The sequence below is a fragment of the Dysidea avara genome, chromosome 7 (genome assembly GCF_963678975.1).
Source record: "Dysidea avara chromosome 7, odDysAvar1.4, whole genome shotgun sequence".
Lineage (NCBI taxonomy): Eukaryota > Metazoa > Porifera > Demospongiae > Dictyoceratida > Dysideidae > Dysidea > Dysidea avara.
Window position 1 is genome coordinate 33,990,063 of NC_089278.1, and position 127,071 is coordinate 34,117,133.

The 127,071-nt window shown below is 36.7% G+C and overlaps 7 protein-coding genes and 1 long non-coding RNA gene across 13 annotated transcripts in view; 4 read left to right on the plus strand and 4 right to left on the minus strand.

Moving 5' to 3' along the window:
• Positions 1-9,295: 9,295 nt before the first annotated feature.
• On the plus strand, positions 9,296-11,435 carry LOC136260790 (uncharacterized). Its single transcript, XM_066054655.1, has 2 exons — positions 9,296-10,659; positions 11,126-11,435. The coding sequence occupies exons 1-2, from the start codon at positions 9,557-9,559 to the stop codon at positions 11,199-11,201; spliced, it is 1,179 nt and encodes a 392-aa protein (XP_065910727.1). The 5' UTR covers positions 9,296-9,556; the 3' UTR covers positions 11,202-11,435.
• Positions 11,436-17,757: 6,322 nt separating this feature from the next.
• LOC136261669 (uncharacterized) lies at positions 17,758-21,801 on the plus strand. The gene is made up of 3 exons (XR_010703975.1): positions 17,758-17,891; positions 21,473-21,571; positions 21,623-21,801. It is a non-coding gene; the product is annotated as an uncharacterized lncRNA (long non-coding RNA).
• Positions 21,802-26,487: 4,686 nt separating this feature from the next.
• On the plus strand, positions 26,488-35,188 carry LOC136260642 (uncharacterized). 2 transcript variants are annotated; one of them, XM_066054461.1, is made up of 3 exons: positions 26,488-26,695; positions 30,064-34,036; positions 34,822-35,188. In XM_066054461.1, the coding sequence occupies exons 2-3, from the start codon at positions 30,864-30,866 to the stop codon at positions 34,895-34,897; spliced, it is 3,249 nt and encodes a 1,082-aa protein (XP_065910533.1). In that variant the 5' UTR covers positions 26,488-26,695; positions 30,064-30,863; the 3' UTR covers positions 34,898-35,188. The 2 variants fall into 2 exon arrangements, with proteins under 2 accessions (XP_065910533.1, XP_065910534.1); XM_066054462.1 differs by lacking the exon at positions 26,488-26,695 and having other exon boundaries at positions 31,442-31,563; positions 31,640-34,036.
• A 5,105-nt stretch (positions 35,189-40,293) lies between these two features.
• Positions 40,294-50,207, plus strand: LOC136262078 (uncharacterized). 2 transcript variants are annotated; one of them, XM_066056220.1, is made up of 3 exons: positions 40,294-40,441; positions 45,327-49,285; positions 49,863-50,207. In XM_066056220.1, the coding sequence occupies exons 2-3, from the start codon at positions 45,336-45,338 to the stop codon at positions 49,957-49,959; spliced, it is 4,047 nt and encodes a 1,348-aa protein (XP_065912292.1). In that variant the 5' UTR covers positions 40,294-40,441; positions 45,327-45,335; the 3' UTR covers positions 49,960-50,207. The 2 variants fall into 2 exon arrangements, with proteins under 2 accessions (XP_065912292.1, XP_065912294.1); XM_066056222.1 differs by having other exon boundaries at positions 40,294-40,437.
• A 579-nt stretch (positions 50,208-50,786) lies between these two features.
• LOC136260814 (uncharacterized) lies at positions 50,787-64,309 on the minus strand. 2 transcript variants are annotated; one of them, XM_066054686.1, is made up of 5 exons: positions 64,147-64,309; positions 58,849-58,915; positions 58,689-58,792; positions 54,830-58,629; positions 50,787-51,018 (listed from the first exon to the last, which is right to left on the minus strand). In XM_066054686.1, exons 3-5 carry the CDS (start codon positions 58,704-58,706, stop codon positions 50,940-50,942), a joined length of 3,897 nt encoding a protein of 1,298 aa, XP_065910758.1. In that variant the 5' UTR covers positions 58,707-58,792; positions 58,849-58,915; positions 64,147-64,309; the 3' UTR covers positions 50,787-50,939. The 2 variants fall into 2 exon arrangements, with proteins under 2 accessions (XP_065910758.1, XP_065910756.1); XM_066054684.1 differs by having other exon boundaries at positions 54,830-58,792.
• A 12,379-nt stretch (positions 64,310-76,688) lies between these two features.
• LOC136261452 (uncharacterized) lies at positions 76,689-91,115 on the minus strand. The gene is made up of 3 exons (XM_066055460.1): positions 90,981-91,115; positions 78,481-82,445; positions 76,689-76,940 (listed from the first exon to the last, which is right to left on the minus strand). Exons 1-3 carry the CDS (start codon positions 91,005-91,007, stop codon positions 76,829-76,831), a joined length of 4,104 nt encoding a protein of 1,367 aa, XP_065911532.1. The 5' UTR covers positions 91,008-91,115; the 3' UTR covers positions 76,689-76,828.
• Positions 91,116-93,941: 2,826 nt separating this feature from the next.
• Positions 93,942-106,885, minus strand: LOC136261672 (uncharacterized). The gene is made up of 3 exons (XM_066055711.1): positions 106,720-106,885; positions 94,711-98,691; positions 93,942-94,250 (listed from the first exon to the last, which is right to left on the minus strand). The coding sequence occupies exons 2-3, from the start codon at positions 98,685-98,687 to the stop codon at positions 94,148-94,150; spliced, it is 4,080 nt and encodes a 1,359-aa protein (XP_065911783.1). The 5' UTR covers positions 98,688-98,691; positions 106,720-106,885; the 3' UTR covers positions 93,942-94,147.
• A 10,384-nt stretch (positions 106,886-117,269) lies between these two features.
• The window catches only part of LOC136261732 (uncharacterized), a 12,897-nt gene continuing 3,095 nt past the window's right edge, over positions 117,270-127,071 (minus strand). For 2 of the 3 annotated variants that reach the window (XM_066055778.1, XM_066055777.1), the window contains 2 exons: positions 118,756-122,726; positions 117,272-117,538 (listed from right to left, as the gene is read on the minus strand). In XM_066055778.1, coding sequence (XP_065911850.1) covers positions 117,433-117,538; positions 118,756-122,723 — 4,074 coding nt within the window. In that variant the 5' untranslated portion in view covers positions 122,724-122,726 and the 3' untranslated portion in view covers positions 117,272-117,432. Of the gene's footprint in view, positions 117,539-118,755; positions 122,727-127,071 lie in introns of all 3 variants that reach the window. The other variant, XM_066055779.1, reaches the window with a different exon arrangement.

Sequence of the window (127,071 nt, forward strand, 5' to 3'; positions counted from 1 at the left end):
ACATGCAGCTATGAGGACACTGGTATTTAAAATTAGTCCCATTGACGGATCTCACCAACATATGCTTGTAACTGCCCATCTAAATATTCCCCTAGAAGTACTGGTCTACTGGTCTACCTCTTTTCTTGTATGGGAGCTTCTTTACAACCGTTTCTCTTCCCTCTTCCTTCCTTATTTGTAGGTCTTGCTGATACTTATCCCTATGTGTACGCACACTGCTATCTTTAACCTTTCGTCTTGGAAACAATCTTTGGTAGTGACTTACTGCAGCAGCTACTCCATGATCAGCAGGGTATCAGCCGATTTGTGCCCTCTTAACATCATCAAAGTATTCGTATGGGCCCCTCTTAAGCTGTGTCCCATCATTAATGGAGTCCATCATGCACTGAACTTCCTTGTTAGCAGTAACTATTCCATCTGTAGATATAGCCTTAGATAAACTACTGGAGTCTTGACCTCTCACTTAAAGTATTTCCAAAGAGCCATTTTACCACGTGTACAACAAAAATCCTTAGTTTCTGCGAAATGGGGTATACAGAAAATTACAAGGATATTTATTTTCGAAGTTTAATAATTGTCCGCGAAATCCTCAAAATTTTTTATCCTTGAAAATAAGTAGCCCTACGGTATAAATCCAATAACATTTTATTTTTATGGGCTTCACATAATGCAGTGGTGCCAAGAGGTAAAAATAGCTAGTATAAATAGCCAATTCATATTGTGTATACCACTAGAATGGCACTACACAAATTCAATTTAAAATCTTGGCTGTTGCTGAAGAAAAGTGGGTTTCTGTGGAAGCCTTGAAATCCCTCTAAATCTGCCACTGCACTGGATAGCGATTCTTCATATCTGTGCACCTGTGAACAGTATATATACGTTCCATCATATAGACTGTTATATTCTTTGGTTCTATTATATAGATGCAGCAAAATACAGTACAGCTAGATGCTTTTGGTTGGTTCCAAGGTGCTTGGTAACTTAGTATCGATGAACCTTGCGGTGGACTGATCTAGACTTGCTTAGCCAAACTGCTATCTTGTCTTCCTCTTTTTCTTTGTGATGTTGCTGACCAATGACTCCACAAAAAAGAAGAGGCAGCGAGATACCGTATAACCTAAATATTTCAAGGGACAATATTTTCAAGGTTAAGCAATGTACATAGCAATAAATTTTCACGAATTCGCAAACAATGTATACAGAGGTCTAAATATTTCAAGGGAATAAAAGTTTTGTTTTAACCCTAAAAGTTTCTCCCTCAAAATATTTAGGCTACACAATAGCAGTCTGGCCACGCAAGACTAAGACCAACCTTCGCTAGTCTGTGATATCATTGGCCAAGTAATAATGCTAATGTGTTTCCTTTAATTTCAATACCTTTGCTCGTTGAGGTCATCACGGAGTGGTAGCTACAGTGTTACTTACTGACAATTAGTTGCAACCCCTGGTAGCAACCTCAGTTGTAATTAAACAAGATAGTTACCTGAGACTGCATCTCTGGCTGCTGTCCATTCATGTCAAGTGAGTACCCATGTTAGCCATATACAATGTATAGGCAGCTATGCATTGACTGTAGACTAGTCTAACAAATTGTAAATACTCTATTTTGGGTTTATGGTAAAAACATCAAAAGTCTGTTGGTTACAGCCATAACATACAGCTATTTAATTACATACATTATAATTGTTTCAAGTTTGAGACGGGTGATTTAGTTTGGTGACATCTGACATCTTGAGTTATCTATAAAATTAATATTACATATGTACTTCAGAGGAGATGTGGGTAGCACTAATTTTGGTTATTGCACTCTTCCTTACACTATTGTAGAGCATATTCATGAAGAAATTATAATAAACGGAGAGCTTAATATACATGTGGTAAAAGCCCCAATGCCATATTAGAAAGATATGATACTTTCTTATCTTTCCACCAGACCTGGTACAGGAGAAATAATTTATGGCTATGTGGTAATCACCTATGGATGGTGGTAACATACTATAAGCAGCCACACATGTTCATCCACACATTTTACAATAGATCATATGCATTGCTGTGAAATTAATATTCAAATAACATGTAAGACCTCATGATGGTGATCGAATGAATACAATGTGGTGGTATACATAGAAGATATAGATCACAGTGACTCTCAGGAAATAGACCAGTTATGAGTGCTTCATTCAGTGCAGTAGATTCCTCTACCTGTATAACGCAGAGTAGCTGGAAAAAGGAGCTCTGTCCATAGTACTAGTGGTGAGTTATAGCTCAAGCTGTATTTGCTACCTGTATTTTTGTATGGGATATTCATTCACCATTGAGCATGCCACTAATCAATGCAAATTGATCGTTTTTCATTCAATAAAATAATAGAGCATGCATGTGGTCTATATGGCAGGTACTGTGGTGATTGGCACTAAATATTTCAGGAAGTAGAATATGCTCTTGTGCTTCAAGTATATCATTATCCATTAATAGACATCTACCATACTGTAATAAATTGGTGTTTTCTTTGCTTCTCGTGTCAGCAAACCACGTGACAAATTGAAACAAGTTTTGCACACATCTTGTGACCACCGCAGATATATCCCAGTTATCATTTACCACATGAATAAGCAAATTAGCCATTCTGCTTTGTTTTATACCTGTTACACTGCATTACAGGCAAGGAACAGTGTGAGAAATGCTTTTCCAGTTATTGTAATATGGAAATTACTGGTGATAACCAACACCGAAGCCACGATGCATTACTAGGAATCAACACTTATGCAGGAGATAGGAGGACACAAAGGAAACAAAGATGCATGCATTGTATAGCTGGCAAAAGGGAAAAGGTCAAGCCGAAGCAACATTGAATAGTATCAAGCCCAAGCTTTAATCATATATAGTTTGTTCACGTTGAGCTGAATCCTCAAAAACGTTTAATAACTCATGGATGCAAATACACACGATCTTGAAATTTGGCTCATTTGTAATACTGCTTGACCCGCTAAAAATATTTCAAAATCTTTTTGTCCAAATGTTTGACATAATATTTATGGCCAATCAAAATATTCACAATACATTTCCTATGTGGAAGCCATATAAGTACAGTGTCCATTACAGCCCTTTCCCAAACTTGCAATGGAGCCAAACTGTACGTGTCTGTTGTTGACACCTTTGCTGTTACCAATAATCATCTGGTTGGCTGAAATGTTAACTCTGTTGAGAAATAATCCACTTTTAATTTTTAGCTGTTTTTCAGGATTCAGCTCAACGTGAACATACTATAGTCGTTGGTTGATGATATCAGTAAGTTGGTCAAGCAGGCTGTCAGTTAGTAGAAAATTCAGTTAAATGATATAGAGTTGCTATAAAGGAATTTTATTGTGTTTGACAAATAATCACAAGCTGTTGTAACGAAATGGTTTTTAGGTGATATTTTTGGACAGGAAAACCATGATTGATTTATACTGTATATGGACTCCTGTACATTCCCTTACTATAGCTACTGTAGAGACTTTTTGCTTTTAGCTATTATAATAATAGCATCTTGTTGTTTTAATGTAGTGAAAATCACATTGGAAGAGATCTGAACTCAAGTTCATAGTATATCTGCTGTGGGATGTTGTATACATATACATAGGATGTAGCAGTATTTATACTGTGTGTGCTACAGTGCAGAAGAATAATTTATCTGCAAACTTATAGTCAATCTGCAGTCATGAACTTTGTAATTACAGTTTATTGTAGCAACACAGTCACTGTGAGCTACAGTATGTACCGTGAATGCTGGTTGTTTTCAATTTGTCCTGATGAATTTCCATCCACTAACTGCATGTTAGTGTGGTCAGTTGTATGCTAACTTGTATTTTAAAAATTGTTAATTTAAAAAATGAAGTAGGGATCTATGCAATTAAAAGTAGTGAAACAAGAGATGAATGATGGTGTTACAGCATAGCTCAGTGGGATGTCCCTACTTACGCATTGAACAAAATAATAATAACTAATGTGCCAAAGTAAAGATTTTTCCACTGAGCTATGCTTTACCACCATCATTCATCTCTTGTTTCACTACTTTTTATTGCATAGATCCCTACTTCACTTTTAAATAAACAATTTTAAAAATACTTTTTTGTTGTGGCACAGCTAGCCAGTGGAGTAACTAAACCCCGGGCCTACCCGGGCCGAGGTCCGGGTGTCAGCAATCAAGTCACACCCACGGAATTAGCAATAGAGTAGTAGAAAAAGACTATTTCACCGAATAATCGATTAAGACCTTGACAAAAGCACACATTTTTGGCTGCAAAATGGCTATATTACCTTTCTTTATAGTAAAATCACTTCAGATTAACAGATTGTTGGTATAAGCGGCTCTAGAAATAATTATTGTTTCGATAATTCCACTACTGTAATAGCTTTACTTGTGAATATGACTTCAACTTATTGCACTGAGCCCTGGTGTCGGTACAAGTCTAGTTACGCTACTGCAGCTAGCTACAATGTAACTTGTATTAGTCCACTTGTATTTTCCGCATTTGTAGGTATGGAGAAGGCAGATACCATTACTTATAAACATCTTGCCCATTTGCTCAGTGAGAAGTGGAGTTCCCCATATTCTGGGGTTATGTGTAGGCTTCGCTGTAGTTTGGAGTTCTCCTTGCTGCACTCTTCAGTAATGTGTATCAGGGATCACGTTCTAGATCCAAGCATCCCTGTGTGCCTCAAGCCACCAACCTTGCTGTTGCTGAGGGTACCTGTCTCCTTTAGAACAATAATACTAATTTTATATAGTGCTTGCTTCTTTTTCTTATAAAATAACTATATGTCTATACCAGAATAATGTAACTTGTAACATGCATGACTGTTGTATTAGAGTGACTGTTGTATTAGACTCATTTAGAGTATATCTCGAGTCAACCAAAGGTGTGCAGCTAGCTAGACCTGAGGTTATCTTGTTTATTGTTAAGTAAATAGCTAGCTATGTAAATTGTTAAGAGGTCAGGTCTCAGTACTCTTCCCTATTAGTCCACCTAGATCTTTAATTGGTGGGCGTGGTCGCAAACCGGAGCCCAATCATGAAGTTGCAGATATCTAGCAAGTGTACCTCCTATAGTAGCAGTAGCGCTAGGACTGAAGCGCTTCTGAAATCCAGCTCTGAAATAATTCTGTGGCGTCTAAATATGCTGCTGAAAGAAAGCATTGATATGGAAAATATTAACACCTCGATATGGTTTCGTTGGGATAAAACAAAAGACAAGGTGCAGAGCCGGACCTACACTTGTCGGAACCCCAAAAGGCACATCCCACTGGTTAGTTTGTTATTGTGATCTAAAACGGTGACCATGCACTGCTTTGTTTGGCCTCTAGCCTTGCGACTATGGTCAGTGAGGCAGTGAAACTAAAATTTGAGCTTTGGCGATTTTTTAAAAATCCTATATCCGGCCACCTGTAAGTGTTTTGTTATATTTAATGCTGTAGTATGTATTATATGGACTAGTATATACTATTCCGTAAAGGTGATTTTCATCACGTAAAATGTCTCTAGATTTGAAGACAGGAAATTTTGGGCAATGCGCGAAAGTTTCACCGCATTCCCTACTTAAACGGTACTACCGTACTGTTTCAGTTGATACAGTACTCAAGACCCATTTCAGTTATAGTCAGGAGACACTAAGCCATGCACCTAAAAGTAACTTTTTGGCATACTGCAGTATAGACTAGGCCTGAGCCTATTATGCTTTTGAAATTGTCTATTATGCATTTGAAATTGCCTATTATGCTTTTGAGCATTGCTCCAAAATTCCCCTATTATGCTCCAATTATGCCCAGTTGTGTACCATTATGCTCCAAATATGCTCATATAAAATTGTGTCTTGACTGCTCTATTAGAGTACCTAATGCATCTGCGAACGTTCTATTAGGATATTTCATTATGTGATGATTGTTCTATTAGAGTATATCGATCTTCAACTAATCTTTTCTTCACAACGTAGCTGTAAATCTGATTTTTACGATGTTTCCACATTATCTCATTCTGCATCATGCAAAATAAGCAGAGTTTCAGCTTCTCACATAACCAATGCACAAAAATTTTGCCTAATATGCTGGCATTATGCTGATGCTTTTGGCTTCCTATTATACAGGCCTAGTATAGACAACGCATGCATCATGGACTTACCTTTTTGTCCATTTGTTTTTATTGACAGCCCAAGGTGTTGATTCGCAATAGTGCATGATGGATTCCCTACATTTGTAAATGGAAATCGTCCATGTTTTCCATGCATGGTGACTATAGATTGAATGCAGAGGCACTTCTTTTTCATTTGTAATCATGTGTAATGGGCTGAGCATAGCTGAAAAGCAAAGCGTAATGGCCATTTCACTTTCAAATCAGTAGTTGATAGTTAGGGCATGCATTCAGATGAAATAATTAAATCTAGAATCATCCTTTTGTTTCTCTTGATGTGGTATGCTTGCCATAATTATCTTATGAAAAGTAAATAAATGCAAGTATATCTGCAGATGTAGGCAACCTCCTTCTTTTTTTCTGTGATCTCTAATCGAACTTATTTTTCCTTATACTTGTAAATAATTGTAGTTATTGCCAGTTGCAGCTGAGTTAGCACTTTTTAAACATGCATTTATATGTCCAGAAAATACCCTGCTACATAACATAGCTTCTCATGACCATTTTTTACTGTAATATTTTCCTGTTGCAGAAATGTCTGTTATTAGTTTTGCTAAATCAGTTTTACTGCTTGCTGTATTTCAACTGATCTGGGAAAGTCCTGTTTGTACTAGAGAGATCACTGTTAACAATGATGGAAATGGTATTCAAGATTGTTTGGAAGAAGATTATCCTTGTTCTTCACTTGGTTATGTACTAAACCATTTACAGAGTAATGATTGTGTCAACATAACATCCAACTCAGTCCCATTAACTACAATAGTAGAGTTACACAACCTTAATGCTATTACAATAAGAGGACAGGGTAACACCATTGTAATGTGTAACAATACTGGTGGAGTATCCTGTAATAACTGTAGTAATGTTGTTATTGAAGGGATCACATGGGATGGGTGTGGTGATCCTCAGAAACAAAATGCTACAACTCCAGACTCTACAGGAGGAATTAGTTTATATTTCATAGCCAATTTATCCATCTCTAATTGTACTCTGCAGAATTCTAAAGTACGTGCATTGTATTTACACAATGTAACTGGTGTCATAAATATTACTGGCACAAGGGTGATAAGTAATGCTAATAATGATACTGTACATTGCCTGTGCTATCCGCAAGTTGGATACATTCGTTGTCTTACAAGCAACCGTATTGCAACTGGTGGGTTCTTTATTGAAAATGCCCATGAAAGAGCTAGCTTGTACATTTCAAATTGTACATTTAAAGATAATGGTCATTTTGGGCAGGTTAACAGTTCGAATTCATTGTCATGTAAGTGGTGAAATAGCTGATGGTGCTGCTATAAAGATTTTTAATCCTCATATGATGGTACCACCTATAAACATAACTATTGAGGATACTACCTTTGTGTCTAATCATGGTCGTAGTGGTGGTGCTATTAATATTTACAGCTACAATTCCTTAAATATTCAATTGCACAACTTAACTTTTATAAACAATAGTGTGATACAATCTTACATCAATTCCTCTGCTATATTTTTACATTTAAATACACCATCTCCTACCAGCATGATGGCTATGTTAAACATGTAATTTTGTAATTTTACAAATAACAGAGGTGGAACAAATGTAATTGGACTTATCATAGCAGGACAACCTGTACGTTGGATAATTATTAAAAACTCCAGTTTTGTTGGAAATAAACTTTATGCGGTTGGACTTGTTGAAATCAGTGTGTGGTCTCAAAGTATTGTAGACCTTAAGTATTTAGATTTCCACAACAATAATGGAAGTGCTTTGCTTTACTCACGACTGCTTTCTGCAAACCTCAGCATTTCATTGCATAACATTAATGCTACAGGAAATAATGGAACAACTACTCTAAGTAGAGGTGGACTATTGGTATTTCAAGTGAGTGAAGATAATATTAATGTAAATATAACAAGTTTAACATATGAGAATAACCAGTTTGGTAGGAGAGGAGGTGGTATTTATATTATTGGAGCATTCCACAGAAATGTTACATTTCATCTGATGGACTCGAATTTTCAAAACAACACTGGTAAGGGTTCTGGTACAGTTATGTACAGTTCTTTAATATCTGCTCATACCTATTATATTTTAATTTGTAATAACAGCTTTACAAATAATGTTGGCGGTGAATGGATTGTCTACATCGCAAAACAATCACTGATGGAAAGTGCTTTAGATTCTCCCCAACTTGCAATACTTCTGTTGGGTCATTCAACACAATTTTCAAACAATACTGGTGGTGCCCTTAGTCTTTCAAATGTAATACTCATTGGTGTTGGTAACACAACTTTTGAACGTAACATAGCTCATGATGGTGCAGGTCTTCATTTAAGTGATTCCTTTATACTAACAGATCTGGATTTTCAGTTCCATTTCACTGACAATTATGCATTTGCTCATGGTGGAGCAATGTATATTGATTTATCAAATGTTGACAGTGGGTACAATTGGCTTTTAAGAAAGCAGGGCAGATGTTATCCACATTGTGATGTTTATAAATGCCAATTAGTAAAAGAATTGCAGTTAGTAAATGAATCATGCTTGTGTAAGTTTATGTTTCAACGCAATTATGCTTCAGCTGCAGGGAGTGACATATTTTATCAAGCTCCAGAGTGGTGTGTAGTAGAAAATACATCAGATCCAAATTCCACTTTGCACATACCATCTGAAATGTTTTGTTTTAATAATAACTCTATACACTCAATATCCACTCAACCATTTCAACTGAGACTCACAGAAGCACAGTGTAATGATATGAATTGCACAACTTCTATAATGCTTGGTAAAGAGTTAAATATATCAGTAGAGGTTGTGGGTTATAACAATAAATCTGCTGAACCAACAGTATTTTTTGTGGAGTGCATTGAAAACTGTACCACTAGTAATGGCAGTACAAACTATATGATAACTGGAAATAATATTCCTATTCTGGTAAGTGATAAGATTGAAGGCATAAAAATAACTGGTATACAAAATGGTCCACCATTGAAGTTGCAACTGATGAGTACTACAATAACATTGAATCTGGTAATAGAACTAATTCCTTGTCAATCAGGATACACTTATAACAAGGAAAAAATGCAGTGTAAATGTTATACCACTGATGGTATTGTTTCATGTAAACCTGAATTAACTATCAAGAGAGATTATTGGTTTGGTATGGTAGAAATACTACCACCGTATCACGATGTCCTTATACATATTGTAACTTTAGTCATGGGGAAGTTAGTCCAGGAAGTTTTGTGTTGCCATCAGTTCAGGATGACCAATGTGACTCACACAGAACAGGACCAGCTTGTAGTAATTGTGATGATGGCTATACTATACCTTTTGATTCTGATAAATGTATCAGTGTTGATGATTGTCATCCTGGGTATACAGTCTTGGTGATCATTGGTGTAATGGTGTACTGGGTAATAGTGATTGTAACTACTTTTGCTTTGATGTTATGGTTGCACCGCATAAAATGCACTGTAGGATATTTGTATGGGATAATCTACTATTACAGTGTGGTAGATATTTTGTTGGGGCAGGTTGTAAGTCGTTCTGACGAACTTAGTTCACTAGTCTCAATATTTGGTGGTACCATATTCAAACTATATCCAGGATTTCTCTTCAGAGTATGTTTTGTACAAGGATTTTCTGCAATAGATCAATATGTCATACATTATACACATCCAACATCAATTTTGGTGCTAGTTTGGTTGCTCAGTAAGTTGGCAAGACGTTCTATACACTTTACCATTTTAATAAGTAAAGCAGCCATTCCTACTATATGTCTTATTTTAATGCTAGCATATATATCTATAGCTGACACTTCATTACAATTACTTAAATATATGCAATTTACTGATGTGAATACAGTTTACAGTTGGCTTTCTCCATCAATGGGATATTTCAGTGGTCGTCATATAATTTACTTCATGATAGCTGTGTTGTATGAATTAGTAATAGGAATTGGCTTACCGCTACTGTTACTTCTGAAACCATTTGTAAATCATAAGATTAACTTTACAGGGATTAATTTATACTTCACTAAATTAAACTTGAAACCACTACTGGATCAGTTTCAAGGATGTTACAAGGACAAGTTTCGCTGGTTTGCTTCTGTCTATCTAATAGGTGGACAAATGATTCTCATCATTACAGTTATTGATTTTACTAATGCGTACATTAAACAATATTTGTTGATGATTGTCTGTGTAATTATTTCCTTATTACATTACACCCTTCGGCCATACAAGAGCAACACACTAAACAGATATGATGGAATAATTCTTCACTCATTGTTACTGATTGTGTCATTACATACAATTGCTCTTTGTAATGGACTTGCTACTGAAGCTATCACTGGAATAGCATATACAACGTATTTCTTTCCCATCTTGGTATCCTTAATATTTACAAGTTTGTACATATATGCTTCTGTGTGCATATCCAGCAGAGATATGGTATTTGAAGATAGACTACGTAGAGTGGATATTTCTGCTCCAACAAGTTTCAAGTATGTGTATGTATGTACATATCTGTATTTGATTTTATCATTAATGATGTGGTCATATTCATAATGGAGAACTCCCAATTTATTTAACCGTAAAGTTATAGACATACTTTATGTGGGCCTGAAATTATATGCATGTATATAACATTGTAAAGCTAATATCATAGCTAGGCTGTCATTGGAAGCAATATACAGATATACCTGGTCGTTTTGCATGCACAACAGTATGCGTAATGTTTGCTTCGTTTACTGAAATTTCACCATACCATAATTTGCTCATTGTTGTAAAATAATTTTTTTTTGCAAAAGATCAAGATACTCTTATAGAGCAGTCATTCACGTAAATCATACACCACTACACAATTTTTTTATCATGAAACTTTTGCATGAAATTAAACAAGTTATGGTAATTTTATACCAAATATAAACCATATACATGTACATTATTTGTGTAATCATCTGTGTATAGATTTTGGAGCTCAAGGAGGAGGAATCACCGTGGTTATGCTCATTATCAGGAATCTCTCCTTAATTACGTAGATTGAAGTGGACAAGCTGGATGACTTGTTGATTGTGGGATAGCCACATAGCTTGCATTATACTGTAGTACTTACTAATAATTATTTTGAGTGTTTTTTGGCTGACACCTTGTACAGGATTCACTTTTGTGTAAAGCCTTAATTTCATTGTGTAATAATATTAATATTTATCTGTGTATATAAATATTGTGTTTGTGTGTACATGTGCTTGACAGTATTAGTTCTGTGCAAAAGTATTGTTGTATACTACCAGTATACTGACATGGGACATTTGATCATGATGTATTACGATATGAGTGGATCATAGACATAATTATATGCATGTATTACAAATGTGATATTCAATGGTGGCATTAATCTCTCTTTAATACATTGGTGAGAGGCTATACAGACTGCTATATATAGCACTTACTTTGTGTGTGCAGTGTGTAATATATATACTAATTATATGTATGTGATAATAGTGTAATTTTATGGCTATAAGTGGGAATGACTTGTTCATTATTAGTACAAGAAAAATGAATTCTGTAGAGAGATCAGCTAGAAATAAGTTACCCTGTAGACAGTTCAGCTGGAAAAAAGTCACCCGTAGAGAGATCAGCTAAAAACAAACCACCTAGAGAGAATTCAGCTAGAAATAAGCAACCCTGTAGAGAGTTCAGCTATAAACAAACCCTTTCAGTAGAGAGATCAGCTAAAAGCAAGTTATTCTGCAAAGGATTCAACTACATTTGAAGTCACCCTGTAGAGGGAACAGCTATATAGTAACAAATATAGCCTTGTAAAGAGATAAGCAGCAGTGTAGATAAGTAACATTTCAAATCATCCTGTAGAGAGATCTGGAAGAAAAAAGTCACCCTGTAGAGAGTTCAGCCAGTAAGAAGTCACCCTGTAGAGAAATCAGCTAGAAAAAATCACCTGTAGAAAGATCAGCTAGAAACAAGCCACCCTGTAGCGAGATTAGCTACATTTCAATCACCCTGTAGAAAGATCAGTTTGAAATCACCCTATAAAAGGATCAGTTAGAAACAAGTCACCCTGTAGAGAGATCAGCTAGAAACAAATCACCCTGTAGAAAAATTAGTCAGAAACAAGTCATACTGTAGAGAGATCAGATAGAATGAAGTCCACACCATGATTTGCAGAGGATAGTACAGACTTCATTCTATCATGGCACTGTTCTCTGGTAGTGGTGTTTCACAGCTCTACCAGAGAACAGTGCCGTGAAACACCTATGGATTATCCATGAACAGTAAATTTGGTGCCGAATCCTAGTGAAACTTGGAGGAGGCAACATAAATTCACCTGAATTGTCGTTACTAAAAAATTTGCCACTGATTAACCTACCATCACAGCCATTTCTTGGCTGCCACCTTTGATTTCACATATTTTTAACCCTGGATTTTTTGGAGGCCACACCCTTTTTTTACAGCTTGGCTGTTTTTGATTAGATATCACTTCTTTTTGTAATTTCATACCTAAAGCCAGCCTATGGCCAGCATTAGGTATTTCTTTTAACTGGCCTTTTTCTTTTCCACAGATCTAGAGAGAAGATTATTATGAAGAAGATTTTAATGATTTGTTTAGCTTACAAAGTTGGCTGTAACTTTGCACTGTGTAAATATTTTTAAACACAATTTTCACTGATGAAAGACTGTTGATTGACCTTTCCAGTGATCCCTAAATTGTGGGATATCTACTTAATTATGGTTCAAAACTATTGTATTGAAAACTTTAATCCTTTATATTTCAAAAAATGCTGCTTGAAATTCTTCAAAATTTTTTGTAAATAATGATTGGATCATGGTCTATGTTTGATAAATTTTTTGTGGTGGGACCACAATGGGCTCAAGAGATATAATGAATTATGTTGTGGTATGCAGTGGAATTTGGTAGCCTATTATTGCTATATGGGATTGTACACCTCCAATAACCACTCGCAACAAGGCCATGCCAAGGTTGTCTTACAGAGTGAAGGTGTCTAGGTACAGTGCAACCTGTATTAGTGACCACCTGTATTGAAATACCACCTATGTGCTGCAGTTAACTTATGCTTCTCTAATTGGATATTAATGTATAGCACCAAATAAACACGTGAATGTTGTACCATATCAAGACACACGGTAGTGTATCGTGCGGCCCAAGAAGTCGGCGCGCCACACCGTGAGTATATTAACAGGAAGAAAGAAAACGCAATTTTCACACCTATGTAGCTCTGTGATCCCTTATCCGATTGGAATCAAATTTGCTGGAGACGTGCCGCCCAGTTAGGGGAGTCTACATACCAAATTTGAAGAAAATCGCTCCAGCCATTTCCGAGGTACGAGCGAACAAAATTTCGTTTTAATTTCTTCGTTTTTTTCTTCTTCATCTTCTTAATTTCGCACACTTCGCAAAATTCGCCATAAAACATGATGCGTGCTCGGATTGGGCTGAATTTTTTTTTTTTTTTTGGCCTTATTACAATTACAAACAACTATTACAACTACATAAACTACAGCTAGCTACAGGGGGAAAACTTAGGGGAAAAGGGGATTGTCATCATCATCCGAGCCCTAAAGGGCCCAGTACCTCAAGTACACTTAAAGGGCTCATTAAGGCGGATCTCCGTACCAACTTTGGTAGGAATCCGATGAACATTCACGGAGTTATGACCGATTATTTGCGTAAAATAAGGTCGAAGGTCTGTCACGCCTACAGGGTAAACTCCTCGGAGGAATCAGTTGAAAATTGATATGTAGATGGAGCAACCATCGTAGGAGTGCCTTTTTGTGGTTTGAAAGGAATCGGGATAAAGACCATGGAGATATGACACGAAACCCAACCTGTGTCAAAATTACGCGATCGATTTTTATGAATAAAAAACTATTAGTTTTCGTATCTACCAGGCAAACCGCTTAGAGCAACGAGCTGAAAATCAGCATGTAGCTGGAATAATCATCATAGAAAGTCCTTGCAGTAGTACAGAAGAATCGGATTACAAATCACTGAGTTATGATTCGAAAGGCAACTACGTGCAGCAAATGCGAGATCGAGTTACTCTAATAGAACAGTCACCCTAATAAAGCATTCAGCTGCATTTATAATTTACTCAGTTATGTTACATTGTAAGTTATTCTGTAGGGAATTTAGCTACAAAAAGTCACCCTGTAGTCAGATCAGCTAGAAGAAGGTACCTAATAGAGAGTTCAGCTACAAAGAAGCCATCATGTAGAGAGTTCAGCTCAAACCTTCAGTGCTGGTCACTGTAAAGCATTAATACAATACAATACAATACAATAAATAAATCACCCTGTAGAGAATTCAGCTACAAACAAATTGCCCTGTATAGAGATCAGCTAGAAGAAGTTACCTTGTAGAGAGTTCAGTTACAAAGAAACAATCATGCAAAGAGTTTAGCTGCAAACAAATCACCCAGTAAAAAGTTCCGCTATGAACAGATCACACTGTAGAGAGTTCAGTTAGAAACAAGTCATCCTGTAAAGAGATCAGCTAGAAGAAGTCACCCGGACACCTTGATAACCAGGCTATACTCCCAATCTAGTGGTGCACATACATTTGGACCAAGGTACGTACTGTACTTCTGTGCATTTGTAATATGAGCACTTTATTATAGTCCTAGGGATGGAGGGGTTTTACCATATACATGCATTACTTGCACCTCAATGTGTGGAATTAATTACTAAATTACTTTACATTTATGACCACTTTAAAGATCAAGTCATAAATTCATGCACATACTCACGCAAGAGGTAAACATGTTGGCCATGCTTTCACATGTATTTAACATTTGTCTGTACTGATCTTCAAAGTGTGAATGCAAAATGCTTTGAAAAGTCATTTAGTAATTACGGCACTATTATTCATTCACACAGTACTATAGATCACACATTGAGGTACAAGCAAGTGTTCGTAATATTAAAAAAACTTGTTATAAGTAATGCATCTATACCATAACTCCTCTATTCCCTGGACCATTGATAAAGTGAGAACCACAGACTTGTCTTGGGTCCAATGTACGTACAGTGGTAAAGTGAGATCATGAACATTTGGTTCCACTTGGGGTACTTAGAGATAATAAGTCACTCTCTAGGGTTCCTATGGATACAAATACATGAAAATAGAAAGAAGAAAATATCCTGACTGCCTGGCAGACTCCTGTAAGCGTTCGAGTGTTAATTGGATGGCTGCGGGTTCGAGGCTGCCCAGGTCCTGTCATGGATTTTTTCTTTTTTCTCCTACTTTTCAAACATACTTAGTGCAGTTAATATAAACATATTAGGCCTTTATAAGGCCTTCTGGTATACAGGCTCTGCCTTTACCAGGTACTTTAATCATAATCATAATGAACACATATCCTGACTATCAATGTGACCGGGTATCCTTTTTGAAGAGGTCTATATGCAGCCATGTACATACGTAAATCAAATAGTGTGGAGTGGGGCTATATGTAAGTACACTATGGCAAGATTTGACTTAATAAAGTATTTCTGAAGAGAGAGATATATATATATCTAATCCAAAACAGCCAAGCTGTAAAAAAAGAGTGCGGCCCTGAGAAAGGCTATGGTGAAAAAAGATGTGAAATTCAAGGTGGCGGCCAAGAAATGGCTGTGATGGTAGGTTAATTGTAAAAAATTTAATAACGACAATTCAGGTGAATTTTGTGCCAAGACCAAGCGGCACCAGATTCACTGAATTGTTGTTATTAAAATTTTTACCATTAACCTACCATCACAGCCATTTCTTGGCCGCCACCTTGGATTTCACATCTTTTTTCACCATAGCCTTTCTCAGGGCCGCACTCTTTTTTTACAGCTTGGCTGTTTTGGATTAGATTTCACTTCTTTTTGTATTTGTATACCCCAAAGCCGGCCTATGACCGGCTTTAGGGCTTTTTAACCTGTCATTTTTTTCTTTACTACAGGAAGAAGAAAAGATGAAGCAGGGTGATTTCTTTGTATAGCTGACCTCTCTGCAAGGTGATCCTTCTAGCTGATCTCTCTACTGGATGACTTGTTTGTAGCTGAACTTTCTACAGGGTGATTTGTTTGTAGCTGAACTCTCTACAAGGTAACTTTTTCTAGCTGATCTTTCTACAGGGTGATTTGTTTGTAGCTGAATTCTCTACAGGGCGATTTGTTTGCAGCTGAACGCTCTACATGGTAGTTTCTTTGTAGCTGAACTCTCTACAGTGTAACTTCTTCTAGCTGAACTCTCTACGGGTGGCTTGTTTCTAGCTGATCTTTCTACAGGGTGACTTGTTTGTAGCTCAACTCTCTACAGGGTGATTTGAACTCTCTACAAGGTAACTTCTTCTAGCTGATCTTTTTACAGGGTAATTTTTTTGTAGCTGAATTCTCTACAGGGCGATTTGTTTGCAGCTGAACTCTCTACATGGTAGTTTCTTTGTAGCTGAACTCTCTACAATGTAACTTCTTCTAGCTAAACTCTCTACAGGGTGACTTGTTTGTAGCTGAACTCTCTACAGGGTGATTTGTTTGTAGCTGAACTCTAACTTCTTCTAGCTGATCTTTCTACAGGGTAATTTGTTTGTAGCTGAATTCTCTACAGGGCGATTTATTTGCAGCTGAACTCTCTACATGGTAGTTTCTTTGTAGCTGAACTCTCTACAATGTAACTTCTTCTAGCTGAACTCTCTACAGGATGACTTGTTTCTAGCTGATCTCTCTACAGGGTGACTTGTTTGTAGCTGAACTCTCTACAGGGTGATTTGTTTGTAGCTGAACTCTCTACAAGGTAACTTCTTCTAGCTGATCTTTCTACAGGGTGATTTGTTTGTAGCTGAATTCTCTACAGGTGATTTGTTTGCAGCTGAACTCTTTTACATGGTGGTTTCTTTGTAGCTGAACTCTCTACAAGGTAACTTCTTCTAGCTGATCTCTCTGCAAGATGACTTTTTTCTAACTGAACTCTCTACAGTGTGATCTGTTCATAGCGGAACTTTCTACTGGGTGATTTGTTTGCAGCTAAACTCTTTGCGTGATTGTTTCTTTGTAATTGAACTCTCTACAAGGTGTCACTTTTGAGGAATTTAGTTGTGTGTGCCTATGCGGCCACATATGCAACTTAAATAGGGCTAAGTCAACTAGAGTGGGATTCAACTTAATAAAGAAGGTATTACTGAAGAGATGGTACAACATTCACATGAGGACACATGTCATGGTCATCTCTGTAATTTAAAGTCAACCTGTCTAATATGGCCATTTTTGGATTTGCTAGAAAGGGAGTTGATGCTTTGGTGCTATACATTAATATCCAAATATAGAAGGTCACTAATACAGGTTGCACTGTACCTAGACCAACGTTGAAACCGGGTCACTACTGCTGACCCGGATGACCCACTGACCCGGATTTGACCCGGATGTGACCCGGATTGACCCGGATTAATTAAAGCCGAGACGTGTTTCGGCTAGTCTCGAGCGAGCGAACGAGTCTACATTTTGAGCGTTCGATTTGTGTTGAGTAAATATTGCAACTTCAGCCTAGCTGTAGGTTGAAGACCAAAAAAAAAAAAAGGTCTTCACCTACTGACAATGAGCCTTATCCGCAATTACGTCACAACGCGAAAATAACGCAAAAATGGCGAAAAGTGTGGGGGTCAAGTGGGATACTTTGTATGGAAGGGATAACGTTTCGAGATGTTCCACGTGAAGAAAGCATGAGAAAACTCTGGTGAGGCTTATTAACTATCTTACTATGTAGGGGCACGCATTTTCGTACTTTTCGAGTAGTCCTACGGTCTGCTTTTGGTTTCTTCCCAATGGCTCTCTGTACAAAAGGCCCCCACACTTTTCGCCATTTTCGCGTTGTGACGTAATTGCGGATAAGGCTCATAGCTACCCCTCACCATAGATACCCTCAATTTCGTGCTACATACTGCACTTACTAACAAATGAGCGTGGCTGAGCGTATGTTGGTATTGCGATAAGTGGGCGTGGCTCACGAAAGAGCTACACGATAGCGTTAATAAGTTCCACGTCGTCAAACGAACAATTTCGTTTCTCACGTGATCCAATCCGGGTCAGACCCGGATAAATTGTAAACCGGGTCAGACCCGGATGACCCGGAGAAAATGTGACCCGGATGACCCGACCCAGTTTCAACGCTGACCTAGACACCTTCACTCTGTAAGACAAACTTGGCATGGCCTTGTTGCGAGTGGTTATTGGAGGTGTAGAGTAAAGTATCAATTATCGGACAATATGATGTTCGGACAGCTGCCACTCACTTCCTGGAAATCCTGCAGCTTAGGTTATTGTACCGAAAGGTAGGCTACAGTAAGCAATAATTATCCTCCAACAATCAGCTTTGTGTGATTAAAAGCTTAAGAGTTACAGCCAATAGTATGCTTAGTCCGATAAAATCTATGCTCGGATAAAACTATCAGTTGTCGGACTTTGATTTTCACTACCAGTACATAATGTCCAATTTATTTCAAATTTGTATGCAATATACCTGTACTCATTAGCTATTAATGGCCAAAAAGTGATTTCGCTATCTTTAGCATAGAGGGAGTACGAGCCTCCCAATTTTTAGCGGTATTGTCGGACGCCCTCCGCTTTAATTTAGCCATGCCCACCAACAGAGTTTGTATGCTTTTGCAACAAATGGACCAGTGCTAAACCACAGAAGAAGGTAAATAAATATCTCTTAAGAGTAGAGGTGTGCTTTAAAGTTGATATTCAGGATATTTCCACTGGAACGCAGTATTTTTAGCTCCTAAATGAAGGAGATGCGCGCAAGGTGGAAAAATGAAGTTATGCAAAACCACCTTCTGACCACCTACGTATGCTAGTCTTGGTGTCCTATCACAAATACTGTCACGGAAATTGAAAGGCTTTTCTTTCTCTACCTTATATGGGTGAAACAAAAAGGACGAAAATGTTGCTTTGTGCATCCATAGAAGGTAGAAAATGGAACATCTTTTCATTTCTAGGTGGTATTCGCGATTGAGGCACCAAGACTAACAAATGTGGTTGGTCAGAAAGTTGTGCCTCGTAATTTCATTTTTCCACCTAGCGTGCATCTCCTTCATTTAGGAGCCAAAAATACTGCGTTCCAATAGAAATATCCTGAATATCAACTTTAAAACACACCTCTACTCTTGAAAGATATTTATCTACCTTCTTCTGTGGTTTAGCACTGGTGCATTTGTTGCAAAAAGTATGAACTCTGTTGGTGGGCATGGCTAAATTAAAGCGGAGGGCGTCCGACAATACCGCTAAAAATTGGGAGGCTCGTACTCCCTCTATGCTAAAGATAGCGAAATCATTTTTTGGCCATTAATAGCTAATGAGTACAGGTATATTGCATACAAATTTGAAATAAATTGGACATTGTTTACTGGTAGTAAAAATCAAAGTCCGACAACTGATAGTTTTATCCGAGCATAGATTTTATCGGACTAAGCATACTATTGGCTGTAACTCTTAAGCTTTTAATCATGCAAAGCTGATTATTGGAGGATAATTATTGCTTGGTGTAGCCTACCTTTTGGTACAATAACCAAAGCTGCAGGATTCCCAGGAAGTGAATGGCAGCTGTCCGAACATCATATTGTCCGATAATTGATACTTTACTCTATACTCCCATATAGCAATAATAGGCTACCAAATTCCACTGCATAGCTACCACACCATAATTCATTATATCTCTTGAGCCCATTGTGGTTCCACCACAAAAATTTTATCAAACATAGACCATGATCCAATCATTATTTACGAAAACTTCGAAGAATTTCAAGCAGCACTTTTTGAAATATAAAGGATTAAATTTTCAATACCGTAGTTTTGAACCATAATTAAGTAGATATCCCATAGTTTAGGAATCACTGAAAAGGTCAATCAACAGTCTTTCATCAGTGAAAATTGCGTTTAAAAAGTATTTACACAGTGCGAAGTTACAGTTGATTTTGTAACTAGAGATGGACCAATTTCATGAAATATTCAAAATATTTGTGGTCCATAAATCAGAAACTATAAAATGTATGGAGCTAAAAATTTGCATGAGTGATAAGCACCACAGGTACTTCAAACACACCAAGTTTCGTCAAAATCTGAGAGGTGACCCTAAATTCCTTGTTGATTTGACATGGAATAATGATCCCTATAAAAATTCATGGACACTGCCTATGAAAATTTGACAATTCATGGCCACTGCAACCTTGAAATTTTCTTGTGCCATGAAATAATTTGTCAGTGCTATAAAATTAACACTAGCAATGAATCTCTTCAAGTAGCCACGGGGAGTAGCCATTGGTAGCTAAACTTGAGATGTGCATCAACACGAGTCCCATTCTCAATTTGTTATTAATGTGTGAAACATTCAGAAAATTCGTATATGTAAATGCCTTTCTGGCTGCTCAGGAAACACTGCAACACTTCAAATCTGACCTTCTAGAGGTTTGAATCTTAGTAAAATCTTTCAAATCACAACTAACCTTCAATCTAGTTCTCCTGAATCTGAGAGAAGAAAAAAAAGCAATTTAGCGTTAATGCATGGGCTCCCTTTATCCTTGATATTAAAATAATAGATTTTAACAATATAATAAATAATAGCTGACCGCCCACATGGTATTTTTTGTCTGACTAGGACAGGGAACAAGGAATTTGCAATTGTAGTGGCCTAGGCCTGAGTCAAATACGCTCAAAATTGTGTCCAAAATGCTTTCAGGAATTCCCAAATTTTTTACCTATTTATAATTATGCTCTTCAGTTGTTCCCATTATGCTTGCAAACTTAGCATTTTAAATGACCAATATGGTTGTTCTGAAGCTCAAGATCAGTTGCTGTGGCATCTGTTTTATCATTGCATGCAGTATATTTATTGTTGTTGTTTGAGAGAAATTCTACTTGTTATGTAGTTTATCTACATTTACGCAGGAGAATATTATTTTATGTATACACCAAATGTGACCGGATTTGCGAAAAGGTACCTTTTCCACACATTTGACATACCAGCAAACAAAATGATGTAACACTTGACTCGTCATACTGATTAACTTGCTCTTAGTATCACAATGTAGCCAGATACTGTAGCTACATTCATTGAAAATTTCAAGCAAATATTTGCCATGATTAAAAAGTTATGAAGCTTTAAAGTTCAAAAAATGGGTCAAATTTTGTGTGTGAAAAAGGTACCTTTTTGCAAATCCGGTCACAAATGTTGTTGTGTGCTGATAAATATCTATTATGCATATTTGATAACATAATTTTGTACTTAAATTTAGTTGCAATTGTACAATCCTTATACAGCGCAGATGATAATCTTAGCAGTCATGACTTCATTTGCTATCAAGAATCCTTTCTTAGTCCATCAATGGACAACATCTACATGTTAATGCAGTAAGCATGGTAAGTGATAATGCTACTATGTTGAGTTTATTTGATATAATATGCTTTCAGTTTCCTATACATCAAGAGGAAGTGTAAAAAAAATTTAAGTTTTTTACAATAATAATATTGTGTGTATATGTAGTTGCTTTGCGGACAACATGCACAGTACGATGTATTTGCATATGTGTGTATTGATCAGTGATATATTACCTAGTAATATATAAACCTTGAATTACCACCTCAATGTTTATCACCTAAATGATAAATACATACAAAGAACAACTATATTATTGCAAAATAGCTATAGACTGACCACATTAATTCTTACTATGTTTTGCTATGGTATGTGTTACAACTCTCACTCCTTATTGGTTTGTGTTAATGAATAGTGCAACAACCAGCAATTGTCTTGAAATTGCTGCAGGAATGGGTGGGAAGCACACAATACTATGCATGACATGTACATCTACGTACAATAATATAAAATTGAAGAAAATGTCTTTCTAGATCTGCTGCAGTCTTTTTTGTTATGTTGCTTACTCTGCAGCCAACCTACATATGTCACTTCACAAATGCAGAACTTTCAATTATGTGTGAAGTTCACACAATGGTGTACATAATTATACAGATTAGCCCTTCGTTTCCCACCAATAGTTTTTGCCATACATTTTTTGACTTCACGATAGTATTTATTTTTAGATGAACAGAAACAGCTTTAATAATAACATACATTTTTATTGGATCAGTAACCTCTAAGCAAACTTTAGAAATAAAAATTTCCTTATAAGGATCTAGTGCAACAAGGCATTGATATATATTCTTATATATTCCCGCATCTATGTCGCGACAGTATTTTCTTTGTAAAACCATCATATGCTAATCTTTTGCCCTGATTTTTTTTCTGCTTGTCCCTGAATGATGTAGCTACCCAGCAAACTTGTAAAAGTTGTAAATAAACAGAGTGAATCTATTGTCATAAATTCTTACACATTTATTTCCCATTTTTTGCAAATTTAATTACATCATATTTCTAATTAGAATATTCAATCACCATCCCATTTACACCACTAGTGCATAATGATTATTATGTAGAGAAGTGCTGCTAAAAATTTGGTGATGATACCTGCAACTATACAAGAGTTATAAGGTTATAAAGCAAGGAGTGTAATTGTTTGGTTAAAGGAATGTGGGAAACGAAGGGTTAGATTGGCTCAACTATTCTAGTTTTGTTTTTTTATTATTTTGCAATGAAAGCACTACTACAATTATCACTTTAACATCAGATTAATCTCAAGTGACTTAACCGTGCATGTCAATTTAGCACAATACATAATTCCCATCCACTTAGTAATTACTGAGTTAGTGGCCTTGTTGAAATCTTGGTGATAATAATTGACTCACTTTGCGAACTGCATCTCCTAAAGCAGCAAGTATGAAATTGTTGAAAACGCACAGGTGGATGCTAATCATAAGGAGCTCTGCCACATAGTTTCACTAGGGTCTTGATGATTCCAATGATAGAATCTCTCGGAATGAGTCTAAAGTGTTCCGCAAGCTTCTCAGTCAATATTTTGAAAGTACTATCCTTTAGGAGACATTAAGTTAGGTAAAAGTGAATGAGTTTTATCACACACAGGAATATGACCACTTTCTTCTCATCATCCATGACAGACAGTATTGGCTTGAAGAAATAGTTTCACTTGCTTTAAGTGAGTATATTGTTTTGCTGTCTGGATTGAAAAAGTTTCTAAGTGCTGGTTTACTGTCAACAATCCTGGTTGCCAGTTGTTGTGTCTTTGTTGAGATGCTGAGGGATAACATCTACGATGGTACAACCATACCAGACATAATCTTGTTAATCACATGACATCATTCAATTTAAACAAACATGAGGTTCTAACACTTCTTGCGCATCAAAAAATTGAAGTGGAAGTAATGTGTGGTTGTTATGTTGAAGTTCAAAAAGGGAATGATTTGATTGGTCAAAATCTTGTGTATGTGACTTCACTTGTCATGACAAGAACTATTAGAACTTCTATAAGTACAAACATGTATACATTATGTAACTCATGATATGCATTAAATAACTATGGTACTTATGTGCTACGGTCTATACTTATCAAACTGTTGATCTACACTTATCAAACTGTTTAACTATTACTGTTTTACGTGTTGCATACATATTGTGCATCAGTGGCGTAACCAGGAAATTTTTTTTTACCGAGGCATAGTTTATACATTGACCAAATTGAGAGGGTCTGCTTCTGACTCAACTGATACACAAATACTTTCAAGTATGAGTGGTACAGCATTTGCAGGTTGGCTATCTGGTTGGATGGAGGAAACTGTATGAGAAGACTAGTACTCTGAGCATGTCATAAGTAATGCTCCAGCATAGTTAATGCTACAGTATAGCTCCGTGCTTAATTGCATGCAACACAACTTACTCCAGAGATATTTTGAGCGGTTAGGCCATCCATGGACTGCAACGGAGGTCATAGTCATGTACACTACTTTTTATTGATGTGACATTTAAGTCAGAGATAATTGTCTCTTTCATGTGATATTTAACTGCATGTCAAGCTAGAGAGTCTGGGAGCATGCTATCTCAATAAAGGTTTGAAAATATATTCTTTGAAATGGTATGTGGAGGCTATTTTTTTTTGTAGTTGCTAAATGCATAATATGCATAATCAATTAGCTTAGTGTAATGCCATGCAGCTGACTAGCTTATTAAGAGAATTAGCTAACACAAATGTAAATGATCAAGCAGTGTAATGAGACCAATGGCTATAATCTGTATTGAATGCTCTATTAGAGTATATATTACGATGACTACTCTATTAGAGTATCTCGATCTTTTACAAATTCAAGTAGCTGAAAAATGGTCCAGCACCATGCAAGGCACTGTGTCACCATAGGCTCCAGCCCTGCTTAGTACTAGCCATAGATTCTATTTTGTGTGGTACAGTAATGCTGTCTAGTAACGTTTGAGTCTAGACCTTGGAGGCTTGAAAATCCAGGGGGCCAAAACTCGGGCCTGCTCTTGAGCATTATTACCGAGGCAGCTGCCTCAATGGTAGCTACGCCACTGTGCATTAAAGCTGTAACGACTATGTGGAGCTGTACATGTATAATAGTTTTTAGGCAAATAATTTTTTTAAGTAAGAAGATTAATATACTAATGCTGTTTTGTCTGTATTTTTTAATTTGTGGATGTTTTGTACTAGTTTTCTAGTTGTATGTTCTTGTACCTATTGTGTCTTTTTTCCTATGGAAGATCAGCTATGATGAACAGAGGAGTCTAATCAAAATCAGGGGAGGTAGGAGGCTTGTCCCAGCTCTTGCTCTTAGCAAGCTATATTATTATAGTCATGCTAAATTTGATTGCAATTTGAGCAGCTTTGCTCAAAATGGAGCTACAAGGTGCTGCAGCAAGACTTATTGGATGGGCTGGAGTGCCCTGGCAAAATCTATTTGCCATGAACAATCCAGATATGGGAACACTCAAAGGCCCACTGTCTTTGAGTGTTCCCATATCTGGATTTTTCATCTGACCACTGCATGCTGGATTGTGGTTTGAAAGGTCCTTATGGAGTGCACCATATAGCAGCAGGGCTGTCAAGTTGAGCAATCCAGAATGGTGAGATCCTTCCAAGCCATGACCATGATGGAGCCGCATCATGTAACCAACTATCAAAATTTATAACCAGCAGCCTAGGATTCCATGTCATTATATCAGCATGGTTTCCCTGTGCTGGTTATAGCAAAATTGTTAACCAATACATTTACACTGTACTGTGGCTAGCTATTCTATAACTAGCTACAGCTACGTGTGGGTATATCACAGAATAATATATCAGTTATGGGTGTGGTATCTGAACTAGTTAGATACATTGTACTTTCTGGCTGGTCTCATGTGCACTAGCATAATCCCATTCACTGAGAACTGTATACAATCTTTGTACAATTATATATCCAGACATCTCTGAACTTTTCAATGCAGATTAATTTCTGTCTGCAATCGTTTCACCATCCCATGCCGCCGGATCACGTGCAACTAATCTCGACTTCAGATAACTATCAGAAAACTGCTGGTATAAAATAATGACATTTTGAGGTCACCAAAACTATGAAGTCTCCTGTCTGAGAACTTTTGGCTCTGTTTCTGCTCATTATTTCGTGCTACATGGCGGTAACATCCACATTTGAATCAACTGATCACGTAACACCGGTATTTATTACTCTAAATAAAGCACACCTCGAAGGTTTCGTTGCTAGCACCAAGGAGCACCCACCGCTGAGGAAACTTTTGAATTGCGTGAAATTGATGACTGTGTGCGTGTGAGAAAAGGTTGAATGGGTGTGTCACACGCGCAATGCTTGTGACTTGACAGGCCCGTAGCAGGTCCACATTACAATACAAGGGGTAGTCACTTCAATACTGTCTGTTGAAAAATACTTACGACCAGGATCAAGATTCAATGAAGCGATCAAGAGGCTTTTGCACAGTGAATCAAGCGATCAAGACGTCCACAAAAGTGACGATCACGCACCTTCGAAAGCTAACCTTTAGCGACACAAGGATTTACTAGGCTTTTACGGTAGACGATCAAGGCTAATTTATAGGTGAAATCAAGCGATCAAGTCAAAATTTCGACTATCAAAATTCTTGATCCCTGTCGCAAGTGTATCAACTGGCGGTATGGAAGTGACTACCCCTTGCAATAGAATAACCATACTTCTTGGTTCATTTGTAGTGAGGCAGCGCCCGCCTCTTCGTTATCAGCGAAAATTTTACCCTTGAAATTTTGGGAGTGTTTGCAAATCCGCGAAAATTTTATTTGTAGCAGCATTGCTCAACCTCGAAAAATTTACCCCTCGAAATATGGGCTATACGGCAGTCTACTGGGGCGGGCGCTGCCAAACTACCGTTTGGTCGACTTCCGAGACTTAATTACGCTTTCTGTTCAAGCTCTGCATTCACTGATTTCACAGAACAACTTACAACAAATTATTCACGTGACTGCCGGAATCCTTCTCCGTAGTAAAATCCTCGGTAAAATCGACACCGTGATATATAGAGCCGGCGTACGTAGCTACAGTGATATTTCTAACCGCTTTACTTTTGACACGCTACAGGTTAGCCTGTCTATTACATATGTTAATATAATCTTTGCCGGTACTTGTATGGTGTAGCTTATGGTTTTGTCTATTCGTTACAATGTGTGTGGAACACGCGCAATACTCAGCTAGCTAGCTATAGTCTCAACCCTTTGGTCGCAACTCTAGTCTCAACCCTGGTTCCCATAGGCATAGGGCCGGGCCACATAGGCACGTTGTGTACAATATGGCCAACCAAAAATTAAAGTTTGTATGGTGGAGGTGGAAACCAGCATTCTTCCATAGTCACTTCAGTGGCAGATCTAGAAATTTGTAAAGGGAGTTTCAAGTGTAGCCATATTAAATGCATGCATAGGGATTTGATGGCCCCCCAGGAAAATTTTGTAGGTTGCCAAGCTAGCACTGGTTCACTCCTTCGGCACAAGTTCAGGACCTATCAATGTCATGCCCCACCCCCTCCCCCAGTTAGGGTCTGCGAATACAGGGGATCTGCAAGTCTAATGTCAAATTCCCCTCAACTGGGGCTAAGAAGTTTGTTGTGTCCCCACCTTGATAGAGAAGATATGATTTACCAAATTTTTGGTCAAGTACTGTAAACTGCCGCCGTCAAAAGCCCAAGGAGTGGGACAAGTGTAGATGTAAATCCCTAGTAGGTGTATGGGGACCCCCAGGGTGGGGCTTGACATTGATAGGTGCATAAGTAATCCACAAATACACAAGAGAATACAATAGGACAAAGCCGCTATAAAAAAAGAACATGATATGGCAGGGGGTCTGCAACTCTGAAAAATCCTGTACGAGATTTCAAATCTTTGCGATTTGGCAAGATTTCAGAGCATTTGAAATCTTAGATATCCGGAATAGTAGCATCACGTGATATGTAGTATATGGAAATACGCGGAATTCTTTCTCAAGTTCTCTGTAAACTTATAGGGATGCTGGATGTAGCATACGGAAGTATGCAGGAAATATACGGAACTTTACAGCAATTTTCAGATTTCGAAATCAGAGATTTCAATGAGGGCTGTATGAGATTTCAAGGGAGTTGCGGACCCCTCGGAATATGGTTACATAGCAATTAGCTTGAATACCTTTTACCCAAATGAAAAAGGTGAAGTACTAAAAATGGCTACATGATAAAAATATTTGCATGATGAGTAAACATGTTTGTGCAGCTACTGTACATAGTGGCCTCTGTGTGTGCTGCTACACCTTTTTAGGTCATGCTTGTGGTCTCATTATTACAGTTTGATTTCTCTCTCTAGACTGCAGTTTTAGTATACAATGTAATTGTATACACAGGTACCTGTACACATGTTGTTGAGTAGTAATTTGTTGTTATGACATCACGCATAGAATTGACATTTCTGCTATCAAATCTATTAACTTTTTATTTTTTATGGGGCTTCACATGTGACTTAGCTTTTGCAGTGGTGCCAAGAGGTAAAATAGCTAGTATAAATAGCCAGATTCATCATTCTAGAATGGTACCACACAAATTCAACTTAAAAATCGTTTCAAGTAAATGCTGCATTTGTGATGTCACATGAATATGCTTTAAGAGGATGCATGACTGGATGTTACTGGAGTCATTACAAATAACACATTAGGAGAGTCTATACAATATTTGACAACTGCATGCTGACAGCACTGTAAACTGTCCTGGAACCAATTAGCTATAGTGTAGTGGGTACAACATAGCTGTAACTGAAGTGGAATGACCACTTCTCATTTCAGCAATTGATAGTTGAGGCAAACATTATGTTGGAATTTTCATAGCAACTAGACTGATTGCAGAGACGCATCTTCATTTTTAATGTGTCTAGTGCCATTATATTTTCTTGAATACAGTACGTACGTAATGATTCACCACTGAATGAATTTATGCCCCAGCTATCATTTACCACATGAAAAAGCAAATTAGCCATTCTGCTTTGTTTTCTACCTGTTACACTGCATTACAGGCAAGGAGCAGTGTGAGAAATTCCTTTCCAGTTACTATAATATGAAAATTACAGATGATTCAGGAGATAGGAGGACACAAGGAAACAAAGATGCATGCATTGTATAGCTGGCAAAAAGGCACAGATCAGGCTGAAGCAACGTTGAATAGTAAATTATCAAGCCCAAAGCCTTAACCATAGTTGTTGGTTGATGATACGTATGTCAGTTAGTAGAAAATTCAGTTAAATGATATGGAGTTGCTATGAAGGCATTTTATTGTGTTTGACAAATAATCACAAGCTGTTGTAAAAGAAATGGTTTTTTGGTGATATTTTTTGGACAGGAAACCCCAAACCTTTATGATTGATTTCTACTATTCAGTACTGCTATACTGTATATGGACTCCTGTACATTTCCCTTACCATAGCTACTTTAGAGACCTTTTACTTTTAGCTATTATAATAGTAGCATCTTGTTTTTTTAATGTAGTGAAAATCAAGAGATCCGAACTCGAGTTACATAGTATATCTGCTGTGGGATGTTGTATACATATACATAGGATGTAGCAGTATTTATATTATGTATGCTGTAGTGCAGAAGAATAATTTATCTGAGAACTGCATAGAGCTGACTGTCAATCTACAGTCATGAACTTTGTAATTACAGTGTATAGCAGCTACACAGTCACTGTGAGCTACAGTATGTATTGTGAATGCTGGTTGTTTTCAATGTGTCCTGATGAATTCCATCCACTAACTGCATGTTAGTGTGCTCTGTTGTATGCTAATACAGTACTCAAGACCCATTTCAGCTATATAGTCAGGAGGCAGTAAGCCATGCACCGAAAAGTACCTTTTGGCATACTGCAGTATGGGCAATGCTTGCACCATGGACCTCTGTTGTGTCCCATTTGTTTTTACTGATAGCCCAAGGTGTTGATTTGCAATATAGCACATGATGGATTCCCTACAATTGTAAATGGAAATCATCCATATTTTCCATGCATGGTGACTATAGATCGAATGCTTCTTTTTCATTTTAATCCTGTGTAATGGGCTAAGCATAGCTGAAAAGCAAAGTGTAATGACCATTTCACTTTCAAATCAGTAGTTGATAGTTAGGGCATGCATTTAGATGAAAAGGTTAACTCTGGAATCATCCTTTAGTTTCTCTTGAAGTATGCATGCCGTAATTATGTTACAAAAAGGTAAACAAACACAAGTATATCTGCAGATGTAGGCGACCTTCCTTTTTTTCTATTATCCCTAATCAAACTTATTTTTCCTTACACTTGTAAATATAGTTCTTGCCAGTTCCAGCTGAGTTAGCACTCTTTTAACATGCATTTATTTGTCCAGAAAATACCCTGCTGCATAACATAGCTTCTCATGGCCAATTTTTATTGTAACCGTGTAATCAAAGTTTGTATTTTCCTGTTGCAGAAATGTCTGTTATTAGTTTTGCTAAATCAGTTTTACTGCATGTTGTATTTCAACTGATCTTTCGGGAAAATCCTGTGAGTGCTAGAGAGATCACTGTTAACACTGATGGAAATGATATTCAAGATTGTTTGGAAGGAGACTGTCCTTGTTCTTCACTTGGTTATGTACTAAACCATTTACAGAGTAATGATTGTGTCAACATAACATCCAACTCAGTCCCATTAACTACAATAGTAGAGTTACACAACCTTAATGCTATTACAATAAGAGGACAGGGTAACACCATTGTAATGTGTAACAATACTGGTGGAGTATCCTGTAATAACTGTAGTAATGTTGTTATTGAAGGGATCATATGGGATGGGTGTGGTGATCCTCAGAAACAAAATGCTACAACTCTAGACTCTACAGGAGGAATTAGTTTATATTTCATAGCCAATTTATCCATCTCTAATTGTATTCTGCAGAATTCTAAAGTACGTGCATTGTATTTACACAATGTAACTGGTGTCATAAATATTACTGGCACAAGGGTGATAAGTAATGCTAATAATGATACTGTACATTGCCTGTGCTATCCGCAAGTTGGATACATTCGTTGTCTTACAAGCAACCGTATTGCAACTGGTGGGTTCTTTATTGAAAAAACCCATGAAAGAGCTAGCTTGTACATTTCAAATTGTACATTTAAAGATAATGGTCATTTTGGGCAGGTTAACAGTTCGAATTCATTGTCATAGAACTTTAATATAAGTGGTGAAATAGCTGATGGTGCTGCTATAAAGATTTTTAATCCTCATATGATGGTACCACCTATAAACATAACTATTGAGGATACTACCTTTGTGTCTAATCGTGGTCGTAGTGGTGGTGCTATTAATATTTACAGCTACAATTCCTTAAATATTCAATTGCATAATTTGACTTTTCTAAACAATAGTGTGATACAATCTTACGTCAATTCCTCTGCTATATATGTACTTTTAAATACACCATCTCCTGCCAGTATGATGGCTATATTAAACATGTCATTTTGTAATTTTACAAATAACAGTGGTGGAAGAAATGTGATTGGACTTATCATAGCAGGACAACCTGTACGTTGGATAATTATTAAAAACTCCAGTTTTGTTGGAAATAAACTTTATGAGGTTGGACTTGTTGAAATCAGTGTATGGTCTCAAAGTATTGCAGACCTTGAGTATTTAGATTTCCACAACAACAATGGAAGTGCTTTGCTTTACTCGCGACTGCATTCTGCAAACTTCAGCATTTCATTGCATAACATTAATGCTACAGGAAATAATGGAACAACTACTCTAAGTAGAGGTGGACTATTGGTATTTCAAGTGCGTGAAAATAATATTGATATTAATATAACAAGTTTAACATATGAGAATAACCGGTTTGGTAGGAGAGGAGGTGGTATTTATATTATTGGAACATTCCGCAGAAATGTTACATTTAATCTGATGGACTCAAATTTTCAAAACAACACTGGTAAGGGTTCTGGTATAGTATTATACAGTTCTTTAATATCTGATCGTACCTATTATATTTTAATTTGTAATAACAGCTTTACAAATAATGTTGGCAGTGAATGGATTGTCTACATCGCAAAACAATCACTGATGGAAAGTGCTTTAGATTCTCCCCAACCTGCAATACTTCTGTTGGGTCATTCAACACAATTTTCAAACAATACTGGTGGAGCCCTTAGTCTTTCAAATGTAATACTCATTGGTGTTGGTAACACAACTTTTGAACATAACATGGCTCGTGATGGGGCAGGTCTTCATTTAAGTGATTCCTTTATACTTAGTCTAACAGATCTGGATTTTCAGTTCCATTTCACTGACAATTATGCATTTGCTCATGGTGGAGCAATGTATATTGATTTATCAAATGCTGATAGTGGGTACCATTGGCTTTTAAGAAAGGACAGATGTTATCCACATTGTGATGTTTATGAAAGCCAATTAGTGAATGAATTGCAATTAGTAAATGAATCAGGCTCATGTAAGTTTATATTTCAACATAATAATGCTTTAGCTGCAGGGAGTGACATATTTTATCAAGCTCCAGAGTGGTGTGTTGTAGAAAATACATCAGATCCAAATTCCACTTTGCACATACCATCTAAAATGTTTTGTTTTAATAACTCTATACACTCAATATCCACTCAGCCGTTTCAACTGAGACTCACAGAAGCACAGTGTAATGATATGAATTGCACAACTTCTATAATGCTTGGTAAAGAGTTAAATATATCAGCAGACGTTGTGGATTGTAACAATAAATCTGCTGAATCAACGGTATTCTTTGTGGAGTGCATTGAAAACTGTACCACTAGTAATGGCAGTACAAACTATATGATAACTGGAAATATTCCTATTCTGGTAAGTGATAAGATTGAAGGCATAAAAATAACTGGTATACAAAATGGTCCACCATTGAAGTTGCAACTGATGAGTACTACAATAACATTGAATCTGGTAATAGAACTAATTCCTTGTCAATCAGGATACACTTATAACAATGAAACAAAGCAGTGTAAATGTTATACCACTGATGGTATTGTTTCATGTAAACCTGAATTAACTATCAAGAGAGGTTACTGGTTTGGTATGGTGGACAATACTACCACCGTATCACGATGTCCTTATACATATTGTAACTTTAGTCATGGGGAAGTTAGTTCAGGAAGTTTTGTGTTGCCATCAGTTCAGGATGACCAATGTGACTCACACAGAACAGGACCAGCTTGTGGTAGTTGTGATGATGGCTATACTATACCTTTTGATTCTGATAAATGTATCAGTGTTGATGATTGTCATCCTGGGTATACAGTCTTGGTGATCATTGGTGTAATGGTGTACTGGGTAATAGTGATTGTAACTACTTTTGCTTTGATGTTATGGTTGCACCGCATAAAATGCACTGTAGGATATTTGTATGGGATAATCTACTATTACAGTGTGGTAGATATTTTGTTGGGGCAGGTTGTAAGTCGTTCTGACGAACTTAGTTCACTAGTCTCAATATTTGGTGGTACCATATTCAAACTATATCCAGGATTTCTCTTCAGAGTATGTTTTGTACAAGGATTTTCTGCAATAGATCAATATGTCATACATTATACACATCCAACATCAATTTTGGTGCTAGTTTGGTTGCTCAGTAAGTTGGCAAGACGTTCTGTACACTTTACCACTTTAATAAGTAAAGCAGCCATTCCTACCATATGTCTTATTTTAATGCTAGCATATATATCTATAGCTGACACTTCATTACAATTACTTAAATATATGCAATTTACTGATGTGAATACAGTTTACAGTTGGCTTTCTCCATCAATGGGATATTTCAGTGGTCGTCATATAATTTACTTCATGATAGCTGTGTTGTATGAATTAGTAATAGGAATTGGCTTACCGCTACTGTTACTTCTGGAACCATTTGTAAATCATAAGATTAACTTTACAGGGATTAATTTATACTTCACTAAATTAAACTTGAAACCACTACTGGATCAGTTTCAAGGATGTTACAAGGACAAGTTTCGCTGGTTTGCTTCTGTCTATCTAATAGGTGGACAAATGATTCTCATCATTACAGTTATTGATTTTACTAATGCGTACATTAAACAATATTTGTTGATGATTGTCTGTGTAATTATTTCCTTATTACATTACACCCTTCAACCATACAAGAGCAACACGCTAAACAGATATGATGGAATAATTCTTCACTCATTGTTACTGATTGTGTCATTACATACAATTGCTCTTTGTAATGGACTTGCTACTGAAGCTATCACTGGAATAGCATATACAATGTATTTCTTTCCCATCCTGGTGTCCTTAATATTTACAAGTTTGTACATATATGCTTCTGTGTGCATATCCAGCAGAGATATGGTATTTGAAGATAGACTATGTAGAGTGGATATTTCTGCTCCAACAAGTTTCAAGTATGTGTATGTATGTGCATATCTGTATTTGATTTCATCATAATGATGTGGTCACATTGATGGGGGTGGGGGGGGAGGAGGACCATGGCCCCCCACTTTTATGGGACACTGTTTGCAAGAAAAGATCAAGATACTCTAATAGAACAGTCAGGATCTCGCTACTCTAATAGAGCAGTCACAGTATTCAGAGAAGCAGTGTAGCAAGCTACGTAGCTACGTATGTGTAGTTAGATATAAATAAAGAGATATAATTGGTGGAGAGCAACTATTGTCAGCTGGCAGTGACCTTTTTTTTTGGTTTTCGCCTTACCGCTGGCTTGGCCCCCTTACTCTTTGGCCTGCTCCATTGCCCCTGTGTGGTCGTATTCATAATGGAGAACTCCCAATTTATGTGACCATAAAGTTATAGACATACTTTATGCAATTGTATGCATGTATAACATTCTAAAGTTAGTATCGTAGCTAGCCTGTCATTGGAAGCAATGTACAGATATACCTGGTCATTTTACATACAGAACAATATGTGTAATGTTTGTGAAATTTAACCTTACCATAATTTGCTTATTGTTGTAAAATAATTTTTGTATGCAAGAAATTATACTTACACGAAAACTTTTGCAAAAGATCAAGATACTCTTATAGAGCAGTCATTCACGTAAATCATACACCACTACACGAATTTTTTTATTGTGAAAATGTTGCATGAAAATAAGTAAATTATGGTAATTTTTTACCAAATGTAAACCATATACATGTACATTATTTGTGTAATCATCTGTGTATAGCTTTCGGAGCTCAAGGAGGAGGAATCACCGTGGTTATGCTCATTATCAGGAATCTCTCCTTAATTACGTAGATTAAAGTGGACAAGCTGGATGACTTGTTGATTGTGGGATAGCCACATAGCTTGCATTATACTGTAGTACTTACTAATAATTATTTTGAGTGTTTTTTGGCTGACACCTTGTACAGGATTCACTTTTGTGTAAAGCCTTAATTTCATTGTGTAATAATATTAATATTTATCTGTGTATATAAATATTGTGTTTGTGTGTACATGTGCTTGATAGTATTAGTGCTGTGCAAAAGTATTGTTGTATATACAATAGCATATTTACTACCAATTGCAATATACTGACATGGGACATTTGATCATGATGTATTACGATATGAGTGGATCATAGACATAATTATACGCATGTATTACAAATGTGATTTTCAATGGTGGCATTAATTATAATCTCTCCCTAATGCATTGGCGAGAGACTACAGACTGCTGTATATAGCACTTAGCTACTCTGTGTGCACAGTGTGTTGTATAATAATAATGTATGCGATAATAGTGTACTTTTATGGCTAAGTGGGTATGACTTGTTTATTATTAGCTATAATTTTAGAATATTTACGGTAGAGTCTCTTTTTAATGGATTTGAGACCAACTAAATTGATGAAATTTGTAGAGGATCCTTTTCAACAGTAAGGTTGTTGCAATGATAATGGTTTGTATAGGGACTTTAGAAACTGTCCTTTATAAAGTCCCAAAGACTTCCCTTCCACAGTAAACAGTCACTCTGGAAGAGTTGATGATGCAGGAACTCTTACCAACACTTTTATATTTAGTATTCGTTTACTTATTTTTGCTTCGTTTATTATAATAGGCTCTTTCTTCACAGGTTCTTCTACAGAAAGCTGTAACTCTTTGATGTGGTCACTTATACCCAGCTACTGCATGTTTAAAATTTTTCTGCTGATTGCCTGATGCAACTCTGTTCAATCTATAGCCATATATCATCTTGGGACAGTGTTTACACAAGCCAGAATATCCGAACAAAGTGATTTGTCTGCTTGGCTTTCATACACAATTGCACTTAAAAAGTGCTTATAAAGTCTTCACAAGAACTTTATCATAACTGAAGTGCTTAAGTACCTGCTCAAACACATAATTAATGCTTCAAAACAGCAAATGCTTACTTAAAAGCACTCTCAAGCACATGCACTATAAAAAAGTGCTTGCTACTATTACATTTTCTGTATTTTTTTTGTTGCAGTTTTGGTATAGCACATTCTTTCTAGTGTTTTGCATTTTGCGTGTACCGTAAACTCCTGTATAGAGTATTGGCTATACCAAATATTAATGAGTGTGTCCTGGAGATATTATATTTCTCTTGCTTGGGCTTAGCTATAGGATTAAGATGTTGTGATCAATCAAGTGAGTCTCATTGACAAGTTTGGATAAAGGTAAAACTACTTTATGATATAAAAGAAAAAAAAGAATGTACTACAGACATGTAGGATCGAATGCAAATTTAAGGCAATATAGGCAGCAAAAGACTGCTGTTAAATAAAAATCAAAAGTCAGCTATTGCAATATGATATAGCATCAGAAAACCAGGAAACTATTTGTGTTGTTATTTCCTAGTAATTTAATTATTGTACCCATTTCTGATACATTTTGTATACATAAATACCACACTGCACATATGTAGGCAAAGACCTACAAGCTTTGAGTACCCTCTAATCTATATATATTGCAGTCACCTAAACAGCAGAAAGTAATAGTGAATTCTTATCAACATAGGATGGCAAATTTAAATCATAATTTAATTTGAGGGAAATGTACAGATCTCACTTACTAAGTAAGCGAGTGTAATGTATATAAATTATAGTATAGCGGCACAATGCAAAAATTGTGCACTTATTCATCATAGCATGAAACTTTCCACATAAGTAGTGCTCCCCATGACATAATTTTTTTGATATAGTGCCATCGCAGATTTAACCTTTAGCGACTTTTATAGCCATTTTTTCCCAGAAATTTTATCATTTTTGTCTTTACAGTATCTCCCTGAGGCATTAATTAACTCGCTAAAACATGGTGCCAATATGAAAATATTTTTGCAAGCTTTTGTTTGAAGTTAATAGGTGATTTTATTCCAAAGTTATGATCATTTATATTACCCATGAATTTTGAGATAATTTACCTCCCAATGGGTAATTTACACCCCAAGGGCAGGTAAGCTCAGAGAATTTTGGAGATAATAAAAACAATCATTACTAAAAATGAAATTACCTAGTAACTTCAAATAAAAACCAAGTTGCATCATTCAACAAGACCTTTACTTTGGCACCATGTTTTAACATGCCAATTAATGTCTCAGGGAGAAAAAGAGACAAATTTCTTGATCAAAAAATGCCCATAAAGGTCACCAAAGGTCAAATCTGTGATGGCAGTATATAAAAAAAGACATGTCATGAGGAATAGTATTTAAGTGGAAAGTTTCATGCTTTTATGAAAATGTGCACGATTAAACTAATTTTGGGGGCTACGCCGCTATAGCTACTACTAATATTGTAGTTAAAGTCTGTTAAAGATTGTGAGTGTACAACATCAGAGGGTAGTAAATTCCATAGCCAGATGGTTGAGGGTATATAGATAGGAATGATGGTAGCTAAGCTTCAATTTTGGTGGGGATTTGCCTGTATCTTAACTTATGACCATGTGTACTGGATGTGTTTGGATATAGATAGCTCTGAAAGCCTAGACTAGTTAGCATCTTATGAAACATTATCATCTTATCAATATATACTTCTTTGTGGTCCACTTTAGCTTGTTTATCATACTCTAGTTACACTAGCATATCATGAAAAGTCATAAAAACAAAATAAGTTATGCTGTAACATTTCCAGTTTCTAAACGTCTCTCATTATGTGTGGTGGCCATACTATGGTTACATATTCAATTATCAGTCTGGCATACGCAACTGAAGTATGCTTGTGTTCTTAAGGCATTACAGCACTGTTCAAATTTCTCTGCAGGAATGCAAGCGTGGATTTAGCTTTATTGCAAATACATGTAAATATAGTCTGAGGTAACAATTAATGGAAATGCCAATGCCAGGAATTTAGCAGATGTTACTTTTTTAGGGTATTGTATGTCAAACGTTTGTTAGTAATTGTGATCCAATGTAAAGTGTTCATATTAAGAGATGTTCAGTAAACTCTGTTAGTATATCTAGATCACGTTGCAGTCTTATTGTGCCATTGCTACATTGGATTTGTTGGTAAATTATCAGACTGCAGTCTACATGCAGCCTAATTTTCAAATTATCTTGTTGGAGATATCATTGATAAATAGGAGAAAGGTCCAAGGGGGATGCCAGATAGATCAGAACTTTACAGGTAGTGCTCTTCTTGTTGTCTAAAAGTAGTGTTGTGTTCTGTCAGTAAAGAAGTCACCCAATTGAGAGAATTCAGTTTCATGAATTCCATAATGGCTCAGTGTTTGGAACAGGTGACTATGCAAAACTTTATCAAACACTTTTGTGAAATCCAGTAGCAGTTTGACTGCCTGTTATCAAAGTGGTTCATCAACTGCCTCAAGTGATTATGTTCACATCACTGAAACTGTGTTGTTTCTTGCATGACTAGGTAAACAATGTATTCAAACAGCTTACAATTATGAAAATAGTCGATATTCTTGCAAACATAAAAATGAATAACACACACACACACACACACACGCACACACACACACACACACGCACACGTACACACACACATACACACAGCATCGTACAGTGTAACAGCAAACTCAGCATCACTGATGAATGTTGCCCTTGCCATTACTACTGAAGACATGGAACAAGGCTGTAAAACAACAATTATAGTTATACAGGTGCTGCATGCAAAACTAGCAATGCATAAACTTAGTTACACAGGTGCTCACGATATTGTCAAGGCAAATTTTAATTTGTTACTTGAATCACTGCAGCATTCACAGGTAGCTATAGCTACATAAAGGAGCACTATAACATAATACATTAGTGATAGTGGTCTGTGGAGTTTTGTTATTTTTGAGGGGGGTAGCTACACATGGGTAATTAGAAACAATAGAAATGGAAACTGGAAATGGTAAAATCATTATATGTGTATCCTAGAGTAAACATCTCACTTAGTGATCACCTCTTAACCATTTACAAAGACCGCCCCTGTACAAAGACCATGTTGTAATTAGGTTCTAAAGATAGCTAAGACATTATTGATGATCTAATTGATTAGACCACTTCATGGTCGCCTTTATAAAAACCACCTCTTTACAATAATCATCCATATTAATTTTGATAAGCTTCAAATATGTGCTTATACAAAGGGGTCAATGTCACCTCCTATTTTTGGTCCACACTTCATTCAAGTCATCTAGCCAGCTGTACCATCATCGCTTAATTAGTTTGTACCAAATCAAATGTGTCATACATGCTAGTAATACATTTTCCCTACATCATAGTATATTAGAGCCTAGGCTCTCTATGACTACAACTAGGCTATATACAGATAGTTTAATATTATATGTACTTTTTATACCTGCTGTACTTAGCATATTGTATGTATTCTCTTTTAGGGTTCTGCATGCAATTATGCAATGTACTGAACTCAACAAGTGAGTGTAAATGTACATAAAAGGTGTAGTGTGTGTGCAAATATTAATTATTAACCATTAATTAGATATTGTTTTGTAATGTTGCACAATTAATTATAGTATCTTATAGTGTTTTTACCCCTAATGTTTACAGCAGCTGATCCAGGGTTTATCAAAGGGGGTGCACCAGTATATGGAGTAGGGATCTGTGCCCCCCAGAAGCTAAAGCTTTTTGCAGGACAAAATATCTTGAATGGTTTAGATCATTATCATACTGCTTTTTATCATGTGTGGACTACATTGATCAAGAGATGTATAGAGTGACAGTCATGGCAGCAGATATTATAGACCTAAAGAATGGCATACGCAAGATCGCATGCATTTCATTTGCAAGATATCCTTAACAGGCTAAATGTACCAATGCAGCTTGTTAGGTGACTGTTCTATTAGAGTATTGACTGACTGCTCTATTAGAGTATCTCGATCTTGTATAACACGTACACATACTAGTAATTATTATAAGCCCACATCGAAGGCCACAGTGGAACGGGAAGCTAGGTCGGCACAGTGGTGCACTTTGCACTTTGTACCTAGCCCTATACGCCTTCTCAAAGATCTATGATCGAGTCTATGATAAAGCCAGTGGGGGACCACTTATGGCAGAGGGGACCAACTGTGGCGGCATAAATTGTTCGGGGGGGGGGGGGGGGGGGGGACAAGTTACAGTGCTGCAAGTAGTCCGGGGGGACCAAGTATGGTTGCTGCAACTGGTCCGGGGGGACCGGTTGTCATAAACCGTTACGCCGTGATCGCGTTAGTATACGTACGTATACCCACATAACAGTACGCCGGGATTAATTCGAGCAATACTTTTTTGAGTCGGGAGGCAATAAACACCATCGATCGTCCTCAAGTTTGTAACTCGTGTATAGCTACCCGTCAAGGTTAACCACTAACTGCGCGGCGGATCAAGTTGTCAGAGCCGGTGGGTACGTGTAGCTATACGTATAGTTTAATTGCATGCATGTCCATTTCTATGTAGCTAGCCGCTCATATTGTCTTGTCTTGTCCTGTCATCTTTTTCTCACTGCGTGCATGCATGTAGGGTTGGCAATGAAATAATCGACCCCCTTTTAAATTGTGTGTAATTAAACACAAGGACTGGAACCTCGACTGGAACACTACTGGATCGGCCTTTGGTTTTACAATTCAGTGAGGTTGGTTTTATTGAGTCTTGTTAGCTCATGGCCATCAGAAAACTTGTAGCCTCCTAGCTGCTGCAATGTGAGGAATAGTCAGAGTAAACAAAGACTGATCAGCTTCTAGTGGTTAACCAACGATAAAGTTTTGGAGAGAGTGGCAAAGCTTGTACAACACTAATAAACTAATTTTGGATATACGTGTAGGCAAGCTAGCATAAGAACTATCATGATAGCAGTCATTGTGATAATATGATTATAGCTATGTAGCTACAATAGAGTGGATAGCTTACATGTATCTCAGATGGCCATCACTTTGTTTCGTTCAAAAATATCATGGTGGATAAGCATCACCATCACATTCCCTGCAGCACAGCAGTAAGAAGTGTACAAGTGACGTAAAGTATGATAAAAAGTAGTGAAATCCTTAGAAGACACAGTTTTTGCTTATGTCACTGCTCTATGTAGCAGGCTGTAGGTTCCCTAAAGACACAATTCAATAAAACCAACCAACCATATCATGTGTAAAAATCAAAAAAATATGTCAGTCCAGTGTTCCAGTCCAGTGATTAGTTACATCCCTTTAGATCAACTTGCAACTCAGGGGATGAAAATGGTCTAGTTTTAAATGGTGGGTTTGCAAATACCTTCCGTTTGGGATATAGCTAGCTACCCTTGTGATAACTTTTGACAAATTTTGGTCTCAAATCCATAAAAAATGGGAAGGAATGTCTAGAATGTTGTCCATTGCCTTTCAGGGATGATTGCATGGGTCAAAATACACTACTTACAAGGTAGTTTGTTTTACTTCATTCAGTTTTGATGCTTGACAGGACTGCAATAAAATACCAGCCCATTGAAACTCACTTAATGAAGTGCAATTGATTCACTAACTCTCAGACACCTTTACAGACCTTAAATATCTCATTAAGTGGCGCTTTATGTTGTTATTTGCTTTAGTTCCTTTGTCCATGCAAACTCACACTGTGATTATTAAACTCAGCTCATGCTGTGATTAATAAACATGCAGCATCCGTTAGCCTAAGAATACGCATCCATTTTCAAAAGCATAAAGACCATCATGTAATGTACCATTCATAGGAACATTACAGCATGTTAAACAGTATCACTGATGCTGTTGCCTTTTATTCAAAAACCTGAAAAATGGTGAAAATTGAAATGGAAGCTACAGAAACAGCTCACCATATTATTAGCCATATTATTAGCTAATAGTGTTGATATAGACTTAGGTAGGATTGATCACCCAGAGTTAGAGAAACCATGCAGAGAGGTAACCCTATAATGTATGAGCATCTTCAGGTATTAGTAGGCCATGCAGTGGTAGGAAATTGGCCTGGCAGAAATCCAGCTAGGCAGTTGAGAATTCAAGTCACTGCCCTCAGCTGTTCAGTAGGGGATTGTATATCTAGTTATGTATAATAGGCAGCATACACTGAAATGGAGCTAAAACTGAATTGAGCAAATGAAAAGTTATAACTATAAGGTATACCTAAACTGTGGACTACAAAATTTACGTCACAGTGTATCTCACAATGTAGCTAATTATTATGTGACCCAGTCTGGGAAAACTGGTCTTATTTCCCATGTCAGCAGATTTGATTTTTCACCCAGTACACAAAGCTACATGAATAAACTATCAAATTTCACAATCAAAATCAGCTAGACTTGAGTGATCTGATTTTGCTGGCTGCTTTTCCCAAGCCCATTGGCGATCCGTACGTGAGTGTGTGACATTATATTTGAGCAGTACTGTAGCTATGTGCTTAGTATGCAGAGATAACCTGTTTATTGTGTACTTTACCCAAGTGTGTGCTATGGTCAGTTTAGCCATAAAGAAATTCATCACTTAATTAAATTATAGCAATTTAAAGGTTTTTGCTAGAGAAACCATATTTGCCATACAAGTATTTTAGCCACAGTTTGCATACAAAATAGAAGAAATCATTTAAAATATTATAGACTATTTACATGTGCAATAAACATGCAAAGTTCATAACTTGTATTACCCATGCATGCACAAATGACCCTTGTCTTGAATTACATGGCTTGGGAATTTACTTCTTCAAGCAAAGTTTTATCCTGGCAACTATAGGAGAGCAGCATTTATATAATTATGAGAGCAGCAATGATATATTCCTTGAAATTAACTTATACCAAATCAGTTGAGAGAACAATATCTGGACTAGACTAATTATTTAACTTTACAATCCTCATCTAATCTTATATCTGTGCTCTGACCTGTACATGTATTCTCCTTGACCAGATAATGCTTGTGTTTTCACTTTTAATCTCCTTGAAGCATTCATTTGAGACCTGGTGCTTTTTCAGAGCCTGGTTATATATGTTGTGAGTCAAAACCTTGACAGCCAGATCCAGTGGTGACTTGTTTCCTAGTAACATGTGTGCAATCTAGGCATGCATGCTTGTCTTTGTAGCATATAGCTGGAGTATATATCTTGAAGGATTAAATATCATCATCTCTCTAAGTGCATCCAAGCTATTCATTGTGTGTAATATTATAGTAAGGCTTTTACATACTTCCTTGATCCATTCCGTATAAACAGGAAACAAGTGGAATTCACTTGTATGGTTGCATATACTGATATGATAGTATGTGTGTTGACAGAGTACTGATGTAGTGGATAACTTCTGTTATCTATTGGAGGTTGTTTAAAGGCTATTTATAACCTGCAGTATCAGCTGTTGGTTCAGCAGCTGCTAGCAATGGAATTATTGCTAACTACGTAATCTACATAATATTGCTAATGTCTTTATTGTTCGTAGTCTACGTGCTGGCTTTATATTATATCTATTTATGTGTTCTGAAGATGTTATATCATAGGGTTCTATGCAACTGTATGGTCTGACAAACACTCTCCATAATGCATGTGGGATGATACCGAGTACATCTTAACAAGTGTAAATTCCTGCATGTCACTAACAAAAAGAATCCTGCTATGTACACACTTCACACTATGCAATGAAAGACTTACAAATTAAGGGAACTATAGTATACTAAATTTTACTTCTGCATCACAGTATGATATCAGCAGGCTTTCATGGTAAGCCAATATGGTCACAGTGTTGTTATGCCTTTGTATATACTGAAACCTCCAATTGCTTTTAGCGCGTACTTACATTTTTTGGGATCCTCACACCTTATACAACATTGAAAGTAGAATCTATCCTAAAATTAGGTTAGGCAAAGCTGACTCCTAAATTCACATCACTTTCCATCCTGCCACTTCAAAATTCATTATTGCCATAATTAATCACTGGTGCAAGTGTTTCAATGTTGAGATAGACTAACCATCATTTAGAGCTAAGAAAATGTTTCTTCTTGCTCCACAAATGTGACTGGATCTGCAAAAACAGGACATAATTACATTTTTTTCAAATTCCTGTTTATTAAATAGTTATAATCTACTTAGCCAAGTGTACCCACTAGCAAAGTTACAGCTTTGTTTGCCAATAACTTCTGGAGTTACAGCCCTACAAAGTAGCAACAACAGAAAAATCGATTTGTACAGGCACTTACAAAAACCATTGTAACTTACCAACGGATTGAGGTTCAGAGCTAAAAGTTTTGCCATCGTATGTGCCATGAATAGGGGAATCATTTACTGGGTAAGTTTTTCCTTTACTCGCTCTTCTTCACTGCATACAAAGGCGAAATTCGTGAAGAAAATTTGATTGCTTACGATCGCTTCGACATGACATAAACAAATGCTCATAACTTATGTATCCTTGGGTCTACTGCAACAACACAAAGATTTTACAACTCCTTTTGAGCAGGTGAATAAGATGATATCCAGGTTTTTCTTGTTAGTCCTTTCCTTCACTAAGAAAGAGGGTTAAAAAATATACGGAATTTTTTCAATGATACGCAAGTATTTCACCCAATGTATTCAATGCTTTATACTGTAAATTTAGGCTTGTGGAATTATGTCCCTTTCTCACAGATCCGGTCACAAATGTAAGCATAATCTTTAGTAGGCCTCTCATAATTTTCTTATAGTGACAGAAAGAACCTGCTGTAACTGTGATTTTGTCACCTTAATTAAATGATGAATAATGAATATGGCCACCTGCCTGCTAGTCACTGATGAGGAACTGTACTTGACCTTATTGCAAGCTTTGTTTCAACAATAATATTATTATACTATGGGGTACCCCAGCATGTAGCTGGATATACCAACAATAATATTTAGCCTACAGTCAAAAAAGAAGTGTCTCTGGTTTTCTAACATGCAAGAGTTCATGCACACAAATCTTTGCTACTTGCAATGTCAGATACGTAGCCATACAAGTATATTTGAGGTGAAGAGGTATCAGTAATCAGATTGAAACAGTAGTAAGCAAAGTGGATTAAAGCATAATAGAACCAGTAGCTATGAGCAAACTCTATAGTTGCAATAAAATAGACACATTACAATGGCTTTATATAGTCACCACCTAGAAACAGGTAGTTTAGTAAAATACCTATTAACCCTCATGGCTTGTAAAAGTAAAGAAGGGTTTTTTGTTTATAGGTGTCACATGATACCTGATACCACATACATGCCATTAATGTTAACACAATAATACCCAGCACATAAGAATGACTGCAGTTATCCTTAAATAGACATCATGTCAATGGTTTCTATTGTTACAGGAAACTGTCATGGCTTTGCTATTGTTTCTTATGGTTGTTCCTCTGGTCTATGGAAGTACTAGAGAGATCATTGTCAACACAGATGGAAATGATACTGAAGATTGTTTGGAAGGAGATTATCCTTGTTCTTCACTTGGTTATGTACTAAACCATTTACAGAGTAATGATTGTGTCAACATAGCATCCAACTCAGTCCCATTAACTACAATAGTAGAGTTACACAACCTTAATGCTATTACAATAAGAGGACAAGGTAACACCGTTGTAATGTGTAACAATACTGGTGGAGTATCCTGTAATAACTGTAGTAATGTTGTTATTGAAGGGATCACATGGGATGGGTGTGGTGATCCCTTACAGCGTAGTCCAGCAGGTCTTACATTCACTAACATAACTATTTTATCCATTACTAACTGTATTCTGCAAAATTCTGAAGTTCATGCATTGTACTTACATATGGTTGCTGGGTTAATAAATATTACTGGTACACAAGTCATCAACAATGCTAACTATGATACTATTCATTGTGTCGGTGCACAGAGTGGACGATGTTGCATTAAAAATAATCACACAGAATTTGGTGGACTGTACATAGATGGAGCCCTTGAAGAAACTATGGTATCTATTTCTAATTGTAGGTTTGATGCCAATGGCTATTTTGGAGATATGGCAATTAATAATACCAGTCTAGAATGTGAAGAAGCAAAAGTAGCTGATGCCGCTGCTATGACAGTATTAAATTCCAATGCTTATGCAACCATGGACGTAATTATTAAAAATAGTGCATTTCTATCCAATCGTGGTTATCGTGGAGGTGCAATTTACATTAACAGCACAAATTTGGGTATTATATTTTACAATACAAGCTTTGTGAATAACAGTGTTACACAATCTGATTTCGGTTCCTCTGCATTAATGTTAGAGCTAAATCTACTATCAACTACAACCATGATGCACATGTCATTTTGTAGTTTTAGAAATAATAGTGATGGGCGAAATGTTATTGGCTTTACGATAGAAGGGCAGCCCATACACTTGGTTCTGACAAACTCTAACTTTGTTAGCAATAGAATGTACCAAATCAGCCTGATTGAAATGAATATACAGTCATCAAATATTGTGGATGTTATGCATTCAAACTTCTGTAACAACATGGGAGGTGCTTTGCTTTACATAGATTTGCTATCTACTAACCTTAATGTCTCCTTGTATGACATCCAGGCTGTAGACAATTATGGAACATCTCTTGCCAGAAGGAATGGCCTATTAATATTTCAAGTATTTGAAGAGGACTGCATTATAAATATCACAGAATTGAATTTTACAAACAATCATTATGAACGTAATGGAGGTGGTATTTTTATCAATGGCATAGTTCGTAAAAGCTTTAAATTTCATGTAAAAGATTCACATTTTCAAAACAACATTGGACACAGCTCAGGTACAGTTATGTATGCTGAACTAAGGACTGACATTGCTTTTCTGTTCTCTATTTACAACAGTAGCTTTGTTGGCAATTCAGGTGGAACCTCTATTGTTAGAATTGTAAATCGTTCAGACATGAATGTTTTCATTAGGAAACTTGCCATACTACTGTTGGGTCATTCAACAATCTTTGCTAATAATCATGGAGGAGCTCTTAGTATGGAAGACACTTTACTTGTTGGTGTGGGTAACACCACTTTTCATTCTAACACAGTCAATAATGGTGCTGGTCTGTTTTTGGGTGACTCCCATGTATTGCTAAACTTTTCCTATTTTAGATTTAATTTCCATCATAACTTTGCTTTTCGACGTGGTGGAGCAATCTACATTCAGTTCCCATCTAATTTAAATGCCACAAACTGTAATTGGTTATTGTATGAGAACAATAATGAGATTTGCAGTGGAGATGTTCAAAAAGCTGATGGTTGTCCAGTGATTGATGGTAAACTGTTATGTAGTGAGATAACCCCTCAAGCTGTTAATGACTCACTATGCTACTTTGATTTTGAAGAGAACAGGGCTATAGCAGCAGGTAATGCAATATATTATGATGTTCCAGAGTTACCTGCAATTGAAAACTCATCTAACCCAAACTCTGTGTTTTATATCCCACAAGACAACTTTTGCTTTGAAATTAGCGATTCTAAAGATTTATCTACCCAGCCCTTTTTTACAAGACTAAAAGAACCAGCAAAATGTATTGATACAGATTGTGTAACTTATTACATTACTGATATAATGCTTGGTGAAGAGATAGAAATACCAGCAGAGGTTGTGGGTTATAACAACAAGTCTGCTGAATCAGCAGTATTTTTTATAGCATGTGAAGAGAACTGTACCACCAGTAATGGCAGTACAAACTATATGATCACTGGAACTACTCCTATTCTGATAAGTGATAAGTTTGGAGGCATAAAAATAACTGGTATTCAAAATGGTCCTCCACTAAAGTTGCATTTATTTAGTGCTTCATTACACTTTGATCTTGTAGTAGAACTCATTCCTTGTCGATCAGGATACATGTATAACAAGGTAACAATGCAGTGTGAATGCTATACCACTGATGGTATTGTTTCATGTTCATCTGAACCAACTATCGAGAGAGATTACTGGTTTGGTATGGTGGACAATACTACCACTGTATCACGTTGTCCTTATACATATTGTAACTTTAGACGCAGGGAAATTAGTCCAGGAAGGTTTGTGTTACCATCAGTTCAGGATGACCAGTGTGACTCACACAGAACAGGACCAGCTTGTGGTAGTTGTGATGATGGCTATACTATACCTTTTGATTCTGTTAAATGTGTCAATGTTGATGATTGTCATCCTGGGTATACAGTCTTGGTGATCATTGGTGTAATGGTTTACTGGATAATAGTGATTGTGGTTGCTTTCTTTTCTGTGTTATACTTGTGCCACATAAAATGTAGTATAGGATACTTGTTTGGAATTATCTATTATTACAGCGTGGTGGATGTCTTGTTAGGGGAGGTTGTAAATTATTCTGATGGACTTAATTCACTAGTTCAAATATTTGGAGGCACCATATTCAAACTTTATCCTGGATTTCTGTACAAAGTATGCTTTATAGAAGGAATGGACACTATTGATCAATTAGGTGTTCATTATGTGCACCCAGTGGCAGTTTTGGTGTTGATATGGTTACTCAGTCAGTTCACGAGGTGTTCTACAAAGGCTTCTCATCTCATCAGTATTGTGACTACTCCAATGACAATTCTGACTTTAACATTAGCATACGTTTCCATCAGTGATACTTCTTTACGGCTCCTTCGGTACCTTCACTATGAGGATGTTGATAGAACTTATGTTTATTTATCTCCAACAACAGAATACTTTACTGGTCGTCACATTGCTTATTTCTTCATAGCTCTCTTCTCTGAACTGGTAGTAGGAATCGGTTTACCTCTTGTGTTGCTATTTCAACCATTTTTAAATCATAAAATTAATTTCACAAGATTTAAACCACTGTTTATCCAGTTTCAAAAATGTTACAAGGACAGATTTCACTGGCTTGCTTCTGCTTATCTTTTATTTAGACAAGCAATTCTTATTATAATATTCGTTCATTTTTCTGATGTATACATTGAACAGTATTTATTGATGATTGTTAGCGTCATTGTTGCTCTTTTGCATTACGTGTTCCAACCGTACAAGAGTAATGCACTGAACAAATTTGATGGAGTAATTCTTTACACATTACTATTGATAGTATCACTACGACTTATTGCATATTCCAATGGGTTTACTGCTGGAGCTACTGTTGGAATAACGTACGTGCTCTACTTTTTCCCCATAATCATTTCCTTGTTTTTTGTATGTCATTACATTATTGTCAAGAAATGCAGTGGTGAGTCGGACAATACCAGAGCTGAACCTGAAGCAAGTGTTCCTAAGAAATCACGCTCCATCATCTACAGTCAGTCCTCACAGACCACTTACATTGATACAAAGTAAGCCAATCATAATAATTGTAAAGACCACTTTTGAAGTAATACTATACTCTGTTGACTACATGTTACTTCACTTGTACAAAACAATGGGCAGGTCTACACTACTACGTTGTGTACAGTAATTACAATGAGTTATAGTTTTTCTGAGGTGTTGTATATGGTTATTATTTTATCAATATACGCAAGTCCAGGCTAAACAAGATAACTTATAGAGTTACAAACAATATATAATTTCAGTAGAACTTAAAATCTTACTTTTTGTAAGTGGGTATTGACAATTTCAGATTTTATAAAACATACTGTATGCTTGCATTGCTTTGCTTTATGTGGGTACAACTTCAACATCTTTATTCCATAATTGCAGTAAATATGATAGGGACAAGTTGCATACATAAAATTAAAAATGATGCTTCCTGTGTTGGAGTATCAGTTGTATAATGTGGCAATTGTTTCAATGTACATGTACTGTAAGTGATTGAGTGTTCTGGCATTTTAGCTAATAGTTCATTTTACTGTATATAGATTTGTATGAAACCATTATACTCCACATCGATCTATTTTTTTATTGTCAATGCAGACTAATGAAAGAAGATGATACTGATGCCCGTGCATACACTGATTATTCACTGTATAATGATTCAGTCTTTGAGAACAGGAATACACAGACTATGTGATTTCCACACATTTCAGTATGTAGTATTGTAAAGTGTGAGCATGTACATGTATTATTATATGACTATGAGTATTTCACAATTAGTTTTAGTATTGTAGTATGTATGTAGACTCTTATGCAGGCCAACATACAGACTGCTGTATATTAACCACATCATATTGTATCCTAATATCACAAGCTATTATATTATGTATGTATCTAATGGTAAATGTATTTGAATTTATGCAGCATATAGTATTAAGTTTTGATGTCAATGTACATGTGTATTTAGTAGTTGATATTATGTATATGCATGCTGGCTTCTGTATCTGACTACACCATGCATATGATTTTCACACTAACGTTGTCTTAAACTTATCACGTCTGCTTTCTAGAGATGGTATTTTGGTGGCATGTAAAAGTTCACACATATCTAGAGGTCTTGGGAACTTGATACACTGGAGTGACTTCATGATTGCTTTGCATGTGGCTGACAAAGTTATATTAAAGTGAAATGTGTGTGTGCTTTGCACCATCTACAACTCCCAGGAGTGTGTAATTGGTCTGGAATTTTTTGATCCCTAATTGTTGTCCTATACTCCACCACATCTCACTTTGTGAGGACTTGTGGTCTGGCAACACTTATGAAAAACCTACATATATAAAATGGCTGGGAATTGTAGTACTCTAGGTGCTCTGAAAAGCCATCAATATCTTCAGTTTCAGCAAAAATGTACTTATCAACATATAATACTGTGATGCATTGTGAGACTGGTATATGTGTATGTTCCGGTAGCGGTAAATTAATAATCAACCAATCTAAGCCCACCAAATCTCCCATCAGTACAATTATACTGCAGAGAACTATTCACTATTGTGCACTATATTACATGTCATACATACTACACATCAGATCAACTAGTAAAATTATAGTTTAAAGTCAGTGCAAACATGCATTCCTCTAAAATCAGCATGTGATGTAACATAATTATACGTAGCTGATTATAAATCATCCACAGGCATATAATTCAGAAGTGATTCTTGATAATCCTTCATACTCTGACTCATCTCATGGCTACAGCTGTACATGTGAAAATATAGTAGTAGTTAAGAAGTTTAGGTTGTTTATCCTTACAGCACAAAAGCTGTTTATTGTGAATTATATGTAACAGTGGTGACTATAAGGCCACTCCAAATAAATTCTCTATTTCCTGTCCTGGACTCAAGCATATTTGCATGCGGGCGATCCATTTCCATTATTTCATTATACGATTGGCAGCTTTTCAAGCCACTATTTGTCTTGCATAACCATAAAAATCTGTATAAAAGTATGTTCAAGCTTGTTCCTTCCTTTTTAAGTTGCAAAAATAACACAAACGTGAAGTTTGTGCCGACTTGATAGCACTGCTGACACATGGTTTCAAGTGAACCTGTCAGTATGCAACAATAACCGGAAAATAATGGAAGAATACGGAATAGTGGAATATTTAGAGCTGACAGTAACTAGATGCAGGCGGTGGACGGGAAACAGAGAATTTATTTGGAGTGGCCTAATGACACATCACACAAACTTCACACACACACACACACACACACACACACACACACACACACACACACACACACACACACACACACACACACACACCGCACACACCGCACACACCACACACACCACACCACACCGCACACACACATTATGCTGATGTATATCAGGGGTGTATCCAAAGAAGTTTCCAGATTTGGTAGTGAGTTATTAATGCAGGGTCTGGGGCACAACCCCCAGCCACTGACAGATATTGAACATCAAATGCTTCAAAATTTACTAGTTCATGGATATGCAGCTATCTTCAATGTATGCTTAATTATTTAGTCCTATCAATTATGGTTATAATATGGTTGGCCAAGAGTATTGTAGTGATCCAAATAGCTAGCTATATGCAAATTCACTGTTTTAATGCATTTACATTATTCTATACTTGCAATCCATTATGAATGTTCTATTAGAGTACTTTGACTGTTCTATATGAATACATCTGACTACTCTATTAGAGTATCTCCATCTTTACTAACATTTTCCTTGCATAGTTGAATTCATACTCATGTTCTCCCTAACATCCTTTTGAACAAGTTTCCTATTATTACATGCACTATAGCAGTAGCTATATTCCCATACTTCAGTGTATTTGTGCATTGATGGTTGGTGTTCTTGCTGCAAGCCCACAAGTTTACATTTAGAAGGGGGTTTCTGGAACCCCAGGAAACCCCCTAAATATGCTCCTGTATATACTATCCACACAAAAACAGCCAAGCTGTGAAAAAATGGTGCAGTCTTGAAAAGCCTTGGTGAAAAAAGTTGTGAAATCAAAGGTAGCGGCCAAGATATGGCTGCAATGATGTCAGTGCTAATAAATTTTAACAATACACACAGCCATTATTAAAATTTTTTAGCATTAACATCATTGCAGCCATTTCTTGGCCACCACCTTTGATTTCACAATTTTTTTCACCAAGGCTTTTCAAGACTGCACCATTTTTTCACAGCTTGGCTGTTTTTGTGTGGATTTCACTCCTTTTTGTACTTTATAAGGTCCCAAAACCAGCCTATGGCTGACTTTGAGGTTTGTTTTTACTCACATGTCTTCTTTTCTATGTAGATACAATGATGATTATTGAAGACAGACTTATAAATGTATTTCATTGCATGATATAATTCAATATTTGATAATATTATTGTAATACTCTAACAGAGTGCACATGTTTTGAGGACTTCTAACAGAACATTCATAGAATGTTCTAGAACAATCTAGTGCTTCTATTGGTAGATCTATGAAATTACAAACGTTTTATAAGTAGATTTCAACTAGAAATTTCATTTATAAAGCAGAAATTAAGCGAGGTGATTAGTCAAGGTAGCAGTGGTTCAGTGGTTAAGGATGCAGGTGTTAGGTATGAAGGTCCCTGGCTTAAACTCTGGTAAGGTTTTTTCAACATTTTCACACCTTTTTACCCTGTGGTGACTGCTCTATTAGAGTATCCCGATCCCGCGATATTACACTTGCTTAGTTTTTGCTTTATAACTTTGTTGCTGTAACTCTATTGCTATTCAAACTATCAAAATGCACTACTACAATGATCAGCCTATCTACACACCAATTTTCAAGTTATTTCTATACTTGGTTTACCCTGTAGCCGTGACAGAAGTTTGATCTATTTTATGTGAATAAATGCTCATACCTCCTTGAATATTACTCAGATTCACAACAAACATGGTACGTGAATGCACCGTTACACGCTCTTCATTTGTGCCAAAGATTGAAGCAATCGAGTTACACGTTTGTATTATATAGCAATTTTTGCAAAGTGTGTGAAAAGAAATCGAAGCCCCCGTACGGCATAAGAAAAAAACGAAGAAATTAAAACGAAATTTTGAGCACCCATATCTCACAAATAGCTGTTACGAATTTAATCAAATTTACTGTGTGGTGTACCCTACCTGGGGGACAGCTATAATACATAAATGGTGTGCTTTGGAGAAGGGGCCATGGAGTTATGCATGCATGAAAAAGCTGTTTTCTTTCTTCCTGTAAATAAACTCACAGTGTGGTCACCAGCTTTCTTGGCCGCACGACACACTACAGTGTGTCTTGATCTGAGTTTGACTGCTTTTATTAGGGTGACTCATCACTGCATAACTGTCTTATTAAAATTTCTTCCTGCTCCATTAGAGTATCTCAATCTTTTAACCAAAATGGGCACAGGATTAATTTTCTTGTCCTTAAAAGGTCATGATTGTTTCAAAATGCTAGCAATATTACCACACATACCTTTCATTCCTAAAATTTTGCTGCCGGTACAATAATAAACTCAAGCCTATGTAACTTTAGTCTGTTATTGTATCTCTAGCCTTCATATAATATATATTCTAAGGTTTAGAAATCCACATATTGCATATTTCACCAGTATCATTAAGTGGGAGGACATGTACGTAGCATTGTTATGTAATATGTACATTCCTTGTTTGTCTAAAGAGTAGAAGAAACTTACGGGGGCAAGCAACTATATCCTATGGCTTCTGCAAAGAAAATTATGTGTTTTATATGAAGCTGTAAAACCAACACAGATACTATCCTCCACCTGATGAATAAAACATGTTTTAGTTGAGACATTGAACTTCTGTTTAGTGCAAATCTGAGTGAAATCCTCTGCAGTATGTACAAATTATGGTGTGGTTACAAAACACTGTAATTTTAGTACTAAAGTTGATTCTCCTCCTACAGCTAATTGTGAACTCCCAAAGAATTCTTGCAGTGGTTTGTAATAGCATTATCTTTAAAAGTATGGAAACAGATTTTTAGGAACGACTACTATGGCTTCAAAGAGGAGATTACTGTTTTTCATAGAAAATTTAGTGAGTTCAATAGCTCATTTGATAAAGCACTTCAAAAAATTACTTCCATACTTTTGTTACAAACATACATGTACTTTAAGAAGCATAGAACTAAAACTGTGAGACTAGACCCAAAATTTGTAGAATTCTCATTCTTTAGGTCTAAAATACTAAACTGAGCCTTAAAGTCAGTACTTATGGTGATTTTTAGTTACCACAAACACATCTGATGCAAAATGGGATGGAAAACAAGCACAGATCATTGAAAACCAAGATTTTGCATGTGAAGCCATAAGAATTAGTAGCGTGCCTCCTTAACAGCAAGCTACAGTATAGTATAGAGAGTCTTGATGAATCAATGCAGGTTTGGTAAAACAAATCAAACAAATAGTTGTCACCCAGTTGTCCTGACTTAAAATTTTGACAACTGTCCATCTCAAAACTACTGATCATGATCTATATGCTGTATGCTATAATATGGTACTACAAATAATGTACTAACCGGTTTTGGGCTATGTTTTCAAAATTGTTTCCTTCTTGAGAAATCAAATTCAAATTTGACATTGAATTGCTTCTCTTACAAAGTTTAAAATGCCAAAATAAGAATAGAACTGGTATCATTAAAGGTAGCATGAACAATGCATATGCTGTTCCAGTGATGGTATTAGAGGTAAATCCATTTGAGAATGCAACCATTTGTAATGACAACACTAGGATCAATATGTGGAGAATTATGGCATCATACTTGTTGAGGAGGTCACTTTTGTATGGTTGCACAAAGTGATGTAACAGGGCAGCAATCACACTAATAGTCATCAACAAATACAGTTCAGTGTAATAGTCAGAGAAATTGATCACAACTATTACTAGTATAGCCTGTCGACTGATAAGGTAGACACCTGCAAACCAACGATACTTGTCCTTGTAGCATCCTTGAAACTGATCCAGAAGTGGTTTTAAGTTTAATTTTGTACAGCATAAGTTTATCCTTGTAAAGTTGATTTTATGATTTACAAATGGTTCTGAAAGTAGCAAAATAGGTAGCCCAACTACTATCGCTAACTCATACAACATGGCTATGATGAAATATAGTATGTGGCGATCAGTAAAATATTTCATTCCTGGAGAGTGATATGTAAATATTCCATCCACATCAGTGAATTGTATAGATCGCAGCAACTGTAAAGAAGCATCAGCTACCGACACATATGCTAAAGTTAGCATAAGACATATGGTAGGAATTGCTGCTTTGCTTATGAAATTTGTAAACCGTCTTGAGAACTTTTCACATCTACCAGAGCACTTTGCAAACCTACTGAGCAAATACAATAAAAGGATAACCACTGTTGGGTGAACATAATGGATGGCATATTGGTCAATTCCTCTCATTCCTTGTACAAAACATACTTTGTATAGAAATCCTGGATATAATTTGAAAATAGTTCCTGATATTGGAGCCAAATAACTAGCCTCTTTTGAGAGGCTTAGGACTTGCCCCAGCAAAATATCTGCTACACTATAAAAATATACGATCCCATACAAATATCCGATGTTGCATTTTAAACGGTACATAATTAGCATGAGCAGAAATGAAACAGAAATCACCAGCATCCAGTAGACAATTGTACTACCAATTATTAAGACCACAAATCCAGGACTACATTTATCAGTGCTGATACAGTCAACAGAATCAAGAGATAAAGTATATCCACTATGGCAGTTCCCACAAGCTGGTCCTGTTCTGTGAGGTCCACATTGATCATCTTGAACTGGAGAAAGTAGAAATTCACCTCGACTAACTTCCATACGGTTAAAATTACAATAGCCGCTGGGACAAACCGATACAGTAGTAGCATTACTTACTACACCAAACCAAAAATTTCTTTTGATTGTGGTGTGTCTAGGTGTACACGAGACAACGTCTTTTGCTGTATAGCATTCACAATGAGAATTAGCACTGTTATGTCTGTAACCAACACGACAGGGAACTAGCTCAATGTGTATGGTAGTATTTAAATCCAAACCTATTCCCAAAAGTTCTACTGACATTGTTGTTTTGTGAAACACTTCTCTACCAACTATGCTCATGCCAGAAAATCTATTTCTTAATGAAATGAGTGTATCACCTTCAATGCTGTAACCATTGCAGTTGCTTACACAGGAAATTATAAATTCTGCAATTTCAGCAGCTTCATTGTTGTAACCCAACAAGGATGCTGGGATGTCAATTGCTTCACCAAGCATGATATCAGGAATACTACAAACATACCACTCATCACATTTAGCTGGACTTCTTAACTGTACCCTTTGTGGTTGAGTAGCAACAACAGGTGAATGTTTGGTGTGAGAAGTTACAGTAAAGTTCTTTGGAAGATAGAACAATGACTTCATGTTGGTAGAGTTATTCAAGATGGATGAGTTGACATTGATAAATACTGTATTTCCAGTTATCAAAGCAGCATTATACACAAACTCAACATGATAAGTAGTAGAATTAAAATGACTCTTGTATTTATTTGACAAATAGTCAGTAACCAAGGTTGTTATGTGTTTGGTACACAAGCTGTGAATACCTAGTAACCAATGACACTGACTTGAGCCTAAATCAATACGAACAGCACCACCACGCTGGTAAGCAAGATTTCTTTGAAAAGAGAAGTAAAATGGAAAGAAGTTTAATAAAATGTATGAGTTATGTAATAGTAAACCTGCTCCATTGTTAGCCTGGTTGTTTTGAAACAATGAGTGTCCGTTTCCAAGCAATACAGCATTTGTAAGATGAATTACTGTGCCAATATTGTCAGAAAAATCAGATAAATCTACCAACAAAATTGCAGTACTATGTTCTTTATTTGCTATTTTTTCGATATGCACAATGCTTTCTCCACCTCTATTGCCTTTAAATGTGCAATGAGATATTGCAAAAAGATATGAATTATTACTTAAGGAATTGTAAATGGTTGTTCCAAGCCCTCTGCCAACATTGTACAAAAAGGAAGAACTGTTTACAAAGCATTTGAAATCTGCCTTCAATGATCCACTGATGTATAGCCCTCCTCCAACACTTGAATAATCATTTGAATGCAAATGTAACTTTGAAATGTGAACAGTACAATTACCTGTACTAATATCCACAACAAAAAAACCTCCTCGGCAATCTTTACACCTATCTGAAAAGCCAATATTGCCATGTGCTTGTATGTTTACCATTGATATTCTACTGCCATTGCCATTAAGTTTCAGGTATACTAAGGCATTTCCATTATTGCTGCTAAAGTTGGAATGAGCAATTTCAGCCATGCCACTATGGGACTCTGCATCTATTTGTAATTCAACAAGCCCAACACCATAGTCTTTATTATGTGTAAAAGTACTGTTTTCTATTTGTACCCTTGGAGATGCCTTGTACACAAAAAAGCTCACTACTGTTCGACCACTGTTGTTATCTTCAAACACACATGACGATACCGATATATGAACAGGCAATGTTACATTTTCTCCAGTTTTGAACCATACAAAGAGAGCTGACCCACTGATGTAGGATACAATCAAACTGTTGTTTTTAAATTCAATGCAGTTCAGATTAATAATTTGCAAGTTGTAAATGTTAACAGCTCCACCACCACGGCCACGATTAGACTGAAAGGTTGTGAACTCAACATTAACAGCCACCATTCTGGTTACATTGCTTACTAATACTTTCAAAGCAGCACCATTTGCTATTTCACTGTATTCTGGATCATTTGGTAATTCCATAAATTTCTCCATAACTATTTCTCCAAAATGTCCATTATTGTTAAATATGCTATTCGATATGTTTATGGATGTGTTATCAGCAGCCCCACCAATGTACAATCCACCCGTTGAAATGAAATCACGGGTGCTACAATGTATATATCCAGTTTGGGCGTATGCACAAATAATAGAATCGTAATTTGCATTGTGTAGAAATTTTACTCTGTCAATTTTGACAAAGCCTGATGTGTTTAATAGTGACATTGCACGAATCTTGGAGGACTGAAAAGTGCAATTGGTTACATACAGATTAGCCACACTACTAAACTGAATACCACCTGGAATATATGGAATACTGACATTATGTCTCTGAGGATCACCACATCCATCCCATGTGATCCCTTCAATAACAACATTACTACAGTTATTACAGGATACTCCACCAGTATTGTTACACATTACAATAGTGTTACCCTGTCCTCTTATTGTAATAGCATTAAGGTTGTGTAACTCTACTATTGTAGTCAGTGGGACTGAGTTGGATGTTATGTTGACACAATCATTACTCTGTAAATGGTTCAGTACATAACCAAGTGAAGAACAAGGATAATCTCCTTCCAAACAACCTTCGGTATCATTTCCATCAGTTTTAGTAGTGATCACTTTGGAGCAGGCTGTTTGACTAGTTGTCACTGATGTCAGTGTGGTAATGATAATGAAAATCTGCAAACTAGGTTCAAGAAAAATACCTAATTTAATTATAATACTTAAAAGTACATACTTAACCTCATATCCCTGTTTCTTATTGTGATTTGGTAAATGGACCTTTGCTGAACACTGTACCATATGATATCTGGAAGAACACAATTAATTATGTCAAATACATGTGTGTGTTTGTGCATGTGTGTGTTTGTGTGTGTGTAAACTGGGGAAGCAAATGCTCAACTGTCCATGTCTCATATAACAGTTGAAGGTCCAGGTGGGACCTTGGGTGCCCACACCTTCAACTGTGAGACATGGTACAGCCTCCTGCGGGTTACTAGTCCTGCCCCAGGAGGGCATGCCTGTGCTGACTCATAGCACCTGAGTAGCGCACAGGTGCCCCAGTGCTGGCCACTGGGCAACGTGACCGTGTAGCAGCAGCTGAAGGCTTTACTTTGTGTGTGTGTGTGTGTGTGTGTGTGTGTGTGTGTGTGTGTGTGTGTGTGTGTGTGTGTGTGTGTGAGTGAGTGAGTGATTGAGTGAGTGAATGAGGCAGCATTGCCAACTGGCTTAAGCATCAGCCTGGTAATTTAAAGGTTCCCATTTCGATACTCAGTTATGCCAATTGGTATTGTTGTCGTTTCCTTGAGCAAGGAACTTTACTCATATTGCTCCAGTCTACCCAGCTATAAATGGGGACCAGCTGGTGGTCTAGTATGTATCAACTGGGGAAGCAGCCCATCCAGCTGTTGCATCAATCGGTACCCGCTGGTATTGATTGGGGAAGCAAACGCCAACTATCTATGTCTCACACAGTGGGTGAAGGCTCAGGTGGGACTTTGGGCGCCCACACCTTCACACGTGGGACATGGTACAGCCTGCTGCGGGTTACTAGTCCTACCCCAGGAGGTTTGCCTGTACTGATTCCCAGCACCTGAGTAGTGCACAGGTGTCCCAGTGCTGGCTCACTGAGGATTTTCATAGCGCTAGCTATATAAAAACTGCAGGCAGTACACACATACACACAAAATCAAAAAAAGCAAAAGCACCAGTCACTACAGAAAATACAGACAATTCCTGTTATAAATGATAGTCAGCACATAGAGCTGTCAGCAAATAGAATTGGGGCAAAAGCACAAAGGTAATTACATCCATGATGCTAACATAATTTAAACCGGCCTTCCATCTGACAGTATATTTTTAAATATCTGAATACTCTTTAAGTCTTAAAATTGCACAAAACTTATGTAGATGTAAGGTGCATGATGATCAATGCATTGGACAAACCCTATTATGAAGTTTTATCTTTGTAGGAGCTTAGATGATGGAGTAATCACAAGGAAACTTGGTTGTTATTTTGTGCCAAGATTCCATTGGAAAATTTACAGAAAATGTTTTCTTTGTTGAAAGTTCTGGAAACTGGAATACATGCCAAAAGACATCTGTTGGGCTAAAGCAATATGTAAATTAAGCCCATAGTTCTATGCTTGTCTGAAGGAATCATGCAGTAAAAAAATTCCTCCAATTAAATAATAACATTATGATCGAGGTTAGGTGTTCTACTGCTTGCAAAAGGAAACCACAATCAGATTCATAATCACATATTATACCATTGATTTCATCATACAGTGAAACCTCTCTTATCCAGGCAGTCTGGTACATTCTACTGTCCATATCTCTGAAATGTCCGTAAGTAAGAAATTAAATACATGTCATGCGATGAAGTAACCGACTTAAATACAAGTAACATTGTTATTGGTATCAGTTTGTGCTATGCTGTTTAGTGGGCAAAACGGGGAAATCACAGAGCATTCATGGTCACTCCCCTGGGCTGTAAAAATGTATAATCACCTAACAGCAACATTTAGGCTCCCTCCTTGTATGCTTTCAAGTAAATATAAGGTAAGCATCTCTCACAACAGAAGTATTGACCAGAAATAGGCAATACAGTAGATCTCTTATCCGGACCTGCATATATTATCCATGGACCTCTATTATTCGGGAACCTCTGTTGTCTGGACAGCCCAAATTGATCTTGTGGTTGATAGTCTGTTGACAGTAATGAATTTTGAGTTAGATGAAAGTAAAGGAATAAGACTTATGTAGTATAGTGATGGTGCTGACCTCCAATAGTGGTGTAAATACAAGGGTGGTACTTCAAAGTGACCACTGGTGATCTTGAAAAAGTACAAATAATTTGCAAGAAATGTGATAAATTTCAACATTGGCCACTGAACCATGTTTGGTAGGTATTCATAGGTAGTACTTAATTTGTATGGCTTTAATAATCAACAGACTGATCACAATGTCAATTAATGATTATTAATCACATTCACACCTAAAATCCATTGTTTACTGTAGTGACTTATGCTAATGTTTGACTGAATATTTACGCAGGAATCATAAGTAGCTACTGTTTAAAGTACCACTGAGGTGGATCCATAAAGAGTGTAGATCATATCGCTTGTGCTAAAACAGCACGCCAAAGTCCACTCGATTCGAATGTCTAACTAGCTGGAGTAGACTAATAAGACTACATATAGCTATATATGCATGTGACTGTATTTGGAAAACTTATAAGGTTACATGTGAAACAACTAAATTTTACAGTTCACTGCGTAAAATTCACTGTTATCATTAAGGAAGTTATGCACCTGTTGAACATAAATCCAAGGTAGTTATACCAAGACTATAGCTAATGATTGAGAGTTTGAAGTAGCTAGCTAGTCAGTGGCTGGTACCCTCCAGCTGTCCAACACATGCCAGCCAGTGCTGGGGGTGGTAGGCAAGGGCAGTCCAGTCTAGCTACGTAGCTGCCTTTAGTATTTTCATCATATTAAACGTGACACAATGACACTATGATTGATACCATAATTGAAACAATCAGAGAAAATGTACATATATACAATAATAATAATGTGGGTGTGTTCTTGGTCACATGTGACCACAGAAAGGAGTTACAAAAACACCGGTGTGGGCATGGCAAGGAGTGAAATACAAATATAGCAATTAAAATTTATAGGGCTGATTTCAAAAATCCGGTCACATACAGTAGGCCAAGAGGGTCAGCAATGAAACAATCGACCTCTATGTTTCTCCTACAACTCTGGCTGATCAATCTTACCAAGAGTTCATAACATCCCTCCCTCTCTATATTATGAACTCTTGATCTTACTCAAGTCTACATTAAAACCATAGCCGGAGTAATAATACGGTAATTCCCCTCGCTGTTTCCGTAGCGTGCATTTTAATTTTCCGCAATTTTTATTGAATGGGCAGCAGCAGCACCAGCAATGCTGTTTAGTGCGCGTTTCCATGAATGGTACATTACATGGAGGTCATTATACTAGCGATTCCAGAATTCCATAAATTTTGCATAAAATTTTCTCCGTGAATCTTCCATTGGAGAGTTGGCACAATCAATTCGCTGCCATACAAGTGATTGATCACACAATTGGATCGTTTCTAGGGTTTCTGGGGACAAGGAATACGATGGTGCAGTTAGTTTTCTGCTACAAATATGGAGTTTTATGCCGACTATAAGATTATTTTGCAATACAGCCACCACAACGTTATGTTCTCTTTGCAAGAAACAACCCAGCACATGTTAGTTACACCAAGGTGAGCATGTAGTTTTCAATAGCACTATGCTAAAAGTCAGCAAATTTGTACCGCAAGTAGCTCATCTCTTGACTTTGATGCACCATTTTGGTAGCTGTCAAGGAGCTGTACGTTAATAAAAATAATAATCATATAAGCAGCTATATATCAACAGTACAACTCCTTGCTTTGCATGCACATTGTATTTTTGAGTGGAGGTGACTGGTACAGAGTGGTTGCACTTCACCATGTGTATGTTGTTTTGCCATCCACAAGATGCTAAATGCATGCAACTATTTAGTGGCTTTCTATGGAGGTGACCTTTATTCAGAGGGTCTTACAAGTAAGGTTACACTGTGGTTCATGTATTAAGGTATTTATAACAGAAAACAGAAGTTCAAAATGTTATTGTAAAGCTCATTTGTTCAGTTGTGCCATTTTGGGGACTTGTTTCAATGGAAAGATATGGAGAAAGTTTTACCTATTTTAAAGGACAAATGTGCTTATAACTCCACCATCCTATGACGGATTTTTTAAAACTAAGTATATACGATATCCTTAGGGAGTACTGCACAAGGCTATGCTAAATAAAAATTATTTCCATTAATTTTAAAATTCTTCCGGAATTGCTAATTATACTATTGAAATTAGATGTGTATTATTGGGAAAATGGATGCGCGAGTTTCTAAATCATATCTTGAGCCGCGCATCAGCTTGCATGCATTGGCATGTGAACATTATAAATCTCCACTTAATAAGGTCCAAAAAGGTGCCTGGGAAGTTTGTAAACCAATCTTGGACTTCATTACGTGAGTATTAGTGTTTTTTTTTAATTTTTTTATTTAGTAATATAAATAACTATATAAATAAATATTACAATTACAAACAACTATTACAATTACATAAACTACAGCTAGCTACAGGGGGAAAACTATTACTAGGGGAAAAGGGGATTGTCATCATCATCCGAGTGTTATGCACCTATCAATGTATTGCCCCACTACCCCCCCTCGGGCATATAGGGGATTTGACACAGCCGAATGTCAAATGCCCCATTATTAGTAGGAAAAACCTATCGTGTCAAATCCCCACCGTTGGCCCCAGTTGCAACGCGGGATTTGACATAGCGAAGGAGTTACAACAAAAAATAATTGGGTGCTTACTGAACGATTGTCAAATGCCCCATAATGGGGCAGCAGTTTCGTGTCAATTCCCCCTGTAAAGCCCCACTTACGCCCAAGGGGGGGGCAATACATTGATAGGTGTATTAGTGGGTCGGTATTATGATTATGATTACTGAAAACACAGTTACAAACTGATATGTTCAGGTAAGGAATTAGAAAAACATTACAAATCACATATAGATAAGAGTCAGTTATAATTTATCTAAAAATACTTGTAGAGATTGGGATTCTATTGTGTCAGTTGGTAAATTGTTCCAATCGTGGATAGATTTGGGGTAGTATTTTATTGCAGCGCCGTTTTATCGAAAATTGAAGTACAGTGAATCATCTTTTAAGCAAGTGTATTTTGTAGAGCGTCTCACCCAATAACCCCCAAAAAGCACTGGACAACATCCTAGATTTTCCTGCCTATTTTTAATATGAGCCAAAATCAGTCAAATTTTACGACACGACTAGCTGAGCTAAATCCCAAACGGAAGGCATTTGGTCTCTACCGAACCCCGGCCGGGAACCCACTGTTGGATAGGCTCCATCCCCCCTGAGTTACAAGCTAGCCTACGATATAGTCTAGTCGGTAAAGTTAATACAGTGAACGTACCGTTTCCATGATTAGCCGTGACTGAGTTATAGCAGTGTAGCCGCTTGTAACTATAGACCCGGCACTGCCTGTTTCTTGCGCTGTTCAGGGTATACTATCGGTTTGCTGATAACTATAGAGTCCGGCTAGAACCCGGTACCAATTTATACCATCGCACTGAGGTCGCAACGCTAGCTGGAAAAAAGCACCGAGAAACCAAAGAAATGCATTTCTTGGAAAAGTGTTTAATGTACTTAGATTAATTCACCCACGTACTTGTGGCTTTAGCTATCAACATGTCTAGTGATTAATACTGTAAGATTAGCTACATGGTAGCAATTAAAGTGCATGCATGTCATTGATTCCTTGGTCACAGGGCTTACCCTTGCTCTGCCTGTTCAGACACCCTGGCCCCATCTAATTTATCTACTTCTGCTAGTGGTGCCAGCCGGCAGGCAATCAGCTAAGTTCAGAAAGTATTCTTCTCTGACTCCATCATTTCACTTCTCCCCTGTATGTGTTGAGACCCTGGGTGCTTGGGGGTCATGTGCACGCTCATTAGTGAGGCGGATAGGTTCCCGGGTAATGGAACAGTCTGGTGATAATAGGGCCACCCAAGTTTTGATTCAGAAGGTTGCTATTGAAGTGCAACGTGGAAATGCTGCTTCTGTAATGGCAACAATTCCTTCATCAGAAGATTGGGCAGAGTTTGCCTCTCTGCCCACTGTTTGAGCATTTATTATTGATTTATGATATCTTTTTTATTTCCCATCAAAAAAACAACAACTCAAGTGCATGCAATTGCACCACAAGGCACAGTACTTGGACCCCTAACATTTCTAATACAGCAACTCACAACTCTGCCTATTCAAAGTGATTGTTAGCTTTATAGAATTATCAATAGTGTAGGAGACATTGACAGAAAGTAAACTGTCGGAAATGGGAAGATCCTTGGCAACTTAAGTTTAATGTACAATTTTATACATTGTACAAGATCCTTATCATCACTCACTCACAACTACATACTTCACAATCACATCCTGGATATATGTATCTGTGTCTAAATTCATAAACTCACTGTCCACTTGGTCACCTCACATGCTAAAATTAATGTTGTGCATGACTAAAGCAACTTGAGCATCGACTCAATTTCTTAAAACTCACAAGTTAAAGAATCAGCTTATTTACACAACAATGGTCAGACCACAATTAGAGTATGCATCTGCAGTCTGTCACGTTGGAGATATTTCATAATTGCAGAAAGTGCAATGAAGAGCAGCATGCTGGGTAGAATGACTATTGCAGATTCAGTTCAGTTTCCCTAATGCTATATAGTGCATTACATGTACAAATTCATCAGAAATTATCCAGGATACAAGTATTGCATAAGATACTTTACCACTCCAAATTCCTCCTTATTACATACCAAATTAAAGACAATACCATCAACTTCATTACATCTTACCTACCTCATCCATCACGGTATACTAAAATGGCTATTTCTCAAGTGTATATTCTTCTGTTTGTGAAGTTTTCACAGCAAAATTAAATAATAAAGAACAATACCTTTTACCAACTGATACAATCAAAATTGTAGATACCGATCTATTTATAACTAGACTCCAATTACTTGATACATAACGTTGTTCCTATGAATTTGTGTTTATATATGTGATTCCTGAACCCTGTATGGTTGACTGCTTAGTAAACAACAATGATAATAATAATAATAATGAATTCTTAACCTTAGCCAGTGGAAATTTATAACTCAAAGTGTCAAAATCTGAACATAACTAGTGAGTGATACAGCACATTTTAAGAAATAATGTTTTCTACTTTTAGGCTATTGTATCCAACTTTGACATACTGGACATGACCTAGTTGCTGATAAATAGAGAACCCAGTACCAATTTAGTTGTACGTATACTGGTGGTAGATATGCTCACAATGTTTTAACTAGGAAAAATGCAGGCTAACCACCGAGAAATCAAAGAAATGCATTTCTTGGGAAAAGTACTGTTTATAATGTACTTAGTTAGATTAATTCACCCACATACTTGTGGCTTTAGCTATATGATCAATATGTTTATACAACAAAGCTGTAACCATGACAATGCATGGTTGAGGTTCCTTGTAGAGCAGCTAGAGGGTATTATCTAGTGAGATAGACTATTACAACAGTTATATGTTGCACAAGATCCTTAACTGGCACCACTCATTCATGACTACATACTTTGCAATCACATTCTAGCTATATCTAATCAACACACGTACCCATTAACTACCATACTTGAGAGTACAATTGTGGTATACCCACTGAGTATAAATGATAAAGAATTCACTGAATATAGATTTATGTATAGTAGCAATATATTGCCACAATACATAAATCTATATTCAGTGAATTCTGCATACATACACTGCATACATGCAAGTATACTAACATGCAAGTATACTAACATGCAAGTATACTAACATGCAAGTATACTAACATGCAAGTATACTAACATGCAAGTATACTAACATGCAAGTATACTAACATGCAAGTATACTAACATGCAAGTATACTAACATGCAAGTATACTAACATGCAAGTATACTTCATGTATGCAGTGTATGTATGCACAATTATATCTTTCTATTGCAGGGTAAACCGGCTCAGTATAGCATGTCTCCTTTTGCCAGAATACAACTTGCTTGTTATTTCGGATTATAAGCATATCATTCCCAACCGCTTAGATTACACATTTTGCAACTGATCATGTTATGTTGTGTCATACTGTGCACACACAGTAATACAAAGAATAATATGTTCACATTAAAGATTTAATCCATGAGTATAATTACAAATGGGGTAATCAAATACACACAACAAAGATCACATGCTCCCTCTTCCTACAACAGCTTACTTGGGTGAAAGGTTCTACCCTCCTTTGGTGGTCCCCCTTTGTGTGGTCTGCACACGAAGAGCTTGCATAATTGGTGGAGTCAAACAATTACCAACACCAAATTCTTCCGTATACCCAATTATCTCAAATTAGCTAAAGCCCATTTTTCACATTGGCCTCAAATAGAGTTGGAGATTTACCCTGTACGCATACCAAACCACCCCCAAAATTATCGGCTTGTGGAAGAAGAAGATCTAGAGTACTCAGGGCAAAGGAGACCATGCAGTAATCAACCAGGCAGGAGAATAACTGTGACAAGTGAGTGCCAACATTAAATGAAGTTTAAATACTTTTATACATATAATGGTGGGAGCAAACACCACGTACACCTTTGCTACAGCTGCCAGAGCATTATCTAGAAAGAGAACATTACTTGGAGTGACAACGCATGTGCAGCAAGTAGCATGCAGGCATTCCATCACCTACCTGAGAGTGTTATCCATACCCCCTCCCACATCTTTACTATAGCCAGATAATATGGCTGTAGAGGTGTAGGCACATAGCCGCAAGCACACAATTTGTTTCAGCAGTCTATTGGTTACCTCAGATAGACAAGTTTGTTTCCACGCTTGTATAAATTCACCCAGCAGATTACCTCACCTGACAAACATTCAATCACATAGTTAAAGATACATTAGATCACATACCCTTGTACATGACTACATGTGTATGTGTATGTGGGAATGTTTGATGATCAGACAATTTCTGGTCAATATGTATTAGTGTCCAGCTGGAGAGCAGCCTTACAAAGCAGTAATATATACCAAGCAGTTTGTGGCCACAAGCTTTTACCTCAAGCCAATGTTGAGGTTTGGTCACCAGCCTATTAGCAGCCACAAGCTTTCTGCCAACTTTATGGTTCCTACTCATACTTGGTGGCTATGGAAGTGTAAAACTACTATACATTGTCCAGTGTCAATTACCTACAACTTGCAGAATGCATGAAACTTCATGTTGATGGCTTGCAGCATCATTTCACTACTGTATGACCAGAAACAGTATGTATATTGTGTTTTAACAAGTTTATTATTGTTACTGGTGTAGAACTAACAAAAAGAGTATAAACACACTACAGATAATCATACATAAAATCAGTCTGTTGGGAAGAGGTATTAGGATAAATCATGATTTAATTATCATTTTGAGCACTGAAAACTAGCAAACTATAGTTAGTTGTTATCAGTACATTTTCAGGACTAATAATTATTTGTATTGTACGATCAGTCTGACAGTACATAAAAAACATTATCAGGACCCCTGATATGCGCCAATACTGTACATACATGGAAATACGTATGCTAAACGTATAACATATAACATATACATGTGCATGCATAGGTTTACAAGTATGATGTTGTATAGGATAAGTATAGATGTAAGTTAGCACTGATTTATTTTGTATATATCTGTATGTGGGCATGCATGACCTGTATGTAATGTACATAACTACTGCATCACACACTCAAGTCACATAGCTCATTACATTAGCTACTGTTATGCTGTATGTGTTTTCCCTACTGTGAGTCTAGTCATAAATAGATCAGTACTGATATATCAACGATTTTGATTTTATCAGTGGGTAAAAAAATGTTCCATTCATTTATTGTTCTTGAAAAATAGCTGTTTTGGTATGCCATGATAGGTAAGGAAGTTGATTGTGTTATCTTGCTAGTCGTGCAACCCCCTTAAAGGGATATGAATGCTACCAGAATTAAAGTCAGCACACTGCAAATCCAGCAAATGCTATCCCTCCTACACTGGGTATAACTTGTTTTGAACATTATTGTTGGTCATTCTCTTGCTATTCTCCCACCTAGTTGGTTGAGTATCAGTCTCCGTTTCCCTGAGTACTCTTCTTCTCCTACAAGTTGATGATTGTGGGGTGGTTTGGTATGTGTACAGGGTCTCGACTGCCTTTTGGGATAAATCTCCAACTATATTTAGCCCATGTGAAAAATGGGCTTTAATTTGCAACAACAGATAGCTACTTAAGTATAAGGAAGAATTTGGTGTCAGGAATTTTTCCATCCCACCAAGTTCTTGGATTCATATTCAAGCATGACCATGGGTACAACTTATATCTACCTGATATGCAGCAGCCATCCTAGGTGAGACCTCATGCATACTATCACATTCCCTCTATCAGGAGCGTAGCAGCCAGAGCTAGTATCATACGTGAGCCTGCAATGACAACATGCAGTGTGCCAGAATGCAGGTACACCTCCTTGGCCTTGTTGTAGCCAATAAACATGTTATCTAAGACCACAATTGGAGTATGCATCTGTTGGAAATATTTCAGAAAAGGAGAAAGTGCAATGAAGAGTAGCATGCTGGGTGTTGAATGACTATGGCAGATTCAGTTCTGTTTCCCTAATGCTAGTACATTACATGTACAAATTCATCGGAAATTATCATGTGATTAACATTCAACAGGGCTGACTGCTCAGTAAACAACAATGATAATAATAATAATAATAAATTCAGATCCTTAGCCAGTGGAAATTTATTTACAACTATACAAAGTCAAAAAAACTAAGCATATTTTAAGAAATACTTTCTACTTTTACACTAGTAGTTGTACTCCTCTTTGGACATTGTCAAATGTAGAAGTTCAGTAAATGCTTGTAACATGTGTACTGGACACTATTAAGCATACAAACAAATAAGGAAATTTAGTAAAAGCTTGTAACATGAGCATGCACAACAGTATGAACAAATAAATAAGTTTTTGGGGCCTGTTCAAGCTTACCCCGATGAGAATCAGTGCCTTAAGTGTGACCCAAAATGTTTCCAATAAATTGCAATAAAATGTATCTAAGTCAAAACAGCCAAGCTGTAAAAAAAGAGTGCGGCCCCCAAAAAGGCCAGGGTGAAAAAAGATGTGAAATCCAAGGTGGCAGCCAAGAAATGGCTGTGATGGTAGGTTAAGGGTAAAAATTTTAATTACGACAATTCAGGTGAATTGTGTTGCCTCCTCCACTAGGATTTGGCACCAAATTCACCTGAATTGTCATAATTAAAATTTTCACCATTAACCTACCATCACAGCCATTTCTTGGCTGCCACCTTGGATTTCACATCTTTTTTCACCCTGGCCTTTTTGGGGGCCGCACTCTTTTTTTTACAGCTTGGCTGTTTTGGCTTAGATATCACTTCTTTTTTTATTGCAAGCCACAAAGCCGGCCATAAACTGGCTTTGGTGCTTCATTTTAACTTGGTTTTTTTCTTTTCTGCAGGAATTGTGGAACAAAGGAAGAAATTTTGTGTACAGCTTTTTGTCTGATTAAAAATATTTGATGAATGATAATCACATATTGTAGGTAATAAGGTGACTTCTTGTACATAACTGAACTGTAGCTGAAACTCTCATTGTTTGTAGCTGAACTCTTTTTAGAGTGACTTGTTTCTAGCTGAACTCTCTACATGGTGATTTGTTGCCAACACATATTTCTACAGGGTGATTTGTTTGTAGCTGGTCTATACAGGGTAACTTGTATCTAGCTGATATCTCTACAGGGTGACTTGTTGTAGCTGATCTCTATACAGGGTGATTTGGTTGTAGCTGAACTATCTACATGGTGGTTTCTTTGTAGCTGAACTCTCTACAAGGTGACTTCTTCTAGTTGAACTCTCTACAGGGTGATTTGTTTACAGCTGAACTCTCTACCTGATGGTTTCTTTGTAGCTGAACTTTCTACAAGGTAACTCCTCTAGCTGATTTCTCTACAGGGCGACTTGTTTGTAGCTGAACTATCTGCAGGGTGACTTATAATGTTCTGAATCTCTACAGCGACATATTTGTAGCTGAAATCTCTACAAGGTGACTTGCTTGTAGCTCAATTGTCTATCAGATTAACTGTTTGTAGCTGAACTCCCCACAGAATAACTTGCAATGAAATATAATGGAGTAAGTTATAAACGTAGCTGAATGCTCTATTAGGGTGACTGTTCTATTAGAGTATCTCGATCTCGCATTTGCTACACGTAGTTGGCTTTCGAATCATAACTCAGTGGTTTGTAATCCGATTCTTCTGTACTACTGCAACGACTTTCTATGATGATTATTCCAGCTACACACCGATTTTCAGTTCATTACTCTAAGCGGTTTGCCTGGTAGCTAGGCGTGAAAACTAAAGGTTTAGATATTTATTCATAAAAATCGATCGCGTAATTGTGACACAAGTTGGGTTTTGTGTCATATCGCAATGGCCTTTACCTCGATTCTTTTCAAACCACGAAAAGGCACTCCTACGATGACTACTCCATCTACATAGCAATTTTCAGCTCATTCCTTCAAGGGGTTTACCCTGTAGGCGTGACAGACCTTCGACCTTTTTTTTACGCGAATAATTGGTTATAACTCCACGAATGTTCATTGGATTCCTACCAAAGTTGGTACTGAGATCCGCCTTAATGAGCCCTTTATGTGTGCCAGATTGGAGCACGCATTCGTGTTTTATGGCGGATTTTGCAAAGTGTGCGAAAAGAAGAATAAGAAGTAGAAGAAAATAAACCCAAACTTTGGCCGCTCGTATCTCGGAAATGGCTAGAGCGATTTTCTTCAAATTTGGAATGCCGACTCCCTTACCGCGCGGGAACTTGTGCAGCAATTTGGTTTCAATCGGATAAGGGATCACAGAGCTACAAAGGTGTGAAAATCACGTTTACTTTCTTCCTGTTATTAGTGTTAATATACTCACGGTGTGGCGCGCTGGCTTCTTGGGATGCACGACACACTACCGTGTGTCTTGATTTATAATCAGTGAAATATTCGACTGATGAAAAAGACAACGTCGAAAGTAATATGGTGAATGGGTACTGAGGCTTGTTCCAATTATGCTGGCATAATTTTGAGCATAATTGCCCGTATAATTTTATGGTAAGATTCCCATATGATTTTATGGTACTGGTATTTGCAGTGAGGACACTGATTTTCCTTTCCCCAAATCCCTGTTGTAAGTGAAGGAGTTAGTGGGAAAAGGGGACATGTGCTGTTTTAGATTTTCTATTTTTCAAAATTAGAATGGCTTGTTTTACCCATATAATGTTGTCACTAAGTAAACAACAGGATTTAAAAGTTCATGGCAGTCTCAAATTTATTTTTAGCAAATATTATAATAATTCAATTATGTCCCAAAATTCTGTGTAATGCCCATTATGTGGTCACCTCAATTTTCAAATGGCATGCACTTGTCCCCTTTTGCCGCTGACCCCTACAATTGTGCTTGTAGTTTAGTTGTAGAGTAGTTTGCATTGTGGTTGTAGTTAATTCTGTGTTTTTTTTTCCGTTGCAAAATAAAATTAAATTAAAAAAGAATATGTCAAAACACGAACACACTGCATCTTAATGCTGCATTTCATATCAAGAAATTGTGCAGTGCTCCCATTTTTATTATTAGCTGATTATTCACACTTCATGGAATAAGATCAATATACTCTAATAGAGCAGTCACTTATATACTGTAATAATTCAGCCAACACTAGAGCATGATCTTGATTTTGAAAGCGTAATTTTGAGCATTATAGGCTGGATTATTAGCACTGCTTAAAAGCATAATAGGAAATTTTTAAAGCATAAGTGGCTCAAGCCTAGTAGTCAGCAGAGCTGTTCTTCCCTACTGGAGCACACATAAATACAACAGAGTACAAAAACAAAAATGTGTGCAGCCATACAAATACACAAACAATACAAGCACAAGAAACCAATTACAATCACTTTAAAAATTAATTACTTTGAAACAGAGACAATACAAAGGAATTATAATTACAATCATTTGGAATAGATTTCATGTGTGAATTCCACCAGGTTGTAGCAGAGGAACGGAAATATTTTTGGTGGTTGATAAATGGTAACTAAGTGGGTTTGCAAAACAGTCTTTAAATTACACCGTGTGTTGTAACTATACTGTGCTCTGAACACAACAGGAGGATCAAGAGGCAAACAAAGTTGTTTATCATGATGGTAGTGGCGACATGGCACAGGATGACTTAAACATAATCTGGTGTGAGATTGGTAGCCAGTTTAATTGATGATGATGTAAAGATACATGACCATATTCTCTCAAACACATGGTTATTCGAATTGCTCTATTTTTTAGACACTGAAGACGTGCCACTTGTGATTTGTTGAGAGGTGGCCCCCACACAGGCAAAGCATAGTCAATTCTGGAAAGAATCAGGGACTCAGTTAGCATCTTCAGGACTTCAAATGTTATTATGTTAGTGACTTCCGGTGAATACTTAGCATACACATACCATATATTCTTACCTACATTACTCACCTGTGCTCCCTACTTTAATTCTTTGTCAAATAACCGAACATTCATTGAATTAGCTGGGTTTTTTGCTTGAAGTCGACTTGCATAAAAATAATATTGTACAAAAAAATTAATATTATAATCCATGGTTTCATGCATGTCTAGCTATGCAAGTATAAGAAAAAATTAGGAATTTTAAATCAGAGTAGGGACAGTGTGTTGTGCTGCAATAAAAAGTACTGAAACAAGCTGGATCGGAGTAGGATTGTAGTACGTAATGTCCAAATACTGTAAAACAATAAGAAGTGAATATCCCTACTGTGCTACACTCAATGCACAGTAGGGATATTCACTTTTTTAAAAACAGTATTTGGACATTACTTACTACTCCGATCCAGCTTATTGCAGTACTTTTTATTGCAGCACTATACACTGTCCCTACTCTACTTTAAAATTCCTAAATTTTTCCTATACTTGTTTGTGAAGTTTTTTTGCAGCTCATGACCACTAAATAGCCTGCTTTTTCACAAAACCAGTCACAATATTTTAATCACAGCACTATTATACTAGATTATGATTCATACAATAACAACTGATCAGTGGGCGTGGCTCTACATAAGCCTGCAGACAATAATGGACGTGGATTCGTGCATACCTACAGACTGATGAATGGGCGTGGCTACCATATGTCTACAGACAGTACTTTACGTAAGTGGGCGTGAAGGAAGCAGGGCTACGCTATGACGTGTTACTACACGTCCACATCATTATTTATTTAGGCTATATATTAGTTGTTTTTTTTTGCAGTAAAAGATAATATAAATCAATAATAATTAAACACTCAAACAGTGGACAGAGAGGCAGACATTTAATTAATTTAACACATGGGGTCAGACCCGGATAATCTGTAAAGCGGGACCTGTATGACCCGACTCGGTTTTAACATTGTTACTAAACTATATTTATTGACTTGACGTTGCAAGTTGCTTTCACTGATCGATATCAACTATATACCAACTTTGAAAACCAGTACGCCACATGCGTTCAAATAGTTTGGTGCAATGACCACATGTATTCGAATAGTTTGATGCAATATACACCGGTAGATGGAAGCCCTACTTTAGTTTATTAACACTCAGCAGTAGAGCCTTGACTGATGGCCATGGTAAAGAAGAATAAAAGGTAAGACAATAGCGCAAGCATTGTATGTTTATCAATGTACCAAAGGTTTTTTCTTAAGCGAACTAGAAACGTTTCTGCGAAAGAATTAGGGCTAGCTGTGGCTAGTTTTCCACTATGCTTGACTGAGGGTGTCAAGGCAGGCAGTAGAAAATTCCGTTGAATAATTTAAAAAAATTATGTTGCAACTTGACGGAAACGTTTCAGGTCGATCTGAAGACACTTTTGGGCTTGATTTTACCCAACCAATACTGTCATGTTGTTGTGAGGAAAATCAAGGCAGGTTTTTGGGTTATATTATATCACTGGCCACGCCCACACCTTCGATGTCCCTACTATACAGTACTATCGTACTGTATAGATCTTCAGACTGCTTTACTACATGGGTGCAGCTCCACATCTGACTACAGAGTCAGTGATGCACAATCCCAATAACTGGGTGTGGCTCACGGGAAGAAGCTAGGCTAGGTGCTGCTGCAGGACTTTCCTTCACATTGCAGATTAATTTATTTTGCATCAACCAATCCGGCAGATACTCATCACAGGTAGGCTAGCAATAATATTAGCGAGAAAACTTTTGCGGTTTGGGCAAAATTTTTGTTGCACGAGATGGTTTCTCTAGATTAAAAGATTTCGAATTATAAATTTTCTTAATGTTTGTGTACTTTGTCCAAATAACTGAGTAACAAGTACACAGAAAAATTTGGACTAGAGTAGGGACCATAGCACATCGATAAAAAGTACTGAAACAAGCTGGAGTAGTGCACGATATTAAATCACAGTAAAACAATAGAAGTGTTATATCCCTACTGTGCAAATCCATTATGGTATCTTGAACTAGTTGAACACAGTAGGGATATAACACTTCTTATTGTTTTACTATGATTTTAATATTGTGCACTACTCCAGCTTGTTTCAGTACTTTTTATTGATGTGTTATGGTCCCTACTCTAGTTGAAAATTCCAAATTTTTCTGTGTACTGGTTTGTAAACTTTTTCTGTAAATGATTATTATTATGACTGGTGAACCCATGCATACCGCATCTGAAATGGCACCATGCACCCCAATTATCATCTGAAAAGTGAAGTATCCATTACACTTTGTTGTCAGCTATGTTCAACCCATTACACAGCATTTCGAATCAAGAACTGTTCGAAAAGCACCTCTGAAATCCATGCATATTGAAAGAAATGGTGCCGCGTGCCCTGGTTATATCAATAATTATCATTTGAAAAGTGAAGTATCCATTACGCTTCATTGTCGGCTATGTTCAACTGGTTACACAGCAGTATGAATTCAAGAACTGTTTGAAAAGCACATCTGCTATCAAAATAGCCACTGTGACAAATACGGATGATTTCTGTTACGAAGGGAAGCCATCATGTGCTATCGCCAAATCAACACTTTTTGCTGTCAGCAAAGATGAATGGGACACAGAGGAGGACACTGGTAAGTCCATGAAGAATGCATTGTACGTACTGCGGTATGCCAAAAGGCACCTGTCGGGCCGAAGCGACATCGAACAGTGAAAAAATCAAGCCCATAGCCTTAGCCTGTCGAGTCTGTCAGTCAGTCAGCAGAAAATTCCATTAAATAAATTATTTTAAAAATTCCATAGCACCTTGTTGAAAGTGTTTCGAGTCGATCTGAAAGCTTTTTTGGACTTAGTTTTACCTAACCAATACTGCCTCATTGTTGCAATTGTCAGGGTGAACTGAGGCTGGTTTTTACGTGATGTTATTTTGTGGGCCATGCCTACTCCTTTGTGGTCCCTACTATTGTATGATAAACCAGTTGACAGGAAGTCTCTATGGTTTGTGGTCTTCATGTTTGGCTACCCCCATAGCCTATACATTGAAAAATCAACTCAAGTTCATCCTTTGTTGTGCTACCGGGTATATTGTTCTTGTCTTTCCTGTTGTACATGTAGCTACTGCAAAACTTTCACATTTGGTATTCCTAATAATAATAATAATCGATATGGGTAACCAGAATCCCAGTAAACGCCTTCTCCCTATGCCCCCATGTATACGTGGTCCTTTGAGAATAATGGTTGAGTGTTAAATATGGCAAACAATTAAATGTACATGTTATACGTACACATATCTCTAAGTTTAGATGTAGCTATTATCAGACTTTGCATTTTCTGATTATGAGTAAAATAGTTGATGCACAAAGTGATTTCTTAAAAATATAAGTAATTGTATTTAAAATGCACAAGATATCTATTCAAAAGCCTCAAATAAATAGTTTTAAATTAAAAACACAAACTACTTATCAATGAACAGTGCACACGCTAACTCATTAAGAGTATCACACTACAGTGTATTTCGTAAATGATCCATTTCAATGGAGCGAATGTCAGGTTCATCATAGTCAGTCTTAGAAGTTCTCCTCCGAGTGCTATCACTTCTTTCAAACACATCATCACTACATAATAAAATATAATTTGGTTGAACACAGTATCATACAATACAGTAGTATTTATTAGGGATCATAGTGGTTTGCACCTTCAGTCACAAAAAATGTTGATCAGAAACCAGCCTTGTAATAACTTCATGGTATATCCAAAACGCCTTCAGTACAATCTGAAATGCTTCCAATGGGTTGCTACAAAATTTAATTATCTAGTGGAATTTTCTGCTGACTGACTGCCTGACTGATCAGATGCCTTCAGACAAGCATAACTCAATAATGGCTAAGGCTACGTACAGGCTTGATTTTTGAACTGTTTGATGTCGCTTCAGCTTGACAGGTGCCTGCAGCTCATACAATGCATGCTACATAGACTTAATTACCTGTGTTCTCCATTATTTCTTTACAAGGTAATGATTCGCGGTAGTGTCATGTGATGGATTCCCCACATTTGTAACAGGAATCGTCCTAGTTTTTCATTGTAACTGGATTGATTGCAGAGGTCCTTCTCATATAGCATTCTTCATTTAAAATGTTATACAATGGGCTGAACCTATATAGCTGATAATAAAGCATAATGGCCACATCGCTATTTCAGAAATTGATAGTTGGGATGCGTATTCAGCAATAACAACAAGCCTGGGCTTGTCTTGTACAACCTCTGCTAATTCCCAGCAGCTTTTTTAGTCACTGAGAAAGTAGTAGCAACCTTTCTTGTGTGCTTGGAAATCATTATGATTGTACATTGTGCCCAAAAGTTTGGTTTTTATTTAAGTCAATAGTTTCATTCCAAAGTGATGGACATTGATTAGAAATCATTTGCCCTTGGAATGCAAATTACCTGTGAATTTATGTTTGAGGAAACATGTATGTATGAATTTCGGTATTGAATTTTATGGGTAATGTACAAGAGTATAACTTCGGAATGAAATCACCAGTTGACTTAATTGAAACAAAACACAAGCTGTTTCTTTCAACAAGATCCATCACAAGAAGCCATTGATGCACTACATGCAACCCGAAACCTTTGCGCTACAAGATGGGACACCAAGAGTTAGTCTGTATTGTACTTATAGTGCTATGCCAAAAAGCACATGCTGAGCCAGAGAAATGGTTAACTGAGAATAATCAAGCCAATAGCATTAGCTGTTATTAGGTTATGCTTGTCTGAAGACATCAGCGATACTAGTCATTCAATAGAATTTGCAAATATCATACGTAGCACCTTATGAGAGTCATTTTGGATCATTCTAAAGACACAATACAGATTGACTATGCCTAACCAATACTACTAAGTCGTTGTGTAGCTAGGTAAGGTGGGGATGGATGTTAATTGATATTTTAATTGTGGCAAACCACAATCCTTCATGGTCTCTACTATACAATACCATAATTATCCTGTATGATGTTACTGCAGGCTAATATCATACAACAGTCATCAGCAAACAGTATAGGTGATGAGTATAGCCAACAACAAGTACAATGGTAACTATGTACATGGAATGCATCTGAAACATGTCTAGTTTAAACAATCTCTATTACGCCATATGCCTACCTGTAATTTGTGCTAACATATGAAACTTGTGTGACAGTGCTAATCTTTCGAGATGATTCTGCACTTGCTTGTCTACTTGCTTGCTGAGTGTTATCGGGTTCAGTTGTGTGCTGCTTTACCATGTAAATATAATGACACAAAAATATAAAGGATACTACAAGTGGAAAAAAGTAAAGACCATATGCCAATCCAGTGATAGAATCAGTAGTAAATCCATTAAATGCAACCATTTGTAAGGGTACAACCAACAGTAGTGTATACAGAATGATTCCATCAAACTCATACAGATGATTACTCTTGTAAGGTTGCAACAAATAATGTACTAGAGCCACAATGATGCAGACAATCATTAGTAGATACTTTTCAACATAAGGGTTAGTGAAATGGACGATTGAGATGATTAGAATCACATGTCTACAAATCAAATAAACAGCACCTAACAAGCGAAGGTTATCCTTGTAACATCCTTGAAATTGATCCAGTAGAGGCTGTAACCTTGTAAAAGCAATTTTGTGATTTATGAGTGGTTCAACCAGCAGCAGGAGAGGTAAACCAATTCCTATTACTAGTTCAAACACAATGGCTATGAAGAAATAGACCAAGTGACGGCCAGTAAAATATTTCATCACTGGGGAAAGATAAGCATATGTCTCATCCACATCAGTAAATTGTATGAATCGCAGCATATGTAATGAAGTATTGGTAATGGGCATGTAGGCTAGTGTTAAAACAAGACATACAATTGGAGCAGCTACTTTGCCCATTATAAAAGTAAATCGTTTGGAGTATCTAGCAGTCTTACTAAGTACCAAGATAAATCCCAACATTGCTAATGGGTGAATAAAATGTATGGCATATTGATCAATTGTATCCATTCCCTGTACAAGGCATACTTTGTAAAGAAATCCTGGATATAGTTTGAATACAGTACCACCAAACACCGTAATCACTGATTGTAATCCATTAGAATGGCTTACAATTGGTCCCAACAAAACATCCACCACACTGTAATAGTAAACGATTCCAAAGAGATACCCAAGCTTAAACTGTATGTGTTGGAAACACCACATTAATGTAAAGAAAGCCACAATTGCTATCACCCAGTAAACCATTACACCGATAATCACCAAGACTGTATACCCAGGATGACAATCATCAACATTGATACATTCAACAGAATCAAAAGGTATAGTATAGCCATCATCACAGCTACCACAAGCTGGTCCTGTTCTGTGTGAGTCACACTGGTCATCTTGAACTGATGGTAACACAAACCTTCCTGGACTAACTTCCCTGCGTCTAAAGTTACAATATGTATAGGGACATCGTGATACAGTGGTAGCATTTTCCACCATACCAAACCAGTAATCTCTCTTGATAGTTGGTTCAGGTGTACATGAAACAATACCATCAGTGGTATAGCATTCACACTGCATTTTTGTGTCGTGGTAAGTGTATCCTGATCGACAAGGAATTAGTTCTACTACAAGATCAAAGCCTAAAGATACACTAAATAGATGCAACTTTAGTGGAGGACCATTTTGAATACCAGTTATTTTAATGCCTACAAACTTATCACTTATCAGAACAGGATTAGTTCCAGTGATCATATAATTTGTACTGCCATTACTAGTGGTACAGTTCTCTTCACATGTTACGACAAATACTGTTGACTCAGCAGATTCGTTATTGTAACCCACAACTTGTGCTGGTATTTCAATCTCTTCACCAAGCATTATATCAGTAATGTAATAAGTTACACAATCCATATCAACACACTTCGCAGGTTCCTTAAGTCTAACTTTGAATGGCTGAGTAGACAGATCTGTTGTTTGGTGAGACATGAAACAAAATGTTGATTCTGGAAGGTAAAAGATTGAATTTGGATCTGAAGAATTTTGAATTGCTGGCAATGTTGGGACGTCATAGAATATTGCATTGCCAGAGGCTGCAGCACTGTTAAGGTTGAATATAAAGCTACAAGACTGCTGGCCCTCAACAGCTTCAGGAGTTATCTTGTCACATAACAGATTACCATCTATCTTTGGACAATCTACAGCTGTTTGAACGTCTGCTTTACACACTTCATTTCTATCCAAATACATTAGCCAATTGCATTTAACATTCAAGTTAGTTGGGAAAACAATATACATTGCACCACCACGTCTAAATGCAAAATTATGAACAAAGTAAAATTGAAATGGAACGAAGTTTGGTAGAATAAATGCATCACCTAAATATAGAGCAGCACCGTTATTATCTGTGTTTGAATCAAATGTGGTATTACCATCACCAACTACCAACACCCTTGTGACAGTCAATGCACCACCAGAGTTATGTGAAAAATTTGTAGACCGACCCACCAACAATAATCCAAGTCCAGCATCGTCACCAAGAGATCGTTTAATGATTCGGACAATTGAAGAACCACCTGAATTTCCTACAATGCTGCTGTTGTAAATAGTAAACAAGAACGCATGATCAGATGTTAATGAAGTATATATGACCGTGCCAGTGCTGCCACCAGTGTTATTTCTAAATTGTGAGTCTTCCACGTAAAATTTGAAGCTTCCATGGTATACACCATTAACATCAAGTCCACCTCCATCACGATCAAAATTGTTTTCAATAAATTGCAATTTGGTAATGTTTACTATGCAATGGTTTTCAAACACACGAACTGATATTAGGCCACCTCTTCTTAATGGAGACGTTCCATAATTACTAACAGCTTGAATTTTATGCAATGAAATATTAATATCAGCATGGAGAAGCCGCAAGTAAACTAAAGCACCCCCTGTGTTGTTTATGAAATCTGAAGACATAAGATCTACAGTGCTCTGAGACTGCAAGTTCATTTCAACAAGTCCAACCTCATACCTTTTGTTATCAACAAAGTTACAGTGAGTCACAGCTAGATAAGAAGGTTGTCCTGCTATGATAAGGTCAATCACATTTCTTCCATCACTGTTATTTATAAAATTGCAAAATGAAATGTGTAATATAGACATTATGGTGGTAGGTGATAATGAATTTAAATGTATCATTAATGCAGAGGAGTTGAGAGAATGCTGTATTACACTGTTGTTAACAAAATTTATGTTGCTTAATGTAACAGTTGGTGAGTTTAATGCTTTAATGTTCACTGCACCCCCGTTGTAACCACGATTAGATAAAAAGGTTGTATGATGAATAATTATTTTCATAGACACTGAAATGTTAGAATGTACCACTTTCATGGCAGCACCATCAGTTATTTCACTAATCCGATCATTAGCATATTTCAAGTCAACTTTTCCAAACTGACCATTGTATTCAAAAGTACAGTTAGAAAAGTATACACTAGCTGCTTCATATGCTTCTCCGACATACAATCCACCAGTTGCTCCATGATTACTAGTAAAGCAATGTAGTTCATTTGCATTATCAGTGCAAAATACAGTATCATAATTAGCATTGTTTATCACCTGTGTGCCAGTAATATTAATGATACCAGCTACCATGTGTAGATGCAGTGCACGGAGTTTGGAATTCTTCAGAACACAATTGGCTATAGATAAATTGGTTATGGTTGTGAAAGTTAAACCACCTGTAGAATTTTGAGTAGTAGGATCACCACACCCATCCCATGTGATCCCTTCAATAACAACATTACTACAGATATTACAGGATACTCCACCAGTATTGTTACACATTACAATGGTGTTACCCTGTCCTCTTATTGTAATAGCATTAAGGTTGTGTAACTCTACTATTGTAGTTAATGGGACTGAGTTGGATGTTATGTTAACACAATCATTACTCTGTAAATGGTTTAGTACATAACCAAGTGAAGAACAAGGATAATCTCCTTCCAAACAATCTTCAGTATCATTTCCATCAGTGTTAACAGTGGTTTCTCTAGCACTCACAGGATTTTCCCAGATCAGAAAAAGTGCTAGTGTGAAAGTAAACGCAAACATTTCCTGCAGTATAAAATATAAACAATTAAACTGACATCAATAGGAAAAAAATAATTATAATAATTATATTGTTAACTTGGTTTACTATGCACACTTGAGCAGTCTCATAACTTGCAACTCGTAATGTATGAAATATAAAATGGATGCTTTATTAGAGTGGCTGAATGCTCTATTAGAGTATTTCAATACTACTTCTTCATATTGTTCACCACATTAATCGATGCTCATTTATCCAATCACTACAAAGTAGCAACTGTTCATGATGTACCACTGTCATTGGATTATACAGGAGGTCGTTTAGAAGTTTTTACTTTCTGTGTCACACTCTTACAGGCCCCTAGCGTGATACTATTTACTGAAACATGATAAGTTCATTAATACTACTGCTAATTTTGTACTTGTATATTACAGGCAGGCACTGTTCTGTTATCCAGCATCATTCAGACATTATGTATATAGGCTGGTCAAAACACAATGACAGCACAATTGGTATGTACATATTTTGTTTATTGAACACCAGAGATCAGAACTAACATGTACATTATTTTAATTCCCAATTCAGTCATGACTTGTTAGAGTAAAATTTGCAAAGAAGATAAGTCAAATCTATGAACAGATCAGACTTGTGTCCATTCACTAGTATATCTGCGGGTGTAGGCGACCTCCCTTGGTTCTCTTCTTCTTTCTACGATCTCTACTCAAACTTAAAATTCTTAATTTTTCTTTATACTTGTTTGTTAACATTTTGTAACATCTTTGTATTCGACTGAACATGTGCCCCAATGATCAATTACTGACTTGAAAGTGAAGTGGTCATTATGCTTCACTTTCAGCTATGTTCAGCCTGTTTTCACAGTGTTACAAACAAAAACAGTAGGAGAAGTACCTCTGCAATCAATCAAGTAACCACAAAAAAAGATGGAAGATTTGCATGTCCCAAATTATCAATTACTGACTCAAAAGTGAAGTGGTCATTACGCGTTGCTTTCAACTATGTTCAGCCCATTATACACAGTGTTACAAATGCAGAACAACAAGAGAGGTGCCTCTGCAACCAATCCAGTCTCCACAGAAAATACCATTAACCTAGGGAAGCCATCATACTAGCTACCTTGAATTGACACCTTAGGCTATCAGCAAAAAAGAAATGGGACACAAAGGAGGACAATGGTAAGTCCATAATGTATGCATTGTACATACTGTGGTATACCAAAAGGCACCAATCGGGCTGAAGCAACATCGAACAATAAAAAATTCAAGCCTGTAGTCTTAGGTGTTATCGAGTTACGTATGCTTGTCTGAAAGCATCAGGCAGGCAGGCAGTTAGTCAGTCAGTAGAAAAGTCCAAATTAAAAAAATTACAGCAATTTATTGGAAGTGTTTAGGGTCATACTGAAGGCACTTTTGGGCTTGCTGCCAAGGCACCAGGATGGCATTGTGAAGCTAGTGTTTGTGTGATGTTTTTGCCCAGCAAACCTCCATGATCTCTAATACATGCACAGTACTACCGTACTGTGTGGTATAACACACAATTCAAAAACCATTCATCCTAAGATTACATAAGCTCACAACTATTTATAGTATAGCAGGAATTTTTGATGGATGGAACTTTCGCAAAACTGTGATTTTCATGTTTTTTTTTGTTGTTTTTTTTAAATTCACAAAAGTCTAGAAAATGTTTTTGCAATAAAGGTAATATACCGTAGCTATACATAACCTTAAACATGTATACAACATGAAAACATGCTTGTTGCAGCACAAACCCAGGGGGAATTCACCTCTGATTTTGCAGGGGCTCAGGTGAATGCGAACCAACTATAACAGAAAACCATAAAATATTTATTTCACCACTAATAGCCACGACTACTATTACTTTTAACACAGAAAAACGTGATACAGCTACCATCCAAGGGGAGACCACTATCAGCATGTACAACAGAAGTTTACTATCACTATCATAGGCAGTAGAAAAGGAAAGGGCTTTGCCACCCCTTTGTCCCCCTTTCAGAATAAGATCTGACCGAGGAGTAAACACTGCAGGATTGATCTACTCAAAATAGAGAATGTTCAAGTAATTAGTCATTTGGCATTGGTTGCCATTTAGATTCACTTGATGATTAATATGCTTCATGACTTTTATACCTCATGTTATTTTGTGCACCTGTCAAACAATAAAATAATTGATAAAATACTCTAATAGAGCAGTCAAAATGTTCCAATTAAAAGATCTTAGCTAGGATCAAACCTAAAACCATCAATTTATTTATTCTTCCCACTCTGTACCAAGTTTCTATTGCCTCTTCTGTATACTGTTTATAAAACTGTATTGGGTATAAAAACAGAATTGACTAAAAATGTGACCGGGCCTGCAATAATAGGGCATGTGGGCACATGATTTTTACCTACTTATTCACACTTTCATTACTCATAACGTTTTGTACCATTATACTATAACATTGTAATTTTCAGCTCTTAGTGCGCATTTAATTGGCATCATGAAGCAAGTTACAGGATGGAAATATACTTTTCCAGTACTGAGATATGACCTGTAGAGTGATGGGGTGTAGTTTGTGCCCACATGCCTGTTTTCGCAGGCCTGGTCACAAATATTGTTAATCTGCTGCACATTCTGTGAGGGATATCCACTAGAGACCTTAAGAAGGCTTAAAGCCTGTGAATACATAACCTAACAAACTCGGTCTAAATGCTTTTAACCAGATGTAATAATTGCAATACTTTATTATAATTATAAATTAATTCTGGTAAACTTTGAAACACCATTACAGCCAAAATGGCAGGGGGTTGTCCATGTCTTTGGAGGTTCTATACTTGGTTAGTCTTTTCTCACATCAAATTTTTCTCTGTCATTGATCACTTCATTTTGTTTAAGACTCATCCGTCAATGTGGATAAAATTCCTTCTTTTTCTTTTAAACTTACTTTGTGTCACCATATATAGTCATGTGGTCATCAGTGTTACAGGAGGCATGCAGAAAAATAGCACAGGCTTGCTAATACCCTTTTGTAGTATTACAGGTGTGTACTAGCTGTTGTTCCATACGTGTAGATCTGAAAAGGCCACACTTTTTATAGACCTTAGCAAACAACACCAGTTTGAAATTTACAGTTTTACAGGTAGTGCTATGATGATGGGTTTTCTATTGGTGTGTAATTGTGCTATTTGATTTGCATGCACAACTGTGTATCAACATGTACTTCTATGAATGCTATATACATTGTTTACATGACATATTGATTGACATTAGACACACTGTCTCCTCTCAGGGTCTCCTCTATTTCCTGTGAACTATACATAAGCATTTAACACTTTGAGGCATCTAAAACTTAGCAAAGTATGGAAAGAACTGATAAAATGTAGTAACTATTATTTTATATCCAAATAACTATGCGCATGCCCATACAATACTATGATTACATTTGAATTCTCAGCTAGGACTAGACCAACAAGTCATAAGTGCACTGACAATAGTCTCTAGCTGTTGAACAACTGTAAAACAAAAGAAAAAGAGATAAAACAGCTGGAATGCGTTTTTCGATAAGTATCTCTAGTTTGTAACAATCAGCTAGAAACATACTACAAAATCATTAAAGATAGTGTTACATGATAAATCACAATACATTGCTGGCTTGACAGCTCTAAGGATATACAGATGCCAGCTAATCTTTTATGGTCAGTATTGTGTAGCACATGTACCATATAGTACCATAATTATCGTATCATATTATCAGTACTACATAGTCAAAATTTTGGAAATATAAAACAATGGCAAATTTGATGAATGGTCCTTTAATTTGCCAATATTTTTCTGCCAAAGTATATTTCCAGCATATGGCAGTGTATGACACATAACAAAGTGGGTGATTTGCCAAAGTAGTCTTCACCAATCAGATTTCACCAAAGCCACTCTACAGTAGCTATATGTATATATGTGACTGAATTTGACAAAACCAGGCTTCGACACACAAAGCTTCGTTAGGAGATATGGCGATTTTAAGTATAATCATTGTGTAATAACTTCCCAGTGCCTACAGCTGTGCAAACAAAATTTGCACCAAGTATTCATCTATTTACTAGCTATCACTGAGTGGGTGTATACATTTCTGATACCCAAAATTAGCCCTGTTTTGGGTAGCTTTTCTCGAGCGGGTAATAATATCACAGATGGTAGTAATAGGGTGGGAGGGTGGTGGGTGGGCTTAATATAGGGGTATAAAATGAAGCAAGAAGACGATTGGAATCCAGAGGCAAAGTTTGCGCTCTCCATGGCCCTCAAATCACTCCAAATTGACTGAGAACACTATTGGCGAGCTCTCGGTGAAGTCCCAGCTCACTACACACCATTATCACAAAGCCATGGCCATTCAATAGCGCCAATCTCCCACTCGTGGCTTTGACAGGGTCGGAGAAAAGCTGCCACAGAAACCAGACTTGCCAGTCCTGAAGGAAGTACAGTGTGGAATATGATAGTGTACTAGGCCAGCAATCCATTTCTGGTAAAAACGTAAGTTTGATTTTGTGTGTGTGGAAGCCTTGTTATGTGAAATCCGGTCACATATGTGGACATTCTTCAGAGGCCATAAGTGAACAATATAGTAGATTCATAGTTTAACAAGCATGTAGGAGATACTAGGTAGTTACATTCCATAACTCCCTCAGATCAGACACAACTATACACCAGTCTGGCTGTGAGACTACAAATCTAGCACTCTCACAACGTATTTATCATTGCCATTATTACAGGCAGGCAGTACTGCTGATTTGCCTGCAGTATTCAGTCAGTGCTATGAGAATATACTCTCAGTAGCACAATGGGAATAGTTTTTGGACTAAATATGCATCAGGAATAGCTCAAACAAAATATCATTAACAGATGCTTTAGGTATAGATTTGATATGCAGCTACCGTACAATAAGCATTGCTGAACACACACATAGTAATAGTTCATGATGGCCACACTCCATATATAGCCAATATCACATGCATTCCACATGCCAGACCATCACTTAATGTTTATCACATTATGGTGCACCATTATACTTTATCACTGTAGTTATTCTTTTCAGTACACATATTAAAAAATGTGGGACACCTGTACAGTAATACAGGCCAGCATGCAGGTGCTGAACATTACCCTAGAAGTAGCTGCAGAAGGACTCATGGTTGACACATACACCACAAACATAGAAGTCACATACTGCGCTGTATGGTTCCATGGATTTAATTAATATTGTAGACATGTTGTTGATGGAGAATAACTACAATTGAAGCAGAAAGTAATGACTTTCACTAGCTCTGGTTATTGTAGGTATGATAGTTCAATAACCTCCATGCTTTTATGCAGCATAGCTCCAAACAAAATATTTCTTTAAAAACTTATTATAACTATAGTGCAAGAATTTTGTATGTGCACTAGTCCACTAAAACAGAAAAACAAATAGGTTATATGCAAACCACTATGAAATAGTGATTGAATGTATTTTCAAAATAAATTTGAGTCTTGAATTTTTCCAATACAGCATGCAACACTAAGATAAGAATGACATTACATAGGTGTATGTAAATAACTGCATCTTCAATTCCACCGCACAACAGGAAATATTGGCAAAAGGAAAATATGACAAATTTTAGTCAGCTTTGATGAATTAAAATTTTGATGAAAGTAAGAAATCACAAATCTAAAAACTGACTTTTGAAGTGCTTACGGACATTCGACAAATTAAAATCCGAAGAATGTAACCAATTTTTCACAATTTTCTTACATCAATATTTCCTGTCATACAGTACTATAGCTCTTCATCACCTGATATACATACTTTTTCTTGGCTTTGCTCTGGTACATACCTTTCAAAGGCATAGCCGGGGGGGTTCAGATGGTTCAGACAAACAACCCTTTCAGAAGCAGAATTTTTAAAAATTTAAAATCACACCAAATCTTACAGCCCTGAACTCTCCGGTAGCTACTTGCGCACTGGCGTGGCTCTGTACTACTTTTGAGGGTCACATCACATTATTTTAAATGCTGAATCATCAATGAATCAAGTACTGCATCACGTGATCAGTTGCACACGTGATTCATGGTGAAAATGGTGAAGGACTGTTTGTTGAGACATATTACAAGGTAGCAGCTGCGATGGGTTGTGTAATACATGTGTCAGGTTAGCACAAACCGTGAATAGTTGGTGTATATTCACATGATGAATGTTTTGTTTATTTGTCACATGTTGTGGGCACGTGATGTGTCGAATATATTGGGGTACAAGCCAAGTCTGAAGTCAGCAGGAGGACTATACCTGGAAGAAAGTATTGCGGATTCAAATGTGGAGGGCTCCCATGTGCTAAGAAGTTCAGTGAAGTTGGCTGTCAGTATACTATTATGTCAGTGTCTGGAAATGAAGATTAGTTAGTATTACAATAGGTTTATAGTTTCTATAAGCTACACAAAGCAGCAGTATGTAGGTTTTAGCTAGTTAGATGCACAACAGCACCTTTTAATGTTACTGCCCAAGGGCACATTTTGTGTGTGCACCATTTTCATTCAAACGTGGTTGAGGGGAAGTACCCATGCTTTCCCCCAAAGACATCTGTGCACTTCAAATCTGAACTCCCTTCCAGAAAATCCTGGCTATGCCCATGCCTTTGGTTTGTGATTTGTGTGCTAGCTATAGCTACATGTACCAACGTTGAAACCGGGTCACTACTGCTGACCCGGATGACCCACTGACCCGGATAGCAATCCGGGTCAGACCCGGATTTGACCCGGATTAATTAAAGCCGAGACGTGTTTCGGCTAGTCTCGAGCGAGCAAACGAGTCTAGATTTTGAGCGTTCGATTCGTGTTGAGTAAATATTGCAACTTCAGCCTAGCTGTAGGTTGAAGACCAAAAAAAAAAAAAGGTCTTCACCTACTGACAATAGCTACCCCTCACCATAGATACCCTCAGTTTCGTGCTGCATACTGCACTTACTAGCAAATGGGCGTAGCTGAGCGTATGTTGGTAATGCGATAAGTGGGCGTGGCTCACGAAAGAGCTACGCGATAGCGTTTATAAGTTTCCACGTCGTCAAACGAACAATTTCGTTTCTCACGTGATCCAATCCGGGTCAGACCCGGATAAATTGTAAACCGGGTCAGACCCGGATGACCCGGAGAAAATGTGACCCGGATGACCCGGATGACCCGACCCGGTTTCAACGCTGACATGTACTAAAGAAATACTAAGATATTGCATATACTTAAAGCAAAAACACAGCTTTTCCAACACAACATAAAACACAAAACAAAACAAAAAGCAAAGCAAAACCTCAACAATTGTGTTCCATGGCAAATACCTGAGCAGTATGCACCACTCAAGTGTCTAGTGTGGCTGGCTGGCCAACACTTCTTGAGGAAAGATTGATGGCCTAATGGATGTAAGAAAAAGAGAAATGAAACTTTCAATTCTGCTATTTAAGATAGAGATTTTCTTTCCCCAGGTCTTCATTTAAACAGCTGTTAGATTGCAGTAGGCAATATGAGTAACTTTTGCTTTGCTGGGCTACGGACTTGATTTTTTCATTGTTCAACATTGCTTCAGCCTGACAGGTGCCTTTTGGCATATCGTAGTACACACAATGCATGCATCATGGACTTATATGTACCTTTGTCCCCTTTGCGTCCCATTTCTATTCGCTGGTGTCGATTCGTGTAAAAGCTCAATCCGGTTTCCCTACATTTGTAGCTAAAAATGAAGTGTAATGACCATACTCAGTAATTGATAGTTGGGGCATGTTCAGATGAAAACAACATGTCAGGTGCCAATCTTTCTTTTGATGCGATAAAACAAGCACAAGGAAATATCAGTAGGAATTTTAAGTTTGATTAAGGATCATAGATATAAAAAGTAGTGAACAAGGGAGATCATCTACACCTGAAGATAATACTAGTGGGCATTTACTCTCTAATTCATTCATGGGTATAAGCTGAATCAGGGTTTAAATTTCCACTGGTGCATGTGTAGGCGACTCCATCTATTACCTTATCCCTAATCAATCTTACACCTGTTTATAAAGTAGAGAAAATCCACTTGGCTTAGATGTAACCCAGGTGACCTGGATAATCCAATCCAGTTTCAACCAACACACACACACAGAAACATACATATGCACTCACGCATGGTAATACAGTTCGTACACATGCACATGATAATTTAAAGATACATGAAAAAACCTCGGAAAAAACTGATGTTTGAAGTAACTACTGCTGTATGTATAGAGCTGTTATTATTATCTACTTTACCTTTTAGGCACTGGAGGGTGTACACAGAAGACAAAGCCTGTTCTACCAAAGCAGTTTGGTTGTACACTATCCAGTGCAGAACTGAATAACAATAGCTAATACAAGATTGACCCACCCAGCTCTCGCAGTTTCAAAGGTGTGAACATTAAATTACTTGCAGCCTGTTATACTGTAGCTACAGCTACAGTTGGTGCTGTGGTGCATGGCAGCTAATTATCGACCATAATACAATCAGAACGTACCATTATAACAATGTTGTAACAAAACATAAACTCAAAACACCAAACTTTAACTAGAGATGACTGGTATCCAGTTTAACTTTCGACAGGCTGGTTGGCGTTACAGCTAAGGTCAGTCTATTTCTTTGAGATATGGCATTCAATTATATGGAACCGAGTGTATATGGAACAGAACTTGGGACGGAATTGGCTATAGAATACGTAAATAATCATTGGATAACGAAAGCCGGCGTCTCAACGGCTCTTTGTTCTATACGGAACAGAATGATAGCGCGATATCTAGCTAATTGCTACCAACAGACCTTTGGTGTTTTTTTTACACCATAAAGCCTAAATAAATAAAATACTGAAAAATAAATAATTACCATATAGCTATATACAGTAAAGCCTTGTCTTTAAGAGAGAGATAAACGTCATAATTTGACAATTACATGAACAAATAATTACAAGGGGTCAGGAGTCCAGTCTCAGGGTTACCAAGTTATTACTAAAAAGTATGGAGCCCTGGCAAGACCAAAAAAAAAAAAAAAACTACATACAAAACTAAACACTCCATAACACATAACAATTTTGCGAATTTGGTGAATGCTCTATTAGAGTCAGAGAATACAGTCATTATGGATTTTGGTACTATACAGAGCATTTCAAGACTACTTTTAAGCAGAAACACTTAGTACAGTGCTATATACATCACAGGGACTAATAAACTTCCCTTAATAATGAATCACATTATAGAAGTCAAACGTGTCAGACGTGTCGCCAGTAGCGGTGTGAATATAGTTTACAATTGTAGGGATTTCATTAGCTAGATAAACAGCCATCTAACCACTCAATATGTCAAAGCAAAAAAAGTGATTGTAAGTGTATAACTGCTACTGCTATGAGCACAATTATTTTGAGTTACTCTAATAAAGCAGTCACCCATTTTTAGATTTATTTTTGTTACAGCGCACAGCAATCCTTCAAAGAATAATTGTAGGCTTTGACGTTTAGAGTATTATTAGCAGTACCATATGGGCTAATGAATTCATTGCAACTATGAATCTTGTTTAAGATAATAGTGGCGACATAGTCCAGACTAAATGACACCTATAACCATATGAATGTAATTTGCACTTGTATGGATTTCATTAGTTAGATAAGCTACTGGTTGATCAATAAAGCTGTCTGCACACATCAATTAGCTCTCAGTACAACTATTTATGATTTATGACAAAGCAATTTTAAAACTCTCTAATAGAGCAGTCTTTCGTTTTTAAGTATTAAATAGTTGGTAATGAATTATACATGGCTTCTCAACAGGTAAATAGATCAACTACATCCCAAGTAGTGGAAGCACGGGAATTAAATATCCTGCTTTATTGTTATTATCATACACTTTACAGTGACCAGTGCCAGCACTGAAGGTCTGGCAGCAACTTGTACTGCAGCCTGACCTTTGGGGTGTCCATTCATTCTCCTTCCCCGACCGGGCGATGCCAGGCCATTTTCCATATATGAGGGCAGTTGATCGCCTGTATCATCTACGTCTCAAAGGTGTATAAACTAAGTTGAGTTACTAGCAGTCTGCAGAAGTATAATGCCCAGGTAGGGTGGGGGAATACAGGGGATTTGACAAATGGTCTAGTGTCAAATTCCCCAGTATTGGGGCTAAAGAGCTTGTCAAAACCCCACTATATCTCGATAGAGGGGTTTCTATAGGGGATTTGATTTACCTATTTAAATAACATGATTTTTGGTTCAGTAAACTGCTGCTGTCAAAAGCCCCGCCAGGGGTGGGCAAGTGTAGATGTCAAATCCCCAGTAGGTGTATGGGGACCCATGGGGGTGGGGGTGGGGTAGGGCTTGACATTGATTATGATAGGTATATATCACACATTGTTGAACTCAGCTGGATTTTTTTTACCACATGCAGCTGCCACTGTTTATTAATATAAATAACTAATCTTCTTTGTACATCATACCAAGTCGATATGTTGATGCAATGTTCGGTTTAGTAGTAGTAAAAAGCTTTATAGTACAATGTTAAAAATACATAATGATACAAACAGTAGTTATAGCTACATGAGCAAGTTGCACTAAAGGAATCTGGTAACAAGTACCATGCAGACTCTGAGGTTATGTACTTATAATTAATTACTTATAACTAACTATTGTGTGCATTAAAGTTCGGTGGCTTGGGGTGTTTAGAACAGATGCTGCAGGACAAGAAAAATGAAGACTGTGTAAATTAGCAGGATTAAAGTTCTTCATAAAATGCTGCCATAGAATTTGGGATTAACTGAGCTTTGATGGTAAGAAATGGTTTTATTAGTTAAGTCAATTGTAGGTATAGGCTAGTTTATATGATTATAGCCCACCTAGGCCTCATACACAAGTTAAGATGTAAGATTGTCATAGTAAATAAAGGGAGAAGATAATATAAACAAACAATGGAAAGTCACTGACAGATAAGGTATCAATGTTTTGTGCTACAGTGTAGGGTAGGTATTTGTTACATAGTAACATATAGTCAGTCTGGCTGCATGCAACATACTGTACATACAGTATAATAGTTATGTGTAAAAGTTCCTTGTTGTATATATAGCTAAGTACGTATATATAGACATGCCAGAAGAGATAAGTAGTACTGCATGATTTCCCCTATAGCTACTTATTATGTAATTCAGTCTAACATGTGTATTCCTATTATGTATCCATAAAAAATGCTTTGACAGTACAGTGCAAATGACTTACATACGTATAACTCAATAATGTATTCACGAATTCTGATACAGATACTAATTAAGTTTGCTACATCACATAATGGCCCATACTGAACATACAGCTATATATATATATATGCATATATATATATATGCATACTGTAATTGTGCTACTGTACGTGTATGTGTTTAAGTACACGTTCAAAAATGATGCACTTGGTTGCTAAGTTGATAATCCACATACTTACTATATGAGAGCAGGACAGCAAACATTGCATTCATTATAAGCTATCACTACACATGATAATAATTGATAGCTACTTCACACATGGAATGGAAGAATATATGTACAACACCTACTGTAGTTATAGATATAAACATAAGCTATTGTGCATGTATCAGAGTCTAAGCAATTTACATAAATGAGGTGTTAACTATTCAGTTAAAGTGCCATGGAATGTTTATTTATGGATCACCAATTTCAATGGAGAGCAAAATGGAGTCTCTATAGTGAGCAAATCTGGAATTAGTGCTCTGAGCATCTTCCTCTACTTCTTTAACAGTTTCACTACACAAAAGAACAACAATAATCAAGTACATAACTAACCAAAACTACAATATCTAAACAACTACAAGTATGCAGTAAGTCATTTTGCAAAACAGTTAGTTATGTGTATCAATGACCTGAACCTAAATGGTATCCTTATTATATCATAGACACAACAGATAATACTAACGTGAAGCTCATTATAAGCTTAGTCAGAGTCGGTGCTAACAATTCATGCAATAGTGCAAATATGAAGTAATTTTCCATGTAACAAATAAAAGCAAATGCCAAAGTAACTGGAAAATGAAAGCATATAATTTAGTGTCAAATGCAAGTCTTTGTAAGTGAAATTTTGATAAAAGTGAGGTTGCGTTTTGACGATAATTACACAAGTACAATTTCACTGTTGTACTATTGCACTGTATTAATAGTAACTTAAATATGAACATTAAAACACCATACAAATACTGCAATTGCTCACAGTTCATCAATATAGGTGACTTGTGTTGACTGACTGAAGTTTCGGGATGATGCCAAACTTTGACATCTCTGAGGTTCAGTATTGACTGGTTTAGTCATAAATTTTATAGCATAAATATAATGACCAAGAAATATCAAGAAAATTACAATGGGAACAAAATACAGCCCATATGTTATTCCAACAATAGCTTCTGTAGTAAATCCATTTGCAATTGCAATTATTTTCAGGGAGGCTATCAGTAGCAAAGTATGAAGGATTATTCCATCATATTTGTTAAGAATGTTCAGTTTGTAGGGCTGTAGCAAATGATGCAAAAGAGCAATAAAGACACACACACAAATGAACAGGTACTTTTCAATAAATGGATCAGAGAAATCAAAAACTGCAATAACAAGAATCACTTGTCTACTAATAAGATACCCAGAAGCAAGCCAACGGTACTCATCCTTGTAACTGCCTTGAAACTGATCCAGTAGTGGCTTTATTCTTGAAAAGTCAATCTTATGATTTATGAATGGTTCTAGTAGTAGTATAAGAGGAAAGCCAAATCCTACCACCACCTCAAACAGTACGGCCATGATGACATAAGCTATATGACGACCAGTAAAAAACTTTATTCCCGGAGAAAGGTAAGCAAATACTCCATCCACATCAGTAAAGTAAACAGATCGAAGTAACTGCAGAGAAGTATTAACTATGGACACATATGCTAGTGTTAAAATAAGACAGATGGTAGGAATAGCTGCCTTGGCTATCAAAATAGCAAACCTCGATGAGTGTACTGCAAACTTGCTAAGTAGCCAAACAAAAAATAAAACTGCCATTGGGTGAGCAAAGTGTATGACATATTGATCGATTGTATCCATTCCTTGTACAAAACATACTCTAAAGAGAAATCCTGGATATAGCTTGAATATGGTACCACCAAACATTGGAAAAATTGAGCTTAAGTCATCAGAACGGCTTACAATTTCTCCTAACAAAATGTCCACTACACTGTAATAATAGATCATCCCATACAAATACCCTATGTTACATTTTATGTGGTGTAACCATAGCATTAAAACAAAAGTGGATACAATCACTATTACCCAGTAAACCATTACACCAATGATCACCAAGATTGTATACCCAGGATGACAATCATCAACATTGATACATTCAACAGAATCAAAAGGTATAGTATAGCCATCATCACAACTACCACAAGCTGGTCCTGTTCTGTGTGAGTCACACTGGTCATCCTGAACTGATGGTAACACAAACCTTCCTGGACTAATTTCCCTGTGTCTAGACTTACAATATGTATAAGGACATCGTGATACAGTGGTAGTATTGTCCACCATACCAAACCAGTAATCTCTCTTGATAGTTGGTTCAGGTGAACATGAAACAATGCCATCAGTGGTATAGCATTCACACTGCATTGTTACCTTGTTATAAGTGTATCCTGAATGACAACCAGTTAATTCTACTACCAGATCAAAGTGTAAAGAAACACTAAACAGATGCAGCTTTAATGGTGGTCCATTTTGAATACCAGTTATTTTTATGCCTCCAAACTTATCACTTATCAGAATAGGATTAGTTCCAGTGATCATATAGTTTGTACTGCCATTACTGGTGGTACAATTTTCTTCACAAGTTACAAAAAATATCACTGACTCAGCAGACTGGTTGTTATAACCCACAACCTGTGCTGGTATTTCTATCTCTTCACCAAGCATTATATCAGTAATGTAATAAGTTACACAATCCATATCAGTACATTTTGCTGGTTCTTCAAGTCTCACTTTGAATGGTTGAGTTGATATATCTTTGTCATGAACACTATCAAAACAAAAACTTTCTTTTGGAATGTAAAATGCAGAATTTAAATCAGATGAATTTTCAGTGGCAAGCAAGTCAGGACTACTATAATATATTGCATTACCTGCTGCTGAAGCACTGTTTTCTACAAAATCAAAGTAGCATAGTGAGTCATTAACAGCTTGAGGGGTTATCTCACTACATAACAGTTCACCATCAATCACTGGACAACCGTCAGCTTTCTGAACATTTCCATTGCAAATTTCATTACTGTTCTCATACGATAACCAATTACAATTTGGGGCATTTACATTAGGTGGCAAATCAATGTAGATTGCTCCTCCACGTACAAAAGCAAAATTTTGATGGAAGTTAAACCTAAAGTAGGAAATGTTTAGCAATACAAAGGAATCACCCAAAAACAGACCAGCACCATTATTGACTGTGTTTGAATGAAAAGTGGTGTCACCCACACCAACAAGTAAAACATCATTCACACTAAGAGCTCCTCCAAGATTATTTTCAAAGATTGTTGATTTACCCAATAGCAGTATAGCAAGTTTCCTATCAAGAATGTCATTGTGTGGACGCTTTACAACTCGTACAATTGAAGTACCACCTGAATTACCTATGAAGCTGCTATTGTATATAGTTAACAAAAATGCATCACTGCTTCTCAAGTCACCGTATATGACAGTGCCAGAACTATCACCAATGTTACGATGGAATTGAGAATTCTGTACATAAAATCTAAAACCTTTACCAACTATGCCATTGATGTAAAGTCCACCTCCCTGACGTTCAAAATAATTTTGAGTGAAATTCAGTTCCCTTACATTTAAATTGTAGTGATCTTCGAACACTTGATATGTCAGTAGTCCACCTCTGTTTGTAATAGATGTTCCATTGTTACAAATGGCCTTAATGTCATATAGTGAAATGTTAACATTAGAAGAATGGAGCTCAAAGTAAAGCAGAGCACTTCCAATATTATTGTAGAAATCTGAATGCCCAACATATGCAGTACTTTGGGACTGTACATCCATCTCAAGAAGACTAACTTGATACATTTTATTCTGGACAAAAATACAATTAGCCATAGCTAGATGTGAAGTTTGTCCTGCTATGACAAGGCCTATAACATTACGTCCATGACTGTTATTTGTAAAATTACAAAATGAAATGTTTAATATAGGAGTCACGGTGGTAGATGATGATGAATTTAACTGTATCATTAATGCAGAGGAATTGGTATAAGCTTGTACCACACTGTTATTCAAAAAGTCTGAATTGTAGAAATTAACATTCGGTGAATTTGTACTGTTAATCTTCACTGCACCTCCGCCATAACCACCATTATATGAAAAGGTGGTGTGATCAATTGTTATGTCAACAGGTACAGAAGCATTGGAATGGAAAACTTTTATAGCAGCACCATCAACTGTTGCACCACATTCACAGTCTATTGTGGAGTTATTTACTTCTCCAAAATGGCCATTACCACTAAATACACAACCAGATATATATAAACTAGCTTCTTCACCAGCACTGTCAACATATAATCCACCAGCTATGCTATGATTGTACACACTACAGCCAAGTCTACTTAGAACATCAATACATTCTATGACACCATTGTTGGCATTATTAATCACCTGTGTGCCAGTAATGTTTATGATACCAGCTACCATGTGTAGGTATAATGCACGCACTTTAGATTTCTTCAAAATACAACTGTCTATTGACAGATTAGTTACTTTAGTAAAGCTAATTCCTGCTAAAACACTTGTATTCCTGTATATGTCTCCCTTAGGATCACCACACCCATCCCATGTGATCCCTTCAATAACAACATTACTACAGTTATTACAGGATACTCCACCGGTATAGTTACACATTACAATGGTGTTACCCTGTCCTCGTATTGTAATAGCATTAAGGCTGTGTAACTCTACTATTGTAGTTAATGGGACTGAGTTGGATGCTATGTTGACACAATCATTACTCTGTAAATGGTTTAGTACATAACCAAGTGAAGAACAAGGATAATCTCCTTCCAAACAATCTTCAGTATCATTTCCATCTGTGTTGACAGTGATCTCTCGAGCACTTACAGGTCTTTCTGAGACCAAAGAAAACAAGATGAGAAATAAAGCAAAAGCAGACATTTCCCTGTAAATATAGCAGAATATGACACTACAATACGGTAAGGAAATTTGTAGTACTACAGTGGAACCTCTTCTATAACAAATACTTTTAAAAACTTGTTGCCCGCTTTTGACATTTGTTCTTTCAGAAGCTGAATGTACAGTGGCATGGGACCAAATTGTTGGCCTTATTACAGAGGTCCTTCATAATTGAATTTGTTAAAAGAGATTCCATTGTATTACTTGTTTAATTTGTGTGTGGATATATAGATTGGAGAGGATTAATAATACAGTGAAAGCACTTGTAAAGTGCAGATACTCTCCTGCTGTTAGCAGTGTAGCGTTAGAGGAGGACGAAAAAGTCTTCTTTATTATGGAGTGGACTGAACAGTAGTCTACTCTCAATATAAACAGGGAGACATTGTCATTTCTGTTAAGCTATATTATGAGCAAAAAAGTGGTTTAATATTTCCAACCCTAAAATCCTAACACTTTTGCAAAACAAAGTATATCTCCTTAAAGCTTACATGAAGATTGGTCGGAAAATTGAGTCTGCCTTGGTCTACCACACTTTTTTGCTTACTATTGAGGGTCATGTGATCTACCAAATAAAACTATGCAATTAAGATTAAGTGGTGTGTCCAACCTCCTCTGGTGTAGCCTATAGCTTGTATCTCATAAAGATTTGCATAATGATCTAAAATATTTCAGTGGCAAGATTTTTGTGTAAACACGACAACATGCAGACATTACATAGCTATATGTATAGCTCTTGTAGATGATCTTATTCCAAAGGCAATTGACCACACTAGTGCCAAAACGGATAGCAATTTCTATTTGGATATCCTTAAAAAATCCCTACTAAGGATAGTGACGTCATCATTACTTGTTGGAAAAGTTACATGTAGCTAATAAACATTAATTTTATACTACGTCTTTGATCACATACAAATTGAATCTCAATTATAACACTATGTGGAGAAAAAGAGCAAGTATAATAATAAGTTATAATTATAAAAGAAGTCATATCTATACCAAAAACAGCTGAGCTGTGAAAAATATTTGGCCCTTAAAATAGCCAGGGTGAAAAAGTTGTGAAATCAAATGTGGCAGCCAAGAAGTGGCTGCAACCATTCTTCACAGCTGGTTTGGTATAGATATCACTTCTTTTGTAATTATAAATCCCAAAACAGCCATGGTCTGGTTTTAGGGCTGACTTTTATTCAGTTGCTTTTTTTTCTTCTATGTTTTTTTCTTTACTGTGCTGTAATTGTTGTGATTCTGTTTTATGTAACGTTGAAACCACATGCTGTTATAGTTGAGATTCAATTTGAATGTGATGGGATGAAAAAAGTTGTAAAATCAAAGGTGGCAGCCAAGAAATGACTACCAATGCTAATATCAACCATTTTAATGACTGGCCATTAAAAATGGTTGACATTAGCATCATTGTAGTTATTTCTTGGCTGCCACCTTTGATCTTACAACTTCTTTCTTTTTGGCAGCCACACCCTTTATCACAGCTAGGCTGCTTTTGGTATAGATGCAAACTACTCCAGCATCTTTATGATGTCCACATCATCACCTCTGTAACTGTCATCACATTCAAAACTGCTACTAGAGTAGGTTAAATTGTTGAGCTGTGGTTTCACTATACTACGAATCATCTTGGAGGGTAATTACAAATCTTTGAAAAGTACCCACATACGTATAGCCAGAAAGTTTTGAGGGACAAAACTTTAGTGCATTTTATGAGTAGTAATAGCTTCGTCAAAATATAATTGTGAAGTGTTTTAGGTTTATACGTAAAAATTATAGCCATTACCTTAACTACCAAAACCATTTGGGAATTAAAAATGTGAAAATTGTATTTTACAAAGCTTCACAAAAGTTTCATCCCGCAAAATTCCTGGCTATACAGTATTTAACTTTACCAGGAATATACGCACTAGCTAGTAATGATTGACAAGCTCTGAACAAATGACTTCAACCACTTCCTATTCCACAACTAACATTGCAACACTGTCAATTAACAACCTATGGTTGTATAGTCACTTGAACGTAAACAATTACCACGTAACGAAAGCCAATACAGTGTACATCTTCAATGCTTCATGGGGGCTAAACCATACAGAATACGAAGATGAACCATAGACCAAAGTTGTCAGAATAGCAAGACTTTGGTTGTATAATGTTAGTAGCAGGTAGGGAAGATGTGATGTCACATTATCAACCAAGGCTTGCACTAATCTTGGCCAAACAGAAAAGGCCTTTTTTATAAAAGGAGCATGTACTGAAAAATTCTTTGATTAGCAACATTACCATACAGCTAGCTGGGAGCATCTTGCCAATGAAACCACTAAAGTACAAGGCAAACAATTACAATATACTCTCCCACATGGGAGAGTATAAAGGAGGTACTGTTCAATCAAGTGGAAGTTCACAACTAGAGACTATTCATGCTCTTGATGAGTGAATGAGTGCTCTGGAAGAGCAATTATTGTGAGGTCATGTTAATCTTGCTCTTGTATTGTACAATTCACAGGGGATGAAGCAAGCACATTACACACAGCAACATTACTAAGATAGGGGAAGAAAGTGGTTCCTGTGCCTACATAATTATGCATGATAAAAGTGTGAACTTGTAAGCAACATTTATACATACACATAATTATATGCAAATAGAAACAAGGTTCTCCATTACGTACATGATACATAACATAAGTACTAGGGTATTTGTCTGACTGAATTAAATTCATAGCAGCATTGGTAGTGTATACACACCTTAGTCTTATAAGGCAGCTGAAAGTTCATGATTACAATTGTATACTGGGTACGTAATTGTACATAGAGCTGATCCTTTGTTTGCAGGGTTGACTATTCTGTGACTACTAATCATATCAGAAGTTACTGCATTATACCACCACAAAGTTTGAAATGGCACTTTTTTTTCTATCCACTGAGAAAAATATGCATTCACCATTATACGCTTAAGTGTGATTGGATTTGATATAACTCAGCTTCCAAATCAAAGACATGTTCTTATCATTTATGGATTGCTGGCATAATTAATACACTAACATAATTCACACTATGTTTTTTCAGAACTGGCAAGTCTGGTTTCTGCAGTAGGTTTTAATTCTTAGACTCTATTAAGCCACAAGTTGAGATCTGGTACCATTCAATGGCCATGGCTTTGTTGGAATGGTGTGTAGTGAGATTATAAGCCTCAGAAGTTGTGTTCTCCTTCATTTAGAACTGATTTGAGAGGAAGGATGGTCCTTAGAGAACCTAAATCTGACCCCTGGATACCACTGGTCTTGTTGTTTCATTTTATATTCCTATATTAAGCCCACTCACCTAGACCCACCCACTACCCCTATTACTGCTACCACTTGTGATATTATCACTGCACAAAAGAAGTTTCCAAAACAGGGCATATATTTTGGCATCAGAAACTTAATAATAATAATAATATACATGCACCCACACAGTGATAGTGAAAAAATAAATGAAATACTGTCAAGTTACTATACTACAATTACTTTTAAAATCACCATAAAGCTTTGTGCGTTAATGCCGAGTTTAGTCAAATTCGGTCACATACACAAGAACACAGTTGTTGCTTCAATCAAGCATCATTATTCAGTTATGACAATATTTGTATGTTAGTACATTTCATTAGATAAGCTACGTATACAGCTTCATTCTTGAAAAATTTAGAGATGCAAAGATATACTGCATCAGGAGCATGTACATGATTATCACATATCACAAGGAACATTTTGTGCCCTGAGGCACTAAGTACTCCTTACTGTATAATATCAAGCACTCATCATTCTAACTATCGCCTTGTCGCAAAGTGAACAGGCTAACTTGATAAGTATACTTTTTCAACTACAGCGCATTTGCTTTAAGATCATGTTATTAATCGCGATGGTTAGAAAGACTGACTCTGAAATGTGATCTGCATGTTACTGAAAACCTTGACTAATAATGAAATTATCGAATATGGTCATTTTGAGTATCTACACTAGTAGGACTTAAACACCACCTGGAGTCTTCAGGTAAAAATTTAATTCCTTCTTCAGCCCATATAATAGCAGTAAGAAGGGACAGCTGAAATAGATTTGTACTATCTTGTTTATGCATTAATGATCCCTACTAGCTGGTATTTTTCTTTAAACTTGTTTGGTAACTGCATAATTCATCATTGTAATTCACAGGCTTTAACCTTCTCACAGGTCCCTAGTGGGATAGCATTTAATAAAATAATTAGTAAACATCAAACATGCAGATGTATGAGGTAATAATTTCACAACAAAATACAAGCCCTTAAACCAATTATTAATATGCAGAGCAGCCATTTCACCTATTTTCTACCCATTACACAGCCCTAGAACAAGATGTGAAGCTAACCTAGAATCATACTGTATCCTTCGACTATTGGAGGTACAGTGGTAAAATTACAGATCATTCATGCTTTATTCATATGTGATAGACAATGCACAAAGCCACTGATGTGCTGCCACAAACTGACACCTTTTGTTGCAAGTGAAAAGAATGGAACAAAATAGGATGATAGAGGTAAGTATATAACATGTATGTTGTACCTAGCTTGAAGGTTTTCATAAGCTGGTTTCTGGTTGATATTGTTTTGTAAGAAAGTACAAACCTCATGATCCTTACTATATAGTATTACAGATTAGCAACTGGTAAATTGGTCCCAGATTATTCCCTAGGTAGAGCCGCTCAATTTCGAAAACATTTAAACAGGCATGCGTGTCTAAGTGCTAAGACACAATCTATGTACACGTAAGGTATAGTCAGCTAACAAGAGTGAAATAATTGAGACTATTGTTGCACTTTATCATAATTAGTATCGTGATAATAATATCCACACAAAATAGCCAAGCTGTATAAAGGGTGTGGCCTTTAAAATTTATCCTCAACATTATTGCAGCCATCACTTTTTGATTTCATAACTTTTTTCACCCAGGCTCTTTGAAGGCTGCACCCTTTTTATACTGCTGGGTTGTTTTTGTGTGGATTTCACATCTTTTTGTAGTTCAAATATATACCCAAATAAATACCATTAATATAGTTTGTGCTGCTTAAAGGTTAAAGAATCATGCTCAGTAACAACTGTACAAAAAACAAAGATGCTAGGGAAATGTAACAACAATAACACCAATGCATCAAAAGAACCAAACATAGGCTTGCTAAAATTATAGAATGTCAAAAACATCAACGAGAATTTGTCTCATGCCTTTATCACAAATGATCGGTGTATTGACCAACTTTACCATTCAAAAAATAATTACAAAAAACAACCAGGACTTCCATATTTGGTCTGGACATTAATCACTTAACACATATGTGGAACATTCAAACTTGAAATTTTAAAAGGCTGACAGCTATAATGATAAAATATAATGGCTCCTAATATTTACATAGCATTACGTTCAACAGCAGATAGAAGGCAAGATAAAGTAAAGAAAAGTATATCACTTATGCTAATGCAATTAAGAAGAAAAATCCATTTAAATGTTGTGTAAATATCATACACTACAATAGTAGTGTATAGTAGGGACCACAAAGGAGTAGGCGTGGCCCACGAAATAATATCACCCAAAAAACAGCTTCAATTTCCCCTAACGATGATCAGGCAGTATGGTTAGGTGAAACTAAGCGTTCAGATCAACCCGAAATGCTTTCAACAAGCTGCTACAGAATTTAAAAATAATTTATTTAATGGAATTTTCTACTGACTGAGTAAGTAACTCACTGACTGATGCCTTCAGACAAGCGTAACTCAATAATGGCTAAGGCTACGGGCTTGTCACTTTTTGACGTCGCTTCGGCCCGACAGGTGCCTTTTGGCATACCGCAGTACGTACAATGCATTCTTCATGGACTTACCAGTCCTCCTTTGTGTCCCATTCATCTTTGCTGACAGCGAAAAGTGTCGATTTGGTGATAGCACATGATGGCTTCCCTTCGTAACGGAAATCGTCCGTATTTGTCATAGTGGCTATTTTGATATCAGAGGTGTTTTTCAAAAACAGTTCTTGATTCATACTGCTGTGTAACGGGTTGAAAATAGCCGACAACGAAGTGTAATGGATACTTTACTTTTCAGATGATAATTGATATAACTGGGGCGCGGCACCATTTCTTTCTTTCAGTATGCGTGGATTGCAGAGATGCTTTTTGAACAGTTCTTGATTCAAAATGCTGCGTAAAGGGTTGAACATAGCCGACAACGAAGCGTAATGGATACTTCACTTTTCAGACGAACGACAATTGGGGCGTGCGGTGCCATTTCAGATGCGGTATGCATGGGTTCACCAGTCATAATTATTATTTACAAAAAAAAGTTAACAAACAAGTACACAGAAAAATTTGGAATTTTCAACTAGAGTAGGGACCACAACACATTGATAAAAAGTACTGAAACAAGCTGGAGTAGTGCATGATCAGTATTAATTCACAGTAAAACAATAAAAAGTGTTATGTCCCTACTGTGCTCAAGATACCATAATGGAAATGCACAGTAGGGATATAACACTTCTTATTGTTGTACTCTAATTTATTTACTTCCACAAGTGGTGCCAGCCAGCTGGCTATAACTCTGCAGGGTCGATAAGGAAGTATTCTGTTTTAACTCCATCTTTTTCTTCTCCCCTCTATGTGTTGAGACCCTGGGTGCTTGGGGATCATGTGCACATTCATTAGTGAGGTGGTAGGTTCCCTGGTAATGGAGCAGTCTGGAGATAATAGAGCCACCCAATTTTTTGATTCAGAGGGTTGCTATTCTAGTTGATGCTCAACGTGGTAATGCTGCATTAGTAATGACAACAATTCCATCAAAACAGGATTGGGCAGAGTTTGCTTCTCTGCCCACAGTTTGAGTGAGGCAAAGACTTTCTATTCTTTATATTTGTAAAAAAAAAGTCTAAGTCATGGAGCAAAACTATTGATTTAAATAATCTTTTTTTAAAAAGTAGGTGAACATCATGATAATGACAACATACAGGAATAGCTATATACAAGGTAAGGGGGGCCTAGAATCAGGGGTACACAACTACCTGAAACACAGGTAGCTGGATCCATGGCAAGACAAAACCATAAAATACAATACACAATTACAACAGTAACTAAAAAACAGTTAAAAGTTCTGTAATATCCCACAATTCTGACGAATGAGCATCGAAGATCCTATAGGAGCATGAAATGGCAACTCGAGCAACTTGTTCGAAAATAGATCTAATCGAGCATTTTTGTAGATGACAAACTCTACATAAATTAGATATTGTTGATGGTAAGAAGTGACCTAGACACTCAACTTCAATTGTAAGTTCAACAAATAAGCCAGTATGTTCAAGGTCTGAAAGTAAAGGACCATAACGAGCTACTTTCCTAGAGCTGGCAGCTGCAAAGTGTTGTTCTGTATTGGTAACAACTGACAGTTCCAGTAAAATATTGCCATCATCGGAAATCAAAACTATATCTGGCCTACGTACTTGATGATGATGAGAAGCTTGGGGGAACAGTGCTTGGTGGGCTAGTGCCAGCCAAGTGACCAGGGAGATCAGCATAAAGTTTATAACAAGGTGGTAAGTTCTTCTAAACAGTCATGCATTGAAGATCTGAATTATGATGCTTCTGTACCAATTGTTCCAGTTTCTAAGTTGCACCAGCTAGCTGTATAGATATATGTACGTACTTGTCAGCCGGTTGAAAATTGAACCCACAGATGCACAGCAGGCGTTCCCAATAACTACCTATCTGGGAAAAAGACGAAGGCTACAGTCATGTCTTGCCGGCCCAGGGTCAGTTAACTTTTTTGTGCATGCATGAGTGGAGGAGGCCGGGTGGTCTGACTCGGCCTTTATGCACTGGATTGCCCTCGGGATTGCTCTACTATATAGCACAAATTAAAAAGCCAGCCCACCTTAGGCTAATAGCTTATCACGCTGACCGGGCGACAAAACTAGACAAAATTAACTACCACGCTTTACGTTTTGTAACTAGAACTAGGGTAACATACCTTTGAGGTCAAGCTGACGATGAAATGAGACTTAACCGCGCTACACAGTGTCGCTGATCGCGCCCAGTAACAAATTCCCGAATATCGCAGTCGTCAGTGTCTAGATCAGTATAAATTTTGTTGCTGTATACTCATTAGCACTCAGTATCAACGCAGGCCCATGAGGCGCCTGTAAGTCCTGTAAGTGTAATTAGACGTCGTTGATCACGTGATTTATGTACGTTACTAATTCTAGAGCCTCCCCGGCAGTGTTTATTCTAGGATTTCTCCTTTTGGGGGGAAATCAGGAATTTTGGGGATGACCAGGTGAAAGTCTGTGTCCAAGTTCACAACTACATAGCTATATAAAACAGTTGAAATAGTTTCCAATCACAGCAGTGTCATGAGTGTTGATTTTTGTGATTGGGTGAAGCCAGATCTTTAGGTTGGTAGAGCTTGATGTATGAGTGCAGTAGTCAGCGGCGGAGGAAGTAGTTGATATGAGGGGGGGCTGGGCTGACCCAGACTTATTTCTATAGTTTGGTAAGGTGAGACCAAAAAATAAATAAATAAATAAATAAAAATAAAAAGATCACAACCAACTGACAAGAGTTTTCCACCTGACCAGCTACCATTTCTAGCTGATAAACCACATAAAAATCCTTACATAGCTCGCTACACACTGACTACTTTATTAGAGTGACTGCTCTATCAAGACACACGGTAGTGTGTCGTACGGCCCAAGAAGCCGGCGCGCAACACCCGTGAGTATATTGACAGGAAGAAAGAAAACGCAATTTTCGCACCTCCGTAGCCCTGTGCTTCCTTGATGAAACAAGACGATTTTTGCTGTGGACACTCCCTCCACCTTCAGCACTCCACATTCCAAATTAGAGCGAAATCGCTTCACGCGTTCCCGAGATATGCGACTTCAAAAATTGGCTTAGTTTCTTCGTTTTTTTTTTTCTTCTTATTTTTCTTCCTCTTTCGCACACTTACAAAAACTGCTATAAAACGCGAACGCCATATCCGATTGCCTTGAAATTTGGCACACAGAAGGGGGGTATAAAGGCGCATCTCTGTACCAACTTTGGCTAGGATACGATAAACAGGTAAAGAGTTATGATCGATTATGCACGAAAAATAACACCAATATGTTGTCACGCCTACAGGGTAAACCGCGTATGGGAAGACGCTGAAAATCGGTGGGTGAATAGGTTAACTATTGAACCTCAAACCTTTTGTGGTTTGAAAGAAATCGAGCTAAAAACCAGGAAGATACAACGAAAAAAACAACAGTGTGTAACAATTACGCAATCGAGATTAGCTAATAAAAAACGACTACTTGCCACGCCTACCAGATAAACCGCTTGGGGGAATGCTTTGAAAATCGCTGTATAGATGGAGTAATCATCTTAGAAAGGCTCTTCAATGGTGTAGAAGAATCAGACTTAAAGCCACGGAGTTATAACACAAAATCCAACTTGGTGCAGCAAGTGCGAGATCGAGATACTCTAATAGAGCAGTCATCCTAATAGAGCAGTCACCCTGAAGAGAATTCAAGAGATCAGCTAGAAACAAGCAACCTGTATAGAGATCAGCTAGAAACAAGTCACCCTGTAGAGAGATCAGCTACAAACAATTCACCCTGTAGAGAGATCAGCTAGAAAGAGTTACCTTATAGGGAGTTCATGCAACTATGGAAAGGGATAGTTCAGCTAGAAGAAATCACCTTGTAGAGTTCAGCTACAAAGAAACCACCATGTAGAGAGTTCAACTACAAACAAATCGCCCTGTAGAGAGATCAATAGAAGAAGTTACCTTGTAGAGAGTTCAGCTACAAAGAAACCATCATGTAGAGAGTTTAGCTGCAAACAAATCACCTGTAGAGAGTTCAGCTACAAACAAATCTCTCTGTAGAGAGATCAGCCAGAAAAAGTTTCCTTGTAGAGAGTTCAGCTACAAACAAATCAACCTGTAGAGAGATCAGCTAGAAGAAGTAACCTTGCAGAGAGTTCAGTTACAAAGAAACCATCATGTAGAAAGTTCAGCTACAAACTAGTGACCTTGTAGAGACATCAGCTAAAAGAAGTTACCTTATAGAGAGTTCAGCTACAGAGAAACTATCATGTAGAGAGTTCAGCTGCAAACAAATCACGTGTAGAGAGTTCAGCTACAAGCAAATCTCCCTGTAGAGAGATCAGCTAGAGGAAGTTTCCTTGTAGAGAGTTCAGCTACAAACAAATTACCCTGTAGAAAGATCAGCTAGAAGAAATTACCTTGTAGAGAGTTCAGCTACAAAGAAACCATCATGTAGAGAGTTCAGCTGCAAACAAAATACCTGTAGAGAGTTCAGCTACAAGCAAATTTCCCTGTAGAGAGATCAGCTAGAAGAAGTTTCCTTGTAGAGAGTTCAGCTACAAACAAATCACCCTGTAGAGAGATCAGCTAGAAGAAGTTATCTTGTAGAGAGTTCAGCTACAAACAAATCTCCCTGTAGAGAGATCAGTTAGAAGAAGTTTCCTTGTAGAGAGTTCAGCTACAAACAAATCACCCTTTAGAAAGATCAGCTAGAAGGAGTCACCTTGTAGAGAGTTCAGCTACAAACTAGTGACCTTGTAGAGACATCAGCTAAAATAAATTACCTTGTACAGAGTTTAGCTACAAAGAAACCATCATGTAGAGCCTCGCTCCAGGTATGTTCACAAGCCATCTTTGGCAGGTTTTAGTAAATCTACTTTTTGAAACCTGCCAACAATGGTTCAGGAACATACCTCTGTAGAGAGTTCAGCTGCAAACAAATCACCTGTAGAGAGTTCAGCTACAAACAAATCTCCCTGTAGAGAGATCAGTTAGAAGAAGTTTCCTTGTAGAGAGTTCAGCTACAAACAAATCACCCTGTAGAAAGATCAGCTAGAAGAAGTCACCTTGTAGAGAGTTCAGTTACAAAGAAACCACCATATAGAGAGTTCAGCTACAAACTAGTGACCTTGTACAGACATCAGTTACCTTGTAGAGAGTTCTGCTGCAAAGAAACCATCATGTAGAGAGTTCAGCTACAAACAAATCTCCCTGTAGAGAGATCAGCTAGAAGAAGTTTCCTTGTAGAGAGTTCAGCTACAAACAAATCACCCTGTAGATAGATCAGCTAGAAGAAGTTACTTTGTGGAGAATTCAGTTACAAAGAAACCATCATGTAAAGAATTCAGCTGCAAACAAATAGCCTGTAGAGAGTTCAGCTACAAACAAATCTCCCTATAGAGAGATCAGCTAGAAGAAGTTATCTTGTAGAGAGTTCAGCTGCAAAGAAACCATCATGTAGAGAGTTCAGCTGCAAACAAATCACTTGTAGAGAGTTCAGCTACAAACAAATCTCCCTATAGAGAGATCAGCTAGAAGAAGTTTCTTTGTAGAGAGTTCAGCTACAAACAAATCATCCTATAGAAAGATCAGCTAGAAGGAGTCACCTTGTAGAGAGTTCAGTTACAAAGAAATCATAATGTAGAGAGTTCAGCTACAAACTAGTGACCTAGTAGAGACATCAGCTAAAAGAAATTACCTTGTAGAGAGTTCAGCTACCAAGAAACCATCATGTAGAGAGTTCAGCTGCAAACAAATCACCTGTAGAGAGTTCAGCTACTAACAAATCTCCCTGTATAGAGATCAGCTAGAAGAAGTTTCCTTGTAGAGAATTCAGCTACAAACAAATCACCCTCTAGAAAGATCAGCTAGAAGAAGTCACCTTGTAGAGAGTTCAGTTACAAAGAAACCATCATGTAGAGAGTTCAGCTGCAAACAAATCTCCCTGTAGAAAGATCAGCTAGAAGAAGTCACCTTGTAGAGAGTTCAGCTGCAAAGAACCATCATGTAGAGAGTTCAGCTGCAAACAAATCACCTGTAGAGAGTTCAGCTACAAACAAATCTCCCTGTAGAAAGATCAGCTAGAAGAAGTTACCTTGTAGAGAGTTCAGCTTCAAAAAAATCACCCTGTAGAAACTTCAGCCACAAACAAATTGCCCTGTAGAAAGATTAGTTAGAAGAAGTTACCTTGTAGAGAGTTCAGCTACAAACAAATCACCCTGTAGAGAGATCAGCTAGAAGAAGTTACCTTGTAGATTATTCAGCTACTAACAATTCACCCTGTAGAGAGGGCATCAAGAAGAAGTCACCTTGTAGAGTGTTCAGTTACAAAGAAACCACCATGGAGAGTTCTGTAATAAATATATGTATTATATATATAATTGGTACATTTACTGATAAAATCAGAAATATTTAAAATACATCTGCTTCATCTTTTCTTCTTCCTGTGGTAAAGAAAAAAAAAGGCAGGTTAAAAAAGTCTCAAAGTTTGTGGTATACAAATACAAAAAGAAATGAAATCTAATCCAAACAGCCAAGCTGTAAAAAAACAGTGCGGCCCTCAAAAAGGCTATGGTGAAAAAAGATGTGAAATCCAATGTTGCGGCCAAGAAATGGCTGTGATGGTAGGTTAATGGTAAAAATTTTAATAACGGCAATTTAGGTGAATTTTTGCCAAGACCAAGAGGCACAAAAATTCACCTGAATTGTCGTTATTAAAATTTTTACCATTAACCTACCATCACAGCCATTTCTTGGCCGCAACGTTGGATTTCACATCTTTTTTCACCATAGCCTTTTTGAGGGCCGCACTGTTTTTTTACAGCTTGGCTGTTTTGGATTAGATTAGATTATCTCGATCTTTATCACGGTTTTCAGCCCCACTCCAAGAAAGATAATGTCATTGTGATATCATTCTGAGGGGGGGCTAAGCCCCCCCTCAGCAGACCGCTTCGGCCCCCTAGCCCCCCCTTTCCGCCGCCTATGGTAGTAGTGATCACATAATGCTAGGACAACCATGTGCTCCTCATGTATACCATATTAATAATGCTCTGCATATCAAGTGTCGAATCTTTACAATTTGGTGAGATCAGTGTTGACCATCATTGTATGTATGATACCGCAAAGCACTAGCAGATTAAAAGATCTGCATGGGTAGATGTCTTCCAAGAAATAATTCAAAATTTGAAATTAAATATTAGGGCATTTTCATGGTTATAGCAAAACAAGAAAGTTTTTACTTAAAAATCGGGCTTTTCTGATATTAAATCTGGGAGTATTTGTGCTGGCTGTGTATGCCATTTTGAAAGTACAACTTACCCTTTCTGAGATTGAATTTAAGGACAATTTTGAGAGTTAAGCATGCTATTTTGTTTCTGTATTATTATACTGGGTAAACTTGGACTCTCAGGTATTGTTGAATAGCCATCACTATATGCATGGATTTTTGTTAGCTGTATACTAGGAGGATTTTTAAAATTAATTGATCTGATACTGAATCTGAGAGCACTTCAAGGTTGCATTCACAATTTTAACGGAAATTTTTATGTATTAACTATGCTGAGATTGAATCTGAGAGCATTTTTGATAAGTTTTGTGCGTCATTTTAAAAGCCAGCTTAACCTAAGTATAGTGTAGTAGTAGTAGTAGTGACTCACAATTATAGGGGGTGAGTCTGAGATTTTAGGGGGGGAAAGTTCCCTCCCTAACAGCCCTAGAATAAACACTGTTCCCCGGACTACCTGGGATCTATCAGTTTTCCTTTTCTGCATGCTATATTGTTGTATTGTAATTTAATAGTGTAAGTTTTGTCAGGGCTCCTGTACTATCCATTCAGTGCATGGCACTCTTGAGTCTGCTAGACCCTTGTACTTAAGTTGCATTTTGTCTTAACAAAACAAGACATCTCTCTCCCAAAATTCTTGCGAATTCTTGATTGTGGGGATACACAAACCACGGGGTTGGCCACTTGTGTGACTGCTCAGCAAGCCATGCAGTGCAGTTCAATACAAGTAGAAACAGATTCTGGAACATAGCGGCTATGCAAATTGACATTGGTGAGTTTTTCAGTAGCTATAACTGTACAGTACTATTGAGACTACGAACAAGCACTGTATATTTACTAGCGCAGCACTTATTAGACCAACATTTATCAATATCTTGTTTCCTGTCCCCTAGTTGTAGTAGTTATTATTAGCACTTTACAGTAATCAGCACTGAAAGTCTGACAGCAACATGTGTTGTAGCCTTAGGATCATCGAACCTAATTTCAAGGACTTAGACCTATAATGACTTGTATGAGTAGTAGTTGCACTTTTTAATTAGCTTGTTCTGTGCATATCTTGTTTAGTTTTGTTTTTCATTGTAGTTGTAATTGTATACTTATGGTTTTTGTAATGTGTATGTATGTGTGTTCACTCTGGTAAAGAAGAACGGCTGTGCCGATTACCGCGAGCTCGAGGTTAGAGCACTAACATCAGTCACCTCTGAACTGGTGAGAGTGGAAGGTTATTTTAATTATTTTAAATTATGTGCCTAACAATGAAGGTGTGTGAAAGTACATTGTAAGTCCATACCTATTTGAAAAGTTGTTGCTTGGATTTATTTTACAACATAATAGGTCAGTTAGTAGGCAAAAAAAAGTTTCAGAAATGTTTATGATTTCAAATTCTGGTTACAACTGAGCAATATATATTTCAAAATAGATCTGTATAGGTCAGAAAAAAAACAACAACATTTATACTGTACTGTATGAAGACATGTCAAATCTCTTCTAGTTACAAGCTACATAACTATTATAAATATAGCTAGTAGTTACATACATAGCTCACTGAGCTATAGATGGCACTAAAGTTTTGGTATATCATATAGCTTTTCTTAGCCAGAGGTGGTTTTTAGCGATCTACGCCAGCAGTGTTACTTTCAAGATCGAAATTGTAATTCACTGACTGTTCTATTAGAGTATCTTGATCATTTGCAACAATTACAACTTCATTTGTAGGTGTCATGTGTTTCTTTTCTTAACTAAATTCTATGCAAAATTGGGTTGGTCAGATCCAAGCAACAAATTTTCAAATAAGAATGGCCTAATTGCAAAGATATTGTTCACATTTAAGAGTTTGTTAATTTACACTGTTCACAGATCTGTCTTTGGAGAACATGCAAGCATTATAGGCTTCGTAATGAGGTGTCAGAATCTTTACATTCTCGACACATTGATTACATTATCATTATAGTGATGATACATAGCCATTATGCTGCAAATCGGTACATTTAGCATAGAATGTTCAAGAGTATTCTATTAGAATATGCAGTCGAGTTAGAATAAGTGATCTACTAGAATATTGGCTGACTGTTCTATTAGAGTATCTCAATCTTTAATTCAAAATTACTGACTTCAGGTCTGATTCCTTTCTCAAGCTGCTGAAATAATTTTAATCATAACATTATGCTATAATAATTATTATAGTCCTTCCACATGTCCAGTCAGTTTAGGCAACTGTCTGGCCAATTCTGGTTTGTCAGGACTTTGCAGGACAACAGAAATGTTTTATCATAACGTCTGAATGCACGCCATCTGTGTTGACTTATATCCATTTCAACAAATATTATTGATACTTTTTATTGCCAATGAAGTTAGAGTTTGTCTGAACCAAATGTGTAGCTTGTACTGTATATTATGTTCATCACTGTCATTTATAAAACTACAACATGACAAATTTAAGATATATAGACATTTTAGTGGTAGGTGATGTGTGAATCATGGTGTAAGTTGTGAATATTGTGTTAGCACGATCACCACTCTGTAAATAGTTTAGTACATAGCCAAGTGAAGAACAAGAATAGTCTCATTCCAAATGATCTGCAGTATTATTTCCATCAGTGATGTAATATGTGACCAGATTTTACAAAACCGATCCAAATCGTGCATAAGGCAAAATCAAACTAACACCACCAGTGGATAGCTACACTACCAGTCTATTGGTTTTGACCCTCAGCATTACTCAAACTACTTGAGGCTGGTTTTAACAGATGTCTTTTCTGGAAAGTCCGAGTGATGGTTTCTGACCTTGTGAATGACCTGGCTTCATGAGAATCACTTGTGCACAGGTGGATGGTTGGACAAACATTTTCTATGTGGTTTTTGCTGCATATCAATACATTATTGCATTTTATTACTGTGCAAGACCTCAAAAATGAGTATACTATAGTTATAAATTACATAGTAAAGATTTAAAATGTTCTACACTTGATGCATTCATTTAGGATTCTGGAAAATTGTTCTACTGTTGAGTTGTCAAAGGGAAAAAAAAGAGTAATGGTAGGAGTTGATTCTGGTGGGAGGTGGTAATGTATATATCTGCAGTCTCTGTAATGTAACTAAGCCCAATAGTGAACTAAGGTAATTGTATCTTAACCAAAGTTTGTAAGATTTAGCTCAGATATGGTATTAAAGGTCCAATAGGTATACCTGGAGGGAATTCCATTGTGAAATGCATGTCAAGACACATGCTAGTGTGTCATGCAGCCAAGAAAGCCAGTGCGCCACATTGTGAGTATATTGACAGGAAGAAAGAAAACAGCATTTTCACAAGTGCATAACTCCATGACCCCTTCTCCAAGGCATGGTATTTTTGCATTATAGCTGTCCCTCGGGTAGGGTAGGTCACACAGCAACTTTGATTAAATTAACACCAGCCATTTGCAAGATATGGGCATTCAAAGTTTTGATTTAATTTCTTCATATTTATCTTTTCAATTAAGTTGTGGGGCCAATTTATTTTCACACACATTGCAAAAACTGCTATAAAATGCAAATGTACAACTCGATTGCCTCAATCTTTGGCACAAATGAAGAGCATAATTATTATAAAGGTGAAATCTACTGAGTAAACTGAGTATGGGAATAACTTGAAAATTGGTGTGTACATAGGCTGATCATTGTAGCAGTGCCTTTTGATGGTCAGAAATAAGTTATAAAGCAAGAACCAATTGCAAACAAGTATAAAATTGTAGGATCAAAATACTCTAATAAAGCAGTTGCCATGGGGTAAAAAAGTGCATTAAAATGTTGAAAAAACTTAGCTATCAGATTTCAAACCATGCAGGGACCTACCATAGCTAACACCTGCATCCTTAACCACTGAAACGCTACTGTTTTGGCTGATCATAATTTCTGTTTTTATAAATGAAACTTCTAGTTTAAATCTGCTTATAGGATAGATAACCAGCCAAAGGAATGTTAATTGGACAAAAAAAATGTCACTGAAAAGGTACCGAATGAAAAAAAAAATCCATGGCATAATGGGGATTAGAACCCTCCATCGTCATAACAACTGTACCATATAGTGCTTCCAACTACCTTATAAATGTGAAAATGAAGAAACCTCTCTATGTTAGTAACAAAGGTGAAGAACAAACCGGTAGTAACAAAGGTGAAGAACAAACCAGGGCTGCTAACCCTAACACTATAAACCCAGGAGAGCTGTTCCTAATCCTAGGGCACTATTCCTAATCCTATCCTAGGGACGCTGTCCCTAATCCTACAAACATGTTTCTTAGCCATAGGGAGGAACTCCTAATGTTATACAATAAAGTTGAAGTAATTGCACATGCGCACTAGTTATCTAGCATAAAATGAATGAAAGCTGTACCGGTTGATTAACCACTTTGTATAAATAAACGTTTGTAATTTCACAGCTTTACCAATAGATGTACTAGATTGTTCTAGAAATGTTCTATTAGATGACGACTCAAAAAAATTTGCACCCTACTAGAGTAGTACAATAATATTACCAAATATTGAAGTAAAGCTCTACTACCAATGGAAGTTCGAATATTCTATGTATGTTCTATTACAAGTTCTTAAAAACGTGTACTCTATTATAGTATTACATATATACCTAATATTGAAGTAAAACATGCAATACATTACATTTATAAGTCTGTCTTCAATAGTCATGCTGTGAAAAATGGTGCAGCCTTAAAAAACCTGGATGAAAAAAGTTGTGAAATCAAAGGTGTAGTCATTTTCACTTATACAGTGAAACCTTGATTTATCCAAACTAATTGGGGGGAAAGGGTGTTCATATAATCAAATCAAATAGTACGTAAAACCAAACATCCATACATTTATATACAGAGCTTTGCTCAACTATTCTAATAAAGCATACACTTGTTGATAAAATACCCTAATTGAGCGGTCAATTTGGTGTTCGGATAATCGAGTTAGTTCAGATAATCGAGGTTCCACTGTATTGTACTGGACAGCCAGTAATTACTAATGTGTTCAGGCCAGGGGGACCAGCCCCAAGAAATATCAAATACACATGTAACTACTTACATACATGCAATTGCATTAACTACAAATAAATCAACTGGTTCTAACTCAATTATGATGTCAATGCATTTTAATAATGGCTGTGTACATTCTTATAATTTATTAGCATTAACATCATTGCAGCCATTTCTTGGCAGCTACTTTTGATTTCACAACTTTTTTCACCCAAGCTTTTTTAGGCCGCACCATTTTTTCACAGCTGGTTGTTTTTGCATGGATCTGGTTTACAAATATGTATAAAATTCACAAATTTTGTTTGCTGCATATCACACACTTGACCATCTCAAACTGAAAAATGTTTCTTAGGTACTTGGACAGCTAATCATAATCATCTGTGAATGTACTCTCTATTTGTGTTCAACCTGCAGTAGTGCCAAACTGGCAATTTATGTATGTCCGATTGGATAATGAAATGACTTGGGTAAACAATATAAAATACACACAGTATGAATATAAAATAAAACTGGGGCAGTGCAGTCTAAGAAAAATGTAAATAATAACAGATATGTATAAAAGGGGTTAAGTCATAAAAAATATCACTTCATCACATTATCCAGACTGTCCAAGGACTCAATAAAAGAATCTCGATAATGAATACACAAAGATGACCTTCTACTAATATTGTCTCCATCATTATCTTCGCTATAACAAAAAACCAACATGATATAAAACAGTACAGAAGGATATTACTAATAGCAAGAGTAAATAATGGAATTCCATTACTTACTATTGCTAATAACTATACTGTGCTCCATCATTATTACATCACTTGTGTTCCTATTCCTAGGTACAGCATAAACAGATGCTGGCAGGAGGTGATAATGTAATAGTTATTATATACACCCAAAGCCTGATGGCTGGGGTGGATATATCAGCAAATCCCAAGCAGCCGTGGTATAAGAAATATAATATATATCACATACTCACTTAATAGGTGAAAGCACTCACCCCGTTAGTTTTATACACTGGTATCTGATGATCGATCGTGGTTTTAAAGGCATGGAGTAATAGCTCTTAGAACATTATTCATGCATCATTATGCTTCAGTACAAGTTACACATTACGTAAAGGCTACTAACTTCAGTATTGGGACAGTAAGTAAGTTACTATGCTATAAGTGAATTACATAGGACTATGAGTTATTCACTTGTTTGTAATTACAGTGATCCTGTTCCATGGTCTTCTCAATGGCTAACACGTGATGCATAAAAGTACGCATTCATTTATCACCTAAACGATTATTTTTAGTGATCATCCATCATAGAAATGTGTGTTAACAATTAGCTCATCATAATTTTGTGACAACACTCAGAAACTATTACTGAATCTCCCACAATGAAACAAGTCCAAGCGTATTGTATCTTTGAATTGGTTGGGCATCAAAGCCATGAGCAAACCGCATCCCTATGATATGGTGAACAATATCAAAATATTTCCTGGACAATATGCAAGATAAACCCCCGAGTGGCCTTTTTGAATGTCCATGCTAAAGTGGTACATTATTTGATGATGCACTCATTGACACTACAGTATATGACTGCTCTATTGGAGTATATATCCAGGTCTATGCATCCTCAGTCATCCTCTTGCTATATTTATGTGCACAGCCAAATACATTTTCCTTAACACCCAGTCAATCAGTTTTTCTATCATAAAACAATTTTGTGTGGCTACCAAATACTTGAAGCAGGCAGTGATGGGAAAACAAGGAATAAAATAATGATGGCTAATTCTGACAAAAGTGCTAAAAGTTTACTGATGAACACACTACCTACAAATAAGACAAAAAAAGCCACCTATATTATTGCATTCAACTCCTCTCATATCATTTGAGATATAATATTAATAGCTGTGCTCACTTTTCATATGCTTCATTGTATGTAATCACTGTAGATTGACTAATTTTCCTGGCTGACTCCATGTCAATACTTTCACTTCTTTCAGTCGTAGTTTGCTTGTTCTTGAATGCAATGGCATGAATATAGTGAAGAAGAAATATTAAGGAAACAGCAAAAGGAATGAAATATAACACATATGTTAATCTGACAATAGTATCAGTAGTGAATCCATCTGAAAATGCTACTATCTTCAAGGATGCAATCAGTAACAATATGTGGAGAAGTATTCCATCATATTTGTTCAGTGTATCAACATTGTATGGCTGGAACAAGTAGTGTAATAACACAATGATAACACAAACAATCATCAATAAATACTGTTCTGTGTATGGATTGGAGAAATCAATACCTGTAATGATGAGAATCATTTGTCTACCTATTAAATAAACAGAAGCAAGCCAACGAAATCTGTCCTTGTAGCATCCTTGAAACTGATCTAATAGTGGTTTTACTTTTGTAAAATCTATCTTATGATTTATAAATGGCTCCACTAGAAGTACAAGAGGTAAACCAAATCCTACTATCAACTCAAAAGATGCAGCTATTATAAAATAAGCAATGTGACGACCAGTAAAGTACTCTATTGCTGGGGAAAGGTAAGTAAAAATTTCATCCACATCGGTAAAACGTAAAGATTGTGCTAATCGCAGTGAAGCATCAGCAATGGATACGTATGCTAGTGTTACAATAAGACATATGGTAGGAATGGCTGCTTTGCCTATTATACTTGCAAATTTTTGAGATCGTACAGCGATCTTGCTGAGTAGCCAAACTAGTAATAAAACAGCTGTTGGATGTGTATAATGTATGACATATTGATCAATTGCATCCATTCCTTGTACAAAACATACTTTAAAAAGAAATCCTGGATATAACTTGAATATGGTGCCACCAAATGTTGGAACTAGTAAACTAAGTCCACTCGAACGGCTTACAATTTGTCCTAACAAAATGTCCACCACACTGTAATAGTAGACAATCCCATACAAATATCCTATATTACATCTTATACGGTGCAACCATAGCATTAAGAAAAAGGTAGTTACAATCACTATTACCCAGTAAGCCATTACACCAATGATCACGAAGACTGTATAACCAGGATGACAATCATCAACATTGATACATTCAACAGAATCAAAAGGTAAAGTATAGCCATCTTCACAACTACCACAAGCTGGTCCTGTTCTGTGTGAGTCACACTGGTCATCTTGAACTGATTGTAACATAAACCTTCCTGGACTAACTTCCCTGCGTCTAAAGTTACAATATGTATAAGGACATCGTGATACAGTGGTAGTATTGTCCACTATGCCAAACCAGTAATCTCTCTTGATATTAGGTTCAGGTGTACATGAAACAATACCATCAGTGGTGAAGCATTCACACTGCATTGTTACCTTGTTATAAGTGTATCCTGATCGACAAGGAATTAGTTCTACTACAAGATCAAATTGTAATGAGATACTAAAGAGATGCAACTTTAGTGGAGGACCATTCTGAATACCAGTTATTTTTAAGCCTCCAAACTTATCACTTATCAGAACAGGATTAGTTCCAGTGATCATATAATTTGTACTGCCATTACTGGTGGTACAGTTCTCTTCACATGTTACAAAAAATAATGTTGACTCAGCAGATTTGTTATTATAACCCACAACCTGTGCTGGTATTTCAATCTCTTCACCAAGCATTATATCAGTAATGTAATAATTTACACAATCCATATCAACACACTTTGCAGGTTCTTTAAGTCTAATTTTAAATGGCTGAGTAGACAGATCTGTTGTTTGGTTAGACAAGATACAAAATGTTGATTCTGGAATGTAAAAGATTGAATTTGGATCAGAAGAATTTTGAATTGCTGGCAATGTTGGGACATCATAGAATATTACATTGCCAGAGGCTGCAGCACTGTTAAGATTGAATATAAAGCTACAAGACTGCTGGCCTTCAACAACTTCAGGAATTATCTCGTCACATAACAGATTACCATCTATCTTTGGACAATCTACAGCTGTTTGAACATCTGCATTACACACTTCATTTCTATCCAAATACATTAGCCAATTGCATTTAACATTCAAGCTAGTTGGGAAATCAATATAGATTGCACCACCACGTCTAAATGCAAAATTATGAATAAAGTAAAATTGAAATGGAACAAAGTTTGGTAGAATAAATGCATCACCTAAATATAGAGCGGCGCCGTTATTATCTGTGTTTGAATCAAATGTGGTATTACCATCACCAACTACCAACACCCTTGTGACAGTCAATGCACCACCAGAGTTATTCAAAAAATTTGTAGATTGACCCACCAACAATAATCCAAGTCTATCATCATCACCAAGAGATCGCTTAATGATTCGGACGATTGAAGAACCACCTGAATTTCCTACAAAGCTGCTGTTGTAAATAGTAAACAAGAACGCACGATCAGATGTCAATAAAGTATATATGACCGTGCCAGTGCTGCCACCAGTGTTATTTCTAAATTGTGAGTCTTCCACGTAAAATTTGAAGCTTCCATGGTATACACCATTAACATCAAGTCCACCTCCATCACGATCAAAATTGTTTTCAATGAATTGCAATTTAGTAATGTTTACTATGCAATGGTTTTCAAATACGCGAACTGATATTAGGCCACCTCTTCTTAATGGAGACGTTCCATAATTACTATCAGCTTGAATTTTATGCAATGAAATATTGATATCAGCATGGAGAAGCCGCAAGTAAACTAAAGCACCTCCTGTGTTGTTTAAGAAATCTGAAGACAGAAGATCTACAGTGCTCCGAGACTGCAAGTTCATTTCAACAAGTCCAACCTCATACCTTTTGTTATCAACAAAGTTACAGTGAGTCACAGTTAGATATGAAGGTTGTCCTGCTATGATAAAATCGATCACATTTCGTCCATCACTGTTATTTATAAAATTGCAAAATGAAATTTGTAATATAGGCATTATGGTGGTAGGTGATAATGAATTTAAATGTATCATTAATGCAGAGGAATTTAGAGAATGCTGTATTACACTGTTGTTAACAAAATTTATGCTGTTTAATGTAACAGTTGGTGAGTTTAATGATTTAATGTTCATCGCACCTCCATTATAACCACGATTAGATAAAAAGGTTGTATGATGAATAATTATTTTCATAGACACTGAAATGTTAGAATGTACCACTTTCATGGCAGCACCATCAGTTATTTCACTCATCCCATCATTAACATATCTCAAGTCAACTTTCCCAAACTGACCATTGTATTCAAAATTACAGTTAGAAATGTATACACTGGTTGCTTCGAATGCTTCTCTGACATACAGTCCACCAGCTGCTCCATGATTACTAGTAAAGCAATGTAGTTCATTTGCATCATCAGTACAAAATACAGTATCATAGTTAGCATTGTTTATCACCTGTGTGCCAGTAATATTAATGATACCAGCTACCATGTGTAGATGCAGCGCACGGAGTTTGGAATTCTTCAGAACACAATTGGCTATGGATAAATTGGTTATGGTTGTGAAAGTTAAACCACCTGTAGAATTTTGAGTAGTAGGATCACCACACCCATCCCATGTGATCCCTTCAATAACAACATTACTACAGTTATTACAGGATACTCCACCAGTATTGTTACACATTACAATGGTGTTACCCTGTCCTCTTATTGTAATAGCGTTAAGGTTGTGTAACTCTACTATTGTAGTTAATGGGACTGAGTTGGATGTTATGTTAACACAATCATTACTCTGTAAATGGTTTAGTACATAATCAAGTGAAGAACAAGGATAATCGCCTTCCAAACAATCTTGATTATCATTTCCACTAGTTGTAACAGTGATCTCTCTGCTGCTTACAATTTCTTTTGTGATCAGTTGGAACAACACAATTAGCAGGAATGTTTTAGTAATTCCCATTACCTGTAATGACCAATAATAAGACAATGTGAAATTGTTGGGTGTCTGGATTCAGTGGAATGGAATGGTGGAATGGAATGGAATGGTGGGATGGAATGGAACGGTACTTTGGTAATTTCATTAGGTGGTCACCTCTTTATAAAGACCACCTTCTAACAAAGACCACATCTTTACAAAGACCATTTTACTTTAGTATCTAAATTGTTGTTTTAGAGCCATTATAAGACAATCTTATTGATGAATTGTGTGCCACATGGTATGTCTAGAAAAGCCAGTGATATCTGATTTACGATACAATACAGCAATAGCTATCATACAAAAAGAGCTTGGCTTTACAAAAAAAGATGCATCCATGAAACTAAAAGTAACTGGCAACTAAAGGAGCTAATATCTGGTGAGGCCAAGAAATGAATGTTGATATATACTGGCAACTAATAATAATCTTGGTCCTTTATCACTGAATTGTGCAGTCTGACTGTATTCCTAATATGCTAGTAAATTGGTACCTTTCCCAATAGTCTGGCATTATAGAGGAGAAAAAAGGTGGCTAAATTACTAGCCAATTAGGGTTACAGGAAATTAATTAGGAATGCTGCAAGACTGCACGAGTCAATGATAAAGGATCAAATTTTTATAAATTATAGCTTCTTACACAGCAAAAATAGTGTTCCAATACTACATATTCTGACCCCGTCTTTATTCAGTATTGGAACAACTATTTTTAAAAACTCCCTATATTGAGACAAAACGAACCTCAAATCTATAAGTGACTCTAGTGTTATTCACTATTTGGGGCTGTGGTCTATTTTTGTTTGAGCCTAGGTAGAAGTTTTGGACTATTAGTTCCAACACCATAACATAGACGGAATAAATACAGCCAGTATTTGTGTATGAATTATGCTGTGTTATTTGCCAGTGTTTCTTGGCCTCACCAGATATTAGCTCCTTCAGTTGTCAGTTACTTTTAGTTGATGGGGACATCATTTTTGTACAGCCAAACTGTTTTTGCATGGCAGAGGTATATTGCTGTATTACAAATCTGTATCACTCTGACAGTGGAGCACAACTAATCAATGACAATTTTATGGGGATACACTATAAAACAACAAGATAGCAGCAATTTAAACATTAAAGTAAAATGGTCATTATAAAGAGGTGGTCTTTGCTAGAAGGTGGTCTTTATAAAGAGGTCACCACCAATTAAGTTTACCAAAGTACCATTCCATTCCAGTCCACCATTCCACTCCACTGACTCCAGATGCCGGAAATTGTTTATTACACTTCATGATTGTATACATGCATTAAGCTCATATTTGGCACATTATGTTAGACAAGAATGACCACTCATTGTGGTCTGGCACTATTCAGCAGAGGAACTGTCATTATACTTATTATATATGCAATATGAATCACAAACAGTATACTTATAATCTGTATAATGTTTTGCCTATACTGTATATACAACACACCATTTTGTACCGTATAACTGGAAAGTTTGGTGGGAGGAAGGTTTGTGACGAATTTGGTGAGTGAGCAGTGTTTCACCAAACTAAAATCTGCCAAATTGCTTTTCCATTACAAATCTGTATTAGCTCTACTAACAAATTGGCCAAAACTTTTTTCTTGCCAAAATCCTATCGCAGCAACTTCACCATGGTTTCCTCCCACCAAACTTTCCAGCTATACAGTATCGTTTTTTGCAAAGTGAATAATGAATTTGTTTGTTTTTAAATTGTTTCGTATTTTTATGCACAAAATTTGTGACACAGTATCCAGACAGCAGAATAGCTACAGTGATAGTGTTTATAGATAATGAATGAATGAATTGATAGGATAAGTTAATATGGGAATGTCCATATTGGACTGGAGTTGCTCCATTAGTAAATCTAGAAGTTAGAGTTATGCTTTGTAACAAGCTCTCTATGATCAAGCCCCATTATAATAAAACCGCTAACTCTGCACCTTGATAGTGAATGAATTGATTTTCACAGTGTTTACATTCTTACTGATAAAATGTTTCATACTGGCAAACAGCCATACAAATTTGATTGAGAATCACTTTACCTGTTTTACAAATTTAATCTAAATTGATCAGATTACAGCAAAGACACCACAGGTGGTCTCCAGAGTTTCAATGTACTATCAGATTTAATCATACTGTGGCTTCAATGTATAGGGACGAAGGTGTTTGTGTGTGTATGTATTCTTGTGTGTGGTTCCATAGCTGTGTACGTGACCAGTGCAAGAGTGTTTTGGCTTCTTTTCTATATCTTTCTCAGATAGTGCTGAATTTACCTGGTTTACCACAAGGTCACTACTATGACCACAAATCTTATAATTCATGGTACAGGTACCCTAACTTACAACACTTAGGTTACTGCACACAAAGTACAGCACAATTGTACTGTACACACACTGTATCAGATTTTCTGCTATCAAAGCAAAGAGATGATTGACAAGCTGCTTGATCCTTCTTTAGGTGGACTGAATGCACAAAGGCTATCATTAAAATTTAACATCATCCACATCATTGCAGCCATTTCATGGCCACCACCTTCGATTTCACAACTTTTTCCACCCAGACTTTTTGAAGGCCGCTCCTTTTTATACAGCTTGGCTGTTTTTGTGTGGATTACTTTTATTACAAGTTGCACCATCATGATCATGTATTTAAACATTTTGCTTTTTAGTATGTTTAGCCAGTCCATTATGGATCTACTTTCCATAGGTTTATGTACAGATGATTCTGCTGTTTACAGATTATGAATCAGGGCCACATGCATGCATGTTGTGCTGATCATTCAAGCAATGTATTGACAGAAAACTTCGGATGTTAAACAAACTTTCTTGGAATGCAGGAAAGGTAACATTAGAACTACCATATAAGATGGCCTTGACTTGTAAGGAAGAGCAGTATCAGCAGTTGTAACTCGATAGTGGTGTCTCCTGTGTTGCAAGAGATGGATAATGCCTGGATTATTGTCTAAAAGCTGTTTCAAGCTCAGTGCGTGAGTCCAGCCCACGAGTCCAGTCCACGAAATACATTAGGCCATATAGGATGATAGTCTTTTCTCATAAATTGTATTAATCTTTCACTGATTATCAGCATGTGTCTTTTGAGTATCTGATAACTTAGTGACACACTTTTCTGCTTCCCTTTGTTCTTTTTTATGCCTTTTGGTAACAGTGATGCTATTTTATGGTTTTTAAACTATGTAAGGAATCAGAAATGTATCATGTACTAATTTAAGACAAAACAGGAGGGATCAGAACAAAGGCATGAAGTTTCCAATTTTCTGCCAAACTAAATTACGAGTGATTTCATTTGTTAAGTTAGTTTGTGTGCATATGGTGTGTTAGTGATTCATGTAGTGCGAGTTAATTAGGAGGCATGCAATATAGTATACACCATATACACCCCAACTCTGAAGTCAAAGGAAATTTACAATTGATAAACCGTTTGCCTCTGGGTTTATCATAGTAAATTTCATTTTATTTCAGAGTTGGGGTGTAATAAGTGCAATACACCTCGTAGCCATGGTTTATATAAATTATTAAATTTAGGTATGAGCAGATTTGAAAACACCCATCTTATCATAAGATGAGACATCATTTCAAACAAACATGTAACTCCCCCATACACTACTGTAATTATTATATTTTTTATTTTCTGGTCAAATGGTCTGAAACCTGAAGGAACCCTGGCCATAAAAAATTAAAAATAAATGCTGTACTTGGTGGAAGCCTAAGATGCAATCATGGATCTCTAATCTCATTAGTGACTTACCAATTGCAATGTGACAATGGTTGACAGTGTATGTATAGACAACTCTGTGGAGCTGGTTAAGACCTGTACTGTAAAATTTAGAGACCACATGCATATACTTTTAATGCTACTTACCCAACTACCCACACTTGACACTTTCACATTCAACCTCAAATCTATTGAATGGCAGTAAATTGGTTGACAACTGTCTACACATTAAACAGTCTGAATGAAGGTATGTAATACTCGTAGAATAAATGATGTCAAAATTTTAGTACCTGTATGCTGTAGCTAGCCAGAAATTTTGGATTAGCATTTTACCCCTTTAGGTGCATTGCAAATTGATAAACTTGAAATGAAAGTTTAAAGCTAACGCTTAACAATATATACTTAGAAAGAGGCAATATATAAGACTAGCGTTCCCAGTCACATATGGCAGCCATAATTGCCCACACAAAGTTCTGGAAACCTGATGGTTAAACACCCACAGAATCGAACAATGAATACGTTTATACATCACTAAATTTATATGGCAATAGGGAATATAATTTTGATGATAAATGATATCACTTAATCACCATA

Bases quoted from the DNA above. Each gene is read 5' to 3' on its own strand.
- LOC136260642 (XM_066054461.1), top strand. From the start codon at position 30,864: ATGATGGTACCACCTATAAACATAACTATTGAGGATACTACCTTTGTG. The intron at 34,037-34,821 runs GTATGTGTATGT...ATCTGTGTATAG, and splicing joins TCTGCTCCAACAAGTTTCAA to CTTTCGGAGCTCAAGGAGGA.
- LOC136262078 (XM_066056220.1), top strand. From the start codon at position 45,336: ATGGCTTTGCTATTGTTTCTTATGGTTGTTCCTCTGGTCTATGGAAGT. The intron at 49,286-49,862 runs GTAAGCCAATCA...TTGTCAATGCAG, and splicing joins ACCACTTACATTGATACAAA to ACTAATGAAAGAAGATGATA.
- LOC136261672 (XM_066055711.1), bottom strand. From the start codon at position 98,687: ATGTCTGCTTTTGCTTTATTTCTCATCTTGTTTTCTTTGGTCTCAGAA. The intron at 94,251-94,710 runs GTGAGCAATTGC...TCTTTTGTGTAG, and splicing joins GTCACCTATATTGATGAACT to TGAAACTGTTAAAGAAGTAG.
- LOC136260790 (XM_066054655.1), top strand. From the start codon at position 9,557: ATGGTGTACTGGGTAATAGTGATTGTAACTACTTTTGCTTTGATGTTA. The intron at 10,660-11,125 runs GTATGTGTATGT...ATCTGTGTATAG, and splicing joins TCTGCTCCAACAAGTTTCAA to ATTTTGGAGCTCAAGGAGGA.
- LOC136260814 (XM_066054684.1), bottom strand. The intron at 51,019-54,829 runs GTTAGTACATTA...TCACATGTACAG, and splicing joins GAAAACATAGCCCAAAACCG to CTGTAGCCATGAGATGAGTC.
- LOC136261452 (XM_066055460.1), bottom strand. From the start codon at position 91,007: ATGTTTTGTTACAACATTGTTATAATG. The intron at 82,446-90,980 runs GTACGTTCTGAT...TTTATACTGCAG, and splicing joins GTTACAACATTGTTATAATG to GAAATGTTTGCGTTTACTTT. The intron at 76,941-78,480 runs GTAGGCATATGG...TTTATTATGTAG, and splicing joins TATGTTAGCACAAATTACAG to TGATGATGTGTTTGAAAGAA.